The sequence below is a fragment of the Lepisosteus oculatus genome, chromosome 11, assembly GCF_040954835.1.
Source record: "Lepisosteus oculatus isolate fLepOcu1 chromosome 11, fLepOcu1.hap2, whole genome shotgun sequence".
Classification (NCBI taxonomy): domain Eukaryota; kingdom Metazoa; phylum Chordata; class Actinopteri; order Semionotiformes; family Lepisosteidae; genus Lepisosteus; species Lepisosteus oculatus.
Genome location: NC_090706.1, coordinates 37287291 through 37407150, shown reverse-complemented (window position 1 = coordinate 37407150; position 119860 = coordinate 37287291). Strand labels below are relative to the sequence as shown.

Genomic DNA, 119860 nt, shown 5'->3' with positions numbered 1-119860 from the left:
AAAATAAAACCCAAGAAAAATCAAGTCACACTTTGGAATTCCCAGATTTATTTCAAATCAAGATTTTGAAATGTTTCTTTGAACCAGGAATTGCTTGATCTTTGTTTATGTGCTGAACACAGGTCTTTGATCTGAAGAATGCTTTATCAGACAGGAAAACTATTCAATACAGGTCTAGCGGAGTTCTTTTTCTGTGCGCTAGAAAGTGCCCATATAAGGAGATCACAGATCTAAAAAGCTGCAGGAATGAATCTACCTAATTATCACTAACCTGAAGCATGGAACAAGCCGGCTCTCTGAAAAGGAAATGTTTATGTAGATTTAAGCATGGCTGCCAAGAAAAGACAAACAATGTAGAATTTAAAAAAAATCTCAGGAATCACTACACTATATAGTTCTCCACTTGGTGCGTCCAAAGGAACAATTGTTATTCCATGCTAGAAACGTAGTGTTGTAGGAAAACTGTTTGCATAATTCTTAATATTTAGGGCAGCATTGTGGCATAGTGTTTGTTATTGCTGGCTTTTCACACTAGAGTCCTGTGTTCAATTCCAGACCTGGGGTGCTATCTGTGTGGAGTTTGTATGTTCCCCCTCCGGGTGCTGCAGTCTTCTCCCACAATCCAAACACATACTGGTAGATTCATTGACTTCTGGGAAATTTAGCCATAGGTGTGATTCCGCACTGCCTTTTGCCTTTGCACTGAAACTGAAAATGCTGCCACAGCTGAATTTTGCACACAGCTGCTATCTAAACGCTGGTTGAAATTATTGCTGCTGTGCTGTTGCTTTCTCCAAGAATTGTGACGTCATCCTTTTTGTCAATTTTGGGGATAAATGGTAACATCCTTTGATGCCTTTCATGGAAGCAAGTACAAATCCTGGTTATGGACAATTACTGTTCTTTATGACCCAGTGGAGGTATGCTGCATAAAAAAACAACAGTGTCGTGAACAACAGAGCTAAGTGCTCCAGGCTCAGGTCTAGGGACCAAAGCACTCTGTGAGAGACCTGAACATTTCCGAGCTCCTTAGAAGGCACTCCAACAGATCCAGCTGTAGGGTGCAGTCAATTCTTCCATCCCTGGTTAACTATAGGGTCCCAATGCCCTCCTGCACACCCACGATCAAGATGATGAGAGTAGACGAGAGAGCTGTTAGCTTGATGCGCTTTACAGAAGCGACTTAACCTGCGAATGATAGGTTTAAATAAACAGGGCTCCGAGTAACCTATGCAACTGAACTGCATTCTAGATTATAGCGGCTGCCGTGCAACAAAAATTAACCATTGTTCAACTTTCTACTTTTTTTAGAATCAAAACATTAAAATGTGCAGCAACGGAGAGGATTCCCAGTGTTCTGAAAAAATTATAACGAATGGCATCTTTATTTTGTATAAGTTGTATTCAATTAGTTTCAACAATCTTCACCCCAAGCTAGTTCCTGTAGGTATAGGGCAATAAACTGTTCAAAAAGAAAACCGATCATTTCAACTGGGAGTACACTTGAACTTAAGGTCGTTCACTATTTCTGAATTCTAAATGCACTCACAATTTGAAACGCAGTGTTGTTGAATTTTTAGCATCTTATATAAAACCCATTCTAACATGTTAAATCAATAGAGACAAAAATTCAGCGGTTTCATCATGGCCAATAGACAAATCAAACCTTGGCTTCGCTGTTTGACATGACTAGAGACATCTAGAACATCTGCTTATTGTTTCCTATTCATAGCTCAGCGGGTACCTTTAGGATACGGTATTTTATTTCTGTAACAGCGGGCTAAACATAAGACATATCTCGTGTATGCCTTCATGTACTTGTTAAAAGAAAGAAATGAAAAGTATTTAATGTAGATTTATGTACATGACTATTTTCAGAACAACTTAATTCAGTACAAAAACGCCCAGAGGCTCTGGGCTCTATATGACTGTAACAAAATCAAGATCAATAGTTTGCGGAACTTCATTTTTTTGTACATTTTGTATTGTGCTGTCTCCATCTCCTGGCTACCGGGAGTAATGCAGAAGAGGAGATCACTTTACCATCGCCAGAACTAAAAACATCGGGTGTTTGAAAGAATGTCACCCTTAGATTATTTCCGTGTATTGGAATATTACTTTCTGTATTCGATACAAAATATACAAAATTAATCTCCAGCCCCTCCAGTTATTGAAGTTAAAAGAGGAGGCGTGAGATGGTGTTGTTCTGAATTTGTTGAAACGTGAATTTCTGCGTGGTGGAGGTTCCAGCTACTTTTCCAAACCTACCCCGCTTATATGAATGAATTACCTCCAGACACTCCTTTAATGTCTTACCATTCCTAACAGCGCTCTTTCCCGTTGCCCCAGTGAAACAGAAGGACTTTCAGTCCAACCCTGCTAAACAGCTCCCTCTGTTGTGTATGTCGTTTCTCTTTTTGCTCGTTTACAGTTGCTCCTGCCTCGATGATTTTAAATGTCAGTAAATATTGGGAAGACACTTTTTTTCTTACGAAACTTGGGCAAGTACGCGCCTCTCAGTAATCCTGGCTGTAATGTAAAACATGTTGGCGTATGCTTTGGGATTTTAACAGGCCAGAAATGTGCTACCACAGGGTTATTAACCAAAATGCTTCAAGTAACAGCAGTCCTTCGGTATTCATAATTTTGATTAATATGTATAGACTCTATTAGAAAGAGGAAAATGTTAATAACTAACAACGATGATTAAAGCGAAGTGATTAAAGGGTGAGCTCATTGATTGTTTATTCATGTAGAGACAGGTTTAAAAGTCTAATAACATATTGACTTCCATTGATTGTGTAAGCTCAACATTAATCTGATCTAATTCCAAACTTCCAGCCAGACGAATTCAAAGCACATCAACTCCACTCAATTCCACATCTTTGCTTGGAAGTGCTTCAGAATCCTGATGTTTCCTGGCGATAAGCCACATCCGGCCTAAATATATTTAGAGTGTAAGTGTTGAGTTTCATTAATCTCACAATTATTGCCAATAAACTATTCATATTCGCTAACACCAGACTTTTCTGGCACTAGAATACCAAATTGGCTTCTCATTTCAATTGATTTATCTCATGGGAGTCTTACGTGCGTGATAGATTATGAATCCATATATGTCTCAGGTTAATCAAAAGCAATCAATGTTGATAAATATTCTAACATATATTATAATATGTAATCACATCACACATAATCAGCTGTCAAATATTTTAAAAATTAACATAAAAATGGACCAAAAATGGCTTTCTATCTACTGATATTAGCAACAATGTTTTTTTATCAGATTTTTGCTAGCTGCTAAAATCCATGTTCTGATTTGTCTTTGTCTTTGTCCTTGCAACTTTCAATAAAGCAAATCTGAAAAACTGAGATATTACACCGCTGTTAGTAAATTGCTTTAATTTCAGTGCCTTTTTATTTCACAATGAAGAGAAAGAAATATGATAAGGAAACACAGACCTGTATGACTGAATGATACTGGCAACTTTCCACTGTAAGCGGATTAAGTTGTCATGAGCTGTGGTGTAATGCAGTCTTTAACAATGAGCCAAGGTTAAAATGTTGCTTAAAAGCACAGCCTCAGATTTCCATATTTTAAATTCACTGGTGTGTTACAATCAGAATACAATCCTTGACCAAAAATGTCACCAAGGATTTAATTTGGATTCTTTTTTTTCTGTTGTGAGACACGCATGAATTGAACATCTGTGCTGATTTTGTCTACACATATTTTAAGAAGGCATAAAATGTTTGGCTTTATCTAGAGATTTAGTAGAAAAGGGTACTGAGCTGTGACAACAAAATCCTCTAAACACAATTTTCTGATAAAGCATGTAAACAGGTTTTGTACATCAGTACATAAATTAACAGTGACATATCTGGACATTTATGTTCTTATGACAACAATTCTATGCTTTTATAATAAACAGTAAATCATTAACCAGAGGAACCAAGTGGAAATGACATAGAAGTGCATTTAACTACTTTAAATGGGATGAACATCTTTATACAAAAGAAGCAGGTGAGCCTTTATATCAAAGAAGAAGTTAAGGGAGAAGGGAGATAGAGTAAAGTTTAGAAAAGACCAATTTCAGAACTCTTAAATATCCTCATCGAACTCTTCCTTTCTTTAAAACGCTTATCGTAGACAACCAGATAAGAAATAAATCAGTTTTTCTTTGCACAAGAACAAATATAAGTAATGTTATATATAGTACTGTTCAAAAACGGAATAAGACATTTACAGCCTGTTTATTCCAGATAAATGTACATATAAATGAGAGTTAATCTGATTTACAATAACTACTGAACTGCAGCTCTTAGCCAGTTTTGCTGAGATTGCCGATAACTATTAAACAAAAATGAATTTAATATTGCATTTACAGGAATCTTACAGTTTCATACTCGTGGTACAGCAATACCTCAACATGGTTCATACACCCAAAATTGGCACTTTTCTGATGAGGTATTATTGTTCAAAATTATTTATTGTTAGGGAAATTCTTTAATTTCAGGCATCATAGCCAATTATATGAAAACTGAATGTTGTAAAATGAGGAAATTCCCCAGCGAAACTAGTGCTGTTCCTTACATCCCTTTCTTGTCACAACAAGAAATTGCCTGTTGAGCAATTTCTACTGAGGAACTAAATAATAACATCATAGTGTCATTTCCTTTTTATAATATACATATACTATATACAATGAATACACCCCCCCCACACACACACTTTCTTGTAAATGTATTAACATGTCATGATCATGCTGTGCTGTATCCTAGGATTTGCAAATCCCTGGAAAATGCAATAACCTAGATCAGCAGCTGTCAATCCCAGTCCTGGAGGAACACTGTCTGATGGTTGTCATTATACCTTAGTTTTTCATCTCCAGTACTAATTGATGAGTTGATTGGTCTGCTTAGACTTTTATTTCACTTGTTTCTTCGGTCAGTCCTGAGTGTCAAAACTTCAAGGGTACCTTTTTCCAAAAGCTTCTGCACACAGAATTTCATGCAGGCTCTTCTCAGGTTGCTTGCTGTTATTTCCGAGTAAACAGCTCTTGGGATTTGATCAGACGCAGGGGGAATGACACTGTTATCACACAGTCCCACAAGGAGCGTTTTTTTCTGCTGAGGTCCACTTTGTTACATTTCAGGCAGCAGACCTGAATGAGGACCGTTCTGAAACCAAGAAATTTGTACTGGGTTGATAACAAATACAAGTCCATTCATATAATTTTGGGTGTTGCTCCAAAAAATAGCCACCTGGGAATGCTTTCTCTCGTAATTTTAAGTTATATTCTTGCAAAGATATTTCTTCACTGAGTTCATTACTGGTAAGATATGATTCTGCCACACAGTAAAGAACGGTGCGCTTTTGATTAAAATGAACAAATATAAAAATCTGAATGATTTCAGGACTCTGACCTGTTCCCATCTAAGTTTCTTATCTTTAATGTGCTTTGTTGACAGTAGGTAAACCTTCACACCTAGTTGGAAGTTTTTGAAGAAATAATTAATCCCTGTACATGCATCCTTTATATTACAAGTTTAACATCTATTCTGCGACTGATCCAAAAATAATTTTCTAACAGTGCTCACATGAGGACTGGGAAATCCTTGTGTGATTTTATATTTTGAAGTTTTTTGTAAATGTGATTCCAGTACATCCCCTAAGTGACAAAGAAAAACATTATTGATTGTTTACCGTGTTAAGCACAATACAGTACAATATTTACATGCATCCACCAGGCTACCTTTTTAAAAAATAAGAACTGTCTGTGATACTAAGTAAGTGAAACCTTTGAGCAGCAACAAGACTGAAAGCCCCCAACGTAACGGGGGCCGGTCCAGGCTCCCGCAAAGCATAGTTCAGGACCCTATGCAGACGGTATAATCCGGAAGTAAGTGGAGAAGGACAACAGGGAAAAGACGTAGAGGTTCAGGACAGGTAGACACACAGGGGGGCGTGACGACGGTGATCCGGTGCTCGGGGGGCGTGGCAACGCCAAACAGATCCAGACAGTCCAAAAGGGGGAATCCAGGGTCCAAAACCAGGGGATCCAGGGGACGAGACAAACACAGTAAAAAACCCCGAACAAGATCCGGAACAAGGACTGGGAATAAAACCAGGGTAAGGGGGCCAGGCGCTCCGAGTCCCGGACTCAGATGGTCAGGACGCTGTGATGAAGTCTATGTCATCGGGTCTTTCCTGGAACTGTGGGTAGGCAGGCTTCCGAGCATCCATCTCCCAGTGCTGAGACAGGAATAGTGCGAGCGCCAGGCTTAAATACGGACTAAACAGGTGGCAGGTGCATGAAATCAACTCAATTACGAAAGGACCGGAGCGCCCTTAAGAGGAGGCATTTAGATCGTGACACTCAAGCTTTTTTAATAACTGTTTCCAAGCAAGATTTCAACTTCAGGCTAAGGCTGATTGTTAAGAGCTTACTACTCACTGAATAGTGAGGACAAAGCGGAGAACAGCAACCAGTACACAGCTTTTGTAACAGTGTGTGGAATGTCTCAATTAGTTAATTATTTGCTTAGTGTGGGATAGTTTAAACTTTGAAGCTCTTTATTATCTTTGGGTATTGGATGTGGTTTCTGTAGAGCTTGTGATGTTCTCTTTACAGAAGCAGGGCAATTCAAACTTTATGTCCTCTCCACTTAAGTAGTACACTATAGGGTCCAAGCAGCTGTTGAGGCTGGCTACACCCATCACTACTTTACGGGCGCCACAGGTGAAACGAAGCAAGGAAGAGCTGGGCAGAACTCGAACCCGAGCCAACGTGTGCAGAGTCTGAATGATGTGGTAAGGCAGGAAGCTGACGGTGAGCACCCCGATCACCACCATTATGGTCCTGAGGGATTTTTTCTTTAAGTGCAGCGTGCTCTGCTTCCCCCGAGTCAGGGCCATGATCCGTTTCCCGATCAGGACGTAGCAGGTCAATGTGGCACTGAAAGGAAGGAAGAACCCCGCAATGGAAGACATGATGTTTATGGCGGCCAATCTGCTGCTCCATGACTTGGAGGAAAAGTTTTCCATGCACGCAATCCGGCCATCTGGAAGCACATTGGTGGTGCGTTTGGAGAAGATGAACATGACAACAAAGAGAAACATCAGCCAGATGATGCAAGACACCACAACACGGTACAACGGTCTCTGCAGTCTGAGATACTTGATGGGATGCACCACTGCTACGTAGCGGTCCACACAAACACAGGTGAGGAACAGGGTGCAGCCGTAAATGTTGCTGAAAAAGAGGCAACTCGTTATTTTACACATCACCTCTCCAAAAACCCACATATTGCCAAGGGCGTGGTAAGAAATCTGGAGCGGCAGGCACAAGGTGAACAAGACGTCGAGGATGATCAGGTTGACGATGAAAACCTTGGCTTGAGAAGACCTCCGCCAGGTTCTGCACAGATGCCACAGGGCCGTTCCATTTCCAAGGCAGCTCAAGACGAAGACTGGCGTGTACACAAGAGGGAGGAGGACAAACTGGAAGCTGGTGGAGTCAATACATCGATAGCTTGCTTCCTCCCCAGTGGAAGAATTTGACGATACATTGTCTTTAGCATTCTCAGTTGCGCTCACTGGTGCTGACATCGCATAAAATGTTCCCTGCAAAGCATCCGGTGTGAGAGTAGTCATCCTGAAACTGCAAAAAGAGAGGTTGTGTTGAAAATGTCATTTTATTTGGCAATTTTAGAGCTATAAAATGAATCATGTTACAAAAAGATGTGTGGGTGTTTATAGATTAATGCGGAAATCCTGTGTTTATATTATATGTATAGATGCACATAAAAATGTAGAATATAAGAAGCTGTGTGTGAAAAAAAGCAAAAAAAAGGTCTATGTTGTGTACACAATATTTAGTTATTTAATAATAATTTTTGAGGCAAAAGTCTTTATTCCTCATATAGAAAATGTAATATTTAAGTGTTATATTTATTGGTACACTGTAATTTGCCCATTCTTAAAAGCCTTTAGCTACGTGTCTGCCTATTAACAATTATGAATGTTATTTATTTATTTGGAATGATCTCAGTGTACTTAAAACCTTAATAACATGTACAAATCTACTTAATTTTCCTGACCTAAATATTCTTTCATAAAATTGAACAGCTATCAGTGCTATAATGCCTACATTTCATTAAAACCTATTAAATTAATGTTGAATCTTTAAGAATTCCCACAGCACGTCTTCAATGAATTTCGAAAACTCTTAAATTAATAGATTAGCCTTGTTCAGCAGACAGATATTTTTCTGAGCTCTGTGAGTTATAGCATCCCACTGTGCATTCAATTATCAGTTACAATCTGCCAACTGCTTTTGAAAAATCACTAGTCATGCCTTCCTTGTCAACTCAAGTAGCAAATGTGTACTTGCGGGATTGTGAAGTACATCAGGTGAAAAAAAGTTATTTAATAAATAAAATACTTACATTTATTTTCTGCCAGAAGTATTTCTACTTATCAGTAAGCTTGGAAAATGTTCGTTTATATGAAAGCGCACCAGAGTCAGCGAATCTTTGCAGAAGTACGGACCAGGCACGATGTATGTAATATTGTAAAAGAAATGTCACGAGTTGCGGAAAATCTCATCCTCAAAATCTTAAACTAAGTACTGTTATGATTCATCTGAAGAAGTTAACTCCTTCTTGACGCAAGATAGCCATTAATGGACATAAAAAAGGGATTTACAGTCTAATTATGTTTGTCACAGACAAAACACAATAAGCATTTAATATAATAAAAGCAGTGGATAATATTATTTTGCTAAGAATTCAGAAAAGCTGTTTATGAGAATGACCGTGCTGAGAGCATTTTGCAAACTGCCAGAGAGAGGAGTGGTCACTCACTTCAATCCTTGGGCAGTAAGATTTAGCAGATGTTCTGTTCGACAATACTGTTTCTACCGTTTGCACCTAACACCTTCAGAAGACCTCCAGTTTCTCCAACTGTGTGAAATGCTTCGCTGTTTTCCGTGTGTGCTGGTTGGAAATTATGATCCCATGTATTTATACATTCAATTATATACAAATCAAGAGTAGTTTTTTTAAAAAAAATTATGAGCTGCATTCTGGTCACCAGTGAAATCTCTTTTGGCATCTGGATCGAGAACTCTAATACTTCACAAAGCGAAATTGATTTTCTGTTGAGAAAGCTGGAAAGTGTGAAATGCATTTTCTTTTTCACTTATCTTCTGACAAATTGCCTCAGTTTTAAGCCTGGTGTCTAAAGACCCCGACCTCCCACAACACTCCGGAGTGTGGATGTCCCGTGCAGTGTATCTGACTGATCTGGGTGGTTTACAAGTCTGTTAAAGCAGAGGGAGACCGTTGATTTTAGTGTAGACGGGCAAATTAAAAATTCATTAAAATAAAACAAAAAAAATAAAAAAGTGCGCGCTTTCTACTTCCAGATATATACAAAGGTAGTGTACGGAAAATCCATAAAAATAAATGACGAACAACTGATGACTTTTTAAATTAAAAAAGCTGTATTTATTTAGTATTTAAATAGTATTATGCATATCAACTATTCATACACTATGATGAGTGTAACTGCATACAATTTAAATAATTTGCCGTACACTTTGAAAAAGGAAAGCAATTTACAACTTTTAAGTGTCACCGATGATCCAATGAAGTCTCGTCAATAAATATATTGATTGCGAAATTGACCTACAGAAGCATGTGTCTTCTGCCAGGCATCTGAGCAGTTCAGAGCTCAGCTGTCCCGAACTACAATATCATAAAATTATAGGAGACTGAAACTCAGCCACAGGGAACAAAAAAAAAAACACCTACCCCGCCCATTTCTTTAGCGTGACCAATCATTTACGAGAATTAAACAAACACTCGTCTTTGTGTAAACCACGCCCACTGTCGCAGGCTGACCAATCGCGAAATTCGCTTTGCGTGCGCTCACGCCGTGACGTGACCGAGCTTCTTCCGGAAAGCAAACATGGCTGCTGCCACAACGCCTGTAGGGCAAACTCAGGTTTCTGAGACAGTTCATTCTGGATCTGTGGGGTTCGACTTGACTAAACCCCCTGTAATCGAAGGATTTGCTCCTGCTCCAAGGCCCAGAGAGGAAGGGTTCAAAGCCAAGTTTATCAGAAAAACTAAGGAAAACCCGTTTGTGCCCATAGGTGAGTTACATAAATGTCTTACGGTTATACAACTGCAACTATGTAAAAGCAGGGTGTTAGCACAGAGTTGACAGTATTACCTTTTATTTTAACCTTGGTTGCTGTGGGTTGTTCCTGTTCCTTTTATAGAAAAAAGAAACCTACATTTTTTCCATGAACGTTTTTGACGTGCGTAAAGCAAAGCATGCGGGCATTATGTTGCTATTGTTGCTTTTTATGTAGGTACAGACTACTCATTCACTACTTATGCTTTGTTCAATGAAAAAAAAACAAACAATCTCATTGAATAGCTCACTGAGGTCATGTCTGTTACCAAACCGCTTTTTCCATACGGTGTCGCGGGCAGCAGGGGGCCTACGAGCGCAAGGCAGGGTACACCCTGGACGGGGTGCCAGTCCATCGCAGGGCAAGTGCAAGCCTGTCATACATGGGGACAATTTGGAGGCCACGGTAAAGGCTGAGGGGGGGAATTTGGCCCTGACACCGGGATAACTCCCTACTCTTATTGAGAAATGCCCAGGGACCTTTAATGACTACTGAGAGTCAGGACCTCGGTTTAACGTCTCATCGGAAAGACAGGGGCATTAGGACCCACACAGACCGCAGGGTGGGCGCCCCCCGCTGGTCCCACTAACACCACTTCCAGCAGAAACCATAGCGTCCCAGGAGCTCTCTCACTCAGGTACTGACCAGGCTCAACCCTGCTTAGCTTCAGTGGGCTGCCAGTTGAGAGCTGCAGGCTACATCTCACTGAGGTAAAACTGCTAAGTCATTCTGGGTGCAGACGTGTGTAAATGTCCTGGCTTGTCAGTCACCAAGCTGTTCTCGTCACCTTGATGTAAAAGTAGGGTATAAGCAGAGAGGATTTGAGGTAGTAAACAGCTTCGTCAAGGGTTATTTCCTGAAGCAAGCAAGATTGGTAATTTTTATCACAGAATAAAATGAAATAAAGAAGGCAGTTAAATATCCAAAGCTATGCTTATTAGCCTTGTATCAGTGGAGAATAAGTACCTCATAATTGTGCTCCAATAACTTGCAGACTATGCCATGTTTACATTTAATAAGGGATTAACTGTGTTTATATACATCATTATCAATGTCTCCAGATAACTAATAAGCAGCTTCTGTATACAGGAAGTTGCCACTTTCAGGTAATATAATGGAAGAGAAAGATCAAAGGTGAGTTCTGATTTTGCAGGGTTACGAATGAATTGTAATTATAAACGGAGGTTTTCAGTGTGCCGACGTCGAGCAGGAGAGCATGAAGGCTCCTGCAAGTCTGTGGCCACTGGCAGAGGAAGGTGAGCAGGCCTCATTTCACATCAACCTGCTGGCATCTTCCTGGTGACTGTTGCCCTTTGCTCCCTCCGGGCTCTCCCAGGAGGTGACCTGCTGCCTGCTCCACGGGGACTTTTTATCCTAGTGTCTGATTTGAACATGCGCAGTTACAACTGAGAGGACATTAGGCCCATCCAGCCTGTCGGGTAGCTAGCAGCGAACTGATCCAAGGGTCCAGTTATTTCTTGAAAGAAGCCAGAGTGTCACGTTCAGCAACGTGGCCGGCTAGCTTGTGCCACGTTCTCACGAGCCCTTGGGTAAAGAAACGCTTCGTGTTCCCGGTTTTTGAACGATGTGCCGTTAAAACCCCCTTGTTTTCTTTCTGGTCAGGCTGTCTGGGCACGGCTGGAGCCCTCACCTATGGACTCATTGCCTTCAAGCGTGGCAAGACCCGCCAGTCCCAGCTGCTGATGCGGACGCGGATATTCGCCCAGGGATTCACCGTGGTCGCGATCCTGGTGGGCGTGGCAGCCACCGCGCTGAAGTCCAGGAAGTGAGCAGAGGGGTCCTGACAGAGCAGAGGAAGAGGAGGGTGTGGTTACAGTTTTCTGGCTGGCATTTCCCACTTCAGAGAACAACTCCTGACGGGGAACAATCAAACACGATATTTTGGTTTTGGCTTGGTTGAATGTAGCATTTCAACTGAGTGCTGTGAACATCTTTATTTCACAAACAACATTCGTATCACTATCTGAAAAGCGCCATATGAAAAAGCGGCATGACTTTTTAGCGCCTTATTTTGCCATAATGATTGGGGCTCCGGTTTCTGCGTTGCTCCCGCAATATCTACATACAGTAAGATTTCAGTGCAACAAAATGTTGAGTATTTTGAAAATGAAAGGGAAAAGAAGCATTAATTAAATATAGTAAGTTTCAAGTCATTTAACTATAAAAATACTTGAGATTGAAGACGTTTGTGGGGAAAATGTGGGAGTGGAATTAATTTAGCGATCATGTGCATGTAATTGAACACGCTATTACTATGTGGGTTAAGGTTTAATATAAACTGCTGCAGCAGGTAGATATACAAATTGCATTATACAAGTAACTTAAGCCCTCCTTAAAAGCATAGTCGGGTTTGTAACTACCCAAGTCAATTTCTATATGTTTTTGTATTGTGCCTGGGAAGTTAGTTTTGAAAGTTACATCTAAGTCACAAATTTTAAGATTATTTGTAAAATATTACAGCCATAAAAATGCATTTTGGGGTTATTTCACTGAATGTTCTCCATACCATTCTGGCTGCCATTTTTCTACCACTTTATTCATTATTTATTTTTTCTTCTGTGTTCCCTTGCCTTAACATTTACCATAGGTTATTTCCCAGCAACTATAAACCTAAATCACATGTGTGAACAGCAACAAATATTAATCTGACAAAGCACTGAAGGGAACTTCTAGGAACTTTTGTATCACACATACCTCAGTGTATAAGACATGGTGTATGTACTGCCTGTAATGCTCAGTCTGTTCTATATTTACAGTTCATAGACAGCTGTAAATAGTGCTGTAGGCAGGAATTTGTGAATACACGGATGATAATGTTGTAAACTCAGATTTCTACAACAATAAAAAAATTTTGGTGGAATATACGTACATTTCTGTTTTCTTTATTACCTTAAGTCTCTCTTTTTAGAACATAAAAAAGGTTGTAAGAAGTGGTCATTTGACCCAAAGTCTATCTGTTGACTTGATATGTGGATCTCATCCAGTCTTTTCCTGAAAGAAGCAAAGGTAGGGACTTCCAAGAGCATTGCTGGGTAACTTGTACCATACTCCAACAACCCAAAGGAGGTGCAATACTGAGCTGTTAAAAGATGTGTGGCTCCAACCTAGTCCTCCTTTAACAATTATGGTTAGCGCACTGCACTTTCAGTGTGTGATTTTAGTGATAAAAAATGAAAGCTGCAGTTAGAAAATAAACCCCCAAAAAAGGGAATAGGAGAAAAAAAGGCAGGAAACTCTGATGAAAGAAGGTAATCTTTAAACTATACAATTGTTTATGTTTGTGCCTGCTGTCAGAAATCTTACAATTTGGTGGTGAGCTGAATGTTTAAGATGTCAATTGTGCATTCACACGTTTTCAAGCATTTCTATAATGGAATGACAAACACTTCTTCATTCTGACTGATAAGCACCTAGATGTTATAACACCTGTTTAAGTGCTGATTATAACAGACTGTCACATGTAATAATTTTCCAATAAAACACAGGTTTCCACAAGATTCTAATAAAAAAAACCTCCTTAATATACAATTCAGCTTTATTTTTTTTATTCAGAAGTGGAGTAACAATTCCAAGTGTAACATTTTTCTTGTCCTCTAAAACAGATGCACTGTTTCGAACTACATCATATATATTCATGCACAAATATACATGTATGCAACAAAAGTGTGAGACAGTAACCTACAGAGAATCCACTGTGAATTCCAGACGACAATTTCTCCTTTGTTCGTACTCAGGAGATGACAAGAGTAGTGCAAATTGAAACATTCTGACTGGGGAATTGTGTAATTCTTGGTGGCAGGCCTGAATGCGGTAGTGCACAGCTTGTCATAAGTAAGACTGGTGTAAAGGGAAGGATGCTTGTTATGTGTTGGCTTTAGCAGATGTGCCATAGCTGGATGAGGGTGTTTTAGGTATTGTATGCATGTTGGAAACAAGAAATACCCCCACATGTATTCATCTGATAATCATTAACCCCTTCTCATCTTTTTTTCCTTAGCGGTATGTAACCTTTCATAAAATTCTCTAAAAATGTTCTCTAAAACGATTAAGAATCTCCATTCATTTGGCAACTGGAAAAGGATTGGAATTAAAAATGGAGAGTGTGAGGAAGGGCATGCCTGCCATCTGACCCTGGAAAACAATTTCCCAAGCAAAAAAGTCCACCGAGAGCTCAAGGTGGAAGGTAATTTCTCTGAATATTTAGGTGAATGGAAACTGATGTTTCTTAACACAAGGGAGAGAAGAGGACATATCTGCTGAAAAAAAAGGAAACCAAGATCTTGGGGTTTTAAGAGGCACTAACATTTTGGCAGTATAGGAGCGAGGTTACTGGAAAGGCCACACAATACTCTGTAACAGAACATTAAAAAAAACAGTTAAACCATACTTGACAGTTTCCGATCAGCCCAGACCTTTTCATTTGTAACCTTATTGACTGACACCAGGTCATAATGAGACCGATGCCACTCTAAAACTGAGTTTTAGACTATGGCACGCGCAGGGTGGCACTGAGGTTGTTCTTAAGGTCCAGGTTTTCTCTGAAATTCACAACTTCCTAATAATGAGGTGAGTTTTAAAGCCCTTCGACCAAAATGCTAAGGTGTTAAGATGCTGTGCTCTTACAAGAGAACAGATGCAAAGAAATCAAAGAAGTTCCAGAAGTTAAAATTAGCTGTAAGTTCTCTTAGGCTTTGGTGAAAGAGACAGTGGCGATGCATGCACCAAGAACAGGGAAACCAGCAACAGACAATAATTTTCATGTATTCTGACCCCCTATGGTGGACAATGACCTTTTGCTGTTAATAAAAGTAGGCCTTGCTCATTAAATCCTGTAGCTCAGTTGCTGGCCTCTCTGCATGTAACATTATGAACTGCCTGCACAATCATCATGGAAAGGGCAGTCTCATTATGGTGGTAAGGGGACTGAAGTTTTTAGAGTGACACTACAGCGGTTTAAGATTTACATCTTTAGGATGTCTTTGCTATGACAGTGCATCTGCAGTAATGCAGTACATCTCAATTTAGTGCTTCATCCAACTGTAAGATCATTTTTAATAAGGTATACGGAGAAGTAGCTTATAACAGTTTTTTAAATCATCACCAGGAGCTACCCTCCCTGAAACCCAGACAAGGTACACATTTCAGGACGTCTTCAAGTTAGGACTCAAAAAAAACCCAACAAATGTCTAGTATTGTTTGCAGAGCTGAGGTATATCTTTACAATTCACTCCTGTTCTGAACATTATCACCTGGAAAACAGTATTAAATGGATGGTTTTCTTATATATTTAAGCAGCAAACCCGGTTAAAAGCAAAGCACCACATGATGCAAGGACTTGTGTGAAGTGTCAGCTTCGTGAAGGAATGGCAAACAGCAGAACGGGGGGTTGTGGCACAGATAAATCTGTAAAAACAGATTATTTTTCTTATGTGATCTTGCGCTACTAAACAGAAGACAGTAATACACCACTTAACCTACTGTTGCAAAGCACAAATCCCAGTGATACTGCGGAAGGCAAAAGAAGGGAGAATCTATAGCAGCGTATGGCACTGGTGAATCTGACAGACAAGAAACCAGTACACGAGAGGAAAATGGTGGCAAAAAGAACACTTATAGATGCAGTACATCAGTCAAATAATCAGGACCCTGTGGAATTGACTTTTTAACCACAAGTATCTCAAAAGTGAAGGAGAGGCACCTGGTCAAGGAACAGTAAAACAAAAATGCTGTGGAAAAGGATGTATTTAAGTAAAGAAAAATAATCTGCCTCAATTTATTGTCCAACACCTCCATCTCCTGGATGAAAATGTTACTGTCCCAGAAGACGCCCGAAATCGGATGGCTTTTCTGTGAGCACAGGGATTTCCAGACAGAGAGTGTCACCGCTCTGCTTTTTCTCTACAATGGTCAAAACAGCACGACAGAATCACGCTGAAGGAGACTAGATCGGGAAAGGAGAGATGGAAAGAGTCGTGAAAATTGGGAGGGGGGGGGGACAAGAAAAGGGAATACTGCATCCATAAGTGAAGGGATCAAAAGGTTAAGGTGCTTGAAAGAAAAAAAAACTTGTAACAGATTGGCTTTCCTTGATCCAGACGATGGGTGGCAAAGCTCGTACTACAGGAGGAGGAAAGGGGTGTGACTGGGGGGTATGTGAGACACTGTAGCCCAGGCCTAGCGGACCAAGGGCGTCTGTTTGAGGGATATGAGCACAGAGCGCATGCGGGACACGTCCTTGGACTGCTTGTTGGTCTTGGGGTTGAAGTCACAGAGCCGTGCGACCCTCTCCCACTCTGATCCCGGGGAGTCTTCATCACATTCCTTCAGGAAGGCCTCTTCCGATGCCCTAAGGGAAGCACAGGGGAGACAGGGAAGAGCTTCTTTACTTTCAGGACTCCACAGCTGTGCTGCAGGCACACTCTCTCTCTCATGCATGTGCAGACACACGGGAAGGTAGAGAAATCTGGTCACAAAGGGACAACCTAGAGGCCTGCCACTTCCCCAATGGCCACACACTGCTCTACGGTTTTCTGATGGTTAGGAATCCCCATCTTATCTATCTAGTCAGGAACTCCCCCAGTTTTAGCCCACACTGTAACAGCACTGATGAGAACACAATGTCCATCTGAACTAACAAAAGTCTGCATAACTCCGAGGACAAACTTCTAACTACTATACTTCACAGGGAATTAAAAGTTGTACAAATAATCAAAATGTAGTGCCAGATAAACAACTTCACAACTATGTTCTGCAAAAATATATTTTTAAAAAACTTCATCTGTAAATTCATGAGTAGGAGTTGCTATTAATCCTAGAGTTACCATATTAGGGAGTGCCACACCTCCGTAAAGACAAGGAGTTGCAAGAAATCATCTGATTTAAATATAGAGGCCTACCTTAGTTCTGCATCACCCTTCAAATAAAACACTTACTGAAATACAAAGCCATTCTTGCTTGACCAGAAAGCAACTGATTTATAAGCCTGATAAGGCAGAATTTTCTATATATAGTATATATGTATACACCGTACATGTACACAAGCATGCTGTAATTGTGTATTTGAAAGCACTATTGAAACAAATGCTCAGTAATACACACTGTAACTACGTTTCACATTTTCTGAAGATGTAAATGTAAATATGTACATAAGGCAAATGGAAATTTAAAAAATGAAACAGATGTATGTTGGCAGTTTGTTTTTGTTTCCTCTTCCTCAAACCCAATCAAGGGCTCAAGTTATTGGATTTTTTTATCAAAAGCTACATACTGTTAATTAAATAATACTGGCCACAAACAAAGACTTCGAGGTAATAAGAGTAAAACAAAACATAGGAATATAATCATATCCACAGATTTTGCTTATCCTCCCATGCAAGGTTAACAGTGCCTGTACATAGTCTGGGTGTATACAGTTTCTGATATCTTGTGCTCCAGATTTCAAAAAGGCACCATCCACAAACAAAAAGATGCATTTGACCAACTATACTGAAAGGGACTTGCAATTATTAAATAGACACCTAAAAAAACAATACTCAAATTTTAACAAATATTATTTCAATTAACTCACTGGAAAGAAAAACAGCCCTTTTAAAACACAAAACTTCTTATGACACCTATATTTATTAAATTCACATATTTCCTAAACAGAGATTAGGTCTTGCGCATCTTTATTTCATCAGCTCGTCACGCTGTTCCCAAATCAAACTGACAGTCCCTTTCCATATAGAAGGAGGCAGTGAAGACAAGGAAAGACTGAGAAAGATGCGTGCAAGTCCACCCCCAATCCAGACCAGCCACACGCTCACAGAGCCCAACTAGATGATCCAATTAAGAATGTGTGAATGCATGAGCTACTTCTCTGAGGGAAAAGCAAGATGCATAATCACACATGCTGTATCTACACTTTAGAAAACAATATTACACATGAGCATCGCTGGGATTCACTGGCTTATGGCTTCTGTTTTCTATGTTCACCAGTCCATTACAAGTGATGAGGTGCACAGCAGATGAAAGGAACTGCATGTTAAAAAATCAAAAGAAGAAATCCAATCCAATCTGGAATAGTGCTTCATGCAAACTGAAATGCTACTGTGTGTGCATGAGATAAGAGACGTGGATGATAACTGCAAACTCAGGTCTGCAACAAACAAATCAAAGACTAACCTTGATCTCTGTTGCTTACGCTTATACTTACACATGTACGCAACATATTTTGTTATTTTTAAACGATAATTATATGCGTTTATCAAAAAAAGCAAATCTAATGAAAAGACAATGCAAAACTTGAAGCACAAAATGAAGTTAGGAAACAATCTAAAAATGAACAATTTCAGTATGCCAGATTCTGAAGAATCTTGCAAGAAATGATTGGGACTCAGACTAGCACTGCATGAGTAAATTCTTCAAATGGCAAATGTATCCTACTGGCTCATTTCGGTTTGAGAATCAAAATGCAGTTTTTTTTTTGTTACGCTGCACTGGATGAGTCTATATAGGAAGGTAAAATATGGTTAAAGTAGTGGCGGCCTCTAGCGGTAACAAAAGGAGGTACTACTTTTAGAAACTAAACTGTTCTGGCTTAGTTGCCACTGCAAAGAATCTACTGTGCATCAACAATCAGAACACATTCAACGGAACATTAAAAAAAGCCAAAAATGTCAGAGTAAAACGCTGATGATGCAAGGCCTGCCTATCATCTCTATTATTGTTTGTCTTTATATAAGCACTTTACTTATAGACAAGTCCTTGATCTTTTGGTTCTCATTACCAGTAAGATCTAGCATGCATTTTCTGTACAAAGGGGGATTCAGCAATTGGAAACCCAGAAGAGATGAAAGGTTGGACACGTACACGTAGCCTATCGCCTCAGCGTTGGGCTGCTCGTAGAAAGCCTTATCAGCAATCCTAGCGCACATGCGGGTTAGTCCAGAGAGAGATGAAAGGAGGCGAAAGACAGAGAAAAAAAGCGTCAGTTTCACACAACACGTGGGCAGCACCTGCCACGGTTAGAGAGACATAGAAGGGAGAGGTGCTCTCGCTGTTATTGAGGGGAAAACACAGAAATATAGATTTAAAGTTACAAACAGATACCGTGCAACAGATGGAGAAAGTCTGCTGAAAAATATAAAAGAAGGTTGTAGTTAGTAAAGAGAAACCATATGCAAGTAGATGTATGTAATAAATCTGACATATAATTGGCCAAAAAAACCATGAGGATACAAATTCATTTTTAGCATCATGGTGAAATAATTTTACACAGGAATGCATTCAAATGTGAGGATGTACACAAGACAAAGTTGGACCTTTTCATTGTTTACACTTTTGTTTCCATTTATCCAAAATAGCTGAACGTTTTTTTTTTCATACACACTGCATACTTCATTTTTCTGCCTCCTTGCAGTCTGGTGGATCCTAACCATGGAAAACACATTTCTTAAAATTCAGGGGAAAAAAAAAAGGTAACCATTCTACAACTAGTTTAAGAGTACCGTCGGGATTTGTACTGCTGTTACCTCAATTAGCTAGACTGGCTATTAGCTACACAGCTAGGGTTAGCTATATTGTCAGAGCTGCAGGATCTGGGAATGTGAAGTTGTAACTATTAAGATATCAGATTTAACCGTTCTTAAGGACAGGATTTTCCAAACAGTAAACAGTAGGTCAGTAAAGAAATGATCTTGCTTTTGGTTTCGTTCCCGAGGTTAGTGTCATATTTTCCAGCCCGGCAGAATGGAAAAGTGCTTTTCCCGCCCGTGACACATGGGCAGAACATCAAACCATGGATGCCAACATTACCGAAGGCACTGGGCCCATGAACTGGGATGACAGCCGCGGGCGTCCCTCACAGCGCCGGACCGTGAAAGAGGCGTGGCGGCCCTACCTGTTGTTGGCCTTGTTCTTCTCCATCTGCTCGTTCTGCCGCACGTGCCAGTCTTCCAGCTCCTTCTTCGCCTTCTCTTTCCACTCCGTTTCTGCGGCTCGGGACGCCGAGTCTGCGGCAGGAGTTCAACATGAGAGGCTGCGCACCAGTCGGGCGCTGACAGCCCTGAGGAAGCGCGCTCGGCCCCCCCACAAGAGCCTCGTCCTGTGGTCACGGCCACAAGAGGTTAACATCTGACCTTGCACATCCGCAAGAGACAACGGATTAGCTTCATCAGCAAAGGGGGGGGGGGGCTTAAGACATACCGATTTACTTGAATGGAAAAAACATACTACTGCAGCACGAAGGCTTTCATAATCCACTGCAATCAGGCTTACAAACTAGGATGCCCATTTAGTCTTGGAGGCATCAGGGTATGATCCTGTGTCCCTCTTGTTACCTAGCTCCTCCAGTCTGGCTTTCTGCTCTTCTCTCCATTTGCGTAGGCTCTCGGGCTCCTGCCTCTGCTGGTCCACTCGTGCTATGGCGGCATAGCTGTCAGTGGGGCCATTGGTCTCCTTAAAACAGAAGACAGCCAGTCTCAAAATCCGCTAAAATGATGACAGCTGTCGTTTTACATTTTACCTGCTCTCGGCCCCCACCTCTTGCAGTTTAAGAAGGTCATTTGATTTACAAATACTTTAGAACAAGACACACATTACTTCAGTCATAACACCTGGCCACAAAAAAGAGCTTCAAGTTTGATTCAGGCGTGCTGAAATGCACCATTTTCGTCTTAATATTTTAAGCTGGAAAAAAAAACCCAAAACGGTTTCCTTCTCAGTCATATTCTTAATCTCACTGGTAGCTGTTGGAATACTTTCTCAAAGGGAACGTGTGAAATTAGCCTGGGAAGAACAGAAAATATTATAACATCCTTTTTCTTCAGGTGCAAGAGTAGTTTCAAATCCACCGATGTCACCAACAGAGACTCCCGCGGATTTCATTAGCTGCTAAATTAAAAAAATATCCTTAATTGTTTGATTTCAAGATAATCTCATTTTAACATTAACTTCAACAATCTTAAAATACCAGTACTTTTTGCCCTCCACTTAGTCTATTTTGAGTCTATTTTTCCATTTTCCTCAGATTGCCATAGGGCATGATTCTAAATTTTATTTTTTATAAACATTTTCTATATAGCCGTTTCAACCGACTAATAAATACAATGATAAAAGAACCATGCGGTAAAGAAAGGAGCTAAGTACATCTCACTGGTTTCATCCTCGGCTCAGAGCAAAGCAAACCAACAAACCAACAAAGCACTTAGAGCCTGCTGTTATGTGAAGTCCCTTATTACAATCTGAGAAGTGTTTGCTTCTTGAAATCAGTGATGTGTGTTCCAAACTGGCTATTTGGAGTGTATGGCTCTTGATTGTGACTTCAGGGAGGAAAGCATGTTAAGTAAACCTTTCACTGCACAGTTGTTTTCCCTGGATGGTTAAACAGAGCTGTAGGATGTTCCCAGCAGGTGGGCTCTATTCAGGTTTTTCAGCTGAAACATATGGTGTCTCTCCACAAGGAGAAAGAAAGTTTGCGTTCTCTGGCTGCAGAGTTATCTTTTGCAACAGGAAAATGTAAAGCTAGTAATATGAATGAAATTGAATAAGAAGGGTTAATTCCACATGGGATAGAAGAAGAAAAAACAACATTTCTTTATCCCAGAGGGATGTGGGAATAGATAACAAGCTACCTGGCCATGGGGTTGAAGCCAAAACCCTTGCTTCACTCAGGAAATGGCTGGACGAGATGCCCCCTCTCATTTGTATACCTTCTTGAGTTCTTAACATTTTGGCTGAGAAGCCATCTTAACGTGTGTGGGGGGGGATGAGAGAGGAGGGATACAAAATGAAGGAGCAGGTAAAAAAAAGAACGAAAGATGACAAGAGAATGGGAATGGGGACTAAAAGAGGGGCTTAAGAGGTAGACATCTGGGCAAGTCTAAGCAAGCAATGAAAATGGATGATATGCAATGATATCTCGGATCTTGAGGCAAGTGACCCTATTAAAACAATAAATGAAATACTGAGACCATCAGTCGCAAACAAAATTGTGTAAGTCTCACAAATCTGCTGCAATTTCGCTTAAAAAATACATTTGTAAATTAAAAAAGCCGAACTAAATCGTACTTTACAGTCTAAAAATCAGTAAATACCAACCTGAAACAAATCACCATTTACTGTAGCAGCAGATTCTCCTCCAAAGCTATCTGCAAAACAAAAATGATTATGTGGTACAGTTTTTAATAAATAAATTCATGTTTATACAGTCTGTAGCAGGGACCTTGAGGGTTATTATCCTAGAGGCTGACAACTTTCTGTTGTCTCGGAGAAATACACATACAGTAAGTTACAGCAGGGACAGACAAGACGCTGTCGAGTGTGCTAATGAAGCAGGATCTGGTATCAGATGAATGGAATAGCGTTTCGATAATGGGACTGGCAAAAGAACGGAATCCATAAAAGGCAAAATCAAAAATGAAGCCAAACAGCCATGAACACAAATAAGGTCACTTACAGCAATTCTTGTGGAATAATCTATATCTGAACACACTTCTTCTGCATGCTTGCTAAAATGACCCTATCAAATAACTCCTTTTGCTTCTAGGTTGTCAGAGGTCTCCTAGGGTTCAGATCACATCCTGAACAAATTCCACCTTACTTCCATTTAGTATGTTGTTTTAAACACATCCACTCTAAGGGCTATGGGGGAAATTTTAGATGGAAGAACCTCAAATTAAAAAAAATATATATTGTAAAAAGTTAACCTATATCTTACTCTAAGGTCTTTCACAGCCTCACTAGACACCTCCTCTGAATGAAATGTAGTTTAGCAGGTCTACCCAACTGTTGTCAAGCCAGTTCAACAGCAAAAACCCTTCAATGGGCCATTACTTGAACTATAGCAACCTCTATATTTTTCAGTTTATAAAAGATAAAGATCAAGATCACAGACGGCAACATCTTAAGCCTTTTTACAACAACATACTTTTAAATGACTGAGTACAGAACCATATGTAGAATACACATCTGAATTAGGCACCGGTACATGAAGACAGTACTACCTGCTGACTTGACAACTTGCTCATTAATAGCCTGACATATGTTCTAAAATTATATGACTGTGTCTCAGTGAATATGTCCCCATTCACATCAAATAACTCACATTCCAGACGTTTGGCTTTATGGCACAACAGCTTGCATTGTGGATGCTCTTGGTTATCCCCGGAGCTCCATCCACAAACTCGAGCCACCAAAGTCCTTCGGGGTTATATGATGTGAACAGGATCACTGCCTTGAAGAGGCTAGTACCTGGCCATGACGAAGCCACACAAAATGATCAGGCACGTCTGAAGAAAGGCTTGTGTGCAGACTGCGACGTGTGGAATACCCATGAGAAAAAAACGTTCACACAGAACACGGGGACGCTATTCTCTTCCGAGCTTCCAAGACGCGACTGCTGTTGCACGATTACACAATGAAGACGAGTGGCAGATTTAATAGGGTCTCATTTATAGTATGATACTGGAACCATCTCAGAAGTGCTTTACTCTAATTTATTTATAGAAGCAGCGCCCTATACTCAGAAAATGGCTTCTGTGAAGCACTAAGCCACAACCAGGTTTATCCCTACGGGGACCTGCTGAAAAAGCATTGCTTTAGAGGCCTGAAACCTTAAAGGCAAAGATTGAGGCCGTCTGTCACAGCCTGCGCTCCCCTCCAATGCTTCCTTCCTTATCAGTGCAATCGGGATTGTCGTCCAATGCCCGCAGAAAACAGGCTCTCAAAGGAAAACTCCATCCAGGGCGGGAAATCTGCCCCTAGCCTCTCCTTTCTCTGCCAGCCTCTTTGATTTACAGAACTGTGTGCTGCTTATCCCCTCGCTTTTGTTTAATCAGCGTCAGTACCACGGGAAAACAGATGATGGCAAAGTTTCTGCTATTTCTGCTGAAAGATTTATTGACCTCATGCCTGCCGGGGTTCAGGAAATCGGCATCGCACGAACAGCACTTTCAGATGTCAGCCTTTAAAAGGCCCACATGGAATAGCTCAGCATTATTAGAACACAAGCTAAATTTGCTTAAAACCTAAAAGAGGAAAGTCGGTAGACAAAAGGTTTCCTAAATAACATTTTATCAACCACTCGGCCTACATTAATGTGACCTTGGATACAACTCACGCTGATTTTCTGTCTGCTATGCTTAGCAGGTGGCTGGAATAATACCTGGATTAAGATACGGTTAAGGTTAATTAAGGTTATTTACTCATTCTTAGATCCTAATTCTCCAAGCGGGAAAAGAGAATGGTATCCTATTTTACCTTCTGTCCCTTACCAAAACACTAACAAATCACAGTCCTTTTTCTTATAGCTGACATTGCCACAGATCAAGAGCAAGTAAGAGGTTTATTCCCTGCTGAAAAGAGAAGAAAGAAAACATAACGTTTCGGCTGTGGAGCCTTCTTCGATGCGATACGTTTCCTTTCTTCTCTTTTCATCAGGGAATAAACCTCTTACTTGTTCCTTTGCTGCCTACGCATGCTGACGCAGCTACCCACCTGAGCGTGTTTTGAATGAGCTACTTTTTTCTGTATTTCTATACTGTACTGTAACACCGTGGCGGGGAAGCTTTTGGTTTTGGGAGAAACGAGACCCGACCCTACTCCACAGAAATCACCTCGTTTGTCCCATTTCTTTAGCTGGAGAGAAACAAATCACCTCTTTGCTGGACATTCAATCGGTCCTTACTGGAACCCAACAGTAAGATGAAGCGTTCTGGCAAACGGGACAGATAAAACACCGATTTCTGTCACTATTTCGAGGTACAACAAAACTAAAAAAAAAAAAGACGACCAAATATACAGTACTATAGGCGCCACTTTTAAAATGGGCATAGTATTGTCACAGCAAGCCCAATGACTTCTGGCTATGCACTCAAATACTCTCCTTTCAAAAACACAGCAAGTTAGGCTACACTTGGCAAGTAATGGAATAACCAGAACCAGAAAACCACCGCATTTACCATTTTCAGCCTCCGTTTTAAAAGCCAGCACCTTTTTTTTTTAAAATACCAATATCTCCTAAATTCCAGCTCTTTCTGCTCGAACAGCCGATCGCAGTTAAAGCAGCTGCGCTGATGACCGCTGCCGCGGACCCTGTGCCCACCATAACTCTGCAGCGGCTGGCCAGCCCCCTCCAGAGCCCCGAAGCCTTCGTCATTTTCAATCCCGGCGATCTCGCTCTCTTGCTGGGCTAAGAACGCCGCCGCCGGGTCCTCCTCGGCCGGGGCTGCTCCGTTGTCGGAGGACGAGAAGAAACCGAAATCGTCAGCCATCTTTCTTCGGGGTGTTTTTTTTTTTCCGAGAGAAGAGATGAACCGTGCAAACAATACAATGCACTGTCTGGGCTGTATTCGCACAGGAACACCCAAGCACTCGGACTCCAGGAACTGAGCACTTCCTAAACCCTAGGCAAGCACTTCCTTTCCTCCCCCAGCTCACACAGGAACAAGATACGAAATGTCAAAGCAGGCGACTGGGAAATGACATCATTGGGGTCATTATCATAATTTTGGCTGATGTGTGCTAATCCAGTTCATGGGTGGAAACAAAAGACACTTATGTGAATGCAGTCACATGGCCGCACACAAAACACTTTTATGTGTACTTTAAAGCTTCAAAGCAGCAGAGCACATTTCCACTATGGTGAGGAGTAGAGAAGGAGAAAGTTACAGTAGCTTTATAATGTATGGCTACAGGCATTTGTGAATGGCTTATCAGTTCTTCCCAGGACGACAGTAATATCATGGTGCAAACTCCATTATCACCACATAAACAATATTTTCAAACACAGGTGATGGTTTGTAGTAAAACTACAAACTGAAGGTTGATCATTGGTCGTGTTTCATCTGGATAGTGTAAACTTTGTGAGGCTATTTTTATATGCGCTAACTCAACTCAGAATGTTACAACTAATTGTTATTTTAGGAACCTCACTGAAATAGCATCGCATCCTTCAAAGTCGGGAATTAGTTTTCGCACAAGCATTATTTGTTTTTCCACGAAATAATCTAAAGACCCCTTTGAAACTCAAAGCTCAGAAGATGTAGACAATTTTCCATGCAGCTACAGTGTATAATGTATGTTGTACTCAACGGTTTGTACACCTCCCAGTATTTAAATGTTAAGTACATAGGCAGTTTTACTATGTTGGACTGCATAAGGTCGACGTGCACTTCTTTCACTCTGTAGAGAATCTTATAAAATATCAAGGTGGAATTCAGCCCAAATCGTTTTTTTTTCCTATGGCTATGTAGCAGTAAATTACGTTAAGTATGATTACCTTGGAGGTAGTGGCTGAGAGGAGAATGGTGTCCAAATTAATGGTCATCATGAACAACGTCTCCCATCCCCTCTATGACAGGCTTGTGAGAATGAAGAGCGCGTTCAGCAACAGGCTGACCCAACCAGGGAGCGCTACAGAGATCATTCTTGCCTTCTGTCATAAGACTGTACAACTCATCCACTGTGTGTCTGTGCAGGGGCAACACTGACCTGTTTTTGGACTAAACATGAATTCTCTGTTTACAGCTGGTTTTCCTGTATACAACTGATTTTTGTGCAATATATTTATAATGTGCAATACATCTTTTTGTGTACTGAACATCCTGGTTTGTCTTGTCTTCTTCTACACTGTGAGCAATTCTGTAAACTCAATTTTTGAAGTACTTACTGTATTGTGTATTATGGTGTGATTTCGTTACACTGTGCTGTGTTGAGTGTGCCAAACTGCCGTTGCACTGCAATTTCCCTAAGATTAATAAAGTATCTATTATGTTTGCTGATTGTTAAACCAAAGATGTTACAGTATTGTGGTTATGGGCAATTTCTGCCAGCAATAAGCGGCACCAGCACTTAACTCCTGATTTTGTAAAATGTATTAAATAAGACTACAGTAAAATATATGAAACAGTTAAGATGAAACTGTCTCCTAGAAAAAAAAACAGCGAGTATATATATATAGCCACTATCACAATTTAAAAAACTTTTTTTAGCCCACGAGAGGAGCGTCTATGAGCTCGTAAGAAAGGGGGCGGGGCTAAATCTCGGGTCGCATGTTTTCATTGGATGAGAGACATTACGTGCGCGCACCCGAATATTTTGTTTCCGTCTTTTTTTTCCCCCTTTATCTACAGTCATGGGGCAGTAGAACAACAGATAGTCCGTTCTCCATGAAAGAAGGAGGAAACGATAGCACAATTTGTCGGTAGACATTCTTGTCACACGGGGACAGTATGGTTGACGGAATAATTACTTTGGGTTGTGGCTGTTTTATTTTATCGCTCAAAGCAAAGTGAATTTTCTCTCTCTCTTCCCCAACCTCCTCCTTACCTTCTGCCTCTGTCAGAGTGTTACGTCAGTTCCGGTCTGCTCTGTTGCGGGGGTTTGGCGAGGCAAGATGGCGGCGCCAGAGGAACAGGAATTATCTCAGGAGCAGACTGAGAAACTCCTGCAGTTTCAGGTAATCAGGAAGCACATGCTGGATGAAACAACGAGGAAAACAGTCTGGATACTTTCCCCGCCTTGCACGTGAACTAACCAAATGCTGAGGGCAACACACTTTTCTAGAAAACTGGAGATTTCGAACAGAGGATTGAGGAGGGGGGGAGATTTAGATTTTCAGACAGGTATCTTACTCAGTGATTCGTATTTAACGGTGTAGGGGTAAAAAGAGCCCCCATTCCTTGTATTGATGACTTTAAACCATTAGAGTTGATAGTTTTCCACCTGCTGATTAACTGTATGAAAGTTCCATTAAGGACCTGACCCTCACCTTAAAGTGAAAATGAAGAGCAAGGTATACAGTAGATCAGAGTGGATAACACTCAGCATAATAGCATAATTGTATAGGAGAGAGAGATTATAATCGGGAGCTCATCATTCTTTATCAGCAATACAGTAATCTAGATACATATGTGCTTTTGCTCAAGGAAAAGGTAGTGTTCATGAAGTACAGGAAAGGTGCTTGGAAGTTTGTTACGTGTGAATTGACTTTTTAGCTTTTGTAGGTTCTTCATTATAATGCCATGTAAAGCAACAACGAATTGCCTTGATGTTAACACATTGTTTAGCAAACGGGGCAGTTAAAATCAGCATTTTCATGTCTAAGCAGTAAGGTATGGTGGTGCTTTGTATGTTAAGGTTAGGTTTAGTTCTAAAAAACAATGTTGAAACACTTAGATGCTAAAGATTCTTAGTTCCTTTTTGTGTATGACTGATTATTCTGATGTTTTGATATGGTCCCAGTAGTAGGTTTAATGCAGATGAGCTTGAAACCTTATTTAGCATTCATGTACTCAATATTGTTTATTGCTCAAGGGTGAAACAGAAAAGCCAAGTTACAGATATTTTGCTGAGTAAAATCTCTGGCACTGTTTGTTTCCATATAGATTGTGTGTTCTTTACAAGCATTCTGTATATATGTTTATGTAACAATGTTTTTAATGTCTTTCAGGACCTGACAGGTATAGAGTCTATGGATCAGTGTCGCCGCACACTGGAACATCACAATTGGAATATTGAGGTATGATTTTCTAAATGCTCTCTTTTTTTGCTTGGTTGCAGACTCATCTCCATTTTGAGCAGATCGGAGAGCAGAGAACAAATTAGTGTGATCCTTATTGCCCATGAGGTTGTGGGCTCTTTTGAAAGTCATCCAATCTGTTGAAATGTTTTTCAGTACCGATGGTAGAAAATGTATTCAGTTAGTGCAGTTTTCTCAATTTAAAATGCCTGCCGCCTTCTTGGTTTTTAACAACATTTTTAATCATAGTCATATGTCAAACATGGGGCAGTATTTCAGATTAAGAACTAATCTAATTTAAGGTTTGTGATTGTATAGCCTAAAAAATGACTGAAATTTGGGAAGAAAAGGAGTCTGTTGATAGCGAACATTTTTTGGTAATAGGTAGATGACATGCCCCGCACATCATATGAATATAGATTAAAGCTGTGATTAGCTTTTGTGCATCAGAAAAGAACCTTTTCTTGTGACGTTGGCAAATATGTGCATTTCAGCAACGTCAGTATAATGGCAAGGTTTGCTTCAAATGGAATTCGTTTGGACTGATTCTGAATGTCACAAGGCCAGTTCTAGAATTATTTTCTTCTCATTCATATTTGATTTGAACGGGATTAGAAGACCTACGAAGTGTCAGTTTAACTGTCTCCTTTGTTAAAATGTTGGGATTACTCCTCACGTTTGTCTGTCAATAAATCACTGACCTACATTGGTAACAGATGTCTGTTTTCAGTCTAATAATGCTCTGTTATGGTTCTGACATGCTTGTAGGGAATAGCTCTTTCAGTTGGCTTCCTTAGTCCCTGCATTCAATCCAAATGAATATTTTAGCACAAGTTTGAGAACAAATCATAGAAATAAGTGTTTCTCGAACAAGGAACAAGATTAGAATTGCCATCACCATAATACTTTACTGTGAACTTTATATGTAATTTAAGCAGTCCTACAGTACATGTAGGAATATTTGTCTTGCAATTAATTATCAGTAAAAATATTCCTATTAATTTATCTCCAAATTACAATTGAACATTTTGAATCTCACCAGTGAAGGAGGCTGTATGGAGTCTTAAGTTCATTAAGTTTACATTACCATGGTTACCATAGAAATGAATTTTCATTAGTGAGGGGTGTGCACAGTTTGAAATGTTATATGCCTACTCTGAAGTCCATCCATGCATATGAGTGACTTCTTTGGCAGCAATATTACTGTAACGTACTGTGCTGAAATTGTCCACATTTATGCTTTGTAATTGCTGTCAGTAAGCGCAAATAACATGCTGCTGCAGCTGCTGGCTCTAGCAGGCCTCTGTAGCTGCTTAGTGGCTCCCGGTTTCATTTTGAGTGATGCTGACTCTTGTCTCAGGCAGCTGTACAGGACAGACTGAATGAACAGGAAGGAGTCCCCAGTGTGTTCAATCCACCATCCTCCAGGCCTCTGCAAGTCAACACGGCAGACCACAGAGTCTATAGCTACATTGTTTCAAGGCCGCAACCCAGAGTAAGAAAACATTTATGGACGTCGCAGAACACATGACATTACTGTAACTGTGATTTCGGTATTTCTATTTTTACCATTTGGCCACTTATTATGTCTTTAAAGGCAATGTCAGCTTATCCCTTATAACACAGCCTAGCACATAAAGTGAGTAATTCAGAGTTCACTTGGGGAAAAGGTGGAGCATGTAGTAATGGAGACATCAGAATGTGTTATATTGATTATGATTTTTCATATCTTGGTAATTCTCTCTTATAAAGCACTTGAGACTTAAAGCAAAAACTGTATCTGCATCCTGCAGTGTTCATTGTTTTTTTTGTATGCATTTCAGGGCCTGCTAGGCTGGGGATATTATTTAATAATGCTTCCATTCCGTTTTACATACTACACACTACTGGACATATTCAGGTAATAAGTTCTTATAAATACACGTTTTGCAAAATTCGATGAATTGACTGAATTACAGACATACCTGTTAGAATGGTTATTTGTTACTGTGCTCTTTGTTAGAAGAACAAAACTTAAATGAAATTTAAAAATCCAGTAGCTAGTGACAAAAACAGGAAAACTTTTTACTTTTTCTGTGCTAAGCACCTGGCTGAGCCGGGGGAATATAAATTCACAGAGGTAATTTTGTGATTTTGCTTTTTTTTTCACTTTTGACCTTCTATATCTGGAAAGAGACCTGCAGGAAAAAAAAGCTGTCAAAATTGTTAATGCAAGGAGTTGCTTTTGATATTAAAATATTATTATTGTGTTTGGAATATCAATATTAGACCTTGCATATCGTATTGTGGTGTGTTTGTGAAGGATTTTGCCTTATTCTGGTAAAGAGTTACTGAAAGGTATAAACAGATGTTAAATTAGTTTTCCCCTGTTGTGTTGTGGAAATTCATTTTAAAAATCCAGGTTTATGGATGTATGCAGGTAGTTGTTGCTAACCCATGCATTGTATTTCTGGATTCTGTTTAAGAGATGCAGTACCTTGAAAGGATCAATTTTGTATTTGAATTGACATATTCAAAGGCAAATATGTTTTTACATGTAATCTTGAAAAACTGCTTTCCATTCCTCTACATATACCTTTTCTGGATTTTTTTTAGGTTTGCGCTGAGATTTATAAGACCAGATCCACGCGGCCGGGTTACAGATCCTGTAGGAGATGTGGTGTCATTTATTCATAGTTTTGAAGAGAAGTATGGTAGATCACATCCAGTGTTTTACCAGGGAACATATAGCCAGGTGGGTTTTATTGTTTAATATCAGTCATTGCTCAGTACTTAAAATTCCCTTAGTGAGATAATTAGAACTAATATTTTTTTTTGTACAGGCATTAAATGATGCAAAACGTGAGCTTCGTTTTCTGTTGGTTTACCTTCATGGAGATGATCATCAGGACACTGATGAGTTTTGTCGGTATGTCCAGTTATTATATAAAATCTTGTCTTTTTTGTCAGTTTTTCTTGAAAGTCAAGTGTCATATCTTTTTTTCTGTCTCCTTTAGTAACACATTGTGCACGGAGGAAGTTGCAAACTTTGTTAACACTAGAATGCTCTTCTGGGCTTGTTCTACTAGCAAGCCTGAAGGATACAGAGGTGTGTTTCTCTCTTTTTGTTGTCACTAGAGAATTTCTCTCTTTATCTCCCCTTCATTTTATAAACTGATTATCTGTTAACTGAATTATTTGTATGCAAGGAGGGGACTTCAGACGTCTCAGAAATATTTCTTAAGTGTGTTTTTGCGTTGTATCTCAGTCTCCCAGGCTCTGCATGAGAATACCTACCCTTTCTTGGCCATGATTATGCTGAAGGACAGGAGGATGACAGTAGTGGGAAGGTTAGAGGGGCTGATCCAACCAGAGGACCTCATCAATCAGCTCACATACATCATGGAAGCCAACCAGACCTATCTGGTGTCCGAACGACTGGAAAGGTACGTACAAAAGATCTTTGTTTGAAGAGGGGTTTGAACTTTATAAATACTGTATGTTACATAGGCCTGAAGTGTGTGTAAATGAATTGCGTCTTAAAGTTGACAGATCTGTCAACTGTGATAACTTATTCTTAGCCATCTGTTATTTGTAGTGGCATGAAATATAACCAAGTAAGATTTTGTGGTGGAATGAGTTGTTACGGAGGGTTTTTTGCCTTTGTTCTGCGTTTCTCTTCAATGAATGTTTTGATCTTTCGGGGCATGCTAGAATGGCATGTCTTAAAGAGAGCTTCATTCTTTGTTGCATCTTTGTGGCAGAGAGGAGAGGAACCAGACGCAGGCATTGAGACAGCAGCAGGATGAAGCCTATCTAGCGTCCTTGCGTGCCGACCAAGAGAAGGACAGGAAGAAGAGAGAAGAGGAGGAGCAGAGGAGGAGAGAGGAGGAAATGGCCAGGCAGAGTGTACTAGCCGAAGAGAGGAGAAGAAGGGTATTTGACCTCTGGGTTTCAGTTTTAGGGCTTTTTCCAATGTGTCTGTTTAGGACACTTGATTTTTTTTTTTGTTGTTGAAAATGTAATCATTCAATTTTTAGTTTATATATCCACCCTACTTTGAATCAGCTTGGCAGTGGACTGCGACACCTGAACTGCGCAGGGAAAACCAGTAGGCACTCCTGTCTGTCAGGTCTGGTCTTCCTTAGACACATTGCATGTACCATGGTGCCTTAGAGAAGCAGGCCAAGACTGTGTTAGCCAGTTAATTCCAGTCGCCGTACGTTTAATTGCCAGTTAAAGGATTAGCCATGCTTTAAAGTAAAAGACATTTAGAACAATGATTTTGCCAATGCAAATATATAGGAGGAAAGTGTTTTGTATTGTGATGTATAGGTTAGTGTCCTTGATGCAAGCCTCAAGTGTGATAGTTCTATTGCTTTTCATTACAAACCTGACTTATTAATCAGTTCCAAATGTATGTATATAAGGAACCTGGCGATTATGATGATTAGCACCAGAAAGCTATTCTTACAGTGAGCTGGTATTTCTGACTTCAGACCCTACAGGAAGAGAAGGAGCGCAAGTCTGAGTGTCTTCCCCCGGAGCCTCCCTCGGATGACCCAGACAGTGTCAAAATAGTCTTCAAACTGCCTAACGACTCTCGGGTGGAGCGGCGATTCCTTTTCACACAGTCTTTAACGGTAAGCGCTCAGCCCCCGCGGGGGATTTTCCGCCTTCGGTCTGTGCATCTCCTCTGGACTGCAGCTGGCTTATTCCAGCGCCCTCTCATTTCTCTCTGCCCGTATTTGTTCGACTTCATTTTCCCCTGAGGTGTTAATCGTGGCCGGCATATTGGCGCCGTGGTTCGCATTGCTGCATCCCGGCGCTAGGGTCCTGGGGTCAGCTCCTGCGGGGAGTTTGTCCGTTCCCCTCGTGTTTGCCTGCGTTTCCTCTGGGGGCTTCTGTTTCCTCCAATGTACTTGTACACTTGGTACACTGGTAGGTTAATTGGCTTCTGGGAAACTGGGGCCCTGGCTTGCCGTCCAGGGTGTATCCTGTCTTATGACTGTCCCTTGCCGGCATAGGCTCCAGCTCCCCCTTACTGACCTCGTATTGGATAATAAGTAGTTGGAAAGTGGATGAGTGGTTCGTTAATTGCTAGGCAATGCAATGTTGCTACATTTGTATTTATATCATGAATAATATTTCTGTTATAGTCCGTCTCAGAGAGGCAGCGGTCATCAGTCCTGATAGACACAGTACCCGGCGCCCATTAAACTTAATTTTCATTTGTGGTTTTTCCCCTTCTCTCAGGTGATCCATGACTTCTTGTTTTCCTTGAAAGAAACCCCCGAGAAGTTTCAGATTGTGACAAACTTCCCACGTCGAGTCCTGCCCTGCCTCCCAACTGAGGCACAGCCAAACCCCCCGACACTGAAGGAGGCTGGACTCAGTCGCTCAGAGGTTCTCTTCGTACAAGATCTCACAGACGATTGATGCAAACTGTTCAAGCTCACCCACGGAACGCGTTTTCTTTTCGTTAGATGGTCATTGCGCACAAGGGATCACTAAAATAAACCTTGCCTGAAAAAGCCATTTTTTTTTCCTTGCCCTTCTACCATGGACATGTGGATGAGTTACTGTTTCAGTTCTTTGAATCTGCCCTGTATAGAGAGAGTAAATATTTATGAGTTTAAAAAGATGGTTTGAAGATATGAACTTTTCATCCCCTAAGCCCAAAACTGACCATATGTGTTTTTTTATGCAACCCCAGTTTAATAATATAAATGTATTTATGTTATGAAAAGACCAAAGGAGGGTTGGTGATAATAGAGCAGGACTGCTAACAGTTCTTAAAAAATAAAACTCCACAGAATTTACCTGTGGATCTAGCCTATATAGCTTAGTATAAGTTTGCCTATAGTGTGCCTGTGGTAATACATAGATGCCTATTTTGCCATTTTAATATTCTGAATGGGCTGGTCATGTTAAGATGTAATTTTTTCCAACTATAAATTAAACGTTTTAAAATTTTATTGTGTGGAATTATTTTCTTGGCTTTTTTTTTTAAAGAAAATAAAAATTCAGGTAAATTTTCCTGGCTCTGTGAATTATTACATGGAACCAATGTAGGCAAATTCAGGACATTAATCAAATTGTGGAGTGTTAAATTTGTTTAAAAAGTTGTTGGTCCCACTAATGCATTTCTCTGTGCATCGATTGCTTTCGTTGTACTTTATTGTGACAAAGCACTGGTCAAGCAGAAATTATTGTCCAGAGGACAAATTGGATGTAGTTTGTTAAGGAGCTTCATGAAAATGAAGATTTGATGCGAGTAATTACATTAGTGTCTTAACCCTGGGTTAGAAAACTTAAGACATTGTACCAGTCTAATATTAAAAATCCATTGTTTCCATTAAATATAAGCAAATTGCATGAAATAAGGGCATGGCTTTAAAGGTTGAATCAGGCATTTGAGTCTGAGTTTTGACTTGGAAAACTGGACTGCCAGACCTTGGCTGACAGACAGGATCTATTGCAGTCATTTCAGAAGTGTTCCTACACATATATAACATCATGCAGACCCCCCCTTTTTGTTACCTTGTTCCAACCAGTGTAGCAGCGTTTCTTACAACATGTAGCATTTTTAATACTTTTCTTTCCGACAGATTAATTTTATGCATTTAATGTTCTGTCTCAATCTAAATCTGTAATAGGATAAGAACTAGATAAAATGCATAAAGGAACATTCCTCTATGTACTTTTTTAGCTATTGTACTGCTTCGTTATGTGCAATATATATAGTACCTGAATGAAGTCCTATCTGCAGGTTTTTTCAAGCCACTGGAAAGACATTTGCTCTCTCGTTAATTGGATTAAATTTAGTTTTCTGTGGGATAGCACTGTACTGGTATAGGATTTCTACACGACAAATGTTATGTAGATATTTTATGTATGATTTTGAAGACAGTATAACTCTATCATGAAGACTGATTGGCCTGCTCTTCACAAAACATAGAGTGGATTCCAGAATTAACATCTGAGATCCAATTTCCCCAAAACATAGCCCATGTTCTCAGAAATGTCTTTACATTGAAATAGCTTAAGGCTGTGGAACTGCAACTGTAGATACACCTGCACAGATTCTGATGTTCACGAAATCTTCTGCATCAGATTAGAATGACCTTTCAAACGTGTTTATAGGGGCTATTGTCTCCCCAAGTCTTGTTCACGTGATCCACAAGATGAGTTTCACATCTCCACATCAAAATGGGGAAAACTAACCCAATTACAATTTATCAGCCAATTTATCTCTTTTCCACAGCCTTAAGCTATTTCAATGTAAAGACGCAGTAAACCCACTAAATTCTGGATCTTAAGGACAGCAGGTGGAAACACAATGTAAAGCATCTTTTCAAATGCCATTCAAGCGCAGAGCCAGCAGGTCTTACAGGTCAACATTAAAACCATCACTTTGCCAAGACTAAGCATGTGATATTTTAACTTTTATTACTAATTTACTCAACTGAGTCTATTAAACCAGAAATGGCCAGCTGTGGCCTCTGAAAGCAACAAATAGTTGATCTTTCAATCATTTTTTTTTTAAATCATAAAACAGCCTATTCAAATGATCAAAACCGAAGTGAACCTCAAAACTTACGGGACTGTGGTGTTCCTGATCCCAGACTGGTCATCCCCAGTCTTATATTGTAGAACTTTGTAACATTCTATTGATACAACTCACTGCACTAACTCAATTTAAAGGGTCATTTGCAATCATTAAGTTTTCAATTTTACTTCATTTACTGATTTTTGTGTTTGCATGCTTTTCAGGGTGTTACTATGAACCATCACTTTAAACATATTGACAGTTGTACACTACATTTCCATTCTCTTCTGTTGGAGAATGTTTTTTTGTGATGTCTGAGTGCCTCATGAGCTATAGCTATAAAATGCCAATTAAGCTTTCGGATTTGTTATTTGCAGCAATTGTAAATTCTGCTTGAGGTAATAATGAGACAAAACACTAAGTTGACTAATTTGGAAGTTGAAGAGCAATTCACCTTGTTTCAGAAACTGCCAAATAGTGTTTTTAACGGTGTGTTAAATGGTGTTAAACAGAACTGGTGTGTGAGAAACAATTCAGTATTATTATACTCGTTCTCTCAATATATTAAAAAGCTACCTAAATATTCTAATTGTGAGCAGGATAAAATGGAACAGAGTGAAATATATTGGAAGAAGTTCTCTATATCACACCATGTTTTTTTTAAAACATGTTCAAACAGCAAAGAGATTGTATTAAGTGCAGAAGTGTTAATGTAACTTCACTGGGTTTACAACGAAGGAAATTTCAGATTTAGGACATTATACAACCCCATAATACAGTGTTATTTTTCATTGTTACATGTCTCCTGAACTTTGACAAGAACAAAACAGCCATTATTATACTGGTATACATCATACATTTATTAGTGAACAACCCTCTCAAATCAGCCACAACAATTAAAAAAAATATGATTGCACTACTCGGTAAAGCAGAACTAGCAACTTTCATTTAAAAAAAGTACAAATCTTAAAAATTTCAATCGGTATACAGATGTATATATAATACAATATAACTAGTTATATGTTAAATGCTACAAACAATATGATTCCAATGGAATGAAAAAAATTATAGCATTAAGAACCATTTTCCTATATATATATATTAGCTTTTTTTCAAATACAAACATGGCAAAAATGAGGTAACTGTAAATGTGCAAGTACCAAAGCAAAATATCTTCCTAACACAGAACACGTGCCCTGGCCCTTTTTTCCCAGGGGCTGCCTGGTTTTCAGGCTAGCTCCCCTAGAGGCCAGGGGGTATTATAACAGTAAACAATCCACTATCCCACCACAGCAAAAATCATTGGTAAACAATCAGTGGCATCTACGGAGCAATCAACAAATCACAAGTCCTAAAGAGTTTTAGCTGCTTATTGGAATAAATTTTGCACCACACAAGCTGTGAGATTACTTATTAATTGGATCACTGAAAGACTACAAGATTCTTTTTCGCCTCTGATAAAACCTCAAGACCACACTGATACCAGTGTGGAGCTGTTATTGAAATGTATTGTCTGCGTGCGAACACTGGGATTTTCCAGTACCAAATGAATGCTGAGTGCACCCAAATGATCACATATCAAAAACCATTGTTTTGTGCTGCTAGTATTTTTGGCAAGACTGAGAAGCTTCTCATTGTACAAAGGAAACCATTTTTAAAACAGGATTTAAGTGCATACTATGATTTAAATAAATCACAAGGTTAAGACAGCTCAGATGAATAAAAAAACAGCTTTTAGCAGAATTACAAGAGTAAAATGACATACAGCAATCACAAAAAACATTTACAAGTGCCAAAACAACCCGAGCTAGTTTAATTAACAGACAGGCTACTTTGCGGAAACAGCTAAGATGGTAGCAGCAAAACACAATTTTGAGACTAACCACCGAAAGAGGCTCCAGGCGGTCAGTGGTACAGAAAGAATTAAAAACTTAAGTTTGGGAAGGAGAAGCTACCAGGAAAGCTTCAACTGGTCACTAAAAACCCAAAGGAAAGCTTGCAAATATTTTAAAACATAACCACTTGATGGAACCATATTCAAAATAAACAGTTATAGTTGTAACATGTTTTCAAAGGGGCAGTGGGCCTCTTCTCCATCCAATTTATTTAAGGCTGGCTCAGACAGATACTGTTGGCAATGTTTTGCTATGGAGAAAAACAAATTGAACCTGTATTAATGAAATACTGTCTCTTTAAGGCGTTTAGTGTATTTCCTTTTCCCCTTTTGTCTTTAAGATCTGGCGACTGTGGATGAAGTTGCATGGCTTTAGCTCTGCATGCTGTTAAAATACATTAGTTCCATAGCAAACTATTGCATTCCACTAAGTGAATGTAGCAACATACTTAAAATAGAACATCTAGCACCTTTTTGCTATATGGCTTTCAAACAACTAGTTTCCAGGAACATCATCACCAGTCACCAGTTTAACAATGCCACTGGCTAAGTTGTGTTCTAACTCCTTTGCACACTGGATATTCTGCAGGGTCATTTCATGAAATTGGAGCCCGTACTTGGCAGAAAATCCTACTACGATCGAAAGAAAATCTTGCAGTCCTTCAAGTGCATTACAAATGTGTGCAGTACAGTGCATGGCAGTTATCAGCTGAGCACAAAGTCCCCCCACCCAAACCCACAGCCAACTAGAGCTAGCTAAAAACCAGTTCAGAGCTGGTCAGACATGCATGCATATTGTGCACATTTAAATAGTTTTCCCCTTTCTAGATATCTTTCACTCAAAATACACACTTTTTTTTTAAATCATGCAAACACCTTTAGGATAAGTTTGGAAGTGGTTTAGGTAGGATAGCGTGCGCAAAGGCACACAGTTAAAATAGGAACACGACCAGTGTATATATATATCATTCAAATACAAGAACACAGAAACAGACCGTTTACAGTTAGATTAACATACACTCTGATGATGGGCTGCAGTGACACAATGCCTCTTTTATTTATTTATAACTGTTCTATTTAACTTTATTTTTTGCTTGCATGCCTGTCTTTAAAAGATGCGATATCCATTGCTCTCTGCAAAATTAAAACAAAAGTTGAATTGGTTGCATTATAAACCCTACATACGGCCTGAGGAAAACAAAAAACACACATAGAAAATCAAAGACATCCCCTTCACGGTATCATTCCCATTTGAAATTGACTGTTCTCCTTTATTTTATTTGAATTAACTGAAAGGCCCTGAGTGAAAATCTCTTTAAAACTCACAAAATTCACAATATTAAAATAGGAAAGGTTTATATATACACATTCTGGTGTACAGATATGTATATATGTATATATTTATATATATAAATTACCTAAGTGGTGGGATAATTCATTACAATGGCTTTTAATAAAGGGTAAAATGGGAAACTGGAGACGTTCTCTATACACATGGCAAGCTTATGCCCATGTCTACTTCAGTTCAATCGGGAAAGTGAAGTCTCCTTTGTTAGGGTAAAGACTGCCAATAAGTGCTAGATGGGGCAGTACTACAAGTAGATCCTCTACATATGAAGGATTTTGTGAAGACCTCTGAAACCATTTCTGATTTTGTTTTCCGCCAGATGAAGTTACTTGAGGCCCGAGCAAGACGGACTGAGAGAACGACAGTCCAGTGCATTACCCAGCTGACCCAACAAGTTCCAACTGAATTTTGCGATTGTTGAAACATCAGGAACTCAAACAATTATTGTCACCAGCGGCGAACACAGGGAACTTTACGCAATACTATTCAAGTTGTTTAAACATTCTTCTGTCTTCAAAACAAGACAATTAAGCTAAAATGTTCGCTCACAGCTTCATAAAGATGCTGCATCTTTTATATCGCCTACACAGGGGTTTCTAGACCTGACCAAGCTTTCTAAACATCACACGTGCTTAACTGACATACCTCAAGTCAGTACTTTGACCTTGTCCTTCCGAGATTTGTTTTCAGAAGATAAAACCAATAAATAAGACCATTTAAAAACCTTATATTCTAAAATAAGTGGAAATGACAGAAAAAGATAATTTTCTGTTAAGATCAGTAATATGTTTGTGCTTGTCAAGGTCTCGAAAAGGCAGAGCTAAAAATTTGAAGAGTATATTGAATATTTGGCTCACAAACAAGGAAAAACCTGGCCTCCCCCAGTCGGGAAGAAGTGTTCCATTAAATTCGGCACTCGTCGCAAATATTGCTTTCTGCAGGATGCCATGAAGCTAGCTTCTTCAAAAGTTACTGGAAGCTGTCACTCACCACCACCACCTTTGCCTGCTCCATTCAGATGAGCAAAGCATGGCAGGCGAATGTCACTCCTTTGACCCGGAGCTCTCGGTTAACCTAGTATTCCTCTTTTGGATTTCAATGTTGCGATCTTGATTTAAATATTGCTCTTCCAAAAATCAACAGTCCATGCACATCCCTACATGCCCCGATTCCAGCAGCCACACAAAGCAACAGTTCCTGAACAGAGAAAGAAAGTGTTCTGCAGGTGGAGTCAGGGAATGGGGCAGTCGGTGTTGCGTTTGCGTAGCAGGGTCTAGTGGATCAGCAGAGAAACAGACGTTTAGTCTCGAGTCTTTCTGTGCTGCTAGCTCAGCTAGGAAGCATGCCGTCTACCAGAGCAACAATAGCAATTGTCTTCCATGTCCTTTATCCGCCAGAGGGTGGGAGGTGTGTGTCGGAGGTGGGGTGGGGGAGCAGGGAGGGGCGTCTTCCTTTTACGTTTTTGCAACCGGGAGGGATTTTCCAAATAAATAAGCGTCCACCGTCCAAATCCTGATACCTTGTTTTTGAACCTCAGGCCTTAAAAAGATACTGCACCTTTTACCACTGCAAATTGGACTTTCACAATAGCATTCAGCGATTTAAAAAAAAAGGTGAAAAAAGTACATTATTGCGTAACATACATTATTAACAAGCCACATTGCCCATCACCGATACAAACATGCACCTCTGACAGTAAGCCTTTCCTGCAGGTCAGTGGAATGGTCCAGTTTCTTTCCAAAGCCCAAACTAGTTTTAATCTTCTCTTTTCCTTTGTAAATCAGCTGACTGCACAACCACCCGCCCCCCCTCACCATCCCACGCCACCCCACCCTCACATTACTGCTGCAGTACTTGGAATGACTCTAGCATCAACTAGAAAACCAAATTAAATGGAAAAAGAAGTTAAGCCTTTTTTTTTTCCTTAAAAGTTAAAACACAACAGATATTACATGTTAAATCTTTGGAGTATCAGAAACACAAGGGCAATCAAAATAAGTACACACAACACAACTCCAGAACTCGGTGGCTATGTGGTTATACTAGGCAGTAGCTTTCATCAAACTCACACGATGCACAGCAGAGGTAAGACAGGGCCCCAGATACGATCCTAGATTGCTTATTGTTCAAGGGAGGGAGAGGAAAAAGGGTTGTTCTCGGGGAACACGGTGGGGTAGGCGGTAGGTTTCCCGTGTCTCCAATGGAGAGCGGTCTCCATTTATTTGTGCTGCTTTCACGCCGGTTACAACAATGAGAAGTTTCACTCCACGTCTCTGTGAACTTCTGAAGCATCAGCTCGACAGATCGGACAAGTGCGATTGGTCTGAAAAACGAGCACGAAACAAAGCATTAGTTAAGATCTCATAGAGAGGTGGAAAACAATACGGAAATGGCACAAGAAGGGACTGAAACACAAATTCATCAAACAGCCAGAAGAGGGCAGCACACCAGAGGCTGATAGCAAAAGTAAATGGCTTCTGCTACATCATATCTACATCTCCGAAGCAAACATTATTATGGATGACTCCAAAGTTGACGGTTGGAACTGATAACATTCTACTGAAATATCCCTTTAAATATCTCAAAAACTGAGAACCTCTGCAAAAAGGCATCACATTCACAGTTTAATCCTAATCTCTTTTGATAATATATGTCATTTTCATTTTAAATTAAAGGCCAAGGTGGCATGTGACAGCTCCATTTTCACTGCCCAAAACCTTTATACAGTTTTTTTTTCCCAAAAAGACATTAACATGGTAGCTCAAACATCTACGACAACAGAGGGACTTCTTTCTATCAGAATTACTTTAGGGATGTGCAATTTTCTTTTTCTTCTACTTTTCATAGCTTTTAACATGAAACTAGTTATTATACATCATCCAATACCCTCTCCATTCCATCTTGCAATGACCAAGAATACAACACTACATGAATGTCTCCTCCAAAAACAGTTCCCTTTCACACTAATACTGCATTACAGAAACACTGAAGCCCCTACGCCTAGCAGGACACTTGATCATGTGTGCCGCATCACTGGAAGTTGGACAGTTAGCATTAAAATCAGTGTTATTCAGGCAAAACAACTCATAATGAACTCTAGATATGTTCACTGACTTTACACTTATATTAATTCACTTTGCAGACACTTCTATTCAAAACAACTTACAATCGCATCCCGTCAAGATGCAAAGGGTGCACATAACAGCAGCACAAAAACAATAAAACCACAGACAGCATTCAGCGTAGCTTTAATTACGTGCTAACAGGCTGCACAGTGGTAATGAGTTTCAGTGCTGCTTGATAAACAGGAAGTACGTCACACAAGGGCACATCAGTGAGGGTTTGTCATGGGCCTCAGGGGTCAGGTATATTTTGAAGAGACGACTTTTCAGTTTCTCCTAGAAGAAGGTGTTTGAGCTCATGGCTCTGACTGTGGCAGGTAGGTCATTCCACTATTGGAGAGCTACAGCAGAGAACAGTCTGGCCTGGGACTTAATGGTATCAGTCAGCCTGAGGAAAAGGATCACAGACAATGGTCTGGATGCATGCTGGCAAGTTCCCTTGGAAGCCCTTTAGACCACCACAACTCATTAGTCCCCAATACCACCTCTCCTCCTCCCTTATCTGTTAAAAGTCCATCCATCATCTATAGACACTTCAGCCTACCGAAGGAGGCAGAAAGCCAACACACGGGGCCACCAAAGTAGGTGGGAAGAAACATGGGTATCCAGAGAAAACCCTCGAGTAACATGGGGAGAACACTTATTCTCCACACAGAAGGCACTCAGTCCAGAACTGAACTCGGGACCCAAGATCTGTTAAAGCAGCAGCGCTAAACACCATGCTGTGTTGCCAACTGCAAGTGATTCTCAGTTTAATTTGTTTTCTATTCATTGTCGTGCCACCTCAATTCCACTGTGCTGTCAGCTTCTGGGAACTGTTCACAAACTGTGCGAGATGAAAATCTGCTTTCAGGTGCCCACTACCAAAGCTCTTACCTTTAACCATTTGTCAACACACTTGGCGTGAAACTCATGGTTACAGGGTAATACTCGAAGTAGCTGCCTAGACTCAAAATCGCTAAAGCACACAACACACCTGTGAAGGATTAGGAAAAAAGAATTAATACAAAGAAACTCCTCCTTTCCTACTTCAGAAAACTGCTGCTATTTTTAAATTAAAATGTTAAAATAAAATACAAAATTTCAGCAACTTAAGCAACAGGGTCCAATATTTTTTATCTGCTCAAAAGCAATTAATTGCATAGATTTAGCAACTAATTAAAAAGACAGAAGTAGCGACTGGTCAGTAAAATGATAATATTTTAGATGAAGTCAACTGTTGCAGCCAAGGGCCTTTTCTTACAGCGTTTGTTCAGACTGGTGGTTCTCTGGGTTGAACCTGTAGGATGGGAGCTGCTCTATGTCGGCTTTGGTGAGCCCACGAGGTTTGGCCTCCCCCAGCCTCTCAGCAAGGTTCAGTAATGCCTGAAAGACACACCAAGGACTGGGATCGAAACAGCTGGAGACTGCGTGGAAGAGCATTCAACACTGAGACCAGGAGGAACTGCTGTATTCTTTCTTTAAAGGGTTGTGGGGGTCTGGGACACGCAACCCAGCCATGCTGCTGAAGTCAATTCCCTGGCCTAAAGGATCTAATTGATCTTTGGTCAATTAGATAACGAACTCTCAAACAGGCCAAAATGATCTTCTCTCATCTGTCATCTTTCTTATGTCTGACATCAATCCTACAAACCACCACTATCTGTAACAAGTAAAACAAGGGACTGAGTGCTTGAATCATGTATCACAGCTCTTTAGCATTGCTGTAAAAAAAAAGAAGAAAATGTTAATGAATTGCGGAGACAGCACAGAATGAGAGAAGACCATCTGGCCAAACCAGATGTGTAACCTTTACAAAGAATGAGCAATCATGGCTCTAGAGCTACTTTCTGTTGATGCACTGTAAGTCCAATACTTCCCGCCACCACATTGATTTTGTCTACAAACCCGTCTGTAGCAGCTGTGTACTGAAGCTGCAGCAGAAGAGCAGGCCAACAGGAGTCGGACCCAATCAGAACTTGAAAACAGGATTTAAAATGACATTCGTTACAGAGTGGGGAAAAAAGCAACGATAAACAAACGATGTGATCCTCCAGTACTACGGATTCCAGGGAAGCAAATAAGTAGATCCGGGGAAAGTCTGACCTCATAGTTCTCCATTTCTACATCATCAACATCCAGGTCCAGGCTGATCGCAGGCCCCACCGCTGTTGGAGGCACTGGAAGCATTGAGCTGTGACAATACAAACCATGAGTCACTACAACTACTATTACCCTTTCAGACTCATAGGGCCAGGCACAAGGAAAACCATCTCGCCATTATATAAGCAGGACTAAGGCAACTGCATAAAAAACAACTGATCAAAGATTTGCCTTTCACACATTATGACTGTATCACTCTCACAGAAGCCATCAGGCTTTCACATGTAGTACTTCTGTGTAACTTGTTGCAAGATAAAAAAAAAAAGCCCTTCTGATCGCAGAACAGAACGTGCTGCTTTGTCTACCAAATACTGCATTTTGAAAGCCAAATGATGAACAATCACAGCCACCCCACCCCCATTCCTCTGGCAGCCAGGTACTCACAGGAAGTATGGCAGGAAGCTGGGGTAGTAGGGAGGCGGGGGCGGGGGAGGGGGGAGAGGCTGCTGCAGCCGGTATCTCTGCCCGCTGACTCGCCGAGGCAACACATGGGGATATGGCTGTGGAGAGAAACACAGGCACTTACTCAACATCGCACCAACATCGCGCTCCCAAGGATAGCTCAAAGTCGATTTTGGGTGAGTGGATAACGGTCTGGGAGCTACAATGTAATAAAACAGGCCTTAAAGATTGGTATAAATCACCCTTCTGCTGCATAAAATAAGTTATAAGGTGTCTGAGCATTTTTGGCTTCTTTAATTTTAGTAAAAATGTACGGTATTTAAGTTAAATTAATAAAAAAATATGGTGTCCAGGATGGGCAACAGAAAAATGTCTGTTCTAAAACCAGTTCACAGAAGTGTTGATGTCTAGGGAGTACAGCATTTGATTCATGTCAATGGCTGCGCTCCCACGGAGGGTGTTTCAAATGGAAAAGGTTTCTTTCGTTTTGATTGGAACAACGTCTAGTTGTTGGAGTCCAGTTTAATGAAGTATTGAATCTGAGGTCAAGTAGAGATCATTCCTTTGACTCTCCTCATCCTGAAGAACCCCTGGTTGGTGAAATTAAGGTGGCAGGTATCATTTCATTCGGTTTCTTATGTGCACATTTTGCTTTTCTTACGTGGGGCACAATCCACAAACACCACAGGAAACGGTTTTCTAAAAGAGGATCGTTAAGGCAGAAGTAAAGCATCTTGTGTTTATCCCCTGTATGCACAGCATGTGAACTGTCAACAATTCAAGTCAGAGTGCGCAGTTTGTTTCCAAAGTGTTATAGGACCAAGCTTAGGTTTTGTTCACATTATCATTCAAATTTGGTTTGTTGGCCCAAAGTGATATTGTTGTTCCCACTTGACATCAAAGATCAGAGTGCAAACCATGCCCCTGTAGGTCCCTGTGTGTGACAGATGGCAGCACTTCATAATTCTTATAAATGGCTCTTACTGGTTCAGGAAAGTCCACTCTAAAAAGCTGTCAGTCAGGTAAGCTGCTTTCACAAGAAAACAAAGTCAAATGGCCTGCAGTATTTTCTTCAGTCATGTTCTACTACAAAATATTATTCTCCTCACCCACACAAAGGCACCACGCAAGACAGGAAATAGAAAAGGTTGCGGACTCACCACTCCGAAGGGCAGTTCCTGGTGCAACGGGTCATGAGGGAGATACTGGAGGGGGACAGAAGGAGGCATTGCTGGTGGGTGATGGGTGGGGGGGTAGGAGAACCCTCCCACAGGGTGCTGGTCCCCTCTTAAATCCACTTCATTCTCTACCCTCTGCAAAGGCTGGAGTGGGAAGAGACGCAACCGGTCAGGACCTGCAGCCGATGCAGCAGGGACAGGCCCACTCCGCTGGAGGAGAACCTTCCTTTCCACCGGAAGGGCTCTGCTCTTTAGTGCGCTCTCGCAAAACTCTAAACTTTCCCCATTAAACATCCCGAAAAAGTGGACCTGACACTTCTACTGCGAGTCAAAAATGAACAGAACCGTCATGCAGCAGAAGGAAAGACACAGTCAAGGCCAATACCTGTACAACAATACCTTCAAGACTGAACAAGAAGTTTGCTGTGCACAACTTCATTTACCAAGATTGCCAGCAGCCATATCACCCTGCAACTCACATCTTGCGGCCCACTGAAGCTCAGCAGGTGTGAGCCCGGCCAGTACCTGGGTGGGAGACCTCCTGGGAAAAACTAAGGTTGCTGGTGGAGGTATTGCAGGAGCCAGTAGGGGGGCGCTCACCCTGCAGTCTGTGTGGATCCTAATGCCTCAGTATAGTGATGGGGACACTATTTCATAAAAAGATGCCGTCCTTTGGATTAGACGTAAAGCTGAGGTACTGACTCTCTGCGGTCATTATAAATCCCAGAGCGTTTCTCAAAAAAGAGTAGGGGTGTAACCCCGGCATCCTGGCCAAATATCCCCCTGGTCTTTACCAGTCATGGCCTCCTAATAATCCCCCTCTCTGAACTGGCTTCACCACTCTGCTCTCCTCCCCACTGAGAGCTGGAGTGTGGGGAGAGGACTGGCGCACTCATCCATGTGGGGCTGCACACTGGTAGTAGTGGGGGGGGAGGGGGAGTCCCCATTACCTGCAAAGCGCTTTGAGTGGAGTGTCCATAAACGCGTTAAGTGTAAGCAATTATAAATTAAGATACATGGAAGATTTTTTACTTCTCAATGTAGAATATTAAGGGACTCTCATCAATCACTTTTAGAAACTGCAATATGTCCCACATACTGCTAGCAGTATCTGTAATTTCCTTTTCATGTCTGACGGTATTATCGACTTTGAACACTGTGAAGATTAATCTCCACCAGAAAAATGGCATTTTTACAGAGGCCAAGGGTACGCTAAATTAGGGCTACAAGAAACCCATTTGATCATCTCTGGGAAAGGAATACATTAAGGGTAAAACTATAATACAAAGCACAGGATGTAACCTCTGTGTGGCACCTTGAGTCATTACTGTTATCAGATCAAGAGAGCATGAACATTTTAAGATTTGACTCGATAATTATAACTGTAGTAACATTTAGAGGCCAAACCCCATGCTCTCGTATGACAAGATTATTCTCCGGATGATCCCCGGATCTCCTTTCCAGTCCCAGAGGTCATTAAATGGCTCCTCCTGAAGCCCAAGTTCCTCATTTCTTCAGCAGCAGTTCATTGGCAAACAACCGGCGTTTTCAAAGCAGGGCGCCCCGGCCGGCGAGCGGCACTCACCATGCGCGGGTGCTGTGGCTGCAGAGGTACGAACTGGCTCAGCGGAGCGAGGTGAGGCGGCTGGTGGGGAGGTACAGGCGGAGGAGGGTGGAGTATAAAATGCTCACTGGAGATCAGGGGCGGAAAGGCTTGATACGATACTGGCAAGTGCTGCATTGTGCAGGCTTGGATCAGCTGGAAAAAGCCAAGACGAAGAGCAATTTCAATGGGGGGGGAGGGAGGCAGAGGTGAAATTCAGAAAATACCATGCGGGCAATTTACCATCCTCCTGGCGAGATCATCAAGCCACCCCCAATTGGCTTAGGAGGTTCAGGGCAAGAATTTACTGTCTTGCAACAGTGGGGTGGAATTAGTGGTTCAACTCTATTCCATCATGATACAGCAGAATACCTGCCACTTTCTGTCCACAACTGAAGGCTTTTCTTTTTTCCCCTCCTTGTACATCTTAAAATCGTCTTGATCCTAAACTATCAAAGCTGCAATAGCCTGGCTTCGTTCAAGATAAAGCTGGATGAGATCCCTGGATCAATTAGATACCAACCAGCAAACAAGCTAGATGGGTTGAACGGCCTCCTCTTTCTAGCCTTTATTTTCTTACATCACACACACACAGGCATCGAGTTCCCAATTGAAGCAACAAGCCAAGAGTGGGAATATCCACAGAGCAATGCCTATTGCTTGAATCACAAGGGAACAATTCTGAGGAAATGGCAAACTGGCTCTTTAATGTAAAACCACTAATTTGTGCACAGGAGTAACGGGTTCATTCATGTACAGGTTTTATTACTTCGCATATTAATGAAATCCTTTCTGCATGTGAAAATTCAGTAAATTCAAACTGCTTCAAGGTTTTTCTTAATGTCGTACAATCTCGATTACAGCAGGGGAGCACAAATGTAACCTGGCTCATGTGTGCCGCTAACTGCCTTTCATAAGACATTTAAAAGAATAGAGATACGTTATTAAATTGTTTTAAACAAATGAAATCTTGCATTGAACATCGGAGACAAACAATTCAGACTGACACATACCAGCAATACCATTACTAGTGTTGACAAAGCTTGAAATCCACTTTGTAACTAAAATGATTTAGGCACATTAGAAAACTGTGTCCACTAGCTAGGAAAGATAAATGCACATACAAAGGTTCTTCACAGATGTCATTTTCAAAATGCAAAAAAATAAATAATTGAATGCTCAACAATCTGTAGCTTTACAACAGGTATATATGTATAGTAGCACTGGTAAACTAAACAGAAAACCAAGTTAAAATAACTGTACACACTTAAAAGAACATGTGACTCTCCCCGTGAATACTTTCAGAGTGTTCCAAGGCAGTAGACTGCGAGTGGGTGGGATATGGTGGGAAAATGCTAGATGGACTTCATGGACATTCCATCCTTTCCTTTTCAAACTCACAGGAGGCGGAAGGCAGCAGAGCAGAGAGTGCTGTCCGCTGAACATTACCGAGCATGCTGGGAGCTGCTGAGTGTTGCACCCTGGGATAGGCTGGCCGGCATGGAGTGGGAAACCGTGGGTCGTCACCGTGGTAACCGTGTATGATATAGGGACCGGTCCCTGGTGCATCTACAAGAGGAACAGCATCCACACAAATGTAGGCAGAACCTGTGAATGTTGCTGAAAGTTCAGAGCTGTTAACCATCAATCAAGAAAACAACGCTATCAACAGACAACTCAAACTTAGTTAAAAACACTATAGTTTAAAAAAAGATACTTGGCAATGTTTACAATATTTAAAGATGGTGTTTTTTCTATTCTAGTCTTCACAGTGTAAAAGCCAAGTCTTAATACACATGTTGACCTTTGGTATTTTTAACCATATACACTTATCTGGATGTAAATGAAGGACACGGCCTTGGTATAGTAAAAAGTCAAGAATGGAAGTAGGAATCAAATACAAAAATACTCAAGTAACAATGGGGAACCTTGCTTCATGCCTCATTAAAAGATGAGCCGATTCTACCCCTGGTGAATTAATGTTTAACTATATTTTAAATGCACCGACAGTATAGATTTAATTTTGCACAAAGATGACAAAAAAGAATGCCTCTTATATGTTGAAAACTAAACACCAAAGTACTTGCTTCACTTATTTCCCCGCCCCCTAAAAAGAGCACCTAGAATTTGACCTGCAATTACCTTCTGAAAATAGTTTTGGGAATCTGATTACCTGTCACACGTATACTGGTAATCTCAAGTCAATTTCTGTCTAAACCATCCGTTTCAGTAGAAAAAAAGTATTACACACAAATATTACCCCTACTGACCTTAACAGATACTCCTAACTTTTTAGGAGTAAAACTACAGTATGGCCAATTCTGTTCTGTACAGATCAAGGGCTGAAGTCGGTTTTTTACATCACATTTAAATACCATATCCAGTTAATAATTTGATAACTTATCTTAACATCCCCATGGCCTTGAATCAATCTGACTCTTGCGCTCCCTAGCCCACACCATGTAGGCTAAGCGCACTGGGGAAGCAGAAGGCCTGTGCTCTCCTGTACCTGCTCGTGGAGATCGACCATGATGGGGTTCTGCTGAGGTGGGTGTGCGGCAGGGTGCAGCATCCGTGGCGGTACGCTGGTGTGACTGTACGGTCTGGACTCATCTAAAGAGATCTGCTGCTGATGCTGCGAGAACAGAGGGTGATGGAAATTCTCATCCTGGTGTAAAGAGTTGTGCAATGAGGGTCTGTCTCGACGCCCCCACTGCCTTCTCACTGGAGGGCTGTTCCAAATAAAAACCAACAGCACTCATCAGAGTGAGCCAGGACGATTACCAGCCCCATAGCCTCTTCATCAACTAGGAAACAACATACATAGCCTGACTGTAACAAGGATTAAGTGGCGAGTTAGTCTTTTGAGAAATAAAAAAAAAGTACAGTTTAAACAAAAGCCACGTTAACTATGACATTAATGCACCATTTCAATTTAAAAAAACTGCTTTCGTTTCATTTTCAAAAGAGTTATACATTACAAAGGAAACCTGAAACATTTTGTTCATTCAGATTTTCATATATACACATATGATAGCACTATTTAGTTATGGTAATGCTAGTTTTGGAGAAAACAAATACACAAAAGTCTATTAGATAAAAATTTAAATAGACTTAAAGGTTAAGTGACTAGAGGAGGATTCCTTCTGCCATACAAAAAAGTAATTAGAAATAATAATTTTAGACCATAAAAGGTAAAAGCAATTTAAAACAGTTCTAAAACCTATTTAAATAGGTTCATTTAAATTATATGATAATCATTTAGCTCAATGCTTTGTAACTGGATGTTTGCGTTTTTCATCTTGCAAATACTTTAGCTTTGTGGCTCTACAGACCATACTGTTGATGGAAAGAGGAAAAATAAGCACGAACAACTGCAATGCTCTGTGAAACAATGAAGTAACCAGCAAACGAAGAAAAGCTAAGGCCTACAATACACATGAAAATCACACTCAAGATCTAGACCTCTGGTGTGCTTTCGAATTTTTTCACCCAAGGAGCCACTTCCTCTCTGAGCAAGAACTGTGGGGTGCAAGTATGTGTGAGGGGGTCTCCCTTACATTAGGCACATGTCCTGGGGGTCCTCTTCACTCATTTTGTGCTGGGAGGGCAGGGGGCTGTTGCAGAGCCAAGTTCTGTTCACAAGCAAGCGATTGCCACTGGTATTTGTAAAGACAGTATCACTCTGTTCCAAGCAACAAACCCCCAGAAAACACTGCTTAATATGTTATTTGGTCCGTTTTAGTTGCTGGCTGAAGCCTTGATCGAGCAGTCACAGTGTACTGATAAAAGAGAACCGGCACCACCTTTGTTTAACCACAACTGGTCTCTTTTGTTTTTATCTCTCTCTCTCCGAGACGACAAAAAAATAAAAACACAAGCAAGCCCGCAAAACAGACAAAGGAGCTGCGGTGATAAGGGTTTGGAAAGCACTAATCTGGCACACGTTGCACATCTAGAAATGATCCAGCCCCTGGCCGCGTGCAGATGTCCTTTTCGATTTTGAGTGTCTGCCAGTTCCTAGTGAGCTGCTCTCACCGCTGAGGTGGAACACCACACTTGTGAACAGCGCCACAAGTGCCACCACAGGAGATTCCCTGCTGCTTCTTCACAGGCCACAGTCAGTCCATCAGTTATTCTGTTCAAGACGTGTGCGGTTAAAGACATTTTAAAAATGAGGTCTACTCATCCTTGAAAACGTCATTTTTAAGACACTCTGTGGCAGAATGTAAAGTAGCTAAAGATGTTTATCACACTTTTTGATGCTATTGTACTGAGCATTACTTATTATTTTATTACTTATTTACATATATACACAAGACACAAAACATTAATACACCAAGTTACTGTAGCATATTCGGCTTTGAATTAAAGGACTGATGCTCCAAATGAGGAAATTAAGTTGGGAATTGGCAATTCTCAATTGAAGACATTTCTAAAGCAAACAGGTTTTAGCACTGCTAGTGTCCTAACGGCCTCTGCACTAGAGCCAGTGTACAATCTATTATTTGCAGGTATTAGTTCAACTGGCCCATACGCTACTTATTTTAACAAGGGGGTAGCAAATGTCACAGAGCTCAGGAAAGAAAGGAAGGCCCTGAGGTGAAACCAAGTGGAATTTATACTCTTTCTCATATTAGATGTTAATAATAAAGCAAGAAAGCATGATATTTTTACAACTTGCTGCCTCAGGAAGGCTTGAAGTATCGTTAAGGACACCAGTCATCCTTGTCCCTCACTTTTCTCCTCCCTTCCCTCTGGTGAGCGTTATTGGATTATAAAGGCACGAGTCCAGACTCAGAGAGCTTCTTCTGAACTCTACCCCTACCACTGGCTCACACTGATGTTTTTTTTCTCCAAGACGTATGTTACTTAACTTGTTGTCGTTGCTGCCGCTGTTCTGCATTTTTGGTTTAGGTGTTTCCTTGATGTCTTTGTATAGGAGCATACATGCAAATAAGCATTTCATTGCGCTTGTGCATATGACAATAAAGTCTACTCCAGAGGTCCAATGTACTTGTGGCTCTAAAGAACAGCACCAAAGCAGGGACAGTCTAGGCCTGCTCACCTTCTCCTGAGATGTGCTGGGGAATTGCAGGGCTCCCCCGGAAATCTCCTCTGATTGAAGGGGGCTGTTGGTGGCCGCCTATTCACTGCGATTTCCCATGGTCGCATTGGTGACGTCGGGGGGCGAGTCTTGCTCAGGAGTGGGAGAACAGCGTGCAGGAGGCACTTGTGTCTCAGCCTCAGATTGTCTTCACTCTGTGGGGAAAAACACCGACTTCATTTCTGACAGAGGAAGCTTACAGCACTGATGTAACTCTTCAATCCCCAACTCATTTTTACGTGAACTCTCAATTGTGCACTTTCTATGTGCTGCAGGACATTCTTCAAGCCTCAAGCCCTGGTTGCAGAAGTCCTCTTTAATTCCAAGGCTTGCCAACTCAATATCATGTGTGGTCTTTGGAGTGTAAATTGGATTTACACTACTACAAAAGTGATTAAAAAAAACAGCCTTTTCCAAGTTAATATACATGTATTTTGCCAAATCTAGTTTAAGGCATATTCAGATCAATTAATACAAATTAGTGCTATATCTTGGAGCTTCTCAGCAAATTTATCACAGTTAAGACAGTCTGACAACTACTGCCCTGTTGCTGTCTGAATGGATACCGGCCCCTGCTATTAAGCCCTGTAAGTCATATCCATCTTCAGCATCAGCCGCAGATAGGTTTGAGCCTAAGTGTTAATAAGATAATAACTGAGACATATGGTGCCTTGTCTTTTGTGAATCTAAGAAAGCAGCAAATATATTTGTCCTGACTGAGTAAGAAAAATAATTTACTGGTTATTTTTTATTTATATCTGTACATGTAACTGTAGTGGTGGCTCACAAGCTTCACTGATATGTCCTGAATGTACATCTAAAAAAACAAAGGGTCATCAGCCATCTAGCCACAAGGGTCACCCAGCATTCTACCTGTGACATTTGCTTATGCAGGGGAAAATGCAGGGGGAAATCTTGAAAACAACCGAATTGAAAGAAGAGTTTCCTCACTCTCAAAAGAAAAGGAAATGCAGCCAAATCACTGAACAACAGATTCTCAAACTGGTGTGCTATGCGTCGACAACGACTTTCTGCAGATTTTCTTTGAATATGTTACTGTGTTGGTAATTGATATGCAATTCTGTCACCTGCAAAATGTCCATTACAAGAGACCATACACTCCCAAGTTCTTTTTGCCGGCTTGTATGTCAATTCTTCTTTCTTAGTATAGATCTTTCTGAGTTTCCTTCTCATGGGTAGGAGACAGAATATGTCTTACTTTCTAGAAATGTTATTCTTTTGTTGACCAACAGGATTACTTAAGTAAGGTCCAGCTACACAGTAATGCCAGAAGAGTGAAGTCAATGTGGAGCAGACTAAGAAAGAGGAGAAGTTCAATGCAGGAATACAGGTATATATCTCACCACAGGAAATTAAAGCAATAACTTAAATGTATTAATGCCCAGACAAAATATGTACATCGCTAGGTGGTAAATGTAGTAAAACCCAGAATAAGCTGCAATCTAAATCTTATAATGTATCTTTCCTTAATCCTGTCTGAAAAAAGTAAATATAATTATAGAAGCAAAAGAGTAAAGCTTTTTCTATAAAAGCAAAAGAGTAGCCTACCACCTCCAGTTGCTTACAGAACAGTTAATACCCCAATCTGACAGTCAATCCAAACACTTGAAAAAAGAAAAGATTTCTTGGAAGTACCAGAGCTACTGTAACACCAGGTTTTGACAGTGTTACTGAATACTCTGATAGTTTCATAGGCTTTCAGAAACAGGGAATTAAGAATGAAATCAAGTATACATATAATTACTTTTCTGTGTGTTTAATTCTCCCTTTTCATCACAAAATGTAAATAACATTATCTGTGCATTTCTAAACAAATCCTAGCATACAACTGTTAATCATATAAAATGTCTAAATAATACAAGATACAAAATGCTTCTACCATTAAAAGCTCTTTAGATTCACAGAATTAAAGACATATCAAATGTGAAAAGGCATGGTTTTATTTTACAGGACAAGTCATGAAACAAACATTAACATCAAGTCTTGTGTACAATGGCTCCTACTGGACACCTTGAAGAGGCCTAACTCACAATCAATGCTTTTCATGCACACATTGATGTAATTTAAATTTGGCTCAGAGTAACCGTCACATCTGCACAAGACATTTTCATTTAGTCCGTTCAGCTGTGTCAGGTTGATATTTCAAAGTCAAGGCCCATCTACACAAGCCTTGAAAAACATCTGAGAAAGAAAAAAAACCCTCCTCAAATGCAGTTAACATTTGCCTCATAGTCCCATTCAATAAAGCAAATGTTTTCCAGTCACTTTAGAGACTTCTGATTCACACTAAAAATAAGTACGCTGTGGCTTCTGTTGTAGGTTTCTTGAAAACAATGTTCTAGAAGCTAATTTGAGTTATACAGCCAATTAAATGGCATTATTGTAATTTATTAGGAATACAAGGCATTTTAACAGCATTATCTTTTCCTTAACTTAAAAACCCAGAGGTCCCTAAAGATTAAGGGATATCCCCTGATATTATGCCAGTATACGTAACATAGGATTACTGCAATGTAATCGGAAGGGAAAAGCAGTGTTTCAAATTTATGAAGAAGAATCTCAATTTATCCAATCTGAATCAGGCACCTGTCCAATTAATTCAGGAAAGGGAAGACAGTATCAAAGGAAAGAAGGGATGTTTACTTATAGGAAGGGGTTAAAAAGGCGACAGCATTGGTAATTCTGGCTGCTGGTTTGAGCCAGCTGCTCTTTACGTCTCAGCACAAGCCCATTAGCTTAACATTGCACATTTAACACTAAAATACATAAATCTCCAAGTTCCCAGAAGTCTGGTTCACTTCAGGTTTACCAGGCACCTATACAGGATATGGAAAATTTCATGTTTTCCCATCCTATTTTACGACACCAACAGTCCAAGTGGGAATTACAACATCAATAAATGTATTTTCTACTTTATTATTTGCATGCTTCAGACTTTAAAACACATGGAAAAGGGGTACATTATTTTCTTCTTCTCTTAATATCTGTCCTCAATACCACAGATCTGAGTAATCTCCTGGTGTAACAAATATGGCAGTTGCACGAAAAAAGCCTTCTGGTGAAATGGTTATCTGAATAAGCCCTTACAAATTCAAAGCCATACTGCACTCTGTAGCTTGCTGTAATCAAGGTCAAGGCTTCAGTCAAATTGTTTATATTACATAATGATTCATGTATACTCAAGGGGTTGAAAGTCTCAAAAACATAACAGTCCTCTCTGGATTACATTTTGTTTGACAAATCGGCACATACACATCATCCCGCAAACTATGCTTGGAACACTAGCCCTTTGTTACATTTTTTTAAAGAAACTAAAAACACTCCTTTAAATGTCGATAGCAGCCTTGCACATTCTCCAACTTACACAGATAAAACACTCCAAAGACAGAGGTCCATTAAAGTCAAATAGGGATTTGTAATGGCTTTAATACTGAAATTATAGCAATTTTTTCCCCACACGTGACATACCCTTAGAAAATAACAATTTTCAAGTTCAGTGAAGTCCCTGTGAATGTCTAAACTTGACGCATTTGTGCTTTCACCTTACTTTGGCTAACATTCCAAACAATTCGGATAGTTGTTTTTTCAAAGCTGTGCTCCCCAAACCTGGGTCGTCTCAGGACATCTGGGTTCTTGGAAGCAATCCAGGAGCTTCCAGAAACAATTACCCCTCAAGACCAGCACTGGATCCAATTATGTCTCACGTTTTGTCCATATCCACGGAAACACGGTAAATTGTGTTATTATCTGTTTGTGTGCTTGTGTTATGTCCCAGATAAATACGATGGGCTGCGAAACAACTCTTTATCCAAGAGACTTCAGAAACCTGTTTCAAGGATGATGTTATACTTATGAAGCACCACGTTTCTGTCAGTCCATTAAGAATTCAGTTATCATAATGCCACCAGAATTTAAATAATTTTCAACATTGGCCAACCACAAATGTATGCATCTGATAACGCCAAGTTAATTCTGTAATACACAACTGGAGGAAACATGAGTATGTCTTTTATTCACTTTTCACTCTTTTATTTTATTACAAACTGTAGCCAAGAACAACATGTGACTTAAAAAAATAAATCTGAGGAATGACCTAATTTCAATCCCTAATGAAGACACACAACTAATAAAGTGTTCCTGTTGCTAAAACTGGTTTTGTCCAGCAACAGGGGGCTTCTGCCCAGTCTGGCACAGGCAGTTAGGTGCAGTAGCTGTTTGCACTCTTATAATCTTATTACTCAGGCATTCAATTGAACTACTGGCTCTACCCAGACTCCTACATCCTGGAATGAGAAAATGAAATAGATCTATCATTTGTACGCATGTAAATCTGTTTTTGACTTAATCGGACTACAATTTAAACCTATAGATGTGCTCTTAAAATTACAGTACACCCATGTAGTTAGGCCACACCTATAGCCTAAATTTGTTACTATGTGGTCATTGTACTAAATCTTCAAAACTCCAATACTCGTACAGCATAACATAATTTTCTAGGTAATGTAAAATTAGACAAATGTTTGGTGCTTAAATTCCACATCGACATTTTTCGCGGTAAGGAAAAACTAAAGTTTTAATGCAAATCTTGACTTTTTGTCAGGACATCCAAATGTGCACTTAGCGTAATAAATATGAACGGTACTTTCAAAACAGCCTGAGCGCTTGCACACGAGCGCCAAACCCCGCATGCTGGGGACTAGGTAGCGATGCCACACTCAGTTCATTGAGGGCCTGGGCGTCTTGTTTTATTTGTTTCTTCGACCCACGTGTTACATTGTGTCTAAGTATTTTAATTAATTATTGCTTAACCGCAATATTTATAACCTAGCTCCAAAGCGTCCTATGGGCAACCGTACTCTCATGAAGTGAACGTTCAGCTGCAAACGACCGTAAGAAATATCCCGTCGGTTAATTGTTTAATTGGCAATTCGACGTGGAACAAAACCCAGAAACTGCAGGGGGGGAGATTGCGGGTCGGTCCGTCGGAAGAAAAAAGACCACGCTTCCGCAGTACACATCTTCACGCACGCCACATAAATATCGATCGCGGTTTTCATGATCACACCCGCCGACAGTTACAAGGTAGTCGCATTTTTTTTTTGTTGTTGCTGTTGTTGTTATCAGTTGAACCCAGGGCTCCCTCACCTGCTACCCCCCTCCACGACGAGGTCGCTAGCGTTGCTGGCGGCTCTCCTGTGTGCCGGCCATTAACCAGCCGCCTGCTCCTCAAAGCGGGGCTACTGCAGCTTTAACTGCACGCAGAGGGGGCAGGCCATGTGTTCAGACAGAAACAAAGCAATAACAAAAGGAAGCGTACAAAGAAAAGCCCGGTTTCCAAATCCAATTTTCACCACCGTGGTTTTATTTCACCGGGCCACAGATTCCACCCGCTTTCATCGCGAAGTGCATCACCCAGATCCCTACCACTGAAACGCCGACAAAGAGATATATTTTATCCATTCTGACGGGCGAGGATTGAGCTTGTTGGACTGGCCACAGCTAGCAAGAGCCTCAACAAAGGCTCCGGAGCCCGCAAGACAACACGTGCAAGCGTAGCTGTACCAGACCCCAAAGTCGTGCCCCCCCCCCCCCAAAAAAAAACTCGGGACATCGACTGCAAATGCAGGAAATGTATCAGGAACGCACATGAACAGACGCAGCACCACATTTATCCCGGTTTTTGTACAAGGAAAATGCACGCAAAGCCCTGAGCGATCCGGTTGTCAGGGCTTAAACCACTGATGCCTGAGGTTTAAGCGTCATCCAAACTCTTCCAACAAATCACTCTAACTTTAAAGACGCAAACGAGAATACACGGCGTGATGTTTAAATCATTTTTAAGCACATTTCCCCCCCCCCCCATACATCGTTTAATACAAGGAAGTGTGCCCGGATCACACCACGAAACTGAAATGCAACACGAGGCTCAGTTTTATCGCCAGGATCAGCCTTCTGAAGGAGTGGGGGTGCGAAAAAAAGGTGTAATTTTGTTTTCTTACAGTACTTACCCTTTCGGGGACAAACTTGGTTCGTCCGGGAAGAGACGATGCATCTAAAAAGATTTCTTGGGGTAAAAAAAAAAAACAAAAAAAGGTCTTCGCTCTCTTTTACAATAGGATTCCGCGTCTTCTTCTTTTTTTTGGCCAGTCAAAACGTCCACATCAACCCCGAAACCAGACCTATCTGTACGGCATGTGCACACGCGTCTCTGACCCCCCTCGTCGAGTCAACGGGACCGCAGGTATCGATCTTCCCGTTGTCTCTGTCGGGGTGTCTTGTTTTCTTTCTTCGGTTACTTCCCAACTTGATACTTGCGCACCACGCAGCGGAGCGGCGACGGCGATGTCGGTGTCGCACAAAGGGAAACGTCTCGCTTCCTGTCCCGTTTCTGGATTGATTTTCTTTCTTCCTTTTCTCCCCCCCCCTCCTCCTCCTCCTCTCTCTCCACCTTTTTTTTGTGTTGTTGTTGTTGTGGTGGTGGTGGCGGCGGCGGCGGTTGCTCTTCGCTCTCGAAGAAGTCTGTAACTGCCGCTTTAAGAAGCCCCAGTGCAGGAATCCGACCAACAGTTTTGATTCACAACATTCTAACCCGCGTGTGCCCGTCTCCTCCGGAGCCCGGCGCAGGGGCCAATTGCGCGTTCGCGTCGCCCAAAACACGCCCTCGAGCCAGGGCCCATCCAACAAACCCCCCCCTGCGCCGGCGCCGGCGCGTTCACGCGGCGCGCACTCCAGTCGGCTTTGGGGAGGAAGAAAAAAAGTGTGTAGGCAGGCGGGCAGGCAGGCAGCAGCCGCTGAGAGAGGGAGGAAGGACAAGGGCTGCTCGTAAAGATGCCGGTCAAACATCTTTTAGAAACAAACAAAAAAAAAAAGTGCACCACTGTGTGTCGCTTACACGCCCCGGGTACAGCTGGGGATGAGATGGGATACGTGATGATGGGATCATTTGTGTGATGCTGAGCTCACACTCACTGACCTGAACAGCCACACCCGAAACAACAACAACAACAACAACAACAAAAAAGAGAGAGAGAAAATAGCCGAGACTCGCCACATGATTCGTACCCGACTACTTGTTCTACAAAGACAACGCTTTGTGTGTGTGTGTGTCACGCTGCTTTTACAGCCGGTGTCATCTGCCCACCCACACTAGCAAGTCTCCTCGGGACGGGCGGTGGCGATGGGTGTGATCAACCCGAATCATACGTAACCGTTTTTGTTACCTTACCACTGTAGTTTGGTATAATTATGTCAAATGTGTCACGTTTAGGACGAAACGGGTCCTTTATGCAATAGTAGTGCAGTGCAGTATTGAGTTTGTACGAAGTTCTCACGTAACTGCGGCAGATGTGTTGCGCTGATACCCCATTTAACTCACAGGGGCGAGAAATGGTTTCAGACGCACAAACCCGCTGCTGTTGTTAGTACGGAAGTTACAGTAGCTTTTACCGCTGTCATCTCTGTTACAAGGACAAGATAGGTAGCCCAGGAGTGGGGATAAAAAGATTTGGTAAACCGCCTTTTACTACTGCAAGCACAGGGCTCTGTCAGTTAAAGCTCTTGAAATGACTCCAGAAAGCAAGCCGAGCTGCCGGAGTACAGACTTCAGCAATGTCACAAAAAGAAACGGGCACATCCCGAACGAGCTGTAAAAAAACAGTATTACAACAGCGAAATCCACAGCCGTAGACAGAACAGTGTGCGAACAGCTTCGCATCATCTTGAATTAAGAAGTTCAACAACTTTACCCCATTACCTCGTTCTCTCATAATACGAGACACAAACCAATTTATTCAAATTAAGGGTAGATTTTTTTTTTGCCTTTAGATACCAAGAACTCCCAGGTAGAGTGTATTAAAGAACACACTTTTCAATATTACAAGGGGAGCATGGCTCATGTTTAACGAGGTCCTTGGTGAGTAGCTGTCACTTCTGAAAACAACCTTTAAAAAAAAATCAATTTAAAATCCCAGTTCTGATGCTGTTCTACTGTACCTCTTCTCTAGTTCAGGTTCTTGCTCGTTGGCGTGTGCACCCCCATTGGGAGGTAAAAAGATTTTGTTATACTGACGGGTCTTACTTCTTTCTCTAAAAAATAGACCTATTATTCAAACCATTTATAATTCTACTACATCTTACCATAAGTCACCATAAATATAATTTGCTTAATTTTCCCAGCCTTTACAGCTATTCCTAAATATGAAATGTCTTAGTATTATTAATATTAAAGTAGTAACTCCTAGATGAGGAGAAAAGGCTATATTCAGAACATTGGTCATACATGCTCCTGTACCTGATAATCGTTTTGTATTGAACAATCTTCAAGTAATTAAAAGAAGAAGAAGAATAAGAAGAGATGTGAACTAATTGAACTGGATAGAACAGAGTGAGCAGAGAGGCTGTATGGTGAAAATAATAAAAAACAAACAAACAACCAAAACACTTCTTTCAGATATCTTAATCGAGGTTAAGGTTTTGCTGTTTCAAATGTAAGCAAACCATAGCAAGTAAGATTTCAGCACAACAGCCGAGCCTGTTGTTTGAGTCTACAAGGAAAGGGCCTGAATGAAGGAAAACCAGCAATCTTATTATTGCCATGTAACTGCACTAGGATTTTGCATTCTTCTATTTTTGTATTTTATTGATTGCCATAATATGTAGTCCCAAGCCACAGGGTTTGAGACTGTGTCTGTGGGATCCTTACACACACACAAAAAACCTCCAGCACAATGTCTCTAATTAACGAGGCAAATCATCTCCTCCATATAAAATGACACATCAGCTTCAGTCAACACATCTCTGGAACATTGCATTCTTGGATATTTTTGTTCCTGAGCATTAAGATGTGTTGTACTTTCTGTCGTATGCAATTCCAATTTATAATGTAAAACACAAAAACAAACTGTAATAGTGTTGTGGACTACTCCTTCATAACTAAATTGCAAGGAATAACCAATTATATTCAACAAAGGTAAACGGGGCAAGAATTTGAAAAATTTCTTTTGCAATATTTCTTTTTATTAAATGAATGGTAGAACTACAGCCAATACTTTAAGGAATCCAAGTAAACCAAGGCTTTTTTTATTATAGAGATTTAATCAGAATGCTCCTTGTTGTAAGGCCTACAGATAGTTTGCATTTAGATAGTCTATAAAGAATTATTAAAATCACTTAACTAAAAGAAAAAAAACATCTTTTGTCTACTGACAGAATGAGAATTTAGTCGATGTAGGTCTAATTGTAAGACACTTCTTTCATCACTGTGCCTTTCATTGATTCTGACAGTCACATAGGAGTTAGTGGTGTTGCCTCAAAACTCCTGGGTTCAGCTCTGGACTGGTGCATCTTCTATGTGGAGAATGTATGTTGTTCTGGATGTGTTTCGATGTTGACTGGGTGCTGCAGTTTCCTAAAAGCTTCCAAAGTCATGCTGGATGGGTTAATTGGTATCTCTGTTGTCTCTGTGAATCATGTGTGTGCCCTATGACAACCTGGCACCCAATCCAACATGATCCAAGAATCAGTTCCACCTTATTTGCATTTACAATGAGGTAAAGTCTCTAACTAGGAATAATCAACTTTCTATCAGAGGATGGACTTAGCTTTCAGATTTGGCATTCAGTTTTTAAAGGTACAGTATGCTGTTTCTTACATTATCTCTTTACTCTTGTTTCATGAGCAGATGTGGATGGTACTACTATTCATAACATAGAGGACTGCTGATAAAATTCCAGATTTCCCTTTAGGAATGTACTACAAGATTACCTTCATTTACCAAATTACCCCCCCACACACACACAAATTAAAGCTTAGTCATTTTTCTCACTTTGAAAAGCTGACTTTAGATCAGTGGGTGTTTTTTTTCATCCCACCCCTAAAAAGACTGCAGTGCTGTTTAGTTTTTCAGCCCATCAGCCCTGCTTTAAGTTGCTACCATGTTCAAGTCAATTTTGCATGATTTCCAAAAGTCTACTGTCATACTAAGTAGGTCATTTTCTTAATGGTAAACATTGTTTAACATTAAACAACTAAATCCTATACCACAACAAAGCATCTTCAATGTATCCAGGGATTAGAAGAAGTCACACATTGTATTGGGTCCATGTAAAATCATTAAACAAATTATGGATATGTTTTATTGCTTAAAATTTGCGATCTTCCTCAATAGTGGAACTGTGGGTAGTTCGGTGGCTCTGTGGCTAAGGTTGCCGGTTTGTATCTCGCAGTCCGCAGAGGAATCCTACTCTGTTGCAAGGCCCTTAACCCTAACTGCTCCAGGGGTGCCGTATAAATGGCTGACCCTGCGCTCTGACCCCCAGCTTCTCTCCCTGTCTGTGTGTCTCATGGAGAGCAAGCTGGGGTCTGTGAAAAGACAAAGTCCTAATACAAAAAACTGTACATGGCCAATAAAGTGATCTTTCCCAGTAAAAATGTTATGAAGATTAAACACCTAAACTCCAGATAGGCTTTGATGACATCAATCGTACATTTATGTTTCATATCTGTAGTGCCTGACTTCAAATAATAATAATAATTAATAATTTTAATTTATAGCAGATAAATAACATTAAAATGCCACAGAGGAAACTGAAATAAAGACTTAAGGTGGGCAGATTATCATACAAACCTCTTTTGACTTCCTGTAAAACCTCATCTCATTAATAGATTGCTTGAAAAATCCCACACCAAGAAGTATTAAACCTAATATAATCTATTTTATCGGTAATAATGATTTCAGTCAACGGCAGCAATGTATGGGGTCTTCAGGCGAGGGCCTGAAGTAGACGGTTCTATTTCAAAATGCAGATTTCCGTTAAGCCCTGTGTCATGGCCAGTGTAAATTCAGTTTCAATTAAGCTGTTTTGTTATTTTTATCCATATTCTTATCCTCCGTAAGATGATTTTAAAAAAATTATAAGTGCACCGTGGAATCTGCATGTAAAAACCACAAAAAGCAGAAGCAGCGTACAGATTGGTGTTGCAGTCCGGAATGTTTATTTTTCTAAAAATAAACTATTTTGATGGTACAGTCTCAAGGTAGCCAGCCGGGCTACAGGTCTCAGCTCCGTCCCCCTTTTCTTCCTGTTAAGTTCATTTCCAGGTTAACCTCCCCGTTAACCTCCCCACAATGTCTGGCCGCCTACACCCCTTGCAGTGCGTCCTATCGCTGCTGTCTGATTCCTGGCTGCTTCTATTCATTCAAAGCCAGGCAGGCTTGAGATCATCAGACTGTCTTGTTACCGAAACAATAGCTACTTTGTCTGCAACGTCGCAATTGTGTTAAAGGGACTGAATTTGCCATAATTTTGTATGTAACCTCAGGTTCCTCTTTACAGATCACCAAGCCTGCTCTTCAGCATTACTTTTTGTGTTGAACTCTTCCAAAACGAGCTATGTTATGAATTCCATTCCTGCTTTTTTTCTGCATTCGATTTCTTAGGAGAAAAATAAAAACCCGATGGCTGTTTGTTTGTTTGTTTTTTTTTGCCAATGCAGCGCTACCGATATTAATATTAAGTTATCCATCCAGTACCAGAAACTTGATTACTCATAAGGGTCACGGTAACCCAGAAGCAAATGTTGCAAAAGTGGGCTAAGCTCTGGGCACGAGGATGTGTGCGCACGCGTATAGGAGCAATCTGGAGACAACAATTAACCCAGCCAGCATGCATTTGGACAGTGAGAGGAAACTGGTGCACCCAGAAAAAAATGCACAGGGACCTGTTTAGAACATGCAAATTCCACTCATAAGGTACCCCGGTCTGGGTTCAAACTCCCTGTTAAAGAGCTGTGAGGCACAAGCGCTATCTGCCCCACCCGCCAGTCTGCCCATTGTTAAGGATGTCACGTTTCTGCTTTGTCTGTCGTGCACGCACTCATTTCCTAAAACACAAATAGTAGTATGAAATCAGGCGACCACAGTTATTACCCGTGAAACAAAGATGAGTAAAATTAAAAGAAAAGCTGCAGTGATTATTGTTGACTGTATAACAATCGCCATACATTAACGATAAAGGTCTATCGCCCGTGAACGAATAAACAACAACAGTGCTGTAATGCTCAAATATCAATTAGAGTAAGTTGAGACCGTCACAGAGTACACTATTTCTTACACCTATTTTTTCTGACTTTGTTGGCTGAGCCAGTTCTTCATCAGTAAGAAAGAGTATTATTTCACATTTTTAGATGCAATGTATGAATTCATATTCATACCTACTAACACACTGCTCGAGTTCAATCATTTAAAAAGCAACATTCTTTTGCTTTTTGTTTTTTGTTTAGAGACTGTTTTTGCAAAGGAAGACTGCTGGCAAAAACTGGCAGCATTTGGAGAAAAAAGAGGAACACGCTTCACTGTTAATGAAATATGCCAGAATCACAGGAGTAATGGCTGTCACATTCAGGAGGAGAGAACACTGCAGATTTGCAAGGATTTTGAGGTTCTGTTGTTCAGAAAATAGAAAAAACTTGCCTGAACATCTGTGAATTGTATAGCACCTGCACTATCAAAGCTGACCAGGGACTCTGTACATAGAATTCAAGAACCCTTTTATCACAAATGCTATATATATTTCAGTCATGTATTTTTTTTAATTTGGCATGTTCCAAATGGTTTTCCCATGCAATTAAAATCTACTATCAATTCATCTGCTGCCCCCCAAAATAAACTATATTTATGGCAGTTACTTTTGTGGAAATTTACTGTGGTAAATGTGTATGTTAATTTCAGACATTTATGTTAGAGTTTTTCACAATTTAAACTGCTGTTACAATTCTTTCTTCAGAGTGTGCCATTTTACTTTGCTCTTGTCCATAACACACTATCACAGATAATAATTTAAGTCACTCATGACAGAGGACAACCTAACAACAAAAGTGGAGGGAATGTAAATATAAAATGCATTTTATAGTAAAACATAAAATGTCATTTTCTTTTTCACCTCTTATGATTATCCTAAGTGGTTCAGTACTGCCTATTACTTCTGAAACAGGTGCACATTTTGGCAGGGGTATGACTTATGTTAAAAGCAACTGTGTCTCTGAGTGCCGTCCTAAATTAGCAAAACAAAAGACCCTAATTATGCTTGAGGTGTTAGGGCTCGTCTCAGGAATGCACACAGCTTGTTGGCTTGAGACAGCAACGTTCGCGACTGGACATCAAGATCCTCAACACTGAGATGAGACATGAACCTTTTCTTATTGTGTATATGATATAAAAGAAGAAAAAAAACTGTACAGACAGGTCCGATTTGACTTAGAATAAAAGCATCCCTGTAATTATGCTTTCACCCAGCTGACTTTAATCTGTTATACTGTATTAACAACTTTGTGGTAGAATGCTTTGAAGAACTACCCAGTCTAGACTAGGAAACAAAGAAAGAGAATAACAGCCAACTATGGCAAACAGGCAAGATTGTGCTACAAAAATGTCATTTTTAAGTCCACCAGACCTCATTTTGTATTGTCAATATAAGACCTGTAATGGGCACAGGTAAATTGTCATACTGACAGCAAAACAATGAATAAAACCTTATATTCTCTTGCTCCACAATTTAGAGAGGCATTTCAGACATAATATAATCGATAACACATTGAAACAAACCAAATAAGTGACAGAAGTAAAACCTAAATTTCCCAGTTTCTACAAGGGAAGGACACAAGACCCGTGAAAGAACAGAGCTTTCCAGATTACTGCTCTTTTTTAGGTGTTTAAATTCTTGCAGAAAAAGCAAGATTACAGCCTCCTTGTGCATTAAATTCCTCTTTTAGGCTAATTGTCATAAACAGCTTTCATTTAAATAATACCAGCATGTTTATACCATACCATGAAGATTCTTTAACTTGGCATTAATGGTAAATTGCTGGTTCACATATATAACAAATGGAGACAGATAATCAGGCTCAATTTAATTAAGAAGGTGGGGCATTTTCAGAGGGAGCTGCTACCAAGATGATTAACCTAAAAAGCTAAGGCAGTACCTCAATGATTTCTGGCAAAGTACAGCTTGTCCATGGATGGAGAATCTCTCTCTACTTGACAAGCAAATGGTGTGGGGCTTAATTAGTGTCGTTTAAAAAAAACAAATCTTTGTGAAGAATGTCTCACTTCCGTATCAGTAACTTTTTTATCTGAAAATCTTTACTTAAAAACCCTGAGCTGTTCTTCACCAACAATATCATCAATTCTGTTCACTGGGATTAATACCCCATATATCCTTAGTGTCTGGGGTGCTAGACACCATCCCATTTACTCTACATTCTTGGAACTTAAAGACTCACAAAAAATTCCAGGAGTCCAATTCTTCTTAGGCAAGCTACACAACTCCCTTCATTTCAGAAAATCCTTCACATTGAAGGTTATTTTCATTATTTGTGTTGATTACAAAAACTTTAAAGTAATTGAGTTTAATGCTAATTTACACTGCATCTGTTTCCCATTAATTTAAATTTTACACAGCTTAAGAAGAAATTGAAGCCACATTTGCAATGGTAGGAACGACAACCCACAAGAAAAGCTAAAATTAACTTAAACGCTACACACTGTGATTACATAAATGAAAAATTGCTAGCAATTGCCCAATATCTGCTGTAAACTTCTATAGTCTGTGTGAGATTAAATCAACAGTTACAACAATTGTACAAGTACCATCCATACATACAATCCATCTCTTTTCTAACCACCTTATTCAATTTGGGGTCACAGGGGGCCAAACCTATCCCAGCAAGCAATAAGCACAAGGCAAGATACACCCTGGACACAACACCAGTCCATCACAGGGCACACACAGACATTTGCTGAAACTCATGCATTAGGTACAGTATTAGAAATTCCTATCTACTACTTTTCACTAAACAGTTTTTTATCCTACTAGGTATTTCCTTATTCCTTGCAGCAATATTTGATATATTGAAGTTAGGTATTGCAGTAGGAAGGTATCTGTCCCACCAAAGAAAAATGGCAAGAATGTCAAACACCTCTGTTCAGTTCACTGAGTTAAATGATCATGTCAATGCTTTCCCATGTGTCAAATAGATATATTTGCAAAACTATGCTTAGAAAGACAAAATATGTATTTCCATACGATGCTTTTAAGGTCCTGTCTGTGGTATTATTGTAGGTGCACTATTTAAAGTTAAAGGTGAATAATCTATGAATTTGGGCCCATTTCAATTCTAGACGGAACCTAACTTTGGGTGACAGTCATTTTAGTAAATAGTCATTTTTCTTCCCTTATTTATCAAAACACTTCTACTCTCCACTTGCAAAACTTTCTCATAAAAGCGACTGCCCTACAGTAACACACACATAGAACAAGTGATGAAGAGGTCAAAGTAAGTTTAACTAGAGAGAGAGGGAGAACTTCGTCAGGAATGCTAGTCTAAATAGTTTGCAACACAGAGAACTGAACAAAGAAGAAGCTGCAACAGTCTTTTCTTCTGCCCCATCCTTCTTCCATATATACATTTTTTGTACACACTTTTGTACCAGCAAAATACTTGCCATACAGTGTGTGCTTTTACTCACTGCTTGGACAGTGCCTGTACAGTTATGATACAGTATTTTAATACACCTTCATTTTCACATTTCTCTCTTTAAAGACACTGAACAATAAACAGTGCGAGATGGATTTGGTATTTCTAACTTTTAAGAAACAAGACAAAAATTAATTAATAATTTAAAAAGAATCGCTTTATGTGCATTTTACTAGGGTGTTAGTAAAGTCAGAATGCTTTTAAACATAAAGAGGGCACAAAACAAGAACAGCTGTCAGAGGTTTGGTTGCATTGACTAAACTGGTGTGCATTCATGGTCCGTACACCCTGCCTGAGTCCTCTGGGTGTCTTCCACTCAAATGCAGGAAGAAAGTTAATTTACAGGGGAACCGTCTCTATTTCACAAATATAAATGCTCTGAAAACCCTTCTAATTAAAAGAGAGGTGGCAGCATAATATGACAAACACAAAAGAAATAAGTAAATGGGCCTTGAAGCATGTCATATCTTAATAAGTGGAACATTCTTACCTCTTATTTAGTTAAAATGTCTTAATACGACTGATTATAGTACATAACAACTAAGCTCTATTTTTCAATGTCTCAGCATCCAATCAGTTGAAAGTGTAGTTGAGAAAATCAAACTGTTAGAAGATTCAGATGTCATCTAATCGACCGTACAATGTTTTCTGGCAATATGAGCATTGCAATGCCACAGAAACGTTCAATATGTGCAATATAATACATCATTTTTATATTGATCTCCAGTTTACATTCATTGATCAGATTAAGCTGAAGGGGTTGTACCAATAAGGAGAAACATAACTAAAGCAACACTTTAAATATTTACAAAAGGTGTACATGGGGTGTCTAACTGTGCCCAGTCCATTACTGTCCATTCTCTTTCCAGCATGCTGTCTGACTGTCCAAAAATTCAAAATCTTATTGACAGACATCCCTGAATGATTTTTAGTATTAATTTGCCTAGGTCCTGCTTTTTAGAACCTGGTACACAAACTGCAGTTTCTAATCACAGAGAAGCATTCTTACATTTGCTCATTCACTGTACACATTCTGAAGAGGATGATAATGGGTGATGCATTAATTGGCCTAACCTTCAATTGGAACACTGTGTTCCGTTTCACTCACGCTGGTACAAGAAACTACTGCTGCACTAAAGGGAGTATAAAGGAACACAGCCTGGTGTGCAGGGAATGTCATGTTTCGACAAAATAAGGGAAGTGAATCCGTCTTAGATAGGAAAGATGTGATTATGTGGAGACCACATTCTTTCATTCTCATACCTTTAGCATTGTACACAGTATTCTGACAGGCACTGACCAAGTCAACTCAGGGGACTTTGTCAAGATCAGCAGCAACATAAGGACCCAGGGACACAAATGAAAAATATGTTTAGAGTCACTTAAGACTAACAGGAGATGCTTCTTTACATGGGAGATTATAAGACTGGATTCTACTCTAGTCATGTTGCTGAAGGTGACTCAGCAAGCTTTAAGAAAAATGTATTATTCTTAGATCATTAAGCTACCAGCAAATAAACTAGATGGGTTCAATGGCCTATTCTCATGTGCAACCTCTTAGATGCTTATAATCAATGTCTTAAAAGTGAGTCATGATAAGTTTCTTTCATGACGGCAAAAAATAAAGAGAAGATAGTGTAGGTTCATGAATCTGAAATTGCGTGAGAGCAAACTGCTGCAGTCTAGGAGAGGGATTTTTACAAACATTGTTTTTCTAAACTAAAATTTCTAAATCTTAACTCTGTTCTCCACTTCATTGTGCCTGAAGGTGAGATTTTCACAGGCTTACACATAAACACACTTCTGAGTGCAGCACTGGGACGACTGAACTCACAACCCATCCAAATATCTCAGTTCAATCTATGAACATATCTGCTGCTAACAAAGTCACATCCTTCATCACTATTTGCAGATTTTTAAATACCTGCTACATTTTCAGGTGTTTTCAAAAATATCTTTATTCAAATGTGAGGTGAGCTGATGGTTTAAAAACAGAACTTGTTGCACTTTTTTATGTACTTTAGTTGTTGTTTTTTTGCCAGTGACTTACAACATTCAATTCATAACACAACACAGTATTATTCTATCATATCCATCATTAGATAGATAAGATCACTTTATTGGCCATGTACAATTTGTGTTAGGAATTTGTCTTTTTGCAGACCCCAGCTTGCTCTCCATGAGACACACAGACAGGGAGAGAAGCTGGGGGTCAGAGCGCAGGGTCAGCCATTTATACAGCACCCCTAGAGCAGCTGGGGTTAAGGGCCTTTCTCAGGGGCCCAACGGAGTAGGATTCCTCTGCCGGCCGCAGGATACTAACCAGCAACCTTCCAGCCACAGGCACAGATCCTGATCTACAGAGCCAACCCCATTAGTTAGGTTAACAGGTTAAAAGCCCTCCTTTAAATTTCAATTAAATAAGATGCATATGGTATTAATGTATTTCCCAGCACACTGAAAATCAGTATAAAGGCCCTTCACCCTTAATGATGTTTTTCTGATAATGTAGAGGATTGTGTTGCTAAACATTTGACTCCTCTATTTTCCCACTATACACCATAGATAAAAAGCTTTTCATGCAAACGTGCATGAAAGCAAAGGTACCCTGGACCACAGTTTGAAGAGTTCTTTTTTATTGCAATAAAAGTAGGATTGAACATTAGCAAAAGTAAAATGAGATAATGAAAATGTCACTGCAGAGCATCAGTAATACAGATATACAGCAAAAAGAGAATTTCCTCAAGGACTTGCTGCAGCCTTCTGCAAGTAAGCTAAGAGAGGAAGGGTATCGTGGAGTGGGCATGTATGTGATGAATGAACCTGTTGGTTTTGGTCACCCCTTCATTATTAAACACCCCTTAACCTGCTTTTACTGCCACCTGAATGTAATCACCTCGGTCTCCCCTTCTTGATCACTGTCTTAGCCTTGTACTTCAAAGTCAAAGCCCATGGCAATACCCATTACTGGAATGACACCTGATCTCCAGTACCCTTGCTCTCACTTTGACCAAAGCCTCACATGATTCCTGCAAGAATTACAGTAGTCTATCCTCAGAGGCTACGGTATCCTTGTCCCATCTATTCAGACTATGTCTCAAAGCTGTAGCTGTAAACTCTACAGCCCCTTTGACACGTGCACCAGAGACTTTTTCACATCTGACAACAAAGCATTAACTTCCAAACACTCTCAAACATGCCCTGTTTCAATCAAAGCTTTCCACAACGGCATTGTTTTTTAATGTATTATTAAATGTTTTGAATAATATATAGCCTATATGTGTTATTCATGCTGAAGATTGCCCTTTGTCTAGTGTGCAAGAGATTATAGGTTCTTCTGTGAAATTCTAAAATCAATTTGGTCTGATTTGCTCAAACACAAAAAGAGGACATGCTGCCTAGAGTCTTCAAAAGTGTGCCATTTAATTTGAGACCCCAGGAACCCACTAAAGCATAGTTGAACCCAAACTCTAAAGCAATTGCCTATTGCCATATTTTTAAACAACTTTGCATGAGTAGACTATAATGGAAAAGCAGGTTTGAGTCACTCCGTGACTCATTTCAACGCCATTTAAGGTTCCCCAAAGAATGGCAAACCAGTCTGAAATAAAACATTCTCAAACATCTCAATAGAAAGAAGAAATACACATTCAACATAAAACAAAGGAAAATATAGTTCATTATAGAAAAATCTGAAGAGATTTTAACATCTGGAAAATATTAAATCAGATGCATTGGCCAAAGTCGAAAATATGGACCAGATGAGAGGTCACACCACAACATGCCATCGTGCACAACACCTAATTTGTCACAAGGCAAGAAAAAAGGAAAATGCAAATCAGGATGCGACTCAAGCTTTCATGAAAATGGAGTTACTGCGAGATAAAAGCCTTCAGCTGAAGTAAAGAAGACCACTCCATGATCAGTCCCTGTCAACATGCTCAACAAAATCCTTGGCACATAGCATCCGTTTCACAATGGAGGAAATGGCTGTCATTCATGCCTATTATGAACTGGGATGGCACCCAGCAAATCCTTTCAAATACAATCTACAGTACCCCTAAACCAGACACCTCCAGCACGGATTACAACAATGACACGAGGCTACACTAGACAGATTGCTGCATGCAGCTTGCTCTCCTGTTAGTCTGTGAGCAACAGTTGTTCTGTGAACAATGTCATTGTTCCAACAGCTGCCTGTTCATAAAATGAAAAGCTAAATGTAACTTTTTTTAGAAAACTCTTCCGCACAATGTGAAATGTGTGCGACATGCAGAAACCAGATATTAATCCTGACAAAAGCCTAACCTGTGGGCTTTTATTTTTGGACATTCACTTAAGTCAGTTGCTGGATTGTTCTGACAACAGCCCACAGTACTGCACAGCACCAGGCTCCAGCTCACCGGGTTTCAAACAGATTTGATGTTAAAGTGTTGTGTCCCCGTGCATACACCTTGGAATGGCTGAAAAGACAACACAGTTAATCCGGAGCCCTGAAAGCACTTTAGGGCCGTGTACCTGCTGTAAGAAAAAAGTGCCTAAGGAGACCAGCCCTATCAATGTCACTCCCACTGTGGCACCATACACACTTCCTCTTATCCCTTCTCGGCTCAGAGCACCTTGGAAATATGTGGCAATACTGAAAACCACCAATACAGGCATCGGGTAGCCTGGCGTTACACAAGAGATAAACGGCTACTTTAGCAAGCAGGGTGCTTTGTCAAAAGTAGTGGGGAAGAACAAAAGAAGACACATTGGTTATACCAATCCATGAAAAACAATGCAACGGTCTGAGCCAGTGTCCCTCTCATCCTGTCTAAGACCACCAGTCCCAACATCATAAAATCGTTTCCACTCTATAAGTCAACGGACACCTACAGTACATCAGTGCCCATCTTATTCACGGATCGTTTTGAATGTGGACAATTACAGTAGCTCTGCGGCGGTTACTGACAAGTGTCAACGAAATCAAGTTTCTTAAGTTAGAATTTACGGGATTATTACATGCTAAAGCAGAAACACGTTCCTGCACCCATTCCAGTGGATCCAGTGAACCGAAGGGCTCTGAGAACTGCCGAGCACAAAATTAAACAGATCAGACCAGGCGATTCAGGCATTATCAGGTTAAAAACTCTACGTCTTCTCCCGGTCTCTACATTTAGCATGATCTCGGGGCAAAATTGTGCAGCGGCCAAGTAAAGGCCTAAAACAAGACCTACAACCCAACTTCCCTGTATTATCAGTCAGATCTTCTGCAGAGGCAGTTTGGCATAGAGGAATTATATAAGAGGTAACCCAAAACGGAGCGGTACCGACGACTTGCCAAAATAATAACAGTACGGGAAGCTGGCGCTACACCACTTAATAGATTTTAAAAAGAATTAAACATCAACGAAGATTTTGAAATGATGGTATATCTAGATCCTGAAAAACCGCCATTAACACCAGCGTCAAGAGAGGCATACATAGGACAACGCATAAAATAACAAATTAGAATACCCTGTGCGATTTAAATATCTTTTGTATTATATACGTAATTCCAATAGAAACGGCAGGAGTTTAGATGTTCCAAGATTTGTATGATAAGATTAAAATCAGCCCAGAGAAAATTATTATGCCATCTAAATGCTTCGGGTCTTTTTTGATTATGTTTCTTCTCATCTCAATGATGTCATATAAGTTGTTTGATATGTAAATGTTATTGCACTTGTAATCATCTCAGGCCTCTCTGTGTCTACTTGCTCCAATGCAGAGAAAAACACTGCAATGTTGCAGACCGGAATAATTCTAAAGAGAGGGAGACAAACGCATCTTTGAAGAGATGATGTTCCGCCCTGTCCCTCGCCTTAAAAAAACAACAAAGTAAATGATATTCACTCAGCACATTTACAGAGAGACGCGGTAATATACGATTCCAATAGACTTATTCCCGAATGTAAACATTACAACATACAAATCAAGGAGGGGCTCAAGCAGGGGAGAGAGAAAAAAAAAAGACAAACAGAAAAGCTAAATGCAAGCCTCCGGAATTCTGATCCTCAGCGAAGCAGTGCAAACGCTCGGATGAAACTGTGCAACCGTGACGAAGCAGTGCCCGAAAAAAACATAATGCAAAAAGAGTTACCTGATTGTTAATTTGCAAGCATTTTATTCCTTGATCTCTCCCATTATAATCGCTTTCACATCTCTTTCATATTTTCAGTGCATCGCTACTATCTCGAGCCGTTCCTGAAAATGGAACATTCCGAGGGTTCCACCACGTTTGTCGGCAAAGGTACGTCCGCCCGCACGGGGGTTTCACGCGCGGGGGGCCGGGGCACTCGGTGGCCGCGCGACCGCAACAGGACCCATTGTCGTGCACCCGGTGGGTTAACTCGCGCGCGGGAACCGGGCGTGCGCCCCGCTGCACGTCTCGGGTGAGGGGCGCCTCTTCTGGAGCTCACCCCCGGCCGTGAACATTTGAGAGCGCTGACTCGAGCTGTGAAGGATACGGGTACCGTAATGATCCTACTAAGGTGACTTAAAGATCATTCCCCCACCCCTCCTCCTTCCCAATGTCATGTTCCGGTGGTGAAGAACGCATTTCATGTAGGTCAGTGGATCTGCGGTTTTAAAGGGTACTTTTATCAGTGCAAGGGTCACGTCCCGGGTGTTTTGTTCATAAACGTGCCGCCGGTCAGCTCCCCGCAGAAGTACTGCCCCGAGTTTCGGATGTGCTCTGGCTTATGTAAGACGCGGGTTGGCCCGGGTTACTTGCATCTCTGAGCAGTGACGGGTGTTCCCTTCTGGCTCTCCGCTCGTAAGGCTGAGCCTGCCTGAGGTCAATGCTTATACCTTTTTATTACGCCGACACAGCACTCGGACACTGCAGTATTAAACTCCCGGTTCACTGTTCGCATTCCGCAACGAAGAGCCATGGATGTGCCCGGCTCGACAAAAAATAAAACGTCTCATGTCACCTTTTTTGAAGTGTTCCATTCCCCCTAGAAGACATCCCAAGGGCGTGGATACGTCAGTTGAGCTTATTTCTTTCACACTATGCAAATTAAGCATTAGTTGAAAAGGGTCCACATTTTCCCCGGTACAGACTTCGCCGCTATCAATATACAGAAAATCGGATCAGGAGTCCTCATTTCCCCCAAATCACTATCCGCGTAGAATGACGGGTTGGATGCATATATATATATTTTTTTTAACTTTGAGCGGAGAAAAAAAGCACAAAAACTTCACAAGGTGTTCGTGCCATTTCTTTCTATCTAGTGCAGCAATTGTATTTAAGGAAGAGTTGCACCTCGCACTTCTGGAAACACTGCAAGTTCAACACAAAACACACGTATACAAAATAAATCTCTGTACATGCACGTGTTGATGGGAAGACAAAGGAGAGAGGGGAATGTTTTTTTTTTTATTTTCTGGAGGAGAAGCATGTGGCATAAGAGGATCCTAAATTTATTTTCATCCACACACAACTGCTGACTGTAACTGAGAATGATCATTCTGTCATCACGTAAGCACTGAAGAAAAAGGAACCCCAAATTGAGCCCAAAGGATCTTCATGGGCAAAAAAAAAAACGCTTTCCTAAAAGAAAAATGCATTACATATAAATAATCCTACACTGGAGTGTTGGGTTTTGACCCGGGTGCTTCACAAATGTACAAAATCCGTGATTGTGCACTACTAATCATCATCACTGTCGTCAAGTTGAGCAGCAGACCAGGGACAGATGTCTTGCAGTCTGCCTGTCTGACAACCACACTCCTGATTTCTCCTGCCTGATGGAAAAAAAAAAATGTAGGGCGAGACACCAGATCAGCTGGTCATCACCTGGTTTCAGCTGTGGAGTATACAGAATTCCCAGATCCAGTGGGAAAGGTTCAGGTCCGCTGGACAACACCTGGTCAGTGTTTCTTGTTTGGTAACGCTGCTGGGTTTTCATGTGTTGTGCTGGCCAAGCAGAAGGCCACTGCAGATCCCTTCTTGGGCAGGGGAGGGAGAGCGTGTCTCAGGTGAGGTTTCAGATCTAACACTGGGAGACAAAATATGGAAAAGATAAAAGGGAAATGAGGACACAGAACACTGACCATGTGTATGAGTAGGAATTCAGATACAGCTCTGACGACCTGCTAGTGGAATTCAACAGAGCACAGTGATGAGGAGGGAAATACTTGCACAATAGAAGCTATTTAGGATTTAGGATCGTGTGCCAGAACACCTTTTCATCTCATTAGGTTGCTGGTGCATTTTGAGGGAGGAAAGACAAAAAAAACTTTAGGGCACAAATTAAACATTAAATCTGCCTGGAGGAACTCTGGAATGCAGTGTAATGTGAACAATTGTTGATGGTGATCTTCTGCATGGTGGTGGAAATCTGGAAGTGATCACAATACCACTAAGTAATAATAAAAACATAATAACTTCATAAACGCAGTGATTTGTAATGTGGTGTTTGCACCTTTTTCACATTTTCATTTCTGTTATTTTCCTCATGTACTCTACTATAATTCTGTTTTTTAATAATACAGTGATTTTCAAGTTCTCTTCTTACTGAGCTCCCAGTTACTTAATTCTTTAGTTACAGTATCTAGCCTTTTTAAAAGCTTTTTCTAAGGACTTGAACAACTGCAGATTCCAGGTTAGCTATAAAGATATTTATTATTTTTAATTCAGACTTTGTTTTATGCAGACTCTTTTTTGCAAGGTGACGTACATGAAATAAATAGGTGGTGAGTCAAACAGCAGAAGGAGAAGAAATATACCAAATAAAGTTTCACAATCCATCAATTAGATATTATAAAGTCAATAAAGCATCAGTTGGAGAGATACTGTATGATAAAGTTAATAATTTGAAATAACCCGTTAAAATAACAAATACAGTCGTGTATATTGCAAGGTGGTGAATGTGTAATACAACAGGAAGATAAACTGTAAAAACCATAGAATAATAGAATACAATAATAATACGCAGTGCTAAAACGATCTGCAGGTATCTATACAGGGCGTATGACACTGCTCTTGCACACAGTTTACTCCAACTATCCCCGAGCTGAAGAGAAAAAGTCCGTACAGTCAGAGATGGGTCTGTGTTTTAACAGGAGAAATTGCCAGGAGGTTAAATTAATTATTCTGGCCACTGGGTGGCAGCACATACAGCTAAAAATCCACACACCCTTCAGGAGCCGGCGCCAGTCTTAACAGCCAGGAGTCGATCAACGGGACTGAAATTGCACCTATAATAATATGTTTCAAATTCAGCACTTCCAAAATAAGACAAAAGTCGATGAAATCACCTGATGCTTTTTGCGACAGAGGTTTACAGAGGTGCTCAGGAGGAGTCTGGCCTCGACTCAAAAAGCGAGTACTTCTTGTTGGCCACCTGATGATGTCATCAGACTTGACTGGCACACAGGAATCGGTGTGTACAGGAAGGTGGTCTCGGCTCTTTCATTCACCTTTCAGTTATTTCACGATTATACCTGTTTGGTGACAACAGGGAAAACGAGGTGGTCACTCATCACATTTTGAGGACTGTATAGTACAGTATCTATAGTAGAACCGCAGTGTGGTAACAGTATAGGAATAATGATGATATAGCCAAAAATAGAATTTGAATAGACTTTTTGAAAATTATATAATCTCGCTGAAATGTATTTTTATTTAGTTTATATGTCTCTCTTAGCTCAGGCCAGTCCAACACTGTATCAATCATCCAATTAATGTTCATTTAAAAGCTATGCGAATGCATTGCATAGTGTTTTACAAGTCAAACAGAGGCAAAGTTGTTTTTTTTTGTATTTCTATTTTGTTTATTTCTTGCAAACGCAAATAAAATTACTTCGTTTTGTATGTATGCCGAAATGAACCGGCTTATCATCTTACCAAACAATATGACGTGTCTGAAATTTCAGAAACGACACTGTTCTTTTAAACAGAGGTAGAATGCCTACGTACATATGTACATATATATTCCTAACTTTTAATTGCATTTGCTTTGCTTTTGAAAGTTAAAATTTCTCGTCTTCGAAATGTTTACGTATTCCTTGTATTCAAATTAAAATGCTGTCATACGCTATTAAAATAGTGCCCACCAGGGGGCAGTGCAAACGCAACAAATACCGTTTAGTCTATTGTAACTTCTCTGTGCTGTAAATGTTGCGTAAATATTTTTTTATATATTTTTTTTTTGGACTCGGATATAAATATACTGATATATCTTTCTACTGCTGAACTAGTTCAAGCGGCACTGGGGATTTTCACTGTGTTCAACGCTAATAACTGCAACCAATCCATTGGTGTAGAGTATTGCAGAGGAGAAAGGACATCTGAAAAGGGCCCAGACAGGTGGGTAAAGGCAACTGTGATTTCAGCTGGCTTGCCACGATGAAGTTAGTCCATGCTTGAGGAGAGCACCACCCTGCCATTTCTAATCTTCCACCACTATTCGTCTCTATCAGTGTGCTACGACATAGTCACGTGGTTTTCATCACGATCCAATGGACCTGCACACAAGTTTATCTCTATTGCATGGAGGTAACACTGATAAATAAGCCTGCAATAAAAATGACAAGTTATGGTTGAACTTTGATAACTATGTGAGACGCACAAGCACAAACGGTATCATTTGAAGCATTTTTATGATAACAGGTTTATCCTTAAACAAGAAACTGAAATTAAAACGCTAAAAAGATCAACTACTTTTGGTTATGGCAAAAAAACAAAACAAAGCACAAACGATTTGTCTAGTCTAGTAGTAATTCAGCAGTGTAAGGTTGTTTTTGAAGTGTTGTCCTGTTTATAAAGAGTTATTGTATGTGGCTCTCTGAGAGACATATAAAAGAACCTATAGCAGTGTGTTTATTTGAGTACACATTATTTCTGTGAGTTGCCATGAAATGTGATAATTTTTGACATGATAAAGATTACACAGCCTGAACAAAGAGAAGACAAATATCATTACCTGTCACATCATTCTTGTCACTAGCACTTTGACTGGATTTTTTTTCAAGATGCAGGAATAGGAAAAATGTAAGAGATGTTACAGATAGGTGGAAGGCATTTGGCTTAGTGGTTAGCTAGTAGCTAATTAAACTGAGTATCTCCAGCACCTTCCTCCATTAAAGATGACGGAGTATGAGCGTCAACAACATGGCTGTATAGCTTGTTCCATTCCCCAGTAACACTTTGCATGGTAAGCAGCTCCTGTGCTTGGTTTTAAATGTACACCCTTGTACTTTCCACGTGCCTTCTGGTTTGGGATTCGCTGCTGAATCAGAGGAAACCCATTAAGTTGCCCTTGACAGTGCCTTTGAACACTTGAGTGAGGTCTCCTTGTAGTTTTCTCTGTTCGAGACTCAAGAGATTTATTTCTCTGCGTCTGGCAGACAGTGTAGGGCATTCCTTTAAGTCCTCTTTTCTTGGGTGTTCTGTTCTGGACTGATTCCAGGGCGACACTATCTTTTCACTAAAAGATGGTTTTGTAATTTCCGAATACTGTAAGGAGCTCAGAGTTAGCGGGTAGCTCAGACTTGGAACAATGTGGTGACAGATTACGGCTTTCATGGCATTTTAAATATGGGTCAACCACTGAAACTGTCTGGGAAATGTGGAAACTTGAAAATGCGATTTTTGACAAAATGGAACTATTTATGAAATTTGTCAGAGTAGATCCCATAATATTTTATGTCACTATAGTTAATACTACAGGAACCAGCTGTGTATTTACACAGTACATTCGTTATTAGTTGTAACATAAGGATTAGGGTTAAGCGTAGTATTTGCTTAGGTGGTTCTTCAGTATTCTTGCTTTTACCCAGTAGGTAGAATCCATATTTGAGTGTAGAGGCTCAGCATGTTAGACGTTATCCCAGCTTCTGAAGTGTTAAACAGACCAAGAGATGATTCCCCCTTAGAAGGGACACTAATCCATCACAGGATCACTTCCACTGGTGCAATTACACCTATTTTTACAGTTTGGGGAACAAGAGAAATTACAGTAAAGTACTTTTATCAAGAAGACAGAAGCAGTATCTACAAGAACTAGCAGGGACACTCTCCCAGTGACAGTCCAGAGATCTAAACACTACTCAAAGATGCCCCCATGTGTTTTCAAGGGTAACAGTGCCAACAAATGTCCCACAAGCCACAAATACATAAAGCGTCTGTTTTAAATTTTTCTTTTGAATATGAAATTTGTCGTGAAAATTGAAACAAATGGGAAATACAGGATGAATATTTAGACACCATGCAGCTGTGCACTGGCTAATTAGACTGGATTGGACTGGGTGCTTGACAGCTCCTGAACAAGAAAGCAATTAAGCAAATGGAGGGGTTTCTTTCCTTTTGACTATGACTATGGTAATGTACAGGTCGCCGACATGTTATGATGGCAGGTTGTTAAATGATACAGCAGTTGAGCAAAAAGTAAAACATTTTTTGTATTATTTAATAATGTGATTGCAATTTGTTTCGTTTAGTACATTGAAACAAAACGCAGCCCAATACCTTGTAAGTAGCCATCTTCCCAAATGTATCAGAAGGAAATTTAAGTGCAAGGAGGAAATAAAGGCAAGGAAAGAAAGGTCTCTATAGATTTACTGCGAGCAGCAATAAAACAGGTCAACGCAGAAAAAAAAGATGTTTTGAGTTTTCAGAAGGCTTTGTGTATGACATAACTGGGTCATTATTATTTCTGAAGCATCAGTTTGTCTCAGCTTGCCAATATACAGTTGGGCTAATCCTCTTTGCTGTAGACGTCATATTCCTCAATCTTAACATTTTGCTGTGGTCTGAATTTCTTCAGTAATAATATCCTATAAATACATATCAAGTTAAATTGTTTTTTTTTTTTAAATAAAGTACTCCCGTAAAAGTCATAAACCTTGGATATGATGATTTAGATTGCACTTTGATCTCTGAATACACAGGTTTGTATATGATGCATATGACGTTTGAATATTGATACTGTTTGCTGCCTGCCAGGCTCCACCCAAAACAGAAAAGCTTTGTAGGTATATACATGTGAATGTGAATGACACGCTATAAAACCATAGTTCAAAATAAAGTGATAAGAAAAGTCAATTTCTTACAGTACATAAGTTCTACCTGACAGTTTTGATTCCCTCAGTGACTCTCTTTTAACTTTATTTAGTTCCACTAAAAGTGTATCAACCCAGGTGTCACATACTCTGCTTTCAACTGACATGAAGGACAATTTAGACATCTCTAAACATAAGAGCAGAAAAATGGTTACAAATGACAGGAGACCATTAGGCCCATTAGCTGCAGTGTGATCTACAAAACATTTTAAGAAGTTACAATAATACTCAACATGTTGCATTATTAATGTCTTTTATTATTCCGTATATGTAACAGTGATTATTTGGCATTAATTTTATTTTCAGCATCTCACAGTTTGTCTTTGATGGGTGAAGGCTAAGGAGCACTCAAACCTAAAACAGTATCTTTTTCTGAACAAAGACAAATTTGGCTAACTTGGCCTTGTCAAAGTCCGAAGGAAAGGACCGGTTAAGGAGACTAAAAAAGATCATATCAAATTTCCAGACAGGTTTTATTTGTCTGAATGAGCTAAATGGGTTTCAGTTCAGATGACTGAACTTCTCCTAATTAAGACTGAAAAGGGAAACACAATGGCCTTCTTTGTTTTAATGAATAAGCCTAAATGTAGGCCACTGAGGTTTCTTTTTGTTTATTAATGATAAAAAAAAACACTTCAATGGATTATCCTTTGTCTGCATCAGGATAATTACAAGGAGTGACTGGTGGGGGCTTATAATAAGGAGCAGCTCGTTAGTGCCTTTGTGAGCGAGTGGGAAGGATCTTTGGTGATTGGAGAGTTTAGTGTTCATTCATTGGTACAGAAAATCGCAGAGTAGTTCTCTCCTCATGCATTTTATTAACTTCATTGAAGAATGCCAGATGGGATTTTGATTTAAAATCTTGCACATAGGTATGAGTCATTCACATTGGGAAATATGTGTCAGACTCTACAGGTGGGCCTAAAAGAAACATTAACTAAACATGGCACTGCTGGGGGTTCTGCTAGCAAACAGGTTATTTTGCTTGCAAATCAGTTTAAGGGTTAAAGTATACATTTGCAGGATTACCAACGACGCTGAGTGGCAATATGACAGTTGGTCATTTTAAGCAAGTGATGTTGCCTCTAACAACGTTATTTCAGTGGCTCTCAATGGCTGAATCTTTTAACATGAATTTTAACACACAATCAGTATTATAAAAAACTGCTTGTATTTACAACCTAAAAAAGGGAATGAGAGGAACAATATCCATAATTTAATCTGTTGTTAATTTTTTCACCATGGATGAAAATAAGTTGTAATTGACAGTATGTGCTATAATTCAGCTTTACGAAGTTAGACTGAAAAGCACAAGGCCAAATGACATTTTGATTTCACATGGAAGATTACACTTAAAGTTTTCTGAGGGGACAAGCATTTTACCTAATTAACATTTTGGTACAGTAACATTTTAAATGCTTTATTTTTGCAGCTGATGCAGCCACAAGAGAGATTTATCTTGTTAATAGGAGGTACTGTACAAATTCTGTTGCTGTGTTTTTAAGGAGACAAGGCAGTACCACTCACTGTAAATGATTCACATTTACAGCCAGGCGTCCATAATCTCCAAAGCTGTTAATTACTTTTAAAGAAGGCAAAGGTCTGTTTCAGTCTTCTTTCCCTACATTGAGAGGAACACACCCAAGAAGTGACATTGAGAGGAGTTGTCGTCCAAGGTAAATTCAAGCTTTTGTATACTTTTGATGTTTTACAAAAAAAAGTTTTATTTGGTCTACCTGCTCTTAGGTTTGTAATGCAAAGCTTTTTAAATTTTTCTTTATTGTTATATTGTTTTGTACATTTAAATTTTTAAATAAATTGTGAGTATGATATCAACTAACTACCTACATATTTGGTCTCCATGTTACAGATATCAGGAATACAATATCATTTAATAAATCATTTAATCCAATACAACAGATTCTAATTAAATATGATATGATATCTATTGTTTTGTCAAAGATTTCTAAAGTGCTCATTCTTCTCAGTCCAGTATCTGTTTCCAATTGAATACATCAATTGATGATCAATATTACTTTCTTGGAAAGAAGAAGAGATGAGAAATCTGTAGGAACCAGAGGGTTGGGAGAGGACTTTGAAGTCCAAATTTTGTTCTGAGTAAAAGGAAAAGCTCACAACTTGTCTCACTCAATTAATAACTTACAAAAAAATCAAGGAAACGTTTTAATGATTGCATAGTAGTGTACCATAGACGATAGAAATCTGAGAAAAGCTATAAGAATATACAATATATTCTTCAAAACACGCAACTAATTTGTAGGATTCACTTTCACACTATTACAAATTGCACGATCTCATTCTTGATAACAGCGACAACCCTAAATCTAGTGAAAACAGACAAAACCTTAGACATTGTGCTTTGCCTTAAGGTGCCACTATATTTTCCAGTCTAATGGGATTTGTTAATTAACACACCAGCAAATCTTTTAATTGCTCAATGGGATCACCCAGCATCAGAGTGACAAGTGAAGTGGAATTAGCACCAGCATATTTTTAAACTAGATCCTTAAAACCACTGGTACTGAAAACGTGGTTTCTCCCTCCTTTTGTATTTAAGCAGTAGCAATCACTAAGGCCATCACAAGGTCATGGTATATACTGTAGGTGGTTGTGAGACATTTGATCACAGAGAACCTGTTAAAAATCCAGTATTTAAACATCTTATTTCCTAGCATCTCTTATGAATTGTTTTGTGGTTGCTTTTTGTAGTTTTTATTGAGCCTTTCTTCCGTTGGAAAGGTTACTACTTGGGGTTTCTCTTTCCTGGTATTTTGTAAAGGAATTTGGTGTACCTGATGCAATTCTAAATCAATGAATAAAAGATAAGTCTCTGTAAAAGACTCTGTAGGACAAATGTAGTAAAAAGGAAAATTGTTATCTTCAAATAATGAACTATAGTCAATCAAGATGGGAGGTTGGGTGTTCTTAATATGGAAAACAAAATATATTTTTAAGCAATAGAAGAACTATATACAGAAGAGGTATACAGTATATAGTAATAATTATAAATAATTATAAACCATATCTCAATCCTTTAGTGCTAAAATTCTGCAGTCTGTACACAAGACAATGTTGTTCTGTCATCAGTCTGTGAGTGATCCTTCCTCAGTACAGAATGGGCCTTCAGTTCTTAAATTCTGAAATCAGTGTATGACGTTGGTGAAGGTTTAAAACCGACATTTTGAAATCAAGAAATTGTGGGTGGTTGATTGCCAGGCTTTTTAAGATTTTGAACATGTTTCTTGTACAGTATAGCGCAGCAGTCAGTTTCTTGGCATTGAGAAAGCAAAAAATGTAAACTTAAACTTGATGCTTTTCCAATGAACATTTATAAAGGAATACAATTGTTTTACCCTTACTTTGAAAAAAGTCTAACACTGTGCTGTTTACAATCTGCAGTAAACAGGTGAGGAACCACCATTGTGTTTCTGTGCCTGTGGTTCCTGCAACAGGTTGTAGGGGGTTTCCCTCTGTTACACTTACAAGATTAATTTTGTTGAGTAAACCTGGAGATGGAGATGGAAGGGATTTAAATGTAACTTAGAGCTTTAATTCATTTCAGTCCAGCCACTGTCTCTAATTTTAGAGTACACGTACAAGTCAAACATATGTAACACTCTCCCAAAGCTTTATTTATGTGAATGCTTTACCTCGTTTCTAACAACAGTCCCTGTTGTGTTGTGTGCTTGCAGTCTTCCTGGCAGAAACCATAAAGATGATGAGCCTTGTACTGCTCACCCTGCCCTGTTTCTTTGCCAGTGGTAAGTTGATGTAGTGTACTCTCCTCCGACCCCTGCCTTTGGTGTCCTTAAAGATCCCTGGCATGCCAACAGGTTTCAGAAAGATAACAGCTTGGCCTTCTTAATGTAGACATTGGCTGCATCATTTTTAAAGGTTCATCAGTTCAATGTCTGCAAAATGCTTCTGTACCTCCAAGAGATGGAAAGGAAATTTGGTGTGGACAAGTAATGGGGTGACAATCTTTCTGTTCTGTTTTCATAATTTTTTTTTCAGTTCCTGCTGAAACAGTTAGTGGGATGCTTTATAATCTCAGCAGAAAGAAAATGATATAGCCAATAAGGATAACTTGAAAAGGATCAGGACAACATTATAAATATGTGTTTTGATAACAATAAGGAGTGCAAAAACATTCAGTTGATCTTTATTTAATAACAGAAATGTATATCAGTTTAATGTATATCGTCTGTTTACATGTGTCACTTTTTTTCCTTTTTCTTAGTCTCCGGAAATCTTCTTCCAACTTTCTGTTCCAACATGAGTGTCATAATATTACGGGAGGATCTGCGTATAGGTGTGTTTATTTTCTATTATTATCTTTAAGGAGATAAACTAGCTTTGGAGTCAAACCAAATGCCAACATCAGCTCTTTAGATACACTAAATGTTCTTATACAATTAGAATAACTATTGTGTAAATATTGGTAAGATGTTTAGCAACAGCTAGTTGCTAAATCAGTGCGTTTTGCAACAACCAACAAGTGACTGATATAATAAATAATACACTCATATATACGTGAGTTTATCATTTATATTGTATCAGTCATTTATTGGCTGTTGCTTAACATACTGGTAAGATTTTCTAATACACTCAAGTCTCCATGAGCGTATTAAAAACCCAGAGCCTATAACATCATGAACAGACTTGGGAGATTTATTCAGTGTGTTCTGTTACCCCCTGCATTATTTATTACTGCAAAATGCAGTTTCAGCTTGTCAATCAACAATAAGAAGAAAGTCACTGAATATGACAACAGGTAAAGATGACAGAATTTGACATGCACAGTATTACCCTTGATAGATTAAGAGGAGGCTGTGATGATAACATCCTACCGCCCCCGGTCATTCAGTGCTGTTAGATCCTGAATTCAAACTGCTGACCCAGACAGAACTCCAAATACCTGCTGGACTTCAAATGTGCTCCACCCGAAGATCAGTCTCCAACTGGAAGGGATTTGAATGCTCTAGGATTTGTGTGTTTTCATAAACGTAGTGGCTAAGTGGCTGGTCTGCACCCCCTAGGTGAGAATCACAACATCAAAGGGCAGGTCCACTGGTGCAGGGTCACGAATGCTGTATAGCGATGAAGGGGGATGATATCAGTGTAATGCACTCTGATACTGTTAGCCCTTTTATAGTAGCAGACAGAGTATTGCTTTTTCTGGCTTACTGGAAACTGAGACCCAGAGCTTGTTAATGTCTATATAATGGGTGATGTCACTGAAACTGGGTGCAGATATGAGGATACTTCAATCCTTTAATCTTGTGCTTCCAATTGCAATTGCTGTGAACTGAAATGAAAATTGAAATGAAGGTGTTGTTATGAATGATTGATATTGTTCAATGTTTTTCAATGGTTGCGTATTGCAAAAATGTAGTGGGGAAAGTAATCAAGCTATGTGAAGTTTCGGTTCAATGGGAAATTTTGGAATTTGTTTTCTTTTGTATAACAGGCGAATATGCTTTCACGATTTGTGCGACAGATGTGGATAGTACCGATTTAACATACTCAATTATTGGAGATAATTCATATTACTTTGAGGTCAATCAAAAGACAGGAGATGTAAAAGTGAAGTCTTCCCTGGACAGAGAAGTAAGTGCTACAAATGTTGACTAGTGCTACTTATTACAGATCTATTGATATGCACGGTGTAATATTATAAAAAGCATTTCCCTTCTTTATCATCATTATGTGTTGCTTTTTTGTTCTGTTATTAAAGAGTAGAGCAATATTTTTATATGATGTTGTAGGCCATTCATGATTTAATGTGTACATAATGAATAATTGTGTGTTTCAAGCAAATTTTTCTGTACTCTTATCGTACAGTATAGAATCTATTATTTTGTACAGGAAATTATTTTTTCACATGCTGATATGTTTGTAATTATGATGTTATACAATTGTGAGTAACATATTGGATCCCAATAAAAATTCAATGATTGATAATTTTTTTTAGGACAAGGAAACATTTGGCATAGATATAACCGTTTCTGATGGTTATAATGATGAACCTGTAAGTATTTCATATATCTAATGTATATTGTATGTTGTAATTAAAACTATAGATTTTATATAACAATGTTTTAATCTTTGTGTTTTTACAATTTTGATTCCCTGAACAGGCCAAAAAGCATGCCAGTATCATTTTGCTAGATGCCAATGATAATCGACCAATATTTATTGGGGCACCATATAATGTAAAAGTCCCTGAGGTGAGTAATAAGGCTTAATGGTTTAATAATAATAAACATGAACATTGACAGTCTGAGCTGAGAGTTCTGACTTTAGAGTGATACCAAAAAATCTGATTTTCATCCTATACTTTCCCCTTGCTATTAATTGCTTTAAATAGTTTTTTTTTTGTTTAGAATTTGTTGAATGGGTGCAAGATAAAAAAAAAATGATCATAGTATTGTAAGTTGTTAAAACCCCTGATTTCTAGCAATCAAATCACAACTTAAAGCAGGCTTCTAAACTCTTTCAAGTGGTTCTAAATGATAAGTTTCTAAAAGTCCTCTGGGGCTCAAGTAATAAAAGTCAGTTAATGCAAATGTGGCTATAAATATGTCAAAAGCCATTCTGTTAAAGAAACTTTTTTTAGAGCTTATTACACTTGCCAATCCGTTCTGGTGCACAGTTGGTTATGTTAGGGAGAGAGCGAGTTCTGCTGCAACCTTGCGTTTAATATAAATCCCCTGGGATCTGCTGGTTAGCGTTGAGCTGAACAAGGATTTGTTATGAAGGGTGATTGCTTGATCAGGGCAAGTCGTAAATGGGAGAAAAACTTGGTTTGCTTCCAATATAGCAGCTTCTTCTGAATATTGAAGTATTCAAAAGTGTCAGCCAGTGTTTCAGTGATCAAGTGGGCATACTGTACAGTTGCAGGCTAGACCTTGGACAGAATTCTGTATGTACAGGCTCCTTTCCAGCTCAGCGTCCTGGAAAAAGGTTTCGGTCCCTAGCCTTTAGGCAACAATATTAACCATTAACTTGTTGATGGTGTCAGGCAGCCAATGTGGTTCAGTGGAGAGAAGTGATAGATGGGATGTGCAATGCTTTGTAACTGGGGAAAATATGGTTGGTGAATGGCCAAGCAGTCACCTGGTGGAGTGAGTCTTCTTGCCCTATAGGTCCCTGCTTGGTTGGTCATAGCTTTTAAGACCATCATCCAGATGCGCCTATAGCTCTCTGCTAGGCATTCAGGTGTGAGCAGTGGGATTGCGTCATGGGAAGCACTGATCTGAGTCATATCACTGTCTTGAGAGATGCTCCTTATCAAACCAGCTCATCTTCCCTGCAGACCAGCACACAAGGATGAACAGCCTATTCTGTGGCTAAGACCAAAGAAGGGACCTCACTGAAAATCCATGTCAACACCTAATTCTGTGGGTTATTAATAAGCATTTCTGCTACAAGTATTATACAGTACTTAGATTTTTATTCAGAAGGTTTACGTAGAAATACCATTTCAGTGGAATGTTATTATTTTTCAGCATGTTGGGTAAAAAAAAACTGAGTGAAAATTTTCTTTCTTTTTCTCTTGCCCAGAATACAGCATTAGGTACGATATTATTTAAAGTCACAGCCACAGATGAAGACAGTGGGCTGGCAGGTGTCGTGAGCTACAGTATTGATGAGGTATGGATGTGATTAAATAATGAAATCCCATCATTAAAATTTGCCAACCTGTAAGCTTCTATATCTTTTACTGTATGTATGAGTATATAATATTTTAAATTCTTTTTACTGTTTTTTCCCATAGGTTGTGCCGGATGATTCATCTCTGTTTAAAATAAACAGATCTGGTGAAGTCCTACTGAATGGATTTTTGAACTATGCCAACAAAAGTACTTTCTATCAGCTAACAATTAATGCATCGGTAAGGTCAGAAAGAATTATCGTGCCAGTCAATTGAATGAAAACTACTGTGATTTCTAAGTCTGCCAAATGTAACTAAATAAATCTAGATATTATCACCCATGCATATTTTGGTCATTGTGCTGGGCTTTACAGTCCAAGCCATGTTGGCCAAGATATCTTTCCTTCAAATGATTGATGTCACAAACACATTCCACATGTGTCCTCGCCAATTACCTCATTTTCCAATCACGTCTCAGCTCTCCGCTATTTAAACCCTCTCGTCTCACTTTTCCACACTCGGTATTAGAGTCCCTGACTTGTCGGCTTGCTGCCAGCTCAGTTTACTCGTTCCACGATTTTCTGGATTCTCGACCTCAGCCTAGAATTTGGGATTTAGCCTTCTGCTCTGCCCTGTTGGTATTGTGTTAATTGAGCTGTTCTTCACCTGTCATTGCTTACTAGTTTACATTTTTAGATTAGTTTTACTTCTGAGACTGTTGACGTTTTAAAATACTTCAAGGTCTCCTCATGAACACAAAAGCTATAATTGGGTATACAATTAAAAAAAAATTAATAGTTCAATGAAGTAACTGAGAGCTCAAATGGAAAGAATGTCAGGATCACAGGTATAAAGTTAAGTTTTGTAAGAACTCTATCAAGGTGCAAATACAGTGTTTCTTCGATATGATAAAATAGTATGAATTTGATCATAGAAATGCATCTATGACGCTGTAGTGCTTCCATTCAGACTAATTTCTGCAGGCCAGGATGAGGGGCCTACTTTCATCTTAGGTGACCAAAACCCCTTCCATACACAACAGCTCTGAAAACAAGCACGGATGGATTGATAATTTATTATTTAAATTTAAGCCTCCATATTGAAACCATAAAAATAAAGGAAATAAAAATGATTCCTCATTTACACTTTGGCCTGTGTAGCCGTACAGTGTTATCTTAAAAATGCTTTTCCAACACTATTAATATTTTTTATTTGTATTAAAAAGGATGGCGGAGGTGAACTTTATGGTCAGGCTGTTGTTCAGAGCACCAGTGCATTTGCCTTCATTACCATTGAGGATGTCGCTGATCTGGATCCAGACTTCTTAAACCTGCCTTATCAGACCTCTGTGAAGGAACACACTCCTGTGGTGAGTATCTACTCATATGAAACTCGATATCAACAGGAAATATCAGATTCTTTCTGCTTAACTTACTGGTTATTAGAAGGGTAAAGGGTGACAAAGTGACATTTTGAGCATCTCTGTAGTTCTTTGATTTCATGTAACAACTGCTTAACTGAAGAACAATGAAAGAAAGAAAAAATCTTTCTCTTTTAGAGATTTCTAGGAAAATACAATTCAACTAAATTTACAGTTCTTTATCATTTCATGGGACCTACCCACAACTTGCTTTAAAAAATCTTTTTTGGGTCTTACTAATAACACAGACATATTTATAGTTAATGTTTTCTCTCCTGTTTGTATTTATTGATTTACCTTTGCTATATAGTTAGATGCAACTAGCAGGTGTTTATGTTTAAATGAAAATCTCAAAAAGTACACGGTGGTTAATTTGTGACGAGGATCTTTTATTTTGCTCTGTGTGTGTTATGGCAGATATGACATGAAGGGTTTTTTGCACAGTCATCACAGATTAGGGACAGTGCTTTCACATGTCCATTGGTACTTTTTATATAACAGTCTTTTTGTTTGTTACATTTTAGGGCACCTCAGTGTTTAAAGTACAAGCTGTGGATGGTGACAGAGGAATCAAAGACAAAATCTTTTATAGCATTAAGGGTAAGTGTTTTGTTTTTCATTTTTGACTGTGATCCAAAACTGAGGACATGATTTTCATGATTTAACAAGCGTGTAATGAAGATGAAATGTAGGACAAAAATTAGGGGAAGTGCAGATCAATTGGCTGAGTTGGTAATAAAAACAGCACTGGAAGAAAACCACATAAAAACCAGATAAAAATTTCAAACTCAGAAATTGTTAGGAAGTGTTAAGCCAATGGTACAGAAAATGTGATAATGAGATTCTACCCTATTGGTTTTACAGAGACCAATGCCCCTGGATTGTTTGACATTGACAGAAACAATGGTGTTATAACTGTGAAGGGTGAAATTGATAGGGAAGCATTATTGAACATAACTGCTACTGTCAATCTGCAGGTCATGGTAAGTCATGCATATGCCTGGCTCTGTAAGTGAAGCTTGTAAGATCGTCAGCTAATACATGGGTTAAACCATAAACACCTGCCTGAATAATATTTCCAGCAGATTGTTGGAAATTTCAGCAAGTTTATACCAATCGTGTGTATTTCAGGCCGAAGAGGAAAACCCTAACATTCATGGGCAAAATGCTATGACATCTGCAGAAGTCATCATCAAGATTCTGGACATCAATGACAACAAGCCCAAGTTTTACAACTGCATGGAGAGCGAATGTGACTTCAGTGACAGCTCTGTAGCAAACAGTTTCACTGGTGACATACAAGAGCATGCCTCTGGAGGTGTCCCTGTCGCCAACATGACCATTACTGTCCGGGACCAGGATGAGGTCAGGTTTTTCTTTTTTTTTCAAATTTCGGAACATATACTTGCAATACATCATAATAAACTGGGATCAGATCGTGCGTGATTATTTTACACATTTTTTTGGCATAATTTGAAAAGAAATGTCATTCCCAGTAATGGAAATTGTAGAACTTGTAGAGCCTGTAAACTTGATAATTTGATGCATTTGATTACAGTGAGTTGTAGTATTGCGATTTACAAAGAAAAGCACAACCCTGATTATAATTAGAAAGTCATAGAACTCATTTTAATGCCCAGAATTGTGGTTGTCCAATCTGTAACAACTTTTTGGCACTTACGATGACAGTATCAGGTCTGTGCAATTACTCTTCAATCTCGTATCTTTTAGGGAAACAATGCCAAATTCAACTTGCGCCTGGAGGGAGAGGACAAAGATGCATTTTCCGTCTCACCCACCACTGCCATGAGCAGTGCCCAGGTTCAGATTCTGGTCAAGAGCCCTAGTGAAGTCAACTACGAGAGCAAAACCATGATGAGAGTGGAGGTATGTGAGTGGGATTTGATGTTCCCACATGTAACTATGGTTTTAAGCAGATTAGAGGCCCAGAGTGTCATCCAGTGTCAGAATTATCCCTTTTTATCTGAAAGGACTTTGAGATAAGACTGGCTTTCAAGATACTCCCTGCAGTGATTGCAGATGCTGCAGAACACCATCAGAAATTTTCTTTTGGTCATGCATATAAAAAGTTGATTCCACAAGTCAGATAATTCTTTTCTGTTTTCCCACATCATGTGTGTTGCTATGAATAAAAAGCCCAACAAAATTCAAGAAAGGAAAATGTTTATTTGAGTATTTCCAATTTTAGTAAAGTATTTTGTCCACTTTGCTTCTATGTATTTTGTAGAAAAAGCCTGAGCAGACTTCTAAAGAACTACAAAAAAAGTATGCATGTATATTTAGGTTTTTAAAGGACTTTTAAAGCAATTGCATCTATTTGGTTGATTTTCCAAGCTTTATACCCCAGTGTAATATTCGCTACCAGCTTGGCAAAGATTTGTAAAAGTTTAGATGTGGAAGTTGAATGGAGGAAACTTTTTTTCGTAGTAGTTTTGGAAAATTATCTGGAAGTCACCCTGTATGTGTGGTGATACTTTAATGTTTTTGATTCAGCCTGTGTGCCTCAGGAGCCAATTGAAATGTACATTTTCCAGATTGTTGCCAGTGACGTCGCAAACGAGACTTACTATTGCTCCACCGCCACAGTGACTATTGCTCTTATCGACATGAATGATAACAGGCCAGAGTTTAAACAAGAAACCTATCAGCTGCAAGTGAATGAAAATAGTCCAAATGGAAAAGCTCTGATGACCATAACGGTGAGTTCATAATTTGACTGAAGCCGTAGAAAGAAATCCAGTAATGTAGAGTCGTTTAATTTGATATCTTCCATTATATTCATTGGGATATTAAGGGCTGTGAATTGAACTCAGTGTTCCTATCAGTATGACTATCTGGTTCATTAATGACTTTGGTCAGATGGGAGTTCAGCAGAAGCTGCTGATGAACTACAGTATAAAAATTGTTCTCAAAGGTATTTGGGGAATTTTATGACATGGCTGTGCATTGTACACTTATCCTGGTAAGTTTGTCTGCAAACATCATGCCTGAGTCATGATGGAATTAAAGTTTCTATTAGGTATAACGTCTCCTCTAGTGAAAAGAGCACAGAGACTGAACAGGAAAATACATGTTCAGTCCATTAAAATAGGAGGTCTTTATATGCATTTAGATTAATGCCTTGTTACTGTGAATAACTCAGGTGCCTCTTGCTCCTGCAAAATGTGACATGGGATGTTAAACCCCCACAGTGTGGGCAGGAGCTATCGATCTTGTGGTCCAGAGGGAGGATCATTGCCTTTTCTCATGGCTTTCCATCTGTACTTTGACACCCAATCACATGGTCTAATCTAGATTAGCTTCTGTAGTCTGACAGTGTTGAAGGTTATAGTGCCTCCTGCAGGAACTGCAACAACAGAAAAAAGAAAATGTATTAAAATGGAGTAAAACAGTAAATAGCCCGTTGTCAGACGATCATGGGATTTTGAAAACAGGGAAGCTAATAATCAAAAAGGCACAGCCTGTTGTGTTATTGTACATTTCCTGTAGAGATATTTGTGTGCTGAGAAATGATAAATAATTCTTCTGTTTCAAATGTCTTTCTTTCTTTTTACAGGCTTCAGATCCAGACACAGCAGATGAGGGCAAGATTACCTACAGGCTCCTACCAGACAGCATGTAAGTTCGATCTAGTGCAACAAAATATTGCACAAAATTGTGTAATAATATGGTTCGTTAGAAGAATGTGGAAGTGCTGTGAGTACTGTCTTTAAAATGAATACTTACTATCTGTGTTTTGTCAGGGTGAAAAGTTTAGAATTTTAAAAAGGGAGTATTATTCAAAATGCTGAAATGGCAGCTATCGGTTGCTCTTATACCTATAAAGTGATTCTCATGCATACTGCTTTCAGATACTGCAAACACATGCTATATACCAAAGAGCTGTGGTAATTCAGTGTACCAGTAACCATCTCCCGTTTTTTCAGATTGCCTTATTTTGAAGTTGGGAAAGAAAGCGGCACCATTTTTGTGAAGAATTCCACGCTGCTCGACAGGGAAACACGTCCTATTTATTTTGCCACTTTGCAAGCAATTGATACCGCGAACAACACAGGAACTGCAGTGCTGGAGATCACCCTAATAGATGAGAATGATGAAACACCAGAGATGGCCAGGGATTATTACATTGACTTTGTGGAGGAGGGAAAGGATGGACACTTACAACTTCAAATCCAGGTCAATAATTGCTGTTACTTTTAGTTTTCCAACTAATACCTACCTTGGATCACAAAAAAATGTAATTATAGATTCTTTGTAGAAATGAAAAAAAAATCAGTATGGTAATCAGCAAACATCTTTGTGTTACAGATTCAAGCTTTAATTGGAATCTTTAGAAAACATGAACAAAAAAGCTCCCAAAATAAGATACACTGAAAATGGGCAGATTTTATCCTGAATAATGTTTAACTTGATTAGAATATTACTCCTCTGTAGCAGGGTGTACTAGAGTCATAGTCAAAACAGGACTGCCTGTCATAAATGTTTATTTTCTGACGATAGTCCTAGTGTCATGATATATAATGCAAAGGAGTGATGGTGCTTAACAGGAAACCTTTTGCATGGAATTTATTGCCTCTCAAGGTAACTGAATTTTTTTTGTGTTTTATCTTTAGGCTTTTGATAAGGATGAGCCAGGGACTAACAACAGTGAGATCCGCTATAGAATAGAACCGAGCGAATTCAGTGACAACTTCACCATCAACGAAAAAACAGGCATGCTGGAAAACAACGGCCCTTTGGATAGGGAAGCCATTGACCCCTCATTGAACGGGGCAATAAAACTGATCGTGACAGCTTACGATTTAGGGTTCCCATCTATGTCTTCCTCAGTGAATGTAACCATCAATGTTGAGGTAAAGCCTTCCTGTTCAACAGCCACATAAGAGTAACGCATTTGCAGCCAGGCAGCAATCCGTATGGCCAGCTTTATTATGGATCTGCTTCATGAGAGCATCGTACTGCGGTAGAAATATGTACTGTAGTTGTGTAACAACATAAACGTTTGATAAAACTTCTCATCTAATTTCCACTAAGCAAATGAAAATGCTTATTTAAGTTAAATGTGTAAATATATTTTCTCCCTAGGATATCAATGACAACAAACCAGTGTTTGCACCAGATACGTATGATTTCTCAGTAAACGAAACTGAGAAAGGTAAGTTAGTCTGGATGATATTTTTCCTTCTTGCTGTTCTATTTCCTTTAATATCAATAATTCTGCTTAGACTATCATTGTATAATTTCAGTGAACTGCAGAAACTATTTTTAACACTTAAAAGATGCTGAAAAAGTGCTGAATGCTGTACAATTGTATTGTTCAACAGAAATTGTGGTGTATTTAAACTGATCAATAACAACAACAATACAATAATCCCTTACCTTAACATAGTGCTTTTCTGGACACTCTACTCAAAGAGTTGTTACAGGTAATGGGGAGACTCCCCTTCACCAATGTGTTGTTGCCACCGGCATGATGAGAGGAAGCACACATCAGCTATCAGTGGGGAAGACAACAGATTAATGAAGAAAAATTAATAGGCAGGGATTATTAGAAGGCTATGATTGGTAAAGACAAGAGGGAAACTTGGCCAGGATGCCGGGGTAACACCCCGACTTTTTTCAAGAAATGCCCTGGGATTTTTAATGACCATGGAGAGTCAGGACTTCAGTTTTATGTCTCAACTGTAAGACAGTGATTTTTGTTTCCAGCACTATACTGGGGCATTAGGGCCCACACAGGCTGCAGGGTGAGCGCCCCCTACTGGTTCCACTAACACCTCTCCCAGCAGCAGCCTTAGCTTTCCCAGGAGTCTCTCATCCAGGTACCGACCAGGCTCACACCTGCTGAGCTTCTGTGGGCTGCCAGTTGTGAGGTACAGGGTGATATAGCTACTGATTGCTGGTTCAGTCAGATCAGTTGAATAAACCAGAATGTTTGGAGAATATATTGGAGATACTTGGAGATCTTTGTCTTCTATCTTTATCCTTTCCTTTCATAGGTGCGTTTGTAGGTTTGGTGTTTGCTCAGGACGCTGACCAAACAGAAATTCACAACCGCATCTCATTCAGCATCACTGATGGGAGCTTTGGAAATTTCATCATTCGCACGTTCTATGACAAAGATCTCAAGCGTTACAGGGGAAATATCACAGTGGACCCCGACGTTGAGTTAAATTTCGAAGCAGTGAAGAATTACACTCTTACCGTTGAGGCGACAGACCTTGGTCTGCAGGAAGACCGTGCCAGAGTGAAAGTGAAAGTATTGGATGTAAATGATAAACCACCAACGTTTGAAGATGGATCCCTCAAAGACTTGGGTGTAAAAGAGAATACGACTGGCCTGGGAGTGGTGAGGAACATCACCGGCACTGATGAGGACACCAAGCACTCGCTGGTTTATCACCTTCTCTCCGTGAAGTGCCTGTGCAATTTGAACGTCTCGGCAGACGACTGTGAAAAGGACTGGTTCCGTCTGGAGCTGAGCGGCTCCCTGTTGGTGAATAATGATTTTGTGATTGACTATGAGCAGTGCCATGAAGTGCAGATGGAAATCCAGGTGGTGGATATCTTAACAGAGAAAGGCGTGAATCACAGCAGCCCAGGTAATGGGAATTGATGGAAGGGTTCTCGTTCTTGTTCTGTTGTTTCAGAGTGCCTGGGGTTTGTTTTTAATAAGTGAACCTTCGTGGACCCATCTCAACCTTGTTTAGTATTATAAATCAAATTGCTGCAAAGATTTAGTCATTTACATTGTGTAAAAAAATCTTGGTAGGATAAATTATAACGGCCGACTAAGAAGACAAGAATTGGATCCATCTTTTTAACATGCACATCAATAAAACTTTGTTATTTATTGCAGGAATACTGAAAATCCACATTATTGACATCAATGACAATGCTCCTCAGTTTATTTCATCGGAGACGCTGTTTGGTATATTTCCATTTTTTTTCCCCTTTTTGTCATGTCTCATTATTCTAACTACGACTTTCTATTCCAAAACATCTTTTGAAATTTCCTCGCTATATCATCCCACTTATTTAACTATTTTTAACTTAAGTTAATGAAAATATACATGAAACATACATAAACGTACTGTACAATAATATAAAGAAAATGACTGAAAATACAGAAGGTAAAGTATTTAGGCACGTACTGAATTTCCTTACAGCACTGATTTCCCCTCACAAAGATAAGATGAAATTCAGACCTTTGTCCTCTTTTAGCTCCTTTATCTTGCATTATAAACAGCATATAAACACACAGTTTACATATTTAATAGAATATGCAGATCTGCTATTGAATAATAACAATAATAATAATTTTATTTATATGGAGCCTTTAAAAGTGGCACCTAAAAGTCTTTTACGGTAGGTTTAAAATTTTAAAAAGTTATAGAAAATTACCACAGGGTAGGTGACTCTCTGTTATCCAGGGGGATAGAATGCCAGAGCTTCGGGGTATAGCATAGATTCTGTCATCCATAGAATGTAAACATGCTTAAGGGGCATGTAAAAGACCACAGTGAGGTGGGGAGTAGACAGATGTACTGGGGAACTAAGTCATATAGAGCCTTATAGGTGAGCATGAGGATTTTGAAGCCGACTTGAAACCAGTTAGGAAGCCAGTGCAAGGACTCCAAGACAGGTGTAATGCGATCGCTTGTACATGACCCGGTCAGGATTCTGGACGGCGGATTCTGGACTTATTGGACTTTGTTCAGTGTGGATTTAGATACCCCAGTAAGTAGGGCGTTGTAGTAATCAGTTCTGGGAAAAAACAAATTTGTTGACCAGCTTTTCTGCTGCAAAGGCAGCAAGACAACACAGTCTGGCGATATTTCTGAGAAGCAAGAATTATATCTTTACATAAAGATAACAGTTAAGTTTTAGCCAGGATCACATATTGCCCCTAAAATTGTTCAGTTTTGATTGAAATTCAGGCACAGGGCCATCCACAGACAGGGTTAACGCATTGGCTTTACGTAGGTAATGGGAGGGGCTGAGCAGCATGACCCCAGACATGTTGCAGTTTAAGTGAAGAACAGTTTTAGGTGTTTATGTCAGAGATGCAACTAAAGAGCTCAGTACGGCCACTTCAATGGATACAGATTGGAGTATCATTAGCGGAGAAATTCAGATCACTCAGATCATGTGATTTCAAGAACTGATCAAGTGGGAACATATAAACGCTGAATATTAGTATCAAGCCTAGAAGAACATCAGACTTAACCAAAAAATCTTCAGAACTGAAACCCCCAAGAGAGAAAAAACTGTCAGCAATTATTAAGATAAGAGGAGAACCACTTAAGAGTGATGTCAGAAACCGCAAAACACCAGCTCAAGATGGGAGAGTAAAATGTCAGGAAATAACAGTGTCTTAAATGGTTTTAATCCCTGGATTGTAAGACCCATCTTTTAGAAAATAACATGTTTTATATTTGTCCTCTTTCAGTTGTGGTTCCAGAAGTTGCTGCCAAGGACAGCGAAGTCGGCAGAGTCACTGTAAGTTGTTTATTGTTTAAAATTTAGTTTTAACCTTTGTTACAGTAACAGAATTGACAGAGTAACAGAGTTTTGTTAAAAATGTATTTCCTTTTCATAGCCCAGCACAAAATTACAAAAGCCTGCTATAGTTTTTCAGAATGTGTTGGGAAAAGGCAACAATTATACTGTATACTCACATTTACTAAAAAGTATTTTGATTTTTGGTTGCTTTTCCTCACCCTTAGTCATGCAGTTTTGATAGATAAGAAAGCAAAGACTGCACATTAACATAATTCTTCCATAAAAAAGACATAACTGAATCTATTAGTTTGATTTGAGGATTTTACTTGACAATTGAGGTTTGCACATGTACCTTACTTTAGTTCCTGATCTTCCATTACACAGTTTCACTTAAATGTTTAATAATCACTTTCAACTACTATTTTATTTTTTAACTACTATTAATTATCGACAAACTTTGATAATTGACAAATGCGTAAAAAGCCTAAACTGTGAACGGGGTTTTCTCTATAAGTGAGCTCACTTGCACCTTATAATCAAAGAGATGCAAATTATTTTTTGTTTCTCTAGTTTAAAAACTACCCACTCTCTGCTACTGTTGTATGTACCAATGTTTAAACAGGCAAAAGATCGGGACTCTGGAGAAAACAAAGTCATTGTGTTTGACGTTCTGACAGTGGAGTTCATTCACAGCAATGGGGATAAAGAAACCATGAGCAATCTTTTCTATGCAGACACAGTGAAAGAAATTGAAGACTATGCTGGGATCATAAGGTAAATTTGTTGATGTACAGAATCAGTTAACTGCCAAATCGGCTAAACAGGCTTTCATTTATAACCTTTTATTACCTTTGTGTACCAACTAACCAGCATTACTGCTGTCTGTTAAGAGCAGAACCAGCCATGTACTCTTGCCTTCACCATGAAAAGTATGATTTAATTTTCTTGGATTCACAGATTGGTGTGTTAATTCCTGAGCACTTCTATGTTGTAAACCAATTGCCCTTCTCTAACATTTTGGTATTGCCATGTTTCTCAGAGCACAAAAGCAAAAACATTACAACACCAGTTAAACACCGCAAATTCATGTTTTATTTTCTGTAATCTTTTATAGCAGGGATTTAATCTCTATTACATTTTGTTTCTAGGACTTCAAACACCTTGAACACTAACTTAAAAGGACGATACTTAGTAACCGTAGGGGCCAAAGACAAAGGAGTCCCATCCCTCAACACTTCCATTCAGTTGGACGTAGGTCCCTTGCTTTGATAATATACTCTGTGATGTGACATTTTCTATGTCCAGTGGTGTAAATTCATATATGCACATATTCCTATCTAAATATTGCAAATATTTTAAAAGTGTAAACATCGCCAAAACTGAATCCATGGTTCAAATACGTACAGAAACAGGGTTTATGACGTAATTGAATCAGTATGATTTCATTTCTACTATACAGAGGACAGGCCTTCCTCTAACGTCCTCTCAGATGTCTTTAAGATCTCTAATACATATTTGGAGGATACTGACAAGTCGATTTAGCACAGTATATCAGTTATGATTATTATGGACTATGCATGTTTTTGACTACAGTAAATACATTTGATTCATATGTTGAACTGCTGACAATATTAACTAGCCACCTACCAAATTTTTGTGTGATTTGCTTTGGTCTTGTTTGGTTTAAGATTGCACAGAATGAAAAGATTTTGCATCCAAAAATATTTTTTGTCTTTTTGAGTGGGTTTCGGTGTCTAATTTTTGTTTTACAGGTGTACACAGTTGACAGTTCATTCCGTGTTCAGTTGGAGTTTAGGTCATCAATACAAGAAATTGATGCGAACATTGACACAATTAAAGGGTACGAGTGATTTTTTTAGCAGTAGTATCTGCTTCTTAATGAAATTGCACAAGCAATCCACATCCACTGTATTTCCAAATAGGTTGACTTACTTCTCTGGATGTTCCTGAACTCTTGCGTTAGGCCTTATTGACATTTCCGAAACATTTAGAGGTCTCACAGATGAGGTGATAGGTAGAGCCCTCTGGTGGTGAAAGAAAAAACTGTATTAATAGGGCTCCTTCGCAGTTATCGATATTGATATTTCTAGGATGGGTGCCTTTTTTGTTTAGACCAAACTCTAGTGGCAGCACTGTTGATTTCTATAATCAGCTATGCATTAATCAAGTTTATTTAATTACATGTTTATACTCTAAAATGTTGTATAAGATTTTAAACTCTGAATTGCACCTCACTTTGAATCAGTAGCATCTAGATGTAAGTGACACTGTATTCCTTAACTGGTCATGAGCTCTCCTATTTATGTACAGTGACACAGTGGCCTTGTTTGTGCTTAAATTTCATGTGTTATTTTTCCTCCACAGTGAGAACAAGCTTGGATAATTTCACTGTCATGCACAATTCAGACTATGCATAGAGGGATTTTCATGATCTACTTTACAAGTTAACAAAATCTCAAGTTCCATATTGCGCATTGCTATTATATTTAAGGTGTTTTTCTACTTCCAGGGTAATGGTTTCAGCTACAAAAGCAACAGTTCATATTGTAAAAATTGAATCAAAAGAACAGGCACAAAGGTGAGTGTGTATTGCTGCAAATATATCACGCTAGGGGGAATTAAAGACATTTATGTTATACTTCATTTCCTAATCTAGCACAGTAAAGATTGTGCACACTTTGAGTTTCATGATTGCTTCCTAAAGTAAAAGCAGGATCTCAGATAACAAGGGTATTGATTGTAATCTTTTTGTTGACGCCACAAGCAGTTGAATTTGTTTCAGATATATTCATGTACTGTATATTCTGTTATTGCAGTGTTTATGAACACTGAAATAAAAAGAAATGTATCAGCAGCTGGAATTTTATGAACACTTGATCGAATCTGATTCTGACATGAATATTTAAGATGCTCCATTGAGTAAAATCATTCAATGCAAATACTTTATTATATAATGTTAATATTTAGTACTTTGTACCATACAGTTTTAAAAATATATATATATTTGGGACTTTGTAGGTGGCCTTTTAATAGAAGTAGTACTTGACAATTACAAAGATGTCTAGCTTTCTAGAGGATTGTTAAGACATTTAATATACGTTTTTTTTCAGAAAAATTAAGTTATACAGATCAACCACATAAATCATGGTTATTCATTTTTAAGAAATAAAATCTGACTGAATCCATTTGGAATTTTTTTGCAGGGCTTCAGAATTCACTGTTTTAGTGGCATATTTTGTGTATCCAAATGGCAGTGCTATTATTCCTAGCAACATTATCACGTAAGTTTTACAGTTTGATTTTCCTTATATGAAGTTCTAAAACATTAGATACTCCTAAAGTTTAATTTAGGAAACCAATGTTTTGTTTCTATTGTTGCATTTAGTCTTCCTTAATGTTCAATGTTTTTTGTTGTTTGTGTGAAGGATTCTTCAGGAAGACAGGACAGCGGTGGACGTGCTCTACAGATATGGCCTCCAGTACATTGTAAGTACAGTACAGCATAAGTAAACACTGCAACCGAAGCTGTTGTAGTGCTTTAATTGTCCTGTAATACAAAGGACATGTAGCCTTTTTTATTGTTGTTTCTAGTACCAAAAATTAAATTAAAGGATGTACATGAAACAAGGCTCATTATAATGCACGCTGCATAATATTACAGTATTATTGTTTTGTCTAAGTGAAACAAAATCACTTTTTTTCTTTTCCTGTTCATTTTTATATGTTAAGTTTTATAAATGGTCAGGAGTGCGTGACGAACCTGACCCGTTGTAAAGCTTTGCTGCTCAACAGTGGTGGCTCTACAAAAACGGTTGTGTGTTCATAGGCGAAAATCAGGAGAAAATCCCACAAACCTGCAGATGAGTACGTGTTACAGTGGTTTTCAAAATTCCTGGCATTTCCAGGTTAATCCTCAAAGATACTTTACATTCAGAAACAAATTGTTTTGTCAGATGCTTTCATATACCTACGATGTGAAATCTTTCACATAACTGTTCATGGACTGTTCATAGACAGTTCATAGATGGTGTGCGAACTGTTCATGGATTGAATTGACCTTCTAATAAACAGAGAATTTCACCCTTTGTTCATCCATTTGAAACAACTGATAGCTGTCTTTTTAGAAAAGGGCTTTCTTTTATATACTGTATGTTTATTACATGCACTGTACACACTGTATTTACTTTTTAAGGAATCAGGAGAGAAGGAAAGTAAAGAGATCGATCCTGTGTACTATGCTGTGGCTGGCTTGGCGGCTGGCTTCGTCATCCTGCTAGTTATCATGATCACGACACTTGTCTGCACTCAGAGGAGGTAAGATCCTAAACGAAGTGAGAGCCTTGCCTTGCTCTCTCCTTGGGGGTGACCTGCTTTCGTGTGACAGGCTTGAAGGCGCGTGGCCGATATCAACATGTATTGTAGGTGGGAGGAAGATGTAACAGATGACTTGTGAATACAAAATAATAAAAACAAGCTGGGTCACAAGGTACATAGTTGCCTTACTGTCCGTAGCTGCTGTGGTTAAACTGATTGTCTATTGCTGTGAGTAGCAATATCCCGCATAGCAGCCGTTTGGAAAATACACGTTTTTATTTTCACTTAGTATGGTGTCAAAGAAACAGGATGAGTGACCTCAACAAGCACGCTAACTGAATTTCAAAAAGTAAGAGTTTGGATTCATTATTGTCAAAACTCAAGCTAGGCCCAGGTTTGTCAAAGGTGTTTGGTTTTTACTGTTCCCTCATCACATTCTTGAAAGTGATGCATTTATTCTTCTATCATCATTTCATATCATAGCTCCTTAAACCTTTAGTTCCCACTTTGAGAATGTGTTTTACATGAAACCTTTCACAAAACCCTGGCACATCTGTGTTTGGTTGCAAGACATTATAGGACTTAGTTACTTTTCCCTCCCTATGGTATAAACTTGTACAATCCATTAAAACAGCATTCTACATATTTAACATTCTACATATTGTATTGCCTTTTACATAAAAATATAAGTTGGCATTCAACATTTCAGTGTGAGCATTAACACAAAGCTACCATGCTGTTCATTGCTGAAGGTAGAACTAAGCCTTTTGCATCACTATGGTAACTAGCAACTAGAAAAAAATTCTAAAAAATCCCTTTTTCCTTTTGAAAGCTGTGTTGCCTGAGATTGAGAGAAGCAGAGTGTGGGGGAGGGCTGAAGAGAAAGCTGGCATATTAATCACAAAAATCAAAGCAGGTTTTTTAGTAAAACGGGGTTTCTGGAGTCAAATTGAGGGAGTAAAGAAAAACATGGTTCACTATGTATTCTATAAAAATGACTGTAGGTTTTCAAGCTAAAACAAACACATTTCATGCCACCAAAACTGAGGGGATTTGTATACAGTACATGCAACAGTAAAAAAAGTCTTTATATTTATTTTCTTCAGTGGGATACGAGTGAGCATAATGTGCACCTCATACCTACCCTTTCGTACACTTCAGCTGTTGTGCTGCAGTTTCAAAGTTGTGTTTTTAAGACAGAGCAGTATACCAAGTGTGACGGCTCTTATTGGTCCTCACAGCTATAAAAGAAAACTGAAGGCGGCCAACGCCGTGAAATCAGCAGCATTTATGGGAGCAGACAACCGTCACACTGGGCAAGTGGTCCCAGGGACTAACAAATACACCATGGAAGGGTGAGTTTGAGCTGTAAAACTCTTTTCCTCTGCACATGGTTCTGTATGTGTGTCTGTGTGTGTGAGTGAGTCTGCGCTTGTACAGGGAGAGGGAGACAGAAACTTCTTGGACATTTTTCATTGCTCTAGTCTTTCCACTCAAAACATCTCCTTCTCTTTGCAGAAAAACGGCAATATTCTACTCAGGTTTTACTCATTGGGTTTAAAGCTAACTGGTAAACCTGACCAGTCTGGGCTTACCAGTTCAATAAAAAGGCATTTTAGCTTCATGGATTTGTCCATGAGGAACCAATGATTTTAATGACGAGGAAATTGACAAAGAGCAAATTAGATTTGATTGGTATATGTGATGGATTAGCTGTTACTACACTTCATAGTGGATGTGAGTGTACAGAATATTTCTCATTGAGTAAATGAGTGATCTTGCTTTTGAAGATAACTGAGTCTAGACTATTGGCCCCGATTTGAGTGTGTGCGTGTCATAACTGTGTTTGTGGGTGACTAGTGATGGACTGGCATCCCATCCAGGGTGTATCCTGCCTTGCTCCCATTGCTAGACAGGATAGGCCCCAGCACCTCTGTGACCCTGCATTGGATAAAGCTATTAAGAAATGGATGTTTACTGGATCATCTGAAGAAAATAAAATCAGATGTTTTCTCACAACATATTGGAAATTTTTTTTTCAGTTTAGTTTTTTACATTAATTATCTTCTTATTGTGGATTTGGAAACAACTTCCCCTCCTATTCCTAAATCTTACATTAATATATGAACCATTTAGCTGTCATGACTTTGACTATTTCAACTGGTAGGGTTTTCAATGCAGAATTCATTTTGAACTGAACTCAAAAGTTATGATGTAGTTAAGAAATGAGTTGTTTAAATTAATGTGTTCTGTTCATTTACTTTGTTTTAGGGCTAATCCAGTGCTAAATTTGAACATTGATTCAGCTACAGATTTAGGGTTTGATGAAGAAGGCTCAAATATCGACAGAGTGAGGTAAAGAGGTCATTTTGTCTGTTCCTTTTCATACGTTTTCCTAGTTGACTTGTTTTTTTAATTTATTTTACTGAACCTTGAACATATTTTATGTATTTAAATCTGGACTGGTCATTCAGCCCTAACATTGATTTGCTGTATAAATTGTGAATTAGAAAACTGAATTAAAATGTACATGTTTTTTTATGTTGTTTTAACACTAAACATATATTGTAACAAGCATTTGTCTAGTAACAATTCCATGAGATACATAGCTCAGTTGAAATGATAGAATTTGATAAATCTTATCCATGTTTCTTACCATTTTAAGTCATTTCAAGCCATTTTCATTATGATGCAAGTGTTAGACAAAGCCAATGTATTTCCCTTAAACTTACTAATAGTGCATCCTACTGTTCTGTAGGTGGGACAGTTTTCTTACTCTTCTACCACTTGTTTTCTTTTCAGTCTCGACTCCTTGGATGAAAACCTTGACATTAATATGAGCGAGAAAGAGAATATGCACATGATGGTAACTCAGTAATTTTTAAAACATCTCTCTTTGTTCACAGCGAATCTAAGCTAGGAGCCCTAGAAAACGAACGCCGCGGACTTTCAAGTTCGAAATTAGTCTTGGCCTTGCCTGAGAAGAAAAAGTATAGGCACGCTGCTTATCAATTGTGGTTTGGATGTGGGGATGCAGAACGTTTAACAATATTTGGGCGCTGCTTAGAAAATGAAAACTAAAAGGGCAGACTGCAGCTGTCATATTTGCTTGCCTTTATGTTATACTGACGGTGAGGTATACCATTGTTTCCGGCCAGATGATCCAAGAAGAAGATGAAGAGAACCCTAACGAGCCTCATTACATTGAGCCTCTTGGAGCTGCCCTGGCTCAGCACAGAAAGAAGGACAACGGGGAGACTCACACTTTCACAAACCCCTCTCTGGACACCACAGATCTGTGAGAGAGAGAAAGCCAGTAGCCGGTGATGCATCGCAAAGAATGAACCAGAATGTTGGGGCACGTCTTCACACTTTGCAATTACCACCCCCCTCCATTATTTTGATTAAAACTCGATTGAGAAGCTGCCTCTGAGAAATCACGTTTGAAAGACAATTGTGTCCAAAACGAAGCCTTTCATGTCACCCCAGCGTACGCAACAGAAAAAAAAAAAGGCAAATTGTTTCTTGATTTCTATTTGAATGACATTTTTTTCCTTTTGTCAGGTAGACGGTCTGAAAAAAACAACAACGAGTTTTCTTCTTTGTCTTTTTTTATAAGAAGATAAAAGCTGAACCCTATCTTACAGTTCTTCGTTGTTCAAAGCTTTGCTTTGGTCATCAGTGGCACGACAACTCCGATTGGCCTCGAACTGCAGTTGTACGATTATCCTCAGCCCTGACGTGAAAAAGAAACTGCAGGGAAAATGTGTTAATCTGCTCCAGCTGACAAATCTGCTACAAATAATCGTATGCCAATAATGTGCAGCAACTGACAAGTATTGATCTCAGTTAAATGTCTTATTATATATATATATTTATGTACCTTAATGTATTTATGCTGACGTAGATGTAATACAAGGCACATGTAAAATATACTGTGCAGTACCCAGTTGTTGTGCCTCTTTACAGTTCACTACGTGTCCCTAACTTGTACATCCATCATGTGAGAAAGCATAACACATTGCTCAGAATTCTCCATGTTCTGACAATAACCTAAGACTGAAGTATTTCATTGTGCTCTGTGAGTACAGTTCACAAACACTCACTATCAACGGGTGGTAGGCCTTCAGGAAAAAACAAAACTTGTGACCAATTTGCAAAGTGTGTACTGTGTGTTTTACTTAATGAAAGGAAAATCATGCCGTTTCGGAATTTGGAACTCTTGAATAAATCAAATTTCCCATTTTAATTTTTAACTTTTTTTTTTACCACATATGTACATACAGTAGGTGCGCATATGCGCATTTGAGAATCAGTTTTTTTCTCCAATTGTAGAAACTGTTCCAGTCCTATTATGAATGTATTATGCAGTTCTCACTTCCAGAGATAGTTTATATCTTTATATGAATCTTTTATGTGTTTATAATTGGTGTCTCTTGAATAGTTTCAAGATTAAATTCTGTTTAGATGGAATTTCTGGTTGATAAAGCAAGAGGGTATCAGTAGTAATGGACAGGTATAGAGGGATATGTTTTATAGGTCTGCACTCAGTCTAAAGGGGAAACCATTAGGAATTCAGTTTTTTAAATGCGTAGTGGTAAAGGGAAGTACTAGAAATGCTGCTGGCACTGACAAAGGACAGGCAAATGGAGTTTTAAACCTCAGGGATTACTCTTTAAGATTTCAGCATCAACTCTGCATTGCATGATACAGTAGTTAATCCTATTACTGGCAGTGGCTGAAGTGTGTCAAATCAAAAATATGTTAAAAATAGAAATACAGGAGAAAATATCTTGGGCATTGGTGTATCTTAATGAATGTATGCTAAGTGCAATCTTTCTTTAGTTAAAAAATACTTTTTTTTAAATCATGCTGTCCCAGTAATGAAAGGTACCAACATGCACATAATGCCCTTGTTTAATAAAATCACTCTAAAATGCTAATGCATTGTTGCAAGTGTACTGTCGAGATGTAAAATGAAGCAGTCACATGTAGTTTTCCTTTGAAACCTACGTTCTTTTGTTGTATTATATATCTATGTTAGGAATGTTGTTTTACTGTAACAGAATCATTTCTTCTCCATGTTGTCTGTATGTTTTTGATTCATTAGAATCAACATCAGCATGTATACAGTATACTTACTCTGCTTCATAAATGAACAACATAAAGATATTCATTTAACCTGTACCATTCAAAGAAGCCACCAGTTTTCTTGGTTTTACAAATGGAATAATGAAATTCTGATTTTTATCAGTACACCTACTGTATAAAAGGTATAAGTAAGCCCAGCTTTGGCTTAAAGTGTGACATTTATCATACTTCTTCAATATTCAACAGAGCAGCATTCCATTAAAAAAAAGTAACCACAGGCTTTGAAGAGTTTAACCTAACAGATTTATTTTTTAGAATAGTCTATTCAGCTTATGACTATGGTTAATCACATTAGTGATTGTAAAATAGCTACTGTATCATATAGTATTTACATCTGATTTATCTGTATCTACTTAACAGATTGAAATTGTTTTTTTTTTGGCCTAGGACACAAAAATGTATTTGGAATACTTATAACGTAGCCTATGTAGAAATACAAAAAAATGCTTAATAATTTAATGTCTGGAAATATGTCTGGAGTTTCCATTACTAGAAAACTATCAGTGATCTATTTGCCTCAATGCATGCATGCTTCTTTATATATCAATTGAAATTAAGTGGCAAAAACGAATTACAGCAATAGCCAATTATATCAAGAGGAATGTATCTTTAAAAACAGTTTGAACTTCCCTCTAATCTGTGTTGCTTTAATTCTGCACTCCCTTCTCTTCCTAGTTGTCAGTTCTCTGTATAATCTCAGCTGTGCTGGGGATCACGCAGTCTCCACCTGACTGGAACACTTGTGTTACAGCAGTCCGATAGTGTTCATGTCTCTGAGATAGGAGCCCTGGATTAGAAAGTACACCAAGCCCAGTTCCTTCCTAAACCACCCCTTGTAGCAGCCAGGCCTGCTGGTTTTCATTCCAGCTGAGTTCTAAACCTCCAGGGCTAAATGATGCTACTGAAACGCTTGTTTACAGTAGTATTTTCTGCACTCAGTTATGTGTTTCGAAAATGCCCTACTTTAGCTTATTGTGTTAAACAGCTGCAGCACAGAAGCTTTTAAAAAGTCTCTCCTCAACATGCTTACCCTTCATGTACAGACAGAGGTAGGAAATGACATATCAAATACCCTCCCAAAGTGTTTCATTTTTGCTCTCCGGGGGGGCAGTTACTTCAGACAACACACCACAATGAGAGCAGTTCTGAAGCTCACAAACTGGGCAGGGTTGATACCAATTCCTAAGCTTATTCACCACTTCAACACTTAAAAGTAAATATAAAAATATTTCCAAAATAGAAAAATGAATGCATTTTGCCAATGATTAAGAATTCAACTAAAGCAAACATCAGAAGACACAAGCCTCACAGGCTTCCCCATCCAGTGATAATGTGGTAGCAACATTCAACAAGTCAACAACAGGATGCACATCGAACCATAGTTTTCTGGTTAAATCAATCACACTGAACTGCAGTCCATGTGCTTATCTGTTTATTTAACAGAGAGTAACTTAAATTTGCAAAACATATTTTCAGAAATACAAATGCTTTCCCCGTAGTCTCCAAATAGCCAACAATGTACAGTAACTGTTAATGGAAAAACTTGCAACACCAGATTCTGAGGTTTAACTACAGTTTTAGCGATTCGGTTGAGTTAGCCGTACTACCATCCCCCATCTTACATTTAAGTTAGACTAAGTATGATTTGATATCACATCAATTTAAAAAAAATGGAAAAAATAATACAGATGTACAGTGTCTTAAAGCTGGCTCTCATTTGGCCACTACAATACATGTGTTTTACCCATGAAGATTAAGAAGTAAAGGACTTAATTATAAAATATACTGGATTGAAGCCACCATTGCTGAAAGATTTCAGATACTCAGAACACTGAACCAGTAGTTAAGCTTTTATGTAAAAAAATTAAAGAGTCTGTTTTGTAACAGCTATAAGAAACTAAAGCAATACCTCAACATGAAAGGACCAGAGCTGCATCACAAAGCACTTAGGACAGGGTCTTTCATAAGCAGGTACAACATAACTTCAATCTACTAAGAGCAGTGAAATGCAGATAACTGTTTTAAATACAAAAGAGAACCCACATACTCCTTACGAAGTAAGAGACTGGTAAATATAAACTCAAGACAATAAGCTTTAAGAAAAAGAGAGAGTTAAATCTGCCAAGACACAGGAATATTCTCCATAGAATCTCGTATTAAATAAAGTGTTTGCCTCCAACAGAAATAATAAAAAAACATAATTAACATTTAAAGTTCACTTACACAGCTCATATAATAAAATATGAAAGGAATCCTCTTCCGTTGCGATGCATCAGTGTTAAATGTGCAGTCCGATGTGAATTTTATCATTCACACAATGGATGTGAATAGCTCTTCAAGCTTTAATTGTTGAGTGAAGCCTCTTACTGCAAGTGTCAGTACATTTTTTTCTCAGTTTAAATGACTGCGGAAAGTGACCCACGATCATAATGATGATCCTCCTTGGAGACTGATTAGGCAAAACGAATTGGAGAGCAGTGATTTTTAAAATGTCTTTGCTGAAGAATCCCTTATGAAGGAATTAGTTTCCTACCTGTTCCTTCAAAAGATTTGGTGATACCCTGGCGTGTATTCTTAATGCCATTAATGATATCCACAACTGGCTACACTCCTAAAGCATATGCACAGTGATAAATGTGCAGGTTTTGCCTTGTTTTTCCACATACAAAATCCCAATTGATCGAAATTACTGTGTCTTTATTCCTACTGGACGCTGATTAAAGTCTGGCCATATCAGAGGGCCATTGGCCTTGCCAAACTCAGCGGTAATAGGAACTAAATAAGAAAAGACTTTAAAAAGTCTAAATAGCTGAATCATAAATCTCCAAGAATCCTTAAAAAAATTAAAATGAACATTAAGATTATAAAAAGACTTGGAATCTAATAAATTTGTTAATAAACAGTACGTAATACTTAACTCAAACATTCTATGTAAAACTAAAGGCAGAATGTACAATATAAGTAAGCGCAAAAAGAGAAATCATAGCTATTGTTTCTCTATGTTCTGGAAAGGCTACCTTCAAAAAGAGCACTGTTCAGTGGCATATATAAACATAGTACTGGCTTAGGTTGAAAGTATCGTGTAAAACAGCCATTAATTCTACAAGATACTATGCTAAAAAAACATTAAGCTTTGATACTGCTGTTGCTAATGCAATTTGATGTTTCGCTTAAGTGCACTGGACATTAAATGACAGAATAAAAAAAGGGATAATAAATACATAAAACAAATACAACTAGTAAAGTGTTAGAACCAGAAAGAAATAAATATTCTTTGTGTCTGAATACTAGCATGGGTATGCCAGAATTTGTCCTCTTTGATCCATATCTGTATATATTTCACTTAGGTATGAAGTGAAACTGTATAACCAAATTCCCGGTGAAATCTGTAGTTTCAAAACCACCGCCATCGTCGACGCAGGTGTTCGTGTTCAGGTGGATTGCAATTGATTGTGCGACTCTTCTTCTTGTCTGGTAGTAGGCCTGATAAAGTCTGATCACTACGAACCATGCATGATCGCGGTGTGGCCTGCTCTGCGGGTGTGGGAGGAGTGTGTGTGTTTGTGTATGGGGGGGGGGGTGCAGGCTGAGCTGCCCCTCGGTGTCACTCGATGGTGCTGGCCCTGGCACAGCAGCGCGGACGCCGGATGTTCTGCAGCACCACGCGGAAGGGGTTGCGGTGCTGCCTCTTCTCCGGCAAGGCCTTGACGGGGCCCTTGAGCGAACCCATCCTGTTCACCGCGGTGTTGGGGGTGGCCGCAAGAGGCAGGAGAGGGGGCGGCTTCCCGTGCTCCTCGATTTGCTTTTCCAGGTGCTTTTGGATGGCCATTCCCAGGACCTCCACCTCCATGGCGGCTCCATACACTTCCCAGGTCATGCCCTTCTCGTCCCATCTGACCTCTCTGACGGGCTCCGGCTGGTCATCTTCCGTCACGCCCTTTATCTGGATCTCTGGGTAAGATGCTTCTGCTGTTAAACTCAGCGGGCTCATCGGTGCGGTGGCCACAGACCTCGACTCCACCTGGTGCCCCACCTGAAGCTCTGCATCCTTCGTGGCAATCTTGACCTCCTCAACACCGGGTGGGGCTCCCTTCCCGGTAGAATAAGGAAAAAAGAAAGCGGCGCAGCCTTCTGGAGGGGTCATGGGACTTGTGGCTGCTGACTTACACAGAGCTTCCAGGCTAACCTGAATCTCCGCATGTTGTGTGCTGGCTGACAAGGTATGAGGAGAGATATAGGTTGGCGAAGTTACTGCCTGACCTTTGTTATCCCTAAACACGTTATCATGGACTTTGAGCTTTGCATCGGACTCACTAAGGCAGCGGGCTTTTATTTTACTTCCCCCGGACTGTTTCAATTGATTCTTCTCCTCATGCTGCGAAGGGCTCAAGGCGGAACTAGGTTTTAATGTGGAGCCACTTTCTTTGACACCAGAATTTGGCAATACATTCAGCTCTCCTGTTCTCTTGTCTTCATTCCCTTTTGTTTTGGAACAAGAATTACCGGCACTTTTAGGCTCAGGCTGCATAGTGTTGTCTTTATGAATAACAAGTTTCACGGTTACCCCCTGACTGGCTTTCGTCTGTGGGGACTGAACCTTGATCTGTTTTGTTTCTTGGGTTTCCTGCACATTTATTTGGAACTTAGTAGATGCTTCCGTGTTTTGTTTTTGGCCATCAGAGTGCGCAGGATAATTAGAATCCTTTTCGGGAAGGCTAATGTTTGGATCAATGGCCTTTTTTAGGCTCTGCTCTTCATTTCGAATTGCTTTTGAATTTGTAATGACAGTGGAACCATCCGACAAGACAGCATAGTCCCCTCTTGGATTTCCACACTCATTCAAGGAATCTGTTTCTTTATCACTTGAGTGTGAAGATGATTTTATCTCTTCAATCACTTCTTTTTTGATCGAACATACGGGTGCATGATTCGTCACGTTACTGTCATCTACTGCTTTACTGCTGGTTTGGCTGGGATGTGGAGGACTACACTCGTTCTTTGTCTGATCTTTAACTGGTGCTGCAGACAATCTGGAATTTTCCTGTGCAGCTTTTGTCACTTTTGCTGTAACGACTGTATCCCTTTGTACAATGTCACTAGACTCTTCCACATGTACAGCAGAGGTCTGATCTGTTTGCTCAGAGGTCTTGTCCTTGACTTCTGAGGTTTCTCCAAGACTGTTGACCATTTCCTGGGGCTGACAAGGGCCACTTCCATCCAGGTGCTTGACTTCAGAGTTCACATTAAAGGGAGATGAGTCAGATTTTTTTTCACAGCTAACGCCTCCCTTAAGAAAATGAGAACTTAAGTTTGAGCCATCAGCTACCTCAACAGGATCTGCCATTACTTCACCACCATTGAGTGATACTTGAAAGCTACCAGTTAGGTCTTTGGTGCTCCCCATTTTCACTCTGTATTCATTTTCACAGTCTTCCAGAAGTGTGGATTACTACAACCTGCAACAACAAAAAATGCTATGTATTTTCATCTACATATACATAACGTCTAGTCTCTCTTTTTGCTTGCACTAATGTTCAAGAAGAGACAAAATATATACCACATACTCTTTTAAATACAAATAGTGTGCAGCATTCAAAACAACTGCGTTTGAACATTTACTCAAGATATCAGTAATAATTCTATAACACTGATACAATACACTTTGATTAATTATGACTACAACCTCAGTAAAGGATCAAATATAACAGAATTATGTTGAAAAGCTTTACTTTTAACTTCACACACAGCACAAATAAAAAAGAAAATTGCTCAAACATTACTTTAGGCCACTTTACATTTGCCACTTACATTGGCAAGCCTTAGTATCTGACCAGTTTTGACCAGACAGTTATAGATGATTTATGTTTATATCATAAGGGCCCTTAAGAATTGTTGTTAATGACATTATATAAAGAAGTAAGACACAAAGAAGGTTCTACAATAGCTATATACTCAAGCTTGCAGTGACACACTGAGGCCCAGGGCAAAAATGTAAGTCTCCAGTGGTGTATTTATTTCAGCATGTAAAACGAGCAGAGATGTTTATTGAAATAAGATACACAGTTGTGTTTGTTTTAAAGGTTTTTTGTTCAATGGTTTTACACTGGAAAAAACTTTCTCCCCAAAAAAGAAACAAATATGCATTTTGTGTAAATGAAGAATGGAGCTATGTGAAGAAATGTACTGTCCATTGAACTGAATGGCTGTGGGAACAACACGATGAATTGTCCAGTGTGGGTGGTATTGTTTCCTGTGTCGTGCGGCTTGTCAGAGGCTGTGGGCTTTTGCGTGTTTGTTAAAATTTTAAAACTGCAAGGTTCTTAAAGGGCTGGCACAACGAAATCTCTTTAGAGAAAAAAATGTAAGTTAAATGGGGTGTAATGAAACAAACTAGTGGTTAAGGAACATTGTTAGCACATCAAAATCAGAAATTTCAGAATCCACATCATAAATTAACATCTGAATTTAGGTATTGGAGTATAAAGGTGTCTTATAAGGCACATTTTTTTTAAAGGGAAAAGCTTGTATTTCCCATTTTTGAGGTAATCCTCTGAAATCATATGCCTAGCACAGTCAAATACTCTAAATTTTAGCAACCAATAAGTAGGGGTTCCAAGCTCTAATTGACTATTTCACAAATGAAGCAGTAAATAATGTTGGAATACAGCATTTGTATCCTGAGCAGCTACAATAACAGAAGTAGCAACAGAATAGGTTATCTGGTTAGAAATGAGTCGGACTCGTTGTATCATATGAGCTGAATTCAAGATGTGAATAATGGGAATAAAATACCGATTTTACCCAACAATAAAAAGCACCGTTTCTCAACAGATTTCCTTAGAGATCTTCACTACATTTTGATCTCCACAATTAAAAAAATGAGTGTTTTTCACTTTGTTAACACATACAATAGACTGTATTAATTGAGAAATCTCAGGCTGATTACATTTATACTAGGAACGACTAACACCCTCTTAACACAATTCAAAACTCAAGCCACATACATTATCAGACAGATGCCACAATGTTCCTCACAAAAGCACTATTTCACAAATTCGTAGCCACACGTAATTGTCCCCCCCCCTTAATTTGAGGTGCTAACAATCTAAAATCTCAAACAGCAGTAAATGCTTATCCTCTGATTATAAAAGAGAGACTAATTACAAAGGGTAGATTGGAATGCATTATTACCTTAGTAAGAAGCGCAGAAATGGAAGAAAACTCCATCCATTTCCCACAAAGGGGTCTTTACTCATTACAGTTCACAGATTTAGTTGTACAGGGGATACCCTACACTCCTTCCTGCTGCTTCACATACAGTAGATATCATCTGCAGTGGTAGAGAGAATAAAAAAACACGAAGGTTCCTCTCGAAAATCCTTAGATGTTGCAAGAGATCAGGAATTAAAAGCTTCTTGTTCTCCGTCTCCCTGGAAACCAGCTCCAACCTGGTGGTGACTGGAAATCGAAGAACACGATTTTCCTGTGCGTTTCTCTTGTTCAGTCTAAAACAAATACACGCAGTTAGAAATATTCCTACAAATACGAATATATATATATAATAAATAACAAAGAAATCGGATGTAACGCACAAAAAACGGTCTTGTCAAATCAGATAAAAATACATGTAGCCACAGTGAAGCATTATTATTATTATTATTATTATTATTATTTAAACGTTACAACGCACACAGAAGCAAACAAGTTCTTGGATGTTAGAAGCAAAATAAATAAATTAAATGCGGAGATAAAAGTTACTATTTATATAATGTCACTGTTACAAGAGAAACTGCAATTTGGAAACAACACGACATCTCCAACAGCCTCCATTTGTTATCATGGGGATATCAACAAGTTACGGTTGTCGTTGAATGGGCAGTAGTAAACGTGTCAAAACAAAACACAAAGGATTTTCCGAATGTCCTTTTCAAAAACTTATCGGCGTAGTATCCTCATATGATGCAAAGAAGAGTCGAATATCATTCCGGAACGGATATCCATGCAGGGGACAACAGTGTTTCGCCAAAGAGGGTATTCACTGTCTTGCTCTTCAACTTGTGCAATGGCATTTTAAATTCCGAGAGAACACTCCATCATAATACAGAAAAAAGAACAATACCCAGTCTAGTTAAATTCTAGCAATATGGTACAGATACCTGCATCGTGTTTTCTTAAAAACGAAGGTGGGCGTGCGATAATGAGAGCAGCTCATCTGATGTTTCAAGTAAAAGGTGGAAAATAAACGAAAGCGTGAAACTTAAAATTGGGGTAGAAAGTTAATCGAAGTCCTCCCAAGCCTCATCTTAAAGCGGGAACACAAATATATATATATATTAAAAAAAAAAACTACGGTAACAACAATTGTTAAAAATGAGCCTTGCAACCTAAGATCTGGCTGTTTTACAATAGGAAAGCAATGGATTGATAATGCTAAGAGGTGGATTGCACAAATAAAACACAGTCACTATTATGAGGGATTTACCTTGAGAAAAATGGTGCTGTGCAAAACGTTCCCCCGCGCGATGAAGCTGTAATAAGTACAGATGATGTCTCTTTGCTGCCGAAGGGACTAATGGAGGCGAGATTTTCCTGTACATCAACTGCGAACAGGTCAGCCCTTCAACATTGCCATACAGCTATCCGGTTCGCTTACACAGGGAGTGAATCGAATAACCAGACGCGGAACAGACTGATAGCGTAACCATAAAGCATCATTCATTATTCTGGCGTGAATGTCATATGCCTAGGGAATATAGTACTTTATAAAGCATTTAAAGATTGTTAGGCAAACTAAAAAAAAATATGACTACCTTGGTATACTGTGGTAAAAGGGAAATGCCTCATTTATATGCATATAATCACAGCAGTATAGTGAGAGTATCACGCCATCCTGATTTATTCATTACCCCCCAATGAAATAGAAACAAAACATAACAGAAGATGTAATAATTATTTAACGCAAAATCTAACACCCTGTCATAATATTGTACAGAACACAGTCGTTTTTCTCATTAATAATTAATTGAACTAACTCCAGAAAATACAAGGGTCACGTTTATTTACTTCTCTAAGTATTTCTTTAAATAAATTCCAACAAAAACAAATCTATGGTAACGTTCTGCTCTTTGGAAGTGACATGGAAGCCTGCGGAACTATATCAAGGTCTCCAGGGGTTTCCTGTTTCCCTGGGGTACAAGAGGATGTAGCACATTGAAAACATTCAGTCATAACATGCATCATCATGGTTTAGGTTAGATAGATTTCCAAAGCCTGTTGGTAAATGGTCATTGACCTCCATAAGTTGGGGGATGACAACTCCAAAAAAAAGCTGATTCTACCACCTTTGCCTGTAATGTCCATTTTATGAAATTTAAATGTATATATAGTGAAATTGATATAATATATAGTGGCAACCCCACCAGGAGGAGAGCACAGGTGTACCTTTCTTTCCACTACACGCTGTGAGACAAGAGATTTGAGAGACAATCGTAAATCCAAAGGCAGTAGCTGGAGACCTCCAACACAAACTGGCATCTTCGGGGTACGAAGTGTCAAAAAACTGCCATTCCGAGTTACCTGCACGAATTTGGTATTTCTGTTCCGGTTGCAAAGAGGAAGGCTCTTCCGAAGGCGAACCACAGAAAGGGGTGTCTATGCCCGAATTACAATTTAAACTTCTTCTTAAGGTCAGATGAAACACAAATTGTGCTTTCTGGACATTCTCATCTGTGTTATGATTGACATAGAAAGGTGGAGGTAATGTTGAAAAGACACTTGTAAAGCCCACTGTAAAGTACGGCAGTGGATCTATTATATCGTAGGGTTGTTTGGTATCATCAGTTTCTGGAGCCCTTGTTAAGACAAAGGGAATCGTGAACATCATAACATGGTGTCCAAACACCTAGTTCCCACTGCCAAAAAGCTTGAGTTTGGCCAAAAATGGACATTCTTCTTTGGATACAAGTTCTTGACTACTTGGTTATTATATAAAGATTCCTGGGAATGGTTTGTAAGAATAGGAGTGTTGATCCTGGCCTCCAAGCTGAATTCCACTCTTAGAAGTTTACAAAAATCTGGCCTACTTCAACTTCCTCCAAACCTCCACTGGTGAAGTAAATTCTCACTTCTCTGTAGAATAGCGGAGCTGTTGGTATGAAATGGTTGCTTAGTGTCCCCCACATGGGTGCCATTGCATTTCTGTGGTGGATGAAGCAGGTGCTGTCCTATACAGTATATAGAGTGCTATGGGATGCCTTGGCACTATATTAATACGTGGGATTATATGTATAATTAGCATTTTCTTTTCTTGTTCTAGTGAATCTTCAGGTACAGATTTAGTCATTATGAATGTTTGTTGTTCTCCCTTTTGAAGATCAAAGCCTTGCTGAAATGTTTCCATCTAGAGTGGAAGACTATAGGATTTCAAAGGGGAGAGGCTAATTTCTTCTGTAAAAAAATACAAATAAAAGGGATTGCAACCAGATCTGTGCATCTGTCTTTTTCTTATTTATAGTTTTTTGGATGTATAACACAACTGCTTTGAGCAGCAAAGGATGATAATACAAAATGTAAAACTGAATAGACACTTTATTATTTCCCACTTGATAAACCTCTGGTTTGGAGCTATTCTTATCATGCTCATTATAAATTCTTTATATTGTGAAACAATAAAAAGCAATCATTTCATGCCTCCACCCCCATTCCTATCCTCACATGTTACTGCTTGCACTCTGTAACTAGAGAGCTGTTGAATTCAACAGTACATGCATGGGAAATTACCATAAGTATGACAGTAATTATAATCTACACTTTTAGGCAGAAACACTGTTTGAAAAAGTCATTCTGCAAAATTGTAGACAGAATCGTTCTTCTAGTCATTAAAACAGAGGAAATTAAATTCAGATGCTTGCATGAATACACTGTCATACTAAGAAATGAAAGTCCCCATAGCAGAGACTCAGTCCTCCCTCAGTGGTGATTACAGCTACAACATGTTTTGGGATTGATTCCACTATATGCTCACTGAGAGAGGTATGATACCACTCTGCTAA

General features: G+C 39.4%; 7 protein-coding genes across 15 annotated transcripts; 3 read left to right on the top strand and 4 right to left on the bottom strand.

Moving 5' to 3' along the window:
• Window positions 1-3391: 3391 nt before the first annotated feature.
• Window positions 3392-8564, bottom strand: gpr205c (lysophosphatidic acid receptor 6). Its single transcript, XM_015349671.2, has 2 exons — window positions 8452-8564; window positions 3392-7664 (listed from the first exon to the last, which is right to left on the bottom strand). Exon 2 carries the CDS (start codon window positions 7655-7657, stop codon window positions 6581-6583), a length of 1077 nt encoding a protein of 358 aa, XP_015205157.2. The 5' UTR covers window positions 7658-7664; window positions 8452-8564; the 3' UTR covers window positions 3392-6580.
• A 1374-nt stretch (window positions 8565-9938) lies between these two features.
• On the top strand, window positions 9939-13093 carry higd2a (HIG1 hypoxia inducible domain family, member 2A). Its single transcript, XM_006631929.3, has 2 exons — window positions 9939-10163; window positions 11832-13093. Exons 1-2 carry the CDS (start codon window positions 9977-9979, stop codon window positions 11996-11998), a joined length of 354 nt encoding a protein of 117 aa, XP_006631992.1. The 5' UTR covers window positions 9939-9976; the 3' UTR covers window positions 11999-13093.
• Window positions 13094-13746: 653 nt separating this feature from the next.
• Window positions 13747-25681, bottom strand: cltb (clathrin, light chain B). 4 transcript variants are annotated; one of them, XM_015349942.2, is made up of 6 exons: window positions 25312-25681; window positions 22308-22357; window positions 20549-20666; window positions 20110-20221; window positions 19080-19133; window positions 13747-16575 (listed from the first exon to the last, which is right to left on the bottom strand). In XM_015349942.2, exons 1-6 carry the CDS (start codon window positions 25478-25480, stop codon window positions 16404-16406), a joined length of 675 nt encoding a protein of 224 aa, XP_015205428.1. In that variant the 5' UTR covers window positions 25481-25681; the 3' UTR covers window positions 13747-16403. The 4 variants fall into 4 exon arrangements, with proteins under 4 accessions (XP_015205428.1, XP_015205429.1, XP_015205430.1 ...); XM_015349943.2 differs by lacking the exon at window positions 19080-19133 and adding an exon at window positions 19320-19343 and having other exon boundaries at window positions 25312-25680; XM_015349944.2 differs by lacking the exon at window positions 19080-19133 and adding an exon at window positions 19320-19340 and having other exon boundaries at window positions 25312-25679.
• Window positions 25682-27301: 1620 nt separating this feature from the next.
• On the top strand, window positions 27302-34685 carry faf2 (Fas associated factor family member 2). The gene is made up of 11 exons (XM_006631927.3): window positions 27302-27666; window positions 28660-28728; window positions 30089-30223; window positions 30552-30628; window positions 31324-31462; window positions 31551-31636; window positions 31725-31816; window positions 31976-32153; window positions 32472-32643; window positions 33207-33350; window positions 33964-34685. Exons 1-11 carry the CDS (start codon window positions 27604-27606, stop codon window positions 34144-34146), a joined length of 1338 nt encoding a protein of 445 aa, XP_006631990.2. The 5' UTR covers window positions 27302-27603; the 3' UTR covers window positions 34147-34685.
• Window positions 34686-37092: 2407 nt separating this feature from the next.
• Window positions 37093-75831, bottom strand: rnf44 (ring finger protein 44). Of its 4 annotated transcripts, none has more exons than XM_006631926.3 (11): window positions 74732-75831; window positions 53017-53210; window positions 50458-50680; window positions 49350-49517; window positions 47931-48104; window positions 46328-46489; window positions 45150-45265; window positions 44709-44796; window positions 43867-43988; window positions 43500-43599; window positions 37093-41824 (listed from the first exon to the last, which is right to left on the bottom strand). In XM_006631926.3, the coding sequence occupies exons 2-11, from the start codon at window positions 53121-53123 to the stop codon at window positions 41762-41764; spliced, it is 1323 nt and encodes a 440-aa protein (XP_006631989.1). In that variant the 5' UTR covers window positions 53124-53210; window positions 74732-75831; the 3' UTR covers window positions 37093-41761. The 4 variants fall into 4 exon arrangements, with proteins under 4 accessions (XP_006631989.1, XP_015205267.1, XP_015205269.1 ...); XM_015349781.2 differs by having other exon boundaries at window positions 49398-49517; window positions 74732-75828; XM_015349783.2 differs by lacking the exon at window positions 74732-75831 and adding an exon at window positions 59085-59181.
• A 6603-nt stretch (window positions 75832-82434) lies between these two features.
• cdhr2 (cadherin related family member 2) lies at window positions 82435-108845 on the top strand. Of its 2 annotated transcripts, XM_069196169.1 has the most exons (33): window positions 82439-82571; window positions 83205-83375; window positions 85413-85481; window positions 85961-86032; window positions 87191-87330; window positions 87695-87751; window positions 87861-87950; window positions 89287-89376; window positions 89501-89617; window positions 90603-90746; window positions 91322-91397; window positions 91662-91780; window positions 91929-92162; window positions 92529-92684; window positions 93353-93517; window positions 94375-94436; window positions 94745-94994; window positions 95432-95671; window positions 95904-95973; window positions 96818-97420; window positions 97678-97749; window positions 99271-99320; window positions 99946-100097; window positions 100472-100574; window positions 101096-101184; window positions 101854-101922; window positions 102548-102625; window positions 102770-102830; window positions 103537-103658; window positions 104900-105013; window positions 105930-106013; window positions 106461-106524; window positions 106817-108845. In XM_069196169.1, the coding sequence occupies exons 3-33, from the start codon at window positions 85436-85438 to the stop codon at window positions 106958-106960; spliced, it is 3933 nt and encodes a 1310-aa protein (XP_069052270.1). In that variant the 5' UTR covers window positions 82439-82571; window positions 83205-83375; window positions 85413-85435; the 3' UTR covers window positions 106961-108845. The 2 variants fall into 2 exon arrangements, with proteins under 2 accessions (XP_069052271.1, XP_069052270.1); XM_069196170.1 differs by lacking the exon at window positions 106461-106524 and having other exon boundaries at window positions 82435-82571; window positions 106565-106910.
• Window positions 108846-110224: 1379 nt separating this feature from the next.
• On the bottom strand, window positions 110225-117724 carry LOC107077658 (G protein-regulated inducer of neurite outgrowth 1). 2 transcript variants are annotated; one of them, XM_015349649.2, is made up of 3 exons: window positions 117292-117723; window positions 116001-116314; window positions 110225-114265 (listed from the first exon to the last, which is right to left on the bottom strand). In XM_015349649.2, exon 3 carries the CDS (start codon window positions 114211-114213, stop codon window positions 112414-112416), a length of 1800 nt encoding a protein of 599 aa, XP_015205135.2. In that variant the 5' UTR covers window positions 114214-114265; window positions 116001-116314; window positions 117292-117723; the 3' UTR covers window positions 110225-112413. The 2 variants fall into 2 exon arrangements, with proteins under 2 accessions (XP_015205135.2, XP_015205136.2); XM_015349650.2 differs by lacking the exon at window positions 116001-116314 and having other exon boundaries at window positions 117292-117724.
• Window positions 117725-119860: the final 2136 nt, after the last annotated feature.

Bases quoted from the DNA above. Each gene is read 5' to 3' on its own strand.
- gpr205c (XM_015349671.2), bottom strand. From the start codon at position 7,657: ATGACTACTCTCACACCGGATGCTTTGCAGGGAACATTTTATGCGATG.
- higd2a (XM_006631929.3), top strand. From the start codon at position 9,977: ATGGCTGCTGCCACAACGCCTGTAGGGCAAACTCAGGTTTCTGAGACA. The intron at 10,164-11,831 runs GTGAGTTACATA...CTTTCTGGTCAG, and splicing joins AAACCCGTTTGTGCCCATAG to GCTGTCTGGGCACGGCTGGA.
- cltb (XM_015349942.2), bottom strand. From the start codon at position 25,480: ATGGCTGACGATTTCGGTTTCTTCTCGTCCTCCGACAACGGAGCAGCC. The intron at 19,134-20,109 runs GTAGGGCCGCCA...CATGTGCGCTAG, and splicing joins AAGAACAAGGCCAACAACAG to GATTGCTGATAAGGCTTTCT. The intron at 16,576-19,079 runs GTACGTGTCCAA...TGCTTCCCTTAG, and splicing joins GCTGAGGCGATAGGCTACGT to GGCATCGGAAGAGGCCTTCC.
- faf2 (XM_006631927.3), top strand. From the start codon at position 27,604: ATGGCGGCGCCAGAGGAACAGGAATTATCTCAGGAGCAGACTGAGAAA. The intron at 31,817-31,975 runs GTGTGTTTCTCT...GTTGTATCTCAG, and splicing joins CAAGCCTGAAGGATACAGAG to TCTCCCAGGCTCTGCATGAG. The intron at 33,351-33,963 runs GTAAGCGCTCAG...CCCTTCTCTCAG, and splicing joins TTTTCACACAGTCTTTAACG to GTGATCCATGACTTCTTGTT.
- rnf44 (XM_006631926.3), bottom strand. From the start codon at position 53,123: ATGCGACCATGGGAAATCGCAGTGAATAGGCGGCCACCAACAGCCCCC. The intron at 43,989-44,708 runs GTCAGACTTTCC...TGTGTCTTTCAG, and splicing joins TAGAAATGGAGAACTATGAG to GCATTACTGAACCTTGCTGA. The intron at 41,825-43,499 runs GTAAGAGCTTTG...CTCGTTTTTCAG, and splicing joins GTGTTGACAAATGGTTAAAG to ACCAATCGCACTTGTCCGAT.
- cdhr2 (XM_069196169.1), top strand. From the start codon at position 85,436: ATGATGAGCCTTGTACTGCTCACCCTGCCCTGTTTCTTTGCCAGTG. The intron at 87,752-87,860 runs GTAAGTATTTCA...TTCCCTGAACAG, and splicing joins ATGGTTATAATGATGAACCT to GCCAAAAAGCATGCCAGTAT. The intron at 87,951-89,286 runs GTGAGTAATAAG...TCTCTTGCCCAG, and splicing joins ATAATGTAAAAGTCCCTGAG to AATACAGCATTAGGTACGAT.
- LOC107077658 (XM_015349650.2), bottom strand. From the start codon at position 114,213: ATGGGGAGCACCAAAGACCTAACTGGTAGCTTTCAAGTATCACTCAAT.